Source organism: Lineus longissimus, chromosome 8, assembly GCF_910592395.1.
Source record: "Lineus longissimus chromosome 8, tnLinLong1.2, whole genome shotgun sequence".
Taxonomy (NCBI): Eukaryota; Metazoa; Nemertea; class Pilidiophora; order Heteronemertea; family Lineidae; genus Lineus; species Lineus longissimus.
In genome coordinates this window covers 20,153,739-20,297,917 of record NC_088315.1, presented here as the reverse complement: position 1 = coordinate 20,297,917, position 144,179 = coordinate 20,153,739, and the positions used below count along the sequence as shown (strand labels likewise).

General features: G+C 42.2%; 6 protein-coding genes and 1 long non-coding RNA gene across 12 annotated transcripts; 2 read left to right on the top strand and 5 right to left on the bottom strand.

Moving 5' to 3' along the window:
* Positions 1-11,166: 11,166 nt before the first annotated feature.
* On the bottom strand, positions 11,167-23,451 carry LOC135492032 (uncharacterized). Its single transcript, XR_010448012.1, has 3 exons — positions 23,312-23,451; positions 22,967-23,030; positions 11,167-11,323 (listed from the first exon to the last, which is right to left on the bottom strand). It is a non-coding gene; the product is annotated as an uncharacterized LOC135492032 (long non-coding RNA).
* Positions 23,452-32,785: 9,334 nt separating this feature from the next.
* LOC135493020 (ankyrin repeat and KH domain-containing protein mask-like) lies at positions 32,786-39,589 on the bottom strand. The gene is made up of 4 exons (XM_064779771.1): positions 39,565-39,589; positions 38,996-39,112; positions 35,590-38,716; positions 32,786-34,961 (listed from the first exon to the last, which is right to left on the bottom strand). Exons 1-3 carry the CDS (start codon positions 39,587-39,589, stop codon positions 35,598-35,600), a joined length of 3,261 nt encoding a protein of 1,086 aa, XP_064635841.1. The 3' UTR covers positions 32,786-34,961; positions 35,590-35,597.
* A 979-nt stretch (positions 39,590-40,568) lies between these two features.
* On the bottom strand, positions 40,569-52,956 carry LOC135492712 (ankyrin repeat domain-containing protein 29-like; the record flags this gene model as incomplete). Its single annotated transcript, XM_064779306.1, has 3 exons — positions 52,859-52,956; positions 43,949-44,012; positions 40,569-41,199 (listed from the first exon to the last, which is right to left on the bottom strand). A coding segment is annotated over exon 3 (612 nt), but the record flags the coding sequence as incomplete, so codon positions are not given.
* Positions 52,957-54,609: 1,653 nt separating this feature from the next.
* Positions 54,610-63,422, bottom strand: LOC135492849 (uncharacterized). The gene is made up of 10 exons (XM_064779526.1): positions 63,396-63,422; positions 62,138-62,427; positions 61,858-61,995; positions 61,504-61,628; positions 60,528-61,141; positions 59,550-59,603; positions 58,989-59,112; positions 58,226-58,341; positions 57,659-57,746; positions 54,610-57,388 (listed from the first exon to the last, which is right to left on the bottom strand). Exons 2-10 carry the CDS (start codon positions 62,425-62,427, stop codon positions 56,706-56,708), a joined length of 2,232 nt encoding a protein of 743 aa, XP_064635596.1. The 5' UTR covers positions 63,396-63,422; the 3' UTR covers positions 54,610-56,705.
* Positions 63,423-64,682: 1,260 nt separating this feature from the next.
* Positions 64,683-100,482, top strand: LOC135491948 (lipoxygenase homology domain-containing protein 1-like). Of its 6 annotated transcripts, XM_064777915.1 has the most exons (49): positions 64,683-64,814; positions 65,555-65,749; positions 65,951-66,049; positions 66,365-66,501; positions 66,891-67,040; positions 67,466-67,702; positions 67,839-68,004; positions 68,493-68,688; positions 68,826-69,010; positions 70,928-71,072; positions 71,601-71,703; positions 71,898-72,030; positions 72,387-72,640; positions 72,971-73,106; positions 73,495-73,757; positions 74,016-74,151; positions 75,134-75,288; positions 75,910-75,921; positions 77,027-77,258; positions 77,741-77,934; positions 78,696-78,734; positions 79,630-79,822; positions 80,328-80,488; positions 80,702-80,788; positions 81,096-81,237; positions 81,482-81,646; positions 81,940-82,091; positions 82,414-82,547; positions 82,709-82,860; positions 83,147-83,251; positions 83,620-83,728; positions 88,034-88,218; positions 88,525-88,703; positions 89,087-89,203; positions 89,670-89,681; positions 90,281-90,443; positions 90,803-91,167; positions 91,595-91,751; positions 92,015-92,223; positions 92,772-92,961; positions 94,410-94,570; positions 94,896-95,115; positions 95,457-95,687; positions 95,998-96,171; positions 96,691-96,829; positions 97,120-97,290; positions 97,692-97,804; positions 98,071-98,262; positions 98,465-100,482. In XM_064777915.1, exons 2-49 carry the CDS (start codon positions 65,596-65,598, stop codon positions 98,644-98,646), a joined length of 7,686 nt encoding a protein of 2,561 aa, XP_064633985.1. In that variant the 5' UTR covers positions 64,683-64,814; positions 65,555-65,595; the 3' UTR covers positions 98,647-100,482. The 6 variants fall into 6 exon arrangements, with proteins under 6 accessions (XP_064633985.1, XP_064633987.1, XP_064633988.1 ...); XM_064777917.1 differs by lacking the exon at positions 75,910-75,921; XM_064777918.1 differs by lacking the exon at positions 78,696-78,734.
* Positions 100,483-101,171: 689 nt separating this feature from the next.
* LOC135493019 (uncharacterized) lies at positions 101,172-112,834 on the bottom strand. The gene is made up of 13 exons (XM_064779770.1): positions 112,668-112,834; positions 111,868-112,141; positions 111,346-111,462; positions 110,925-111,096; positions 110,519-110,605; positions 109,357-109,544; positions 108,577-108,760; positions 108,080-108,207; positions 107,608-107,669; positions 103,647-107,147; positions 102,897-103,448; positions 102,601-102,723; positions 101,172-102,406 (listed from the first exon to the last, which is right to left on the bottom strand). Exons 2-13 carry the CDS (start codon positions 112,026-112,028, stop codon positions 102,324-102,326), a joined length of 5,358 nt encoding a protein of 1,785 aa, XP_064635840.1. The 5' UTR covers positions 112,029-112,141; positions 112,668-112,834; the 3' UTR covers positions 101,172-102,323.
* A 1,351-nt stretch (positions 112,835-114,185) lies between these two features.
* Positions 114,186-131,092, top strand: LOC135492285 (tyrosine-protein kinase BAZ1B-like). The gene is made up of 30 exons (XM_064778649.1): positions 114,186-114,363; positions 115,351-115,526; positions 116,063-116,168; positions 116,346-116,388; positions 116,554-116,658; positions 116,763-116,839; positions 117,201-117,366; positions 117,830-118,521; positions 118,674-118,832; positions 119,202-119,298; positions 119,488-119,656; positions 119,975-120,237; positions 120,642-120,799; positions 121,369-121,490; positions 122,072-122,401; positions 122,632-122,734; positions 123,003-123,170; positions 123,518-123,692; positions 124,016-124,142; positions 124,618-124,754; positions 124,920-125,060; positions 125,508-125,582; positions 125,989-126,152; positions 126,336-126,445; positions 126,588-126,711; positions 127,040-127,259; positions 127,727-127,804; positions 128,387-128,530; positions 128,964-129,039; positions 129,548-131,092. The coding sequence occupies exons 1-30, from the start codon at positions 114,251-114,253 to the stop codon at positions 129,604-129,606; spliced, it is 4,677 nt and encodes a 1,558-aa protein (XP_064634719.1). The 5' UTR covers positions 114,186-114,250; the 3' UTR covers positions 129,607-131,092.
* Positions 131,093-144,179: the final 13,087 nt, after the last annotated feature.

Genomic DNA, 144,179 nt, shown 5'->3' with positions numbered 1-144,179 from the left:
CCAAAACTTGATGCGCATGCGCTCCCAAATTCACGTAATCATAATCTGAGGTAATAGCCCGGCACTTCAGCAAATATCGTAACAGTACATTATATTGCTAAATATATATCGCTTAAATAAAACAGAATTTTATGATCAGTCGTTAGAGGCGGATTCAATATAAACAACAACGTTAGAGAGAAACTCATAATAGTTTGAAATCTAAAAAGACGCCAAAACGATTGTTAAAAAACGGTGTAGCTGAAGCTGGATGGTGAAACTATAGTCCAACTCTATATACATGTAAAATGCCACCAAAACTCTTTCAAACTCAAAAACTAGACAAGACGTTGGGTGATATGAACAAGACTAGCAAACGTTTTATCTAAAACTCTATGTACATTTACACAAAGCCTTTCACTTCAAAATTGAACTGAAAGCATTTGCTAGCCTTTGTTCATAATACCTATTGTTCTGAAGCAATGCAGACTGTATCCTACCAGTAACACTTTTACCATTTTGTGGATTGTGGATAAGTTCTTATATTTCTTAGATTGGCAAACTGGAAATACTATAGTTTCACCTTAACGAGTACAATTCATCTATTTCCATCAGTTTCCACAAGTTTGCAGAAAATCTGCAATGAAGCAATCACAAGAGTAAACAAAACCGTAATCACCTCGACACTTAGAATTTGTCACATCCATGTGACAGGGCCTATCTGGCTACACTCTCTACTTAAATGTTTCTACACGAAACATAAATAATAATGAATTTGACTCTCTTGTAATACAACAGTATGATATAATAGACTGGCTTCAAACAGCTTGCAGTCTCTAGGCCTTCTGCCTTCTACCACAGAATATTTGGACACACCCAAAGCTGTAAGGAGTACCTTATACCTAATACAGAAGTTAATACATGTCAATACAATATACATTCATAACAAAACACAAACGAGTCAAGTTATACATAATACGAGTACGATACATAAAACTGGATACAAAGTTAATACATATTAATGTGAATACAAGTCAATATAACACCAGTGTTCACTCAGGTAGTGAACATTATTAAAGGGTATAACCCACACATATAATATAACACCAGTGTTCACTCAGGTAGTGAACATTATTAAAGGGTATAACCCACACATATAATATAACACCAGTGTTCACTCAGGTAGTGAACATTATTAAAGGGTATAACCCACACATATAATATAACACCAGTGTTCACTTAGGTAGTGAACATTATTAAAGGGTATAACCCACACATATAATATAACACCAGTGTTCACTCAGGTAGTGAACATTATTCAAGGGTATAACCCACACATAAAATATAACACCAGTGTTCACTCAGGTAGTGAACATCATTAAAGGGTATAACCCACACATATAATATAACACCAGTGTTCACTCAGGTAGTGAACATTATTAAAGGGTATAACCCACACATATAATATAACACCAGTGTTCACTCAGGTAGTGAACATTATTAAAGGGTATAACCCACACATATAATATAACACCAGTGTTCACTCAGGTAGTGAACATTATTAAAGGGTATAACCCACACATATAATGAACTTCCTATTTTGTTAGGGAGTTTGAGAACAGCTCCTGATCCAGGATCTTTACGTATATTAATAAAACTCTGAAGAAACAGGCCTAATTTTGTGTACATTTCTACGTACAAGTATCCGTGATAAGGCCCAGATATCAAACTCCCCATTACATACTCTAGATTCACCGATATCAGACCGTTTCTGAATATGTAAGCCAAGCCGCGATTGATATTATGGTCTTATGGACTGGTGTTATATTATATGGACTGGTGTTATATTATATATATATATGGGGGCAGCGGTAGCGCAGTGGAAGAGAGTCGGCCTCATGATCAGGAGGTCGTGGGTTCGACTCCCGGCCGAGTCACTACTTAGTTCCCCTACTGGTCGAGTTCAAGTGAGCACCTTCTGGTTGCTCCTTGAAACCCCTGATTGATTTCTGTGGAGACCGGGGTAATAATATGATATCCCAAAGCGCTTTGAGCGAGAACTATAGTGTCACGGAATTGCGCTATATAAAAAGACTCATTATTATATATATTATGCGCTTCGTCGTTCGATGCCATTTAACAGTAGGGAGTTTTCGCAAACGCCCCGAAACGTCAACGTGAACGCCTATCCCATTGTTCGACATCGTTAAAGGAGGTCGAACCATGAAATAGACGTTCACGTGGGTGTTTTGGGGGATTTTCGTAAACTCCCTAATGTTCAATCGGGGTAAACAATACCTATGTGTCGCCTTTTCATCAATACCATAGTTAAGAGTTGAGAATGGTAGGCCCATAAGGATTGTACTTTAACATCAATACGATTTCGTTCATTGAAGATTCGTTGCCAATAGACATAGGCTAAATGACAGGGAAATCGATTGACCATTTAAAACCACTGATCGAAGTATATAGTGGTTAGGTCGCAAGTGATTAGTTCATTCCAAAAGCCAACCACACACAATCGACCAACCATAACCTGAAGACGGACATGTTTGAGCCAATCAGGATGAAGGGACCTTGGCCTGCTTAATCATATTATACTGGGGGCGGTCATAAACCAAAATTAAGACAAAATTATTTCATTTGTACGCGATATCGCTCATGCATAACTAATTTTGGTTGTTGAATTCGGAGTTGATCTGGCAAATGGAAGGGGTGGCGGGTGATCACATAATACGCTGTTACCACTGCTGCCTGCCTAAACAACTGCAAAGTCATCACCATGATTAGTTCGGCATCAACGAAACTGTGTACGAATAGAATAATTTTTTCTTTGATTGGATACCCATATCCTGCCTCAAATTAATAAACTGGCCAGTCTTAGAACGGTGAGTCTAAAGTATGTCAAAATATCACTTACATGTAAAATGTCAAAATGTCTCTTAAAATTTCAAAATGTCAAAATGTCTTCTGCCTACTGGTAGGACAGGAATCAAAAGTCCTCCATCACAATTAATTGTAAAGCGTGCGTGGCGTCCAGAACTTATCCACGCTCTCCTAAATATTTTACAGAATGGGGCTGCCTTTTCGGCAATCTGGGATCGAGATCGGGTCAAAGGAAAAGTGTCAATGCAAATGTTGACTGAATTAAAGATATCAGAATCGATTGAATATCAAAGTTGTTGCCAGTATTTTAAACACTACATGACATGATAAGTCTGCAGGAAATTATCAACATTTGATTTGTATCAACTTCCTCTCACCCTACCGCGACCCCTGCAACAAACGAGAAACTCCCAAATCTCGTTCTTCCTAGGAATTGTAGGTGCACAAAATGGACTGTAAAATTTCAGAAATCATCTTAAATTAGGGGAAGGGTCCATTCTTACCAAAATCAAAAATGTCTTTTTTTCAGAAGTGGTGAACTTTTGGAACATCATCACCGATGTGTGTTCCCAAACTGGGAAAATCTGCAATTCTGCAATTGCATATCTGAATATCGGGGAAGTGTGAGAGGATCGCGGGGGGCCTGAAAAATATCAGAAGTTTTCTAAAATTTTACAATGCTTATTTTCCTTTGTACACTACACGACCCCTCACCATTCTCTCTCTTGAAGTCAATATAGCTGCTATTTTCATCCCCGTGTCATCTCAAGAACGAACTCCCTACCACTAGGCTTTGAAGGTCCTGACGAACTTGAGGCTTTCGTGGTCGAACCAAAGTCCGAGATATCTCGCCAGAGACCCGCTTCCGACCGCTGCGCCTGTCGCGTCGGCCCAACTCGTACACATGTACTGTCGTGGTTTAAACTGGCCGGGCTGGGTGAGGCCGGGAAATAACCATAGATGTGGTTACACCGGGGCATCCGTCTTGCATACCAGGTGTTCTTCGGGATGAATATGGAAGTAATGGAAATCAATGTATTGATATCAGGCATATTGTACTTTTGAAAGCGATTACTCAATGCAGGCAGGTTGTATATTTCTTGCATGCTGGAGGGACAGACAACAGAAAGCAAGCCCAAGGACCATGTGACAGTATTTGATTCAGCTAAGTCAGGCAGGTCAAATCATTCTTCCTCCCTCCAAAATGACTGGCCGTGGAAACATTCTATTACGAGGTGGATTGTACGCCACAAACATTCTTATCGAAACAATGGGTATACATTTTTTAATTAGTTGGGCGTTTTTCACTGTAATAACAGACCAGTATTAAAAAGAATTCTTTCTACGCCGTGCTGCAATCAAGTATTTTACATATATGGTCTTCACATGTATACGTACTTGCTGTAGTTAGCGTAACTAACGCAATGGAACTCTCATAACGAGACTATGATAAAGTTCAAGCATGACATTAAATTCAAGGTCAACAAAATATTAGATTATAACTTGTAATGAATTCTAGAGGATCCATCATCAGGATAATCTCTTTCCTGCTATAATATACGACAACTCGCAGCATACAATGTACGAGAAGATGAGTGAATTATTATGTTTGAAGCTAATTATCTTCATTATGATTGACCCAGAGAGTTACCTTGCTCGCTATTCTAATCTGACGATGTAACATCCTATGTCCGGCTCGTCATCAGCGGCTTCAATGCCTGGCCCATCTTCCCTCACGTCGTCACCATGGTTCTCTCCACCACGCTCCAGGCGGGACATCCTACCAACGGTTGCCGTCATCAGCTTGGCGACTTGATGAGACTTGGCTATGTTGAGTTTCAAGCCTTCCAGCAGGTTGACGCTGGGCTGCCAGTAGAACGGTAGGTTGCCCTTGCCGAGGTACTCCTCAAGTTGGCTGTAGATGATGTAGACCATCTCTGGCAGGCTCCTGTTCGTCTCAAGGAAGTCGTTTATGTTGTGGAGGAAGACTGTCTTCAGGAGGTAGCTTGTTAGGAAGTGACTGACGAAATGTATGACACCGTCCTTGTCTTTAATCACAACGCCACATGCCATAGGCGACCTCAGACACTTTGCTGTGATGTATGCGTCTTTGATTCTTGGAGCCAAAGGTTTGATTGTAGCAGGTTCTAGATGAGAGAAGGAGATCCGGTACATTCTTTCTCTGTCTTCTTCAGGTAGCAACCGTCCGTACTCACTGTCCTTGTGTGGCGGTTTCAGGACCAGCCTATACCCACTCTTCCTCAAGGTGTCCTCGTCCATCTTCCATGTCTTCTTGATAGCATCGTCTGGCCAATCATCAACATGAAATATCGGTACTATATCCACAGAGATAAGGAGACTGGATGATACATTTTCAAACCTTCTGATAGTCACAGGAACACTGGCCCATCCTCTTCTAGCATCAGCTTGAGAAAAGATCTCTCCATTCCGTTGATAAACACAAACGTCCACCGTTTTTACCTCACTTTCAGATTCTTTTTTCTGTAGTGCATCATCGGTCCAACCATCTTGCCAATCATCGGGCCAATCATCTACAGGTAAGGTTGTTACTATATGCTCTGAGACAATGCGTTTTGAAGGTTTATTATCGGGCCATCTGATAGTCACAGGAACACTGGCACCGCCTCCTCCAGCAACTGCCTGCGAAAGGATTTCTCCACTTTTTTTAGACTCTTTGGCTTTTGCTCTAGATTCTACGCTTTCGCTTACAATCTCATGGATTGCTTTACTTGATAAAAACCTCTTCTTAATTGTTTCAGCTTGTATATCTTTATACCCATGTAAGGTGTCAACCACTTCGTTTCGAGAGAGATGATCGGAATATGTTAATCTAAGGAAATCCATTTCGTCAGGCAGCTGAACCTTCGTGCCCTCAGCCGAACTTCCGCATAACTCTAAACCCTTAACAACCTCCTCCTCTTTTACAAACTTCATGACAGTTTCTGAAACACCACCCTCGATAATATTCACTCTGCCTAGTCCCGGTATACATGATAGTTCTGATAGTTTGTGTTTATACTGGAGTGTAGCATCCTGGCCATTTAATCCCGACATGACGTAAGAGAGACCTTGTTCGGAGGAATGTCCTAATCGATTGCATGCTTGATAATCAACTTTTGATTGAAAGGGGAAGCATTCGTAAGCCCTCAGCCCATGGATGTTGGGTCGTTTGCAGTCAAGCCCAGCGATGATGAGATATTGATAGATATCTAGGCAACCGGACTCAGCTGCTAGTTGAAGTAGTCCTTTTCCATCTACACTGCAGTTGATGTCAGCTCCAAGCTGATGAAGTTGTCTAACTGTCCGAAAATGACCACCTGAAACTGCCTTGGCAATAGGAGACCACCCACTGGCATTGTGCAAATCCAATAACTTCCGTGTATCTCTGCTTCCCAAGTATTTCACGATATCGGCATGGCCATACGAAGCAGCAGAATACATAATATTCTCTGAAGTAAGGTTCAATGTGGATGTATTTGCTCCACTATTTATTAGGAGTTGGACCACTGAGAGATGACCGTTTACGATTGCATTTTGCAATGGGGTATTTCCTTTCGAGTCACGGCTTTCTGAGGACATATCGCGTCTCAGAAGATATTCAACGATCCGTCGTCTTCCAAATGTCGCACCGATATTTAATATCGATCCATAACGAGAACTTTTGGAACAAGCACCTTTTTCCAACAAAAGGTCTACAATTTCAACATTACTCGATTTAGCTGCACAAACTATTGCAGTGTCGTTTTGATGGTTACTGTGTTCAATGATAGCACCCCCTTTAATTAAAAGATCCACCACATCCTTATGTCCTTCAATCGAGGCGATGATGATTGGAGTATTCCCGTTATTGGCTTTACATTCTATATTCGCCCCCGCTTTAATCAACAGATTCACCACCTCTTGGTGTCCTTTAATCGAGGCGATGATGATTGGAGTATTCCCGTTATTGGCTTTACATTCTATATTCGCCCCCGCTTTAATCAACAGATTCACCACCTCTTGGTGTCCTTCTATCGAAACACACCCTAATGGAGTTCTTCCCTGATCGTTGACATGTTCTATATCCGCCCCCGCTTTAATCAACAGATCCACTACCTCTTGTTGTCCTTTAATCGAGGCGCTGATGATTGGAGTATTCCCGTTATTGGCTTTACATTCTATATTCGCCCCCGCTTTAATCAACAGATCCACTACCTCTTGTTGTCCTTTAATCGAGGCGCTGATGATTGGAGTATTCCCGTTATTGGCTTTACATTCTATATTCGCCCCCGCTTTAATCAACAGATCCACCACCTCTTGGTGTCCTTTAATCGAGGCGCTGATGATTGGAGTATTCCCGTCATTGTCTTTACATTCTATATTCGCCCCCGCTTTTATCAACAGATCCACCACCTCTTGGTGTCCTTTAATCGAGGCGCTGATGATTGGAGTATTCCCGGCATTGTTTTTACATTCTATATTCGCCCCCGCTTTAATCAATAGATCCACCACCTCTTGGTGTCCTTTAATCGAGGCGATGATGATTGGAGTATTCCCGTCATTGTCTTTACATTCTATATTCGCCCCCGCTTTAATCAACAGATCCACTACCTCTTGGTGTCCTTTAATCGAGGCGCTGATGATTGGAGTATTCCCGTCATTGTCTTTACATTCTATATTCGCCCCCGCTTTAATCAACAGATCCACCACCTCTTGGTGTCCTTCTTTCGAAACACACCCTAACGGAGTTCTTCCCTGATCGTTGACATGTTCTATATCCGCCCCCGCTTTAATCAACAGATCCACTACCTCTTGGTGTCCTTTAATCGAGGCGATGATGATTGGAGTATTCCCGTTATTGGCTTTACATTCTATATTCGCCCCCGCTTTAATCAACAGATCCACCACCTCTTGGTCTCCTTTAATCGAGGCGATGATGATTGGAGTATTCCCGTTATTGGCTTTACATTCTATATTCGCCCCCGCTTTAATCAACAGATTCACCACCTCTTGGTGTCCTTCTATCGAAACACACCCTAACGGAGTTCTTCCCTGATCGTTGACATGTTCTATATTCGCCCCCGCTTTAATCAACAGATTCACCACCTCTTGGTGTCCTTTAATCGAGGCGCTGATGATTGGAGTATTCCCGTCATTGTCTTTACATTCTATATTCGCCCCCGCTTTAATCAACAGATCCACCACCTCTTGGTCTCCTTTAATCGAGGCGATGATGATTGGAGTATTCCCGTTATTGGCTTTACATTCTATATTCGCCCCCGCTTTAATCAACAGATTCACCACCTCTTGGTGTCCTTCTATCGAAACACACCCTAACGGAGTTCTTCCCTGATCGTTGACATGTTCTATATCCGCCCCCGCTTTAATCAACAGATCCACTACCTCTTGGTCTCCTTTAATCGAGGCGATGATGATTGGAGTATTCCCGTTATTGGCTTTACATTCTATATTCGCCCCCGCTTTAATCAACAGATTCACCACCTCTTGGTGTCCTTTTATCGAAACACACCCTAACGGAGTTCTTCCCTGATCGTTGACATGTTCTATATCCGCCCCCGCTTTAATCAACAGATCCACTACCTCTTGGTGTCCTTTAATCGAGGCGATGATGATTGGAGTATCCCCGTCATTGTCTTTACATTCTATATTCGCCCCCGCTTTAATCAACAGATCCACTACCTCTTGGTGTCCTTTAATCGAGGCGATGATGATTGGAGTATCCCCGTCATTGTCTTTACATTCTATATTCGCCCCCGCTTTAATCAACAGATCCACCACCTCTTGGTCTCCTTTAATCGAGGCGATGATGATTGGAGTATTCCCGTTATTGTCTTTACATTCTATATTCGCCCCCGCTTTAATCAACAGATCCACCACCTCTTGGTCTCCTTTAATCGAGGCGATGATGATTGGAGTATTCCCGTTATTGGCTTTACATTCTATATTCGCCCCCGCTTTAATCAACAGATCCACCACCTCTTGGTGTCCATTAATCGAGGCGGAGATGATTGGAGTATTCCTGCCATTGTCTTTACATTCTATATTCGCCCCCGCTTTAATCAACAGATTCACCACCTCTTGGTGTCCTTCTATCGAAACACACCCTAACGGAGTTCTTCCCTGATCGTTGACATGTTCTATATCCGCCCCCGCTTTAATCAACAGATCCACTACCTCTTGTTGTCCTTTAATCGAGGCCCTGATGATTGGAGTATTCCCGTTATTGGCTTTACATTCTATATTCGCCCCCGCTTTAATCAACAGATTCACCACCTCTTGGTGTCCTTCTATCGAAACACACCCTAACGGAGTTCTTCCCTGATCGTTGACATGTTCTATATCCGCCCCCGCTTTAATCAACAGATCCACTACCTCTTGGTGTCCTTTAATCGAGGCGATGATGATTGGAGTATCCCCGTCATTGTCTTTACATTCTATATTCGCCCCCGCTTTAATCAACAGATCCACCACCTCTTGGTGTCCTTCTATCGAAACACACCCTAACGGAGTTCTTCCCTGATCGTTGACATGTTCTATATCCGCCCCCGCTTTAATCAACAGATCCACTACCTCTTGGTGTCCTTTAATCGAGGCGATGATGATTGGAGTATTCCCGTTATTGGCTTTACATTCTATATTCGCCCCCGCTTTAATCAATAGATCCACCACCTCTTGGTGTCCTTTAATCGAGGCGCAGCTGACTGGAGTATCCCCGTCATTGTCTTTACATTCTATATTCGCCCCCGCTTTAATCAACAGATCCACCACCTCTTGGTCTCCTTTAATCGAGGCGATGATGATTGGAGTATTCCCGTTATTGGCTTTACATTCTATATTCGCCCCCGCTTTAATCAACAGATCCACTACCTCTTGTTGTCCTTTAATCGAGGCGCTGATGATTGGAGTATTCCCGTTATTGGCTTTACATTCTATATTCGCCCCCGCTTTAATCAACAGATCCACCACCTCTTGGTGTCCTTTAATCGAGGCGCTGATGATTGGAGTATTCCCGTCATTGTCTTTACATTCTATATTCGCCCCCGCTTTAATCAACAGATCCACCACCTCTTGGTGTCCTTCTATCGAAACACACCCTAACGGAGTTCTTCCCTGATCGTTGACATGTTCTATATCCGCCCCCGCTTTAATCAACAGATCCACTACCTCTTGTTGTCCTTTAATCGAGGCGCTGATGATTGGAGTATTCCCGTTATTGGCTTTACATTCTATATTCGCCCCCGCTTTAATCAACAGATCCACCACCTCTTGGTGTCCTTTAATCGAGGCGATGATGATTGGAGTATCCCCGTCATTGTCTTTACATTCTATATTCGCCCCCGCTTTAATCAACAGATTCACCACCTCTTGGTGTCCTTTTATCGAAACACACCCTAACAGAGTTCTTCCCTGATCGTTGACATGTTCTATATCCGCCCCCGCTTTAATCAACAGATCCACTACCTCTTGGTGTCCTTTAATCGAGGCGATGATGATTGGAGTATCCCCGTCATTGTCTTTACATTCTATATTCGCCCCCGCTTTAATCAACAGATCCACCACCTCTTGTTGTCCTTTAATCGAGGCGATGATGATTGGAGTATTCCCATTATTGGCTTTACATTCTATATTCGCCCCCGTTTTAATCAACAGATTCACCACCTCTTGGTGTCCTTCTATCGAAACACACCCTAACGGAGTTCTTCCCTGATCGTTGACATGTTCTATATTCGCCCCCGCTTTAATCAACAGATTCACCACCTCTTGGTGTCCTTTAATCGAGGCGATGATGATTGGAGTATTCCCGGCATTGTTTTTACATTCTATATTCGCCCCCGCTTTAATCAACAGATCCACTACCTCTTGGTGTCCATTAATCGAGGCGATGATGATTGGAGTATTCCCGCCATTGTCTTTACATTCTATATTCGCCCCCGCTTTAATCAACAGATCAACCACCTCTTGGTGTCCTTCTATCGAAACACACCCTAACGGAGTTCTTCCCTGATCGTTGACATGTTCTATATTCGCCCCCGCTTTAATCAATAGATTCACCACCTCTTGGTGTCCTTTAATCGAGGTGCTGATGATTGGAGTATTCCCGGCATTGTTTTTACATTCTATATTCGCCCCCGCTTTAATCAATAGATCCACCACCTCTTGGTGTCCATTAGTCGAGGCGATGATGATTGGAGTATTCCCGGCATTGTTTTTACATTCTATATTCGCCCCCGCTTTAATCAACAGATCCACCACCTCCTGGTGTCCTTTAATCGAGGCGCTGAAGATTGGAGTAAACATGTTCTCTTGATCATCTTTGCAATTCACGTCTACTCCAGTCCAGAGAAGGAATCTGACTATCCAATAATAACCGAATGCTGCTGCATTGATCAGAGCAAGTTGGGGGCATGTGGCTGGCATTCTGGACAGATCTCAGGAGCTGGAAATCAAAACATTTAAACAATATAATGCGGTCCATTCTCGGAAGATGCAGAGTTGAAGCATCTTCATATGCAGAGAATTGAAATGACATAATATTTGGCACCTGCTAGGAGATAGTACCATAGCACTATATCAACAAGCACATGCGACTTTTATCACTTGATTGGACCGGTACTTCACCAGGCGATTACAAGTTGACCTGCAAACGCGCCGCGAAATCTTTATGTCGCAGAGAGCAAGATAAGAACCTCGATGAGGCCCAGTGCCAAATCTTTTGTAAAACGCTGTCTTGATGAACTAATTCACGCAGGAGCAGTGAGATGAGTTCAACCTCGAAAGAATCAAGGCTCATCAAATAACAAAAGCCCCCTATATTCAAAATTAGAACTGAGTGCTATCTCGCCAATAGCTTGTTAAACATTCAATGTTTGGTATTATATAATACATATAAATCAATGCTACGTTACAGTCGAGTGTGTCTGAATCAGTTATATGATACTGTTTTAACGGCAACCAATCGAATGAAGAACCTTAGGAATGATGGATTTTACAATGAAAAAATTAATAAACACGTCCCGAAGCCTCTTCATATCATTTACGTGATGGGCGTATATACCTGACGCCTCAATGCCAATGCTATCGCTTCCGTATACCAGGTCCGTAGGAGCTGGGCCTGGGAGGGCAGGTCGGGAAGAAAAACGGTACGGAACTCCGAAGTAAAATTCGAGCAACAACAGTGTTTTTCTACACTGAGAAGACACACAGAAATGCTCAGGTTGTTGCAGTCGCTCATCAATTGTTTCCTTTCCTTCCCAGTCTACTTCAGCAATCTCGGCATCTTCGTTTGTATCTCACATGCTTACAGGCCTTCCTTGATGGGCTTACTGGAAAAAACGGTATGGTTCTGCCTTGATTTCAGCGGAACATACCGTTGATATGTCGAGACCATTCATTATTCTTTTATCCAGTATCCGGTGTGCGCGGTTTTTAACTCGGAGTTTTGAACGGCCTGGTTGAAACCTAAGGCTGAAATAAGCTTCCGTTGATAAATGTTAGCAGTCTCGAGTTCCCCTCGGGTAGTTGATTACTGTAGAACGGAAAATTTTCGCGGTATAAAATGTTCGCGAATGCCGAAAGATGGACATTTTCGCGAATCAAAATATTTTACTAATGAAATTTAAATTGTCTACTTTGACACAGAGATCTTAGTGAATAGGCGCTGCAGTTTGGGTGGCTATATCAGAATACTCAAATCCACTGTCAGCAGGTGTCATTGTGTCGGGTAATTAGGCCTGCTCAATATAGCACACAAACATGGGTATTTATTACTAGTAATTATGCAATAATTCAGTGTTTTTCTACACTTTGTATAATCAGGAGAGAATTGATTTGTTTTCGACCCTAAATTCCTTCACGTCTTTCCAGGCTCTTGATAGTGAACAAAAGGTATTTTTCCTGATGTCATACAACCAAGGTGATACTGAAATCTGTAAATATGTTATCAACTTTATTACAACATGTCTCAATAAAAGAAAACACTAATACCAATACTAGGACAAATCGATTCTCAGCTGACTATCATTAATCATTATCATTGTCATATAATCATATCATCATACCAGAAGCCTACACTCGTAGCGACGCCCGCGACACCCCTAAAACACCCCCCAACAGACAAAATTTGAAGAGAATGGCCCCTTTAGCACCATAAAACATTTTAAACCACCGCAACAACTCAAATGAAAGCGATACAGGCATCAAAGAGAGCTAACAATTTTGAATATCTGAAATACGGTGCTGCCATCTGATGATAAAGTGTCAAACCAAAATTTCAATCCACTGCAGAATTCAAATGTCGTTAGAAATGGGCTCAGTATGTGTCAAAATGTTTATAACATTGCTGCAAATTACATGAGCGAAATTGATTTTTTTTAATTACGACCTCAAGAGGTGTAGGGGGGTTTCATTAATTACTCAAGAAAAATCAAAAATAAACCATTCTGCTCATGTAACTTGACCTATAGATACTGATTTTTGAAATAAAGAAATTAGGCTGGATCATATAAAAAATGAGTCGCGTCATGTCGCGACCCCCCAAAAACGGGTGGCGCCACCTATACAAATTTTGAGGGTCGAAAAATAAAGTCTTATTAACATACATCCCAGAAAAAATTACTTTACACCTAAACTATGCTGTTTAATGGCTATGATTTGTTAGTTCCATCCATGATCTTACCCCTTACTCCCCCTTAAAGCTGAACTGCGTGCACAAAACCAGAGCACCCCATGCGGCAATAGTAAGAAATTCAAACGACAGAAAGGCCCTTCTGAATACGGCCTGAAACATGATAGACCTCCAATGCTTCGATGGGCTTGATTGCACAAACCAGCAAGCCGTGGGGCGATGCGGACCTTCGCAGAGAATTCTGGAAGTAAAAAAACAAAAAGGTCCTCTCACCGGGACTCGAACTCGAGACCTCTGATTGTATTTGCCAACGCTCTTATCCTCAAGGCCACTGGACTGCTTGTAACACGCGTCGTTTTATACGCCTTTATAGAATGTGCAAACATTTGTGTGTTATTGTTGCGATCACCAACCTTGCAGCTTGCCTTAGGCAGCTGGCCCACCTCATTTACATGACCTGTCAATCACAATGTCATTCAGGTCACTTAACCAATCAATATCTACTTCTTCATAATGTCTAACCCAATCATCTTGTTGTATGCACTTTATATATTACTATGTTGTTTCACAATAAATGAGAGTTAGTAAGAATATCGAGCCTTCTATATCTATGTGTTGTATCTATCTAATAGCAAAGCCACGTGCTAGAAGGCCCCGGACTCTCCTTTCCCGAATACCCAATGTGGAAGTGAAGGTGCCCGTCTTACTTGACCCCACATTGTTGGTGCCGTGACCAGGATTGAAATACTGGAAGTGGATTACAACGTAACGCCACGGATTTACGATGGGTGACCGAACGCTAAAGAGACGGGACAACCAGAGGTCACAAACAACGAAACTATTTGTAAAGGCGGATACTATACTTGCCGAAGAAGAAACCTCGGACTTACGTCTGTTACAACAAACAATCAAGAACATTCAACAACGGGTTAAAACTATTGAAACTCTCGATGAGGACTTAGCTAACGCAGCTGCGAACGATGATGACTTCGATCGACTTCTTACTGAAGCCGATGACTATCAAATCGAGGTGAGCGAAAAACTTGCTACTTACGAACATTTTATAGAACAATGGGATCCGAAAACCGAACCGCTTACAATGGGTGCAGCAGCAGCAACACCAGAAAACAGATCGAACTTTACCAGGAAGGTAAACTTACCCAAATTGTCTTTGACACCTTTCACCGGCGATATCCTGAAGTGGCAGTCATTTAAGGACAGTTTTGACGCGGCAGTGGATCGAGACACAACTTTGGACAATGTTCAAAAATTCCAATATCTCAAAGCGCATTTGAAGGATGAAGCCGAACGTGTAGTGGAGGGCCTACCCCTCACTAATGACAACTACGCTCACGCCGTAGAACTCTTGACAAAGCGTTATGGACAGAAACAAAAAGTGTGTGCCGCCTACATGAAGGCCCTTTGGAAACTCGAGTGTCCATCGAGCACCCTTTCAAGTTTGACCCAATTTTATGATTCCATCAAATCATACACACGTGGATTAAACGTATCCCTGTGTATTCTGTAAGCAACATGGCCATAAATCTGGACATTGCACCACTCACTTCGAAACAAGAACGGAATGCAATCGTAAAACGGGCCAAACTCTGTACGAACTGTTTTTCTAAACGCCATACGAACTACGACTGTCAGTCAGTCTTCCGCTGCCGTGATTGTAGCGGAAAACACCACACTTCCCTCTGTCTGAGCCAGACCCAACAGGACAAGTCAAATCGCCACAAGGATAACAACAAGCGTCATGAGCAACCACGAACCAGCAACCCAGAAGACAAGCGAGGGAAACAACAACAACAGGAAACTCATCAGCTCTTCACTTCAAACGGAGATGGCCGTCACCCTGTTTTACTAAAAACTGCAGTGACGCAACTTTACGCCGGGAATTCTTCATTACGTGGAACAGTCCTTTTCGACGAAGGATCGCAGCGTACTTTCATAACGGAGAGTATCGCACGGAAACGCGATTTAAATCCGATTGGAAACGAAAATGTGTGTGTCAGTACCTTCGGCGCGAGTTCACCGGCAGGGGTACAGTCGCTTCCGATTGTTAATGTTGTCCTCCACGACCGGGATAATCCTGGGGAAATCACTGTACGCGCTCTTGTTGTGCCGCAAATCACTACGCCCATGCAGAATCTAGTGAATCCCGATGTTGCTAACTTGCCACACTTACGTAATCTAACGCTTGAACACCCGCCAACATAAATGGATACATTTGAAATCTCCCTACTCATAGGAGCCGATCATTATTGGAATATCGTTGGAAATCACATAGTTCGGGGCAAGGGCCCTATTGCTGTGTCATCCAAGCTTGGATATTTGCTATCGGGTCCAATCCCCACAGTTACCGCTTCAGTGTTTTCTACGAATGTCATGAACGCATCAGTCGCCACCCAACTTGAGAAATTCTGGGACATTGAAAGCATTGGAATAACGGACAAGACTACGACAAAGGGCATTACGTATGAGGATCACACCGAAACCCATTTGCGCAAGGAAGACAACCGTTATATCGCCAAGCTACCATGGAGAGAGGACCATCCGCCACTCCCAACAAACTACACGTACAACGTTTGCCGAGCCCGGACCAGAAACATGGTTCGCCGCTTAACGCCTGACCTGAGGAAAGTATATCATCGCATCATCCATGATCAAGTTGACAGAGGATTTGTTGATATTGTAAAAATCGCCTACACCCGGAGTTAAATGCCAGTGAAATAAATGAGGCGGAACTAAAATGGATCAGAGACACTCAAACATATTATGTACTACAGAGAGGAAATGAAGAATCTGAAAATGAAAGCAGAAAAACTGGGAACCCTTGCGCGTCAAATACGGCTCTTCATTGACAATGATGGCATTTTGAGAGTTGGTGGCCGACCCCATAATGCGCCCATGCAATACAGCATGAAGTTTCCCATCTTTTTTGTAATTGATAATTTTATTCACCAAAAACACAACTGTTACATGAAGTTCTACAGAATAAGTTTCCCATCTTGATTCCACCGAAAAGCCGACTCGCAACTCTTATCATTCTTGACTGCCACGCCCAAACAAACCACTCAGGACTACAATCCACAATCACTTATATTCGACACAGATATTGGATCTCACAGATCCGCGTCACTGTGAAAACTATTATGCGAACATGCGTCATATGTAAGGTCATCAATGGCAAACCATACAGAAAACCGATTCCTGCACCACTGCAATCGTTCCGTTTACTGGAAGCCCATCCATTTACGGTAACAGGCTTTGATTTCACTGGAGCCCTGTTCGTTAAGGATGGCTCAAGGGAGACAAAGGCATACATTTGCCTGTTCACGTGTGCTGTCACGCGCGCAATTCATCTAGAATTAGTGCTGGACATGTCGTCCGGAGATTCGTTGCCCGACGTTCGCTTCCAAGCAAAATGGTGTCGGATAATGGCTCTACTTATTTGGCAGCAGCAAATGAACTTGCAGAACTGTTTAAATCCCGTTCAGTCAAAAGGTACCTGGCAGACCGTCGAGTACACTGGATTAACATTCCCAAACGTGCTCCCTTGTGGGGTGGGTTTTGGGAGAGACTAATAGGACTAACAAAAACGTCACTCAAAAAAGTGCTTGGTCGGGCCTTTGTGTCAGTCGATGAACTCAATACACTGTTAATAGAAGTGGAAGCAGGCCTGAACGACCGCCCGCTGACATATATTTCTGAGGATGTTGATGTGTCACCACTCAGGCTGACACCATCCCACTTTCTGATGGGACATTCTATAACGGCACTGCCGTACGACGTGGATACGGATGAACATGATGATCCAACATTTGGCAAACCACAGGATTTACGAAACCGTGTATTCGTCTTGGAAAGATACAGACTGACTTCTGGAAAAGATGGACTTCAGAATATCTTTCCTCTCTGCGCGAAAATGACCGTATCAGTGGCAAAGGTATTACACATAATATCGTATCAGTTGGCGACGTTGTTCAGATTGAGAACTCTTCTGTCCCACGCACTAGATGGAATCTTCGGGTGATCACAAAGGTGTACCCCGGTCGCGACGGACTAATTAGATCTGTGGATTTAAAAACAAAATCTGGTCAACTGAACCGCCCGATCGCCAAACTGTACCCCCTGGAGGTGAACTCAACCATGTTCAATGCGCCAAATGACAACAAAACACCGATTAAAACCCCTGCCGGTCCAATTGCGCAAGACACTGACATTGATGCCCGCGATAATGCAAGGCCAAAGCGCAAATCTGCTCTCAAGGCTCAGAGCAAAATCAAAGACTGGGCAAATGACTTACTGCACACTTAATGTTGTGACGAACTGACACTCTAATTATGCGTTTCTTTTTGGAGAACTCTTGCGACTTTGTCGCATTTATAATCTTCATTCTTATAGACATTGGATTATATCATATTACATTGTTAAAAATCTCTCACTATTGCGTACACTACTTGAATTTGAATAATAGAATCTTTGGTCGTACTATCGTTAATATACTTATACATTTGACTTTGCTTTGAATTTCATTCGTTCACCATATTGTTGGTTTATCGAGTGAGACAAGTTGTACAACTTTGACTAAGGTCAAGTAATTATGAACGTACTTCGGTATAATCTTACTTCGGTGGTTTAGTTATCATTAGCAATCGAATTTAAATTTGACTCAAATATCTACGCATTCAATATTTGATGCATTTGCTTGTCTAATCTTGTGAACAGACTTGCAGATAATTGCACTTCCTGCTGCTTCCTGCTTCCTGCTTTGCATTAGCCATGTATTTCACTTGTTTGAATATTTAGACTAGGAACTTTAATCTGGTGACTTTCTTCAAACTGGTACTTCCGATTATGGTATTAAATCACACAACGCAATCTTTCAATTATTTCTCGGACAACTGACCGGATATCTTCAGAATTTCTTCGCACATAGGAAACGCTGTTTCCCCTTTGATCTTTAAAGTGCAAAGTAACCTTGTTTGTACTAGGACTTAGGATGGTGAATACTTTATTTGCTACATATGGAACTTGTTTACAATGCATGCTCGAGTTAATTAACTTGTTGAATGAATCCTTAGAAGTTGTAAACTTAGTACAGTGGAACCCCGGTAACACGACCACCCAAGGGACTATAGGTTTTCCCGCCAAAACATCGTCCTAGCAGATATGCTGTGTGTACATTGACATGCATTAATGACTACGCCACCGGGTGATTCGATAATTTTGTGTGTATATTACGAATAAAAAATCATTTTCTTGAGTGTTTTGCGTTTAATTTACAACTTATGTAAATGAGTAAATAAACTAACAAGCTAATTAGACCAAACATTACATTAAAACTTGAGTATGCTAATTAGAGCAAGCATGTAATTCACAATATCGGCAGCTGCCCTTCTTGATGTCAAGCTAATATTCCCGCTAACATTGAGAGAGGTGATGTGAGAAGATGTTGAGAATTCTTCCTGATGTCTTCCTGCTTTAACTTCAGCCAATTTGAACTGGTACTGATTAAATCATCTTTTTAAAAACGTATTTTATCAACATTACGACGTAGTAAGCATTCTTTACTTTGAGTATCGGTACTCTTACTAATCAACATAATTTATTTGTCCTAAAAACTACGTGCGCATTCCTCTTGACATAATTTAATACTGAATGATGAAAAACAAACCGTGAGTCGAAAAGAAAGTTTATTCTTCATTTTATTTGCGCTTATATTTGATCAAACTCACTTACACATCATTTATTTTCATATGGATTCCCATGTGTTCGAGGTGCTAATTATCAACACGGATTTGCGAGAAGGTGCCAATTGATACGATGCGGTCATGGTTGATTACGGCAATGGTCGCGTTAGCGGGGTTAATTTGCAGTTTGGGACCGACCAGCTGGTGGTCGCGGTCTGGGTACCGGGGTGGTCGTGTTAGCGAGGGCCAGTTAATGGGAATTAGAGAGAAAACCATTCGGGACCGGAGAATTTTGGTCGTGTTCGCGGGGTGGTCGCGTTACTGAGGTGGTCGCCGACCGGGGTTCCACTGTAATTGGATCCGTTTATTCACTCCCACTTAACATGGGTTCAACTTATTAGTGCATTTTTATCATTGTCTTGGATTGTCTTCATCCAGTTTATATGCTACTGTTCTGAGAATAACTTATGTTCACTTGACATTTCTCCCTTGGTTTATTATCTTATTATTAGTTTAAATCCTTCGAATTTATTCTTTCCCTTGGGAGAATGTTGCGATCACCAACCGTGCAGCTTGCCTGAGGCAGCTGGCCCACCTCATTTACATGACCTGTCAATCACAATGTCATTCAGGTCACTTAACCATACCCCAAGCAATGGGTTCATGGCAGACCGACAATTCATCCAATCATGTGAAGAGGGCGGACTTAAATTTAGTATGGGCCGTTCGTCGTAATCCATGTAGGTAGTCCCTGAAGTTAATGAACCCACCATAAAAAGGCGGAACTGGAGTATATCTAATATGAATGGCGATTATGCTTTATTTTTGAGAGATGAGCCAGAAATCTTTTCTCAAGTACATGTAATAGAAGAAGATACCTAGACAAAGGTGAACACGTAGACTCCGCATACATAATCACGCACAGCAAAGAAAAAATGACTTTCTTCCTGCAGTTGCCCACTGGAAGCCGCTCAAAGATGTTGAACAAAGATTACTGTGGGGTCAAGTACCCAGTCATGCCCGTGCATGGCTGAAGGCAATTTATTCTGATTTCTACAGGGTGTTTCCAAAAAAGTGAAGGGTGCAATTTAAGCGGGATCCACTGTCGCGATTTTGACTTGCGTAGGCGTCGCGCTTGCTTGCGATGGAACAAAATGATCGAAATGAACGGCTCAACGCTGCTGACGCCAGCTTATTTTAACTACCGCAAGCGCGACACAACGCCGTCGCAAGCGAAGTGACCGTGGATTCCCCGCTACACTCTCGGTCTGCCAGAGACCACTCAAAAAGCGAAAATGGCGTTCAGTTAGAGGATGCAGGTCTGTTTGAAATTCAATACGTATTTTAACTCACATTTTAGAACAAGTGAAAAGGACACCAACTTTGGACTGAGCGAACCTTTTCATTCTTTTGCAAGTTGTCACTGGCAAATTTAATCCAATCTTTAGTAACTTCTAAGTACAGTTTCTTATTCCTGTAGGCCCACATCTTCATAGTCAAGCAAATCGATGAATGCCATGCCATCTTCCTCTTCTTCGTCCAGTTGAGGAAGTGGTCCTCCTTCAATTTCGCCCATGCGGAGGGATGCTTCAAACCCGCTTTCGATCACTTGGGGGGTTACAGCCTCCCAGGCGTTACTGACAATGGTGACAACATCATTTAGTTCAATACGGTTGCATTGTCCTGCTGCGTTGGTATGCTGCGTTTTCCACGACTTCCACTCCTTACGTGCGTTGGACTTAAACAATTTCATAACTGCAACGTCTAGGGGCTAGACCAATGATGTACACCCTGCTGGTACAAAGTGCATGATTCCACCTAGCTCCGTTACTCGCATACCGAAGTCTTCAGACCGATGGACACTATAACGATCCAGTATCAAGATAACCTGCTCTGCTGGCTGCCTCTCTAGGTATGGTTGATAGACTTCCTCGATCCAGTGTTCGGCTGTCTCTTGTCTTACCCATCTTGTGGCAGATGATGTAACAACCACATTAGCTGGCAAATCTTGTGCTTGAAGGGCTGCTAGCTGTCGTACAAACCCACGACGCGGAAACGTTATGTGGGCTAGCATCTTATCACCACTGGCCGCAACGCAGAGTGTCACAGTGCACCCTAGTTTAACATTCGATCGTGACGTACGTATGTCAATGGAAGCAGCACCTTTTCGGTTACACGAGTGCATGGATCTAAAGTCAAAAAGAATGAAAGTTTCGTCCATGTTAAAAATAAATCGCATTGCGATGTTGAATTGATCAATAGTCCCAGTGACTTCATTGCGGAATACCTCAATTCGTATTGCAGCATCGGCTGGCAGGGTTGTAGTGTTTTTGTTCACTTTACGCAGGGTAATCTGTTTTCTCTTCATAAAAAGTTCAACCCATCCAGCCGAGGCTTGAAAATCATGTAAGATTGGTCTTTTTTCAACGATTTCATTTCGCCGGGCATCTGTCAGACCACCCCACCAGGCATGGAAGAATTCCAAAGCCTTTTCTTGCAAGTCCTGTACGGCGACGGGTAGGCGTTTTTCACGTTGCTGGAGAAACCATTCATGAAGCTCATTTTCAACTTGAGGCCAGCAACCGATATCTTTCGGTTTCACCCTTCTACTTCTTCCTTCATTCCCTTGTTGTCCTCGTTCCAAGCTTGGTAAGTCCCATTTACTGAACGTGTGGATCGATATTTTGTAGTGGTTCGCGTATTCCGTCATGCTGGCCACCGTCCCATTCAAAAGGGCTGTCTGAAAGTCCTCTAGGTACCGAATTTTCTCCGTGACGGAATAACTCCTTCTTCGCTTCGGAAGAGGTTCATCTGCGTTGTCCATGATGTCGGTATATGGCAGAAAAAGAGGCCAAGACTGGTTTATAAACTCACCGGGTTATGAAACATAGGCCTACTTAATTCAAAAGATGAAATCGATGTATCTGACACTTCTATTCCATGCATAATTTTATGTTGCCTTTTTGGAGTCAGACAAGTACAAACAAGGTTATAAATTCATTAGATTGATTGAATTGCCCTCTGAAAATAAAACCTCATTCACGCTTTCCAAATTTCCTTTCGTTCATTTTTTTCAGAAACACCCGTTGAAATCCAGTAATTGGCGTCAGTTTTCCCAGAAATCATTCAAGTAGTCATGTAATGTTTAATGCCCATATCCGCACGGCGCTAAGGACCTCTGACTGGCCATACATGCTTATGCACACAAAAGCTATAAATTACCATGATCTAGTTAGTACAGGAAGGGGTATGGCCTGAATATATGGAACCCACCATAAAAAGGCGAAACTAGAGTATTTGCTGGCAGCATTTCACAAGAAAGCCCCCCTAGCTCAGACGGTTAGGGCGTTCGTATTCTGAGCCCGAGTTCCCGGGTTCGAATCCCTGGAGAAGATTTTGATATTTTTCTCTTCAATAATTCTCCGAGACTGTCCGCATCGTCCTGTGGCTTGCTGGTTTGTGAAATCAAGCGCATCGAAGCATTACAGGTCTATCATGTTTCAGGCCGTATTCAGAAGGACCTTTCGATCGTTTGAATTTCTTACTATTGCCGCATGGGATGCTCTGGTTTTGTGCATGCAGTTCAGCTTGTTCAAACTCCGTACATCTGTACTTTGACATTAGGACAACCAATTGCATGAATATGACATAGTAGAAATGTATTCCTCAAAAGTTTCGGCCTCGAAAGTAATTGTTTGATTGGGAATAATACGTAAGGTTTTCTAATGGGTAAAGTAACCAGAACAATATTAAATACCTTCTGATCGTATTTGAGTCCTCGATCGTGCTCAAGGCAATCCGTATCGTTCCAGTGACAGCATCTGTGTAGGAGAAAGTAGTCTTATAGGTTTTTTGATTCAACCATGCGGAAAGATAGACACATTTTAATGTGTCTACCTTTCCGCAGTCCAGGTGCCTACTAGGTCACGCACCTGTATTAAACCAATCAGCACGAAAATAGTTCAGTTTGAGATCAATGCGTGGTCTCACCATACCAGTTGAATGGTATTTTCCATTTAAGACATAATTTTTCTTAAATTGAGAATAAGGTGTGTTTAAAATGAAGAAAATGATGAAGTTTCAGTCAAATTGGCTTACTTACGTGGTTTTGAGGCTCCATTCAACCCGTCGTGGTGAAAAAGCTGACTCACAGGTTAAAAGCCGTCAAAAATCACCTCCCTAACTTCAGACCCCCCAAACCCTGAAATTATCATGCATAAAGTGCAATGAAAATTTCATGGTTTGACAGGCTAGGATAGGTATATTTTGCCTCTGAAAGCGTTCCTCCCGGTGTACGTCTCGAAAAATGTTATGAGCATGTAGAAAGGTTTTAAAGGGAAAACGGCTAGAACCCGGGCGCCCGGTTTTGGTGCCGCAAACAAGAAGCGTCTACCGGCCGGGGAATCCCCTTTTTTACTATGCTACTTCCTTGTTCAATTGCAGCCAATCAGCGGCGCCGTTCTATCTGACCTAACCCTAAGATTCGTCCCCTGCAGATTCTAGTTCATTCGGCTTTTTGTCATATCCTCTAGATGGATTTGAGTTCTGAAAACGGCAAAAAACTCAGAAAATTGAGCTTTTTTCATGAACTTCAGTACATAAATAAAAAATACCCAACCAAATATCCCCTATAAAGCTTAGTATCAAGTAAAAAAAGAAGCGCCAGGCGAGAAGATATGTTCCATGTCTATAGCTATAATAGTTTTATTCTTTTCATTTTTTTCAAGAAGGGTGCCCGGCGGGGGGTGCTCAGGGGTGCTGAAAAAGACACTCGGGAAAAATAAAAATAAAATAAATGCTATAATATTCAGAAATAAAGCTTTATTCTATGTAAAAGCGGTAGGATGGATAAATACAGTACAGTTTACTTTTAGTTACCTCTTCCAACTCTTTTAAAATTTCTATTTGATACCCAAAATTACCCCCAGGAGCTTAGGGTGGGGGACCCCCTACCACCAGGGAGCTCAGGGTTCAAAGAGTCAACCACACAAATATCAGATTCCAAGGTTAGTCTTTCCGTCGGCTGGATCGTCGACAGGCAAAAGTGTCCGTCCTCGGATAGTTGACGGCCCATGGACGTTCCATCCACGGAGGCCCAGCCATGGGTAGCTGATGGAGATTCTCCATCAACTATCCATGGATGGCCCATGGATGTTCCATCCACGGAGGCTTAGCCATGGATAGCTGATGGAGATTCTCCATCAACTATCCATGGATGGCCCATGGACGTTCCATCCACGGAGGCCCAGCCATGGATAGCTGATGGAGATTCTCCATCAGCTATCCATGGATGGCCCATGGACGTTCCATCCACGGAGGCTTAGCCATGGATAGCTGATGGAGATTCTCCATCAGCTATCCATGGATGGCCCATGGACGTTCCATCCACGGAGGCTTAGCCATGGATAGCTGATGGAGATTCTCCATCAACTATCCATGGATGGCCCATGGACGTTCCATCCACGGAGGCCCAGCCATGGGTAGTTGATGGAGATTCTCCATCAACTATCCATGGACGGCCCATGGACGTTCCATCCACGGGGGCCCAGCCATGGATAGCTGATGGAGATTCTCCATCAACTATCCATGGATGGCCCATGGACGTTCCATCCACGGAGGCCCAGCCATGGGTAGCTGATGGAGATTCTCCATCAACTATCCATGGATGGCCCATGGATGTTCCATCCAGGGAGGCCCAGCCATGGATAGCTGATGGAGATTCTCCATCAACTATCCATGGATGGCCCATGGACGTTCCATCCACGGAGGCCCAGCCATGGATAGTTGATGGAGATTCTCCATCCACTATCCATGGATGGCCCATGGACGTTCCATCCACGGAGGCTTAGCCATGGATAGCTGATGGAGATTCTCCATCAGCTATCCATGGATGGCCCATGGACGTTCCATCCACGGAGGCTTAGCCATGGATAGCTGATGGAGATTCTCCATCAGCTATCCATGGATGGCCCATGGACGTTCCATCCAGGGAGGCCCAGCCATGGATAGCTGATGGAGATTCTCCATCCACTATCCATGGATGGCCCATGATTGATGGAACGTTCATGATTAATCCCCGTCACTATCCGTGGACGGATATTCTTTTGCCTGTGGATTCGCAGAGATCTTATTGGCATACTCAGTATCAACATCGAAATGCATCATTAAAATGCTAATGAGGTCGAAACTCGTTTACTTCCTGAAGGTTCCGTTGATGAAATACGGCCTCACACGAGCTGTCTCCGAAATCTTGAATGAAACGGTACAAACTGGTAACTAAATCCTCTAAACGTGTCCACCCGAACTTTTATCCCGAAGCCAGTTACTTTATGCAGTCCAGTGAGACAAGGAATAGCAGCATTAGCAGCACACAGAAGTCATTAGAAATTCGGCAAATATGATGCGACTTGTGTCAACTTTGAAATGAATGTGTCAACCCTGTCCTAATTATAAATCGAAATAGCGCTTGTCGGATAACCAAATGATTATCTATCTAACAACGCACCTAAGTCGATTCCTTACCAAAGTGCGGGACTGAATAATCCAGTCGATTTCATGAATTTTCAAAACAAGGCCTCACAATACTTTGATTTAGATAAGAATTTTGATATCATGCAATACGTCGGGCCTTCTCATCACTAGCATTACACCCGGAGTGGGTGCATTTATGTATATCAGGCAGGCTTTCATATTCGTGAACTAAATAACATGCAAAGCAGTACACAATGTGTCTGAGACGATGCCATAGTTGGCTGAACATGGTGACCTGCATTCACAATAGATGATCGTCAATACCAAATCCTCGGTTGATATGTTGCGTGGCAGCATTGTTAAAACACAAACTATGAACCACAACCTACAGTTAATATCTCACATACATATCATACCGTGTGCCAAACTTGGACCTCACGTAGGCCCTAGACCAATACTTCCTCCCCAAAAGGACGACTAGCGTAGCGGTATTGGGCTAACATTTGACAGGCATTGATATCAACTCTCATTCTATATCGAAGAATGTCACAAACCTGACGTGTCGATGGGATAATACATCTCACAGCTTTCTCATTGGTCGGGGAAATGATGGTGAAGCAATTTTCATTGGCTGCTGACCTCAGGATAATCTAGTGTTGTGCAACCACTATCTTTAGGTAAATGTGATCTGGTCACATTCCTGAAGTCAACTGAGTACATTTTGCCAGAACGACATGAAAAACACTTTCGAAGCATCAATAAGCTAGATTGAGAACAATCAGATTGGATATTGGGAACGCCTGGTTAATATTCAGTTTGTCAATGACCGGATGGCTGTTTTCTGTCATAGGCAAAAGCTTCTCTTAATCATATTCTGCAGAACAGACGCAGAAACAAAAGCAGGCATTCATGCGCACTGATGAACCCCACCGGTACTGATGACTAACGGATTGAAACGAAACGAAACGTCGAAATGAATGAAATTATCCAAATCATCGAAATGAAAATTTACCTCTCCAAATTTCACCGAATTCCTACATCAAAGTTGGAAGTTGGTATAGTTGATAAGGCTGAAGGCCTTGCTGCTTCAACGGGTCTTCTTTTCTTCTGGTGGGTCTCTCACGTGTTAGGTTTCATTGTACCATTTCGTTTTGTTTCGATGATCTCGTTCTGGGTTTTATCAGTCACCAAAATTACCATTCTCCCGGCAACATCTTGCGCGCCGAGGTGGAATCGGCTGAAGGAGTAGTTCGTGTACTGATGGGTGACATGAATCCAATCGGAGTTATCAAAGGTAGTGGAAACCAGGCGAGCAATTAGAATGAGGCGACCGCCCACAGCTTTGATTAGATCAAGGCTTTAGACATAGTACATCAGCCTGGCAAGTCCAGGCGCCTCCCTGCGATATCTCTTGATATTTTGGTGGTCGATCGATCCGGGAAACGCAGCTACAATCCAACATTGTGTCAGGAATAAGCGGAGGGGGATTGGGGCGAGGCTGGTAGTACGTGTACCACAGGTGGTGACCGCCGGATACGTCACGCCGGTTATCGTCGTTACGGGCCGCGAAATCACCAGTGCATTTTGACATTGTATACATAACTTCTTTCTCAATGGATTCAACCCTTTGTTCTGAAGACATAGTACTAACATTTCCATAGGTTCATCGTGTCATATCATCGCTCAGCTAAATAGATATAGATATTGCCACAGTTCAGTTATCATCTAGACAACGGCAATGTGACATTTATGTTGAGTACATATTTGAATATAATCATAACTGTAAACTTTCAAATTCAGTCTCATTTTCAAATTTCTTTTGAACGGTGGAGTAAACTTTGAACAGATGAAAGTGCAAGTCTTCTACAAAGGCCAATAGCCATCCGTGTAATCCAACAATGATATCGCTTCTTCCCTTATCGCGTAATAGCTTGCTCTCCTGCTCTCCAAGATCCTTTTACAAAACAGATAACATAGGTCAAGATTACCGTCATCATATTGGCAACTCCATTCACTCTACTGACGAGCAAAATACAACACGGGATATTAAGGTTACATTATTTCCGCAGAAGAAATCCCTACAAAGCTACGCTGCTTTCTTCAGATGACAAGAAAGCGTTGTCAGGAAATGACTGAAATATACAATGGTCTGTTGTTGAATAGAGAGGCAATGAGCCCTTCACCTCGCTTTGAGATGCTGGCTGACACATCCGGTAGGGTCATCATTACACCAGGAAGTGACGGACATTTTGCTGACAGGGCATCCGGTCCTGTTTTGGCTAATACGATAAAACAAAACAACAAAGGAATTCATGTTGTATTTTGTACGGCGTCTACGCATGACCATATTTTTTTTCTCCCGAACAGTGAGTGTTTTCTGATATCAAGCAATGTAGGGATGGGCCAGGGTCTGGAAGAGGCTTTCTCAGTCGGACACTCGTACCGGGACAGCTGGTTGCATCTGAACTGTCTCAAATTTCGTTATGTTATTTTTATCGCCCATCCAAGTGGCACAGGAAGGGGGATTCCGATGTGGTCGGAATTTTCGCTGGCTCTGCGCTAGCAGGTTCTATAGAACTGTATAGAAGTGTCAAAACAACCCTTAGATCTTAGACACGGGCATTGCCCGGGACAGGATGACATTGTCACAACCTTGGAGTTGTCCCAGGTCACAGCCAACGACAACCACTAGGTTTCATCAGAAGGACGAGGTCCACACTATAAAGACCAACTCCTCGTCAAAGAGACATCTGCTAGTGGTCCGTTCAAACCAGATCACATCAGCCGGATATCTGTCCGCGGTCAAGCAAAGATACCCAAAGCAAAGGGCGACTTGTAGCCCGACTGAGCTATTTTCCCCATTACACCAACCGATTCGACGACGTCAATCGTGTCTACCTCATCTGGGGTCCTTGCATCTGCTCATGTTCTTGTTAGTTTCAATGGTGACTTCCTAATTCGCTCCGTCAACAGTGGACGGACGAAGTGATTCAGCTACGCCATGGTATCTCCTGCATATTCGAATCGAGGCGTTTGGGGGGGGGGGGCGGGTTTGGGGTGGGGGGGGGGGGATCTAGTGCAATTTCCAAAACGGATATCCTTGCCTCACTTGTCCAGTCCTTACTTCGAGACATGAGCATCGATCGTCCATGTTCATTCAAAGGCTTCGTCCTCAGTTACAGTGTCCCGCAGTCTCTGTTAATTACTATAGCTCTACATATATATCGAACTCGGACAACAACATTTGTCATTTTCTTGCCTCAGGCTATAATCTAATTATTGAAATAATAGGGAGGTTTCGCAATGAGCAACAAAATACAAGATACGAAGGTCTCTACGTAGCGGTATCAAGTCCAGGGCGAATCCATTTACGGGACACTCGTAAATGGGCTTTCACACTTAGTTAGTACAAGGACTCAGCAAACTCCTCAAAGTCGCCGTCGATAAAATACAACTTTCATAATGTTTACTTCGTACAGTTGGTAAGTGTTGCAAATCCCGCCAATCACGTATACATACAGCATGATAATTAATTAATCTTAAATTACCGCAAAACAGCACAAAAGCAACAATAAACACGAATGATATCTAAGCAGGTGCTACAGCCTCTATGGCTCACATCGACTACAGAGAGTATCAAATATATAGTAACTTCTGAGACCCCCCCCCCCCCGCGCCCGAACCGCCCTCGTATCGAGACGCGAGTGTTGACAATGAGTCGGTGTAGAAGTTTGAAATGTCCCAGGATAGAATGTCCGGGGAAACAAGGGATTCTATTATGCACTTTAATCCCTTACCTATTGACGGTAATGTCATCTAAAGAACCATAATACCGTAATCTGACAAAATACAATAAAGTGGACAGTTTTTCCCTCGGACATTTTCTACTTCTACACCGGTTAGGATGACTCTATACCAAAGGACATAAAACGACCGACCACATTTAGAGTCTTATTGACATTCCATTTACAAGCAAAATCTCCCCCCATCTGTGCATTTCCGAATTGTAATCAAAATGAGTTGCGAAATTGTACATGATTACATGTACACATATAATGGCTTTAATTAGCCGAACTATAAAATATTACCGCAACTGACTTCCGTTCAGAAACACACAGTAAAATGAGAACTTTCGTTTTTGAAATGTCGCCTGTCGCATGTTTTTGAGACGGGTAGACAGCGCCACCTAGAATAGGAGGTGAGAACTGAAGGACGTGTTCGTCCAACGAGGCAAAACCACCATTGATTTGTTAAAGACTTTCATCAGTTCATTTTCCAAAGTTTGACCGCGTCGCATCAATAAGTACGTGCGGTTTTGAATCATTAACTTGGATATGACTCCCGGACAGTCTGGCGAGTAACTATTGAAATTTAAAGTGGTCGTTGTCCACGGGATTTTTCAGATAATCGGACAAGATTTATAGTCGGTTTATACTGAACCCGGCTGTTTCGGCCAACTTGCAGAAAACTTAAACGCCCCCTCTTACCAAATTAGCAAATATTATAAAAACATTGTTTTTCAAAAGATAACTTCCTCACTTAAAGCAAGTATCTCTTGAATACCTCTGCAAATGTGGACTTGACTGTTAAAACATAGGTCGGGATCTTCCAAACTATTAATATTCAATGGTGGTCTTGTCTCGAACTGAAATATTGCTAAGGTAAATTTAATAATAATCCACACCTATCTTTGGTCGGCCCTGTTACAACCACTCTTGCCACTGTTGAGCACCTTTGCCACCCGAACGCACCAGATCTATAACCGGTCTCACGGCCACACATTACCCAGCCTTTACCTTAAACCCTTGCCTTTGGAAGACATGATACTAAATGACAAGGTGATCTATTGATACTCCCTCGACAGACTGTTCACTGATTAATCAGTTTCAGATTAACAACTGCAATGCCAAGTAATTGATATTACCATCGTAAGGATATTAATACAGTACCGTCACACTTCGAACAGTCAGGTAACTTTAACATGTTTGAATACTTTAGTGCATTATATATTTCAGTAAAGTCTTTGAGTAAAACGACTAAGATTTGATCGAAACACATAATGATAAGTCCAAAACTTGATGCGCATGCGCTCCCAAATTCACGTAATCATAATCTAAGGTAATAGCACGGCACTTCAGCAAATATCGTAACAGTACATTATATTGCTAAATATATATCGCTTAAATAAAACAGAATTTTATGATCAGTCGTTAGAGGCGGATTCAATATAAACAACAACGTTAGAGAGAAACTCATAATAGTTTGAAATCTAAAAAGACGCCAAAACGATTGTTAAAAAACGGTGTAGCTGAAGCTGGATGGTGAAACTATAGTCCAACTCTATATACATGTAAAATGCCACCAGAACTCTTTCAAACTCATAAACTAGACAAGACGTTGGGTGATATGAACAAGACTAGCAAACGTTTTATCTAAAACTCTATGTACATTTACACAAAGCCTTTCACTTCAAAATTGAACTGAAAGCATTTGCTAGCCTTTGTTCATAATACCTATTGTTCGGAAGCAATGCAGACTATGTCCTACCACTAACACTTTTACCATTTGTGACCCGTCACAGCAAAACCAGGCGCATGTCGCACAGAAGATGAGCCTAAATGACTCCAGGAGATAATGGAAGAAATTGATGTGCTCATATTTCACAAAAGGCAGACAATAGAGAAATGAACAAACAGTCCGTCTCAACCTGCCAAGCTCAGAGCGACATGCGCCTGCTTTTGCTGTGACGGGTCACATTTTGTGGATTGTGGATAAGTTCTTATATATTTCTTAGATTGGCAAACTGGAAATACTATAGTTTCACCTTAACGAGTACAATTCATCTATTTCCATCAATTTCCACAAGTTTGCAGAAAATCTCCAATGAAGCCATCACAAGAGTACACAAAACCGTAATCACCTCGACACTTAGAATTTGTCACATCCATGTGACAGGGCCTATCTGGCTACACTCTCTACTTAAATGTTTCTACACGAAACATAAATAATAATGAATTTGACTCTCTTGTAATACAACAGTATGATATAATAGACTGGCTTCAAACAGCTTGCAGTCTCAAGGCCTTCTGCCTTCTACCACAGAATATTTGGACACACCCAAAGCTGTGAGGAGTACCTTATACCTAATACAGAAGTTAATACATGTCAATACAATATACATTCATAACAATACACAAACGAGTCAAGTTATACATAATACGAGTACGATATATAAAACTGGACACAAAGTTAATACATGTTGATGTGAATACAAGTCAATATAACACCAGTGTTCACTCAGGTAGTGAACATTATCAAAGGGTATAACCCACACATATGATATAACACCAGTGTTCACTCAGGTAGTGAACATTATTAAAGGGTATAACCCACACATATGATATAACACCAGTGTTCACTCAGGTAGTGAACATTATTAAAGGGTATAACCCACACATATGATATAACACCAGTGTTCACTCAGGTAGTGAACATTATTAAAGGGTATAACCCACACATATGATATAACACCAGTGTTCACACAGGTAGTGAACATTATCAAAGGGTATAACCCACACATATAATATAACACCAGTGTTCACTCAGGTAGTGAACATTATTAAAGGGTATAACCCACACATATAATATAACACCAGTGTTCACTCAGGTAGTGAACATTATTAAAGGGTATAACCCACACATATAATATAACACCAGTGTTCACTCAGGTAGTGAACATTATTAAAGGGTATAACCCACACATATAATATAACACCAGTGTTCACTCAGGTAGTGAACATTATTAAAGGGTATAACCCACACATATAATATAACACCAGTGTTCACTCAGGTAGTGAACATTATTAAAGGGTATAACCCACACATATAATATAACACCAGTGTTCACTCAGGTAGTGAACATTATTAAAGAGTATAACCTACACATATAATATAACACCAGTGTTCACTCAGGTAGTGAACATTATTAAAGGGTATAACCCACACATATAATATAACACCAGTGTTCACTCAGGTAATGAACATTATTAAAGGGTATAACCCACACATATAATATAACACCAGTGTTCACTCAGGTAGTGAACATTATTAAAGGGTATAACCCACACATATAATATAACACCAGTGTTCACTCAGGTAGTGAACATTATTAAAGGGTATAACCCACACATATAATATAACACCAGTGTTCACTCAGGTAGTGAACATTATTAAAGGGTATAACCCACACATATAATGAACTTCCTATTTTGTTAGGGAGTTTGAGAACAGCTCCTGATACAGGATCTTTACGTATATTGATAAAACTCTGAAGAAACAGGCCTAATTTTGTGTACATTTCCATCCGTCTACGTACAAGTATCCGTGATAAGGCCCAAATATCAAACTCCCTATTACATACTCTAGATTCACCGATATAAGACCGTTTCTGAATATGTAAGCCAAGCCGCCATTGATATTATGCGCTTCGTCGTTCGATGCCATTTAACAGTAGGGAGTTTTCGCAAACGCCCCGAAACGTCAACGTGAACGCCTATCCCATTGTTCGACATCGTTAAAGGAGGTCGAACCATGAAAAAGACGTTCACGTGGGTGTTTTGGGGGATTTTCGTAAACTCCCTAATGTTCTATCGGGGTAAACAATACCTATGTGTCGCCTTTTCATCAATACCATAGTTAAGAGTTGAGAATGGTATAGGCCCATAAGGATTGTACTTTAACATCAATACGATTTCGTTCATTGAAGATTCGTTGCCAATAGACATAGGCTATAAGACAGGGAAATCGATTGACCATTTAAAACCACTGATCGAAGTATAGAGTGGTTAGGTCGCAAGTGATTAGTTCATTCCAAAAGCCAACCACACACAATCGACCAACCATAACCTGAAGACGGACATGTTTGAGCCAATCAGGATGAAGGGACCTTGGCCTGCTTAATCATATTATACTGGGGGCGGTCATAAACCAAAATTAAGACAAAATTATTTCATTTGTACGCGATATCGCTCATGCATAACTAATTTTGGTTGTTGAATTCGCAGTTGATCTGGCAAATGGAAGGGGTGGCGGGTGATCACATAATACGCTGTTATCACTGCTGCCTGCCTAAACAACTGCAAAAGTCATCACCATGATTAGTTCGGCATCAGCGAAACTGTGTACGAATAGCATAATTTTTTCTTTGATTGGATACCCATATCCTGCCTCAAATTAATAAACTGGCCAGTCTTAGAACGGTGAGTCTAAAGTATGTCAAAATATCACTTACATGTAAAATGTCAAAATGTCTCTTAAAATGTCAAAATGTCAAAATGTCTTCTGCCTACTGGTAGGACAGGAATCAAAAGTCCTCCATCACAATTAATTGTAAAGCGTGCGTGGCGTCCAGAACTTATCCACGCTCTCCTAAATATTTTACAGAATGGGGCTGCCTTTTCGGCAATCTGGGATCGAGATCGGGTCAAAGGAAAAGTGTCAATGCAAATGTTGACTGAATTAAAGATATCAGAATCGATTGAATATCAAAGTTGTTGCCAGTATTTTAAACACTACATGACATGATAAGTCTGCAGGAAATTATCAACATTTGATTTGTATCAACTTCCTCTCACCCTACCGCGACCCCAAAAAACAAACGAGAAACTCCCAAATCTCGTTCTTCCTAGGAATTGTAGGTGCACAAAATGGACTGTAAAATTTCAGAAATCATCTTAAATTAGGGGAAGGATCCATTCTTACCAAAATCAAAAATGTCTTTTTTTCAGAAGTGGTGAACTTTTGGACATCATCACCGATGTGTGTTCCCAAACTGGGAAAATCTGCAATTCTGCAATTGCATATCTGAATATCGGGGAAGTGTGAGAGGATCGCGGGGGGGGTCTGAAAAATATCAGAAGTTTTCTAAAATTTTACAATGCTTATTTTCCTTTGTACACTACACGACCCCTCACCATTCTCTCTCTTGAAGTCAATATAGCTGCTATTTTCATCCCCGTGTCATCTCAAGAACGAACTCCCTATCACTTGGCTTTGAAGGTCCTGACGAACTTGAGGCTTTCGTGGTCGAACCAAAGTCCAAGATATCCCGCCAGAGACCCGCTTCCGACCGCTGCGCCTGTCGCGTCGGCCCAACTCGTACACATGCACTGTCATGGTTTAAACTGGCCGGGCTGGGTGTGGCCTGGAAATAACCATAGATGTGGTTACACCGGGGCATCCGTCTTGCATACCAGGTGTTCTTCGGGATGAATATGGAAATACTGGAAATTAATGTATTGATATCAGGCACATTGTACTTTTGAAAGCGATTACTCAATGCAGGCAGGTTGTATATTTCTTGCATGCTGGAGGGACAGACAACAGAAAGCAAGCCCAAGGACCATGTGACAGTATTTGATTCAGCTAAGTCAGGCAAGTCAAATCATTCTTCCTCCCTCCAAAATGACTGGCCGTGAAAACATTCTATTACTAGGTGGATTGTACGCCACAAACATTCTTATCGAAACAATGGGTATACATTTTTTAATTAGTTGGGCGTTTTTCACTGTAATAACAGACCAGTATTAAAAAGAATTCTTTCTACGCCGTGCTGCAATCAAGTTTTTTACATATATGGTCTTCACATGTATACGTACTTGCTGTAGTTAGCGTAACTAACGCAATGGAACTCTCATAACGAGACTATGATAAAGTTCAAGCATGACATTAAATTCAAGGTCAACAAAATATTAGATTATAACTTGTAATGAATTCTAGAGGATCCATCATCAGGATAATCTCTTTCCTGCTATAATATACGACAACTCGCAGCATACAATGTACGAGAAGATGAGTGAATTATTATGTTTGAAGCTAATTATCTTCATTATGATTGACCCAGAGAGTTACCTTGCTCGCTATTCTAATCTGACGATGTAACATCCTATGTCCGGCTCGTCATCAGTAGCTTCAATGCCTGGCCCATCTTCCCTCGCGTCGTCACCATGGTTCTCTCCACCACGCTCCAGGCGGGACATCCTACCAACGGTTGCCGTCATCAGCTTGGCGACTTGATGAGACTTGGCTATGTTGAGTTTCAAGCCTTCCAGCAGATTGACGCTCGGCTGCCAGTAGAACGGTAGGTTGCCCTTGCCAAGGTACTCCTCAAGTTGGCTGTAGATGATGTAGACCATCTCTGGCAGGCTCCTGTTTGTCTCAAGGAAGTCGTCTATGTTATGGAGGAAGACTGTCTTCAGGAGGTAGCTCGTAAGGAAGTGACTGACGAAATGTATGACGCCGTCCGTGTCTCTAATCACAACGCCACATGCCATAGGCGACCTCAGACACTTTGCTGTGATGTAGGCGTCTTTGATTCTTGGAGCCAAAGGTTTGATTGTAGCAGGTTCTAGATGAGAGAAGGAGATCCGCAACATTCTTTCTCTGTCTTCCTCGGGTAGCAACCGTCCGTACTCACTGTCCTTGTGTGGCGGTTTCAGGACCAGCCTATACCCACTCTTCCTCAAGGTGTCCTCGTCCATCTTCCAGGTCTTCTTGATAGCATCGTCTGGCCAATCATCAACATGCAATATCGGTACTATGTCCACAGAGACAAGGAGACTGGATGATATATTTCCAAATTTTATTTTTGAAGGTTTATCATCGGGCCATCTGATAGTCACAGGAACACTGGCACTGCCTCCTCCAGCAACTGCCTGCGAAAGGATTTCTCCACTTTTTTTAGACTCTTTGGCTTTTGCTCTGAATTCTACGATTTTGCTTACACCCTCATGGAGTGCTTTACTTGATAAAAACCTCTTCTTAATTGTTTCAGTTTGTAAATACTTATACCCATGTAAGGTGTCAACCACTTCGTTTCGAGAGAGATGATCGGAAGATGTTAATCTAAGGAAATCCATTTCGTCAGGCAGCTGAACCTTCGTGCCCTCAGCCGAACTTCCGCATAACTCTAAATCCTTAAAAACCTCCTCCTCTTTTACAAACTTCATGACAGTTTCTGAAACACCACCCTCGATAATATTCACTCTGCCTAGTCCCGGTACACATGATAGTTCTGATAGTTTGTGTTTATACTGGAGTGTAGCATCTTGGCCATTTAATCCCGACATGACGCAAGAGAGACCTTGTTCGGAGGAATGTCCTAATCGATTGCATGCTTGATAATCAACTTTTGATTGAAAGGGGAAGCATTCGTAAGCCCTCAATCCATGGATGTTGGGTCGTTTGCAGTCAAGCCCAGCGATGATGAGATATTGATAGATATCTAGGCAACCGGACTCAGCTGCTAGTTGAAGTAGTCGTTTTCCATCTACACTGCAGTTGATGTCAGCTCCAAGCTGATGAAGTTGTCTAACTGTCCGAAAATGACCACCTGAAACTGCCTTGGCAATAGGAGACCACCCACTGGCATTGTGCAAATCCAATAACTTCCGTGTATCTCTGCTTCCCAAGTATTTCACGATATCGGCATGGCCATACGAAGCAGCAGAATACATAATATTCTCTGAAGTAAGGTTCAATGTGGATGTATTTGCTCCACTATTTATTAGGAGTTGGACCACTGAGAGATGACCGTTTACGATTGCATTTTGCAATGGGGTATTTCCTTCCAAGTCACGGCTTTCTGAGGACATCTCGCGTCTCAGAAGATATTCAACGACCCGTCGTCTTCCAAATTTCGCACCGATATTTAATATCGATCCATAACTAGAACTTTTGGAACAAGCACCTTTTTCCAACAAAAGGTCTACAATTTCAACATTACCCCATTTAGCTGCACAAACTATTGGAGTGTCGTTTTGATGGTTACTGTGTTCAATGATAGCATCCCCTTTAATTAAAAGATCCACCACATCCTTATGTCCTTCAGTCGAGGCGATGATGATTGGAGTACCCCCGTCATTGTCTTCACATTCTATATTCGCCCCCGCTTTAATCAATAGATCCACCACCTCTTGGTGTCCATTAGTCGAGGCGCAGATGATTGGAGTATTTTCGCCATTGTCTTTACATTCTATATTCGCCCCCGCTTTAATCAACAGATCCACCACCTCTTGGTGTCCTTTAGTCGAGGCGATGATGATTGGAGTATTTTCGCCATTGTCTTTACATTCTATATTCGCCCCCGCTTTAATCAACAGATCCACCACCTCTTGGTGTCCATTAGTCGAGGCGATGATGATTGGAGTATTTTCGCCATTGTCTTCACATTCTATATTCGCCCCCGCTTTAATCAACAGATCCACCACCTCTTGGTGTCCATTAATCGAGGCGCAGATGATTGGAGTATTTTCGCCATTGTCTTTACATTCTATATTCGCCCCCGCTTTAATCAACAGATCCACCACCTCTTGGTGTCCTTTAGTCGAGGCGATGATGATTGGAGTATTCCCGTTATTGTCTTCACATTCTATATTCGCCCCCGCTTTAATCAACAGATCCACCACCTCTTGGTGTCCATTAATCGAGGCGCAGATGATTGGAGTATTTTCGCCATTGTCTTTACATTCTATATTCGCCCCCGCTTTAATCAACAGATCCACCACCTCTTGGTGTCCTTTAGTCGAGGCGATGATGATTGGAGTATTTTCGCCATTGTCTTTACATTCTATATTCGCCCCCGCTTTAATCAACAGATCCACCACCTCTTGGTGTCCATTAATCGAGGCGCAGATGATTGGAGTATTTTCGCCATTGTCTTTACATTCTATATTCGCCCCCGCTTTAATCAACAGATCCACCACCTCTTGGTGTCCATTAATCGAGGCGATGATGATTGGAGTATTCCCGCCATTGTCTTTACATTCTATATTCGCCCCCGCTTTAATCAACAGATCCACCACCTCTTGGTGTCCATTAGTCGAGGCGATGATGATTGGAGTATTCCCGCCATTGTCTTTACATTCTATATTCGCCCCCGCTTTAATCAACAGATCCACCACCTCTTGGTATCCTTCACTCGAGGCGATGATGATTGGAGTATTTTCGCCATTGTCTTTACATTCTATATTCGCCCCCGCTTTAATCAATAGATCCACCACCTCTTGGTGTCCATTAGTCGAGGCGCAGATGATTGGAGTATTTTCGCCATTGTCTTTACATTCTATATTCGCCCCCGCTTTAATCAATAGATCCACCACCTCTTGGTCTCCTTTAGTCGAGGCGATGATGATTGGAGTATTTTCGCCATTGTCTTTACATTCTATATTCGCCCCCGCTTTAATCAATAGATCCACCACCTCTTGGTGTCCTTTAATCGAGGCGCTGATGATTGGAGTATTCCCGTTATTGTCTTCACATTCTATATTCGCCCCCGCTTTAATCAATAGATCCACCACCTCTTGGTATCCTTTAATCGAGGCGATGATGATTGGAGTATTCCCGTTATTGTCTTCACATTCTATATTCGCCCCCGCTTTAATCAATAGATCCACCACCTCTTGGTGTCCATTAATCGAGGCGCAGATGATTGGAGTATTTTCGCCATTGTCTTTACATTCTATATTCGCCCCCGCTTTAATCAACAGATCCACCACCTCTTGGTGTCCATTAATCGAGGCGCAGATGATTGGAGTATTTTCGCCATTGTCTTCACATTCTATATTCGCCCCCGCTTTAATCAACAGATCCACCACCTCTTGGTCTCCTTTAGTCGAGGCGATGATGATTGGAGTATTTTCGCCATTGTCTTTACATTCTATATTCGCCCCCGCTTTAATCAACAGATCCACCACCTCTTGGTGTCCTTTAATCGAGGCGATGATTATTGGAGTATTCCCGTTATTGTCTTTACATTCTATATTCGCCCCCGCTTTAATCAATAGATTCACCACCTCTTGGTGTCCTTCTATCGAAACACACCCTAACGGAGTTCTTCCCTGATCGTTGACATGTTCTATATCCGCCCCCGCTTTAATCAACAGATCCACCACCTCTTGGTGTCCTTTAATCGAGGCGATGATGATTGGAGTATCCCCGTTATTGTTTTTACATTCTATATTCGCCCCCGCTTTAATCAATAGATCCACCACCTCTTGGTGTCCTTTAATCGAGGCGATGATGATTGGAGTATCCCCGTTATTGTTTTTACATTCTATATTCGCCCCCGCTTTAATCAATAGATTCACCACCTCTTGGTGTCCATTAATCGAGGCGCAGATGATTGGAGTATTTTCGCCATTGTCTTTACATTCTATATCCGCCCCCGCTTTAATCAACAGATCCACCACCTCTTGGTGTCCTTTAATCGAGGCGCAGATGATTGGAGTATTTTCGCCATTGTCTTTACATTCTATATTCGCCCCCGCTTTAATCAACAGATTCACCACCTCTTGGTGTCCATTAATCGAGGCGAAGATGATTGGAGTATCCCCGTCATTGTCTTTACATTCTATATTCGCCCCCGCTTTAATCAACAGATCCACCACCTCTTGGTGTCCTTTAATCGAGGCGATGATGATTTGAGTATCCCCGTTATTGTTTTTACATTCTATATTCGCCCCCGCTTTAATCAACAGATCCACCACCTCTTGGTGTCCATTAATCGAGGCGATGATGATTGGAGTATTCCCGACATTGTCTTCACATTCTATATTCGCCCCCGCTTTAATCAATAGATCCACCACCTCTTGGTGTCCATTAATCGAGGCGCAGATGATTGGAGTATTTTCGCCATTGTCTTTACATTCTATATTCGCCCCCGCTTTAATCAACAGATCCACCACCTCTTGGTGTCCATTAATCGAGGCGCAGATGATTGGAGTATTTTCGCCATTGTCTTCACATTCTATATTCGCCCCCGCTTTAATCAACAGATCCACCACCTCTTGGTCTCCTTTAGTCGAGGCGATGATGATTGGAGTATTTTCGCCATTGTCTTTACATTCTATATTCGCCCCCGCTTTAATCAACAGATCCACCACCTCTTGGTGTCCTTCAATCGAGGCGATGATGATTGGAGTATCCCCGTCATTGCCTTTACATTCTATATTCGCCCCCGCTTTAATCAACAGATCCACCACCTCTTGGTGTCCATTAGTCGAGGCGATGATGATTGGAGTATTCCCGCCATTGTCTTTACATTCTATATTCGCCCCCGCTTTAATCAACAGATCCACCACCTCTTGGTGTCCTTTAATCGAGGCGCTGATGATTGGAGTATACCCGTTATTGTTTTTACATTCTATATTCGCCCCCGCTTGAATCAATAGATTCACCACCTCTTGGTGTCCTTTAATCGAGGCGATGATGATTGGAGTATCCCCGTCATTGTCTTTACATTCTATATTCGCCCCCGCTTTAATCAACAGATCCACCACCTCTTGGTGCCCATTACGAGCGGCGCAGATGATTGGAGTAAACATGTACTCTTCATCATCTTTGCAATTCACGTCTACTCCAGTCCAGAGAAGGAATCTGACTCTCCAATAATAACCGAATGCTGCTGCATTGATCAGAGCAAGTTGAGGCCATGTGGCTGGCATTCTGGACAGATCTCAGGAGCTGGAAATCAAAATATTTAAACAATATAATGCAGTCCATTCTCGGAAGATGCAGAGTTGAAGCATCTTCATATGCAGAGAATTGCAATGACATAATATTTGGCACCTGCTAGGAGATAGTACCATAGCACTATATCAACAAGCACATGCGACTTTTATCACTTGATTGGACCGGTACTTCACCAGGCGATTACAAGTTGACCTGCAAACGCGCCGCGAGATCTTTATGTCGCACAGAGCAAGATAAGAACCTCGATGAGGCCCAGTGCCAAATCTTTTGTAAAACGCTGTCTTGATGAACTAATTCACGCAGAAGCAGTGAGATAAGTTCAACCTCGAAAGAATCAAGGCTAATCAAATAACAAAAGCCCCCTATATTCAAAATTAGAACTGAGTGCTATCTCACCAATAGCTTGTTAAACATTCAATGTTTGGTATTATATAATGCATATAAATCAATGCTACGTTACAGTCGAGTGTGTCTGAATCAGTTATATGATACTGTTTTAACGGCAACCAATCGAATGAAGAACCTTAGGAATGATGGCTTTTACAATGAAAAAATTAATAAACACGTCCCGAAGCCTCTTCATATCATTTACGTGATGGGCGTATATACCTGACGCCTCAATGCCAATGCTATCGCTTTCGTATACCAGGTCCATAGGAGCTGGGCCTGGGAGGGCAGGTCGGGAAGAAAAACGGTACGGAACTCCGAAGTAAAATTCGAGCAACAACAGTGTTTTTCCACACTGAGAAGACACACAGAAATGCTCAGGTTGTTGCAGTCGCTCATCAATTGTTTCTTTTCCCTCCCAGTCCACTTCAGCAATCTCGGCATCTTCGTTTGTATCTCACATGCTTACAGGCCTTCTTTGATGGGCTTACTAGAAAAAACGGTATGGTTCCGCCTTGATTTCAGCGGAACATACCGTTGATAAGTGGAGACCATTCATTATTCTTTTATCCAATTTCCTGTGAGCGCGGTTTTTAACTGGGAGTTTTGAACGGCCTGGTGGAAACCTAAGGCTGAAATAAGCTTCCATTGATAAATGTTAGCAGTCTCGAGTTCCCCTCGGGTAGTTGATTACTGTAGAACGGAAAATTTTCGCGGCATAAAATTTTCGCGAATGCCGAAAGATGGATATATTCGCGGCAGAATATTTTCGCGAATCAAAATATTTTACTAATGAAATTTATATTGTCTACTTTCACATAGAGATCTTAGTGGATAGGCGCTGCAGTTTGGGTGGCTATAGAATACTCAAATCCACTGTCAGCAGGTGTCATTGTGTCGGGTAATGAGGCCTGCTCAATGTAGCACACAAAGATGGGTATTTATTACTAGTAATTATGCAATAGTCATTATGCAATAGTCATTCAGTGTTTTTCTACACTTTGTATAATCAGGAGAGAATTGATTTGTTTTCGACCCTAGATTCTTTCACGCCTTTCCAGGCTCTTGATAGTGAACAAAAGGTAACTGCTAAAAGGCTTAAAAAATCAATTGTGGCCTTGTCTCTGAAATTGGTTTGCTGGAAGGGGCGACATTTGGCGTCTTAGAAAGCTAACTTTAACTTGCCAAGCTACGGTATACACCAATATTGTCCCTTTTATTAAGCTGAACTGCATGCACAAAACCAGAGCACGCCATGCGGCAATAGTAAGAAATTCAAACAACCGAAAGGCCCTTCTGAATACGGCCTGAAACATGATAGACCTCCAATGCTTCGATGCGCTTGATTTCAAAAACCAGCAAGCCACAGGACGATGCGGACCTTCGCAGAGAATTCTGGAAGTAAGAAAAAAAAAAGGTCCTCTTATCGGGACTCGAACTCGAAACCTCTGGCTTTATTTGCCAACACTCTTATCCTCAAGGCCATTGGGCTGCTTGAAACGCTGGTGGTTTTATACGCGTTTATAGAATGTGCAAACATTTGTGTGTAATCTTTTTTCAATATCTTTGAGCGGCTTCCAGTGGGCAACTGCAGGAAGAAAGTCATTTTTTCTTTGCTGTGCGTGATTATGTATGCGGAGTCTACGTTTTCTCCCAGCAATGTTCACCTTTGTCTTGGTATCTTCTTCTATTACATGAAGTTCTGGCTCATCTCTCAAACTAAAGCATAATCGCCATTCATATTAGATTTATATGCTGGCAGAATTTCACAAGAAAGCCCCCCTAGCTCAGACGGTTAGAGCGTTCATAATATGACCCCGAGTTCCCGGGTTCGAATCCCTGGAGAACATTTTGATTTTTTTCTCTTCAATAATTCTCAGAGACTGTCCGCATCGTCCTGTGGCTTGCTGGTTTGTGAAATCAAGCGCATCGAAGCATTGAAGATCTATCATGTTTCAGGTCGTATTCAGAAGGACCTTTCGGTCGTTTGAATTTCTTACTATTGCCGCATGGGGTGCTCTGGTTTTGTGCATGCAGTTCAGCTTGTTCAAACTCCGTACATCTGTACTTTGACATTAGGACAACCAATTGCATGAATATGATGTAACAGAGGAAAAACATCAAGGTCCAACCGGGGATTGAAACCGGGACCTCTCGCTTATAAGGCCATCACTCTACCGACTGAGCTAAAGGGAATTTCCCTCTAGCCTGGGCTAGTAGGAATGATGCCACCACTACAATGACATAGTAGAAATGTATTCCTCCAAAGTTTCGGCCTCGAATGTAATTGTTTGATTGGGAATAACATGTGAGGTTTTCTAAAGGGTAAAGTAAACAGAACAATATTAAATACCTTCTGATCGTATTTGAGTCCTCGATCGTGCTCAAGGCAATCCGTATCGTTCCAGTGACAGCATCTGTATAGGAAGAAGTAGTCTTATAGGTTTTTTGATTCCACCTGGACTGCGGAAAGGTAGACACATTAACGCCTACTAGGTCACGCACCTGTTTTAAACCAATCAGCACGAAAACAGTTCAGTTTGAGATCAATGCGTGGTCTCACCATACCAGTTGAATGGTATTTTCCATTTAAGACATAATTTTTCTTAAATTGAGAATAGCCTAAGGTGAGTTTAAAATGAAGAAAATGATGAAGTTTCAGTCCAATTGGCTTACTTATGTGGTTTTGAGGCTCGTAGTGAAAATAATGACTCGCGGGTTAAAAGCCGTCAACCCCCCCCCCCTAACTTCAGACCCCCCCCCCCCCCCCACCCCCACCCTGAAATTATCATGCATAACGTGCAACGAAAATTTCATGGTTTGACAGGTTAGGATAGGTCTATTTGGCTTTGAATGCGTTCCTCCCGGATTACGTCTAAAAAAAGTTATGAGCATGTAGAAAGTACGGTTTTAAAGGGAAAACGGCTTGAAACTTGATTACAGGTACCTGGTCTAGAACCCGAGCGATTTGAGGCAAGACCACAATTGATTTTTTAAGCCTTTTAGCAGTTCAATTGTCAATGTTTGACCGCGACGCATCAAATACTGCGTGGGGTTGTGAATCTGAAATTTTGTTATGATATTCCGGACAGTCGGGCAAGTAAATGGTGAAAAATAAACTGGCAGTTGACCACGGAAATTTTTTGATAATCGACAAATTAGACAGACATTGATATTTCCACTCTTTTCAGCCAACTGGCAGAAAAATCTCCAAATTTGCAAAATTCAAAATTAATTTTTTCATCAAATAATTTCTTTATATCTGTAGACTTGCCACAACAAATATTTTTTCAATACCTCTCCAAATATGTACTTGAGAGTTAAAAACATACTCGCGTCTAATTGATAGGTCTCGACCCTCCAACCTATGAATATTCATTGGTGGTATTGTCTCAATGAAGGTAGATTTCAGGGGGTTAAAAAGTTGAGAATTTTTTCAAACTTGATTTTCCTAATGTAGATGACATCCCACAACTCTTCAACAAAGGAAAGTGATATCTGGACATTTTTGGAGAAATGAGAGACATTTCCAAGAGAGGTACAACTGTGCTAAAAGCGACGAAAGAGGACAAAATCGACAAAAAGTCATGATTTTGTAGCAAACAGCACCAAGTTCAAAGACCAGCCCTGGCCAGAATAAGCAAGCTATGGAGCTGAAAATTTAGGATGTGATTTAAAAATATCTTTGCTGCTTAGGATACAACTTTCAGAATCAAGGCCTTAGTAGTTTCAAAGAAATTACAAAATGAATGGCAACACAACAAGACTTGTAAAAATCAAACCGAACTTAGACCGGGGTTAGGTTGACTCTTATTTGGGTCAAATTAAGTTTTTTCTCTCATTATTTTAGCTTGTTTTGACCTTAAATCATCAGCAATACAATATTCTAAATGAATTAGAGTGATTTGAGTACATTCAAATTTTTCACTAAATTGACCCAAAATGTAGTGTAAATGGAGGCAAGACCACCATTGATTTTTTAAGCCTTTTAGCAGTTCAATTGTCAATGTTTGACCGCGACGCATCAAATACTGCGTGGGGTTGTGAATCTGAAATTTTGTATCAGAATATTGTATTGCTGATGATTTAAGGTCAAAACAAGCTAAAATAATGAGAAAAAAAACTCAAGTACATATTTGGAGAGGTATTGAAAAAATATTTGTTGTGGCAAGTCTACAGATATAAAGAAATTATTTGATGAAAAAATTAATTTCGAATTTTGCTAATTGGGTAATAGGGGGCGTGTTTTGAGTTTTTTCTGCCAGTTGGCTGAAAAGAGTGGAAATATCAAAGTCTGTCTAATTTGTCGATTATCAAAAAATTTCCGTGGTCAATCACCAGTTTATTTTTCATCATTTACTTGCCCGACTGTCCGGAATAACATAATCTAAATTTCAGATTCACAACCGAACGCAGTATTTGATGCGTCGCGGTCAAACATTGACATTTAACTGCTAAAAGGCTTAAAAAATCAATTGTGGTCTTGTCTCATTTATTTTTTTTCACACCAGGCGACGCCATTTTGTTTCCCATATTTGGCACACGTGTCATAATTCATTCATACGAATGAGGTTATGGGAATCCCCATTTCGTCTCGCATGTCTCAGTGGGTGCAAGCTGAGAGGCAACAGGCGAACGAGGTTGACAGAGATAATCAAGACTAGGTACCTTGTCTCCAGGTACTTTAGCCAGCATTCACACTGGATGAACTACCTGGAGCGGTTCTTTTGTTTTAGCGCGCGATTTTTACTGGACCCAGCAGTTTGTCAGTTTCTTGTTTTTGACCTGTTAGTCTACGAAGGAGGCCAGTGGTGCGCCCAGAATGTGAACATCTCAGTAAGGATAGGATGTCAATTTCCAGAAAAACAACGGGTAACATTAATTTGGTCCAACAGTATGAGTAACGTTCTGCGAAGAATACTAGTACGTGTTTTTCTTTATAGTTTGTGGACACCCAGTGGCAAAAAATATGAAAGTCAAACAAACTTGGGGAGTTGCTGAAAAATCGTCCTTGGGCACAAAATGGCTTTTGTTTTGCTTACCGGTAGAAGCGCGAAGCGAAAAATAAATGAGACAATACCACCAATGAATATTCATAGGTTGGAGGGTCGAGACCTATCAATTAGACGCGAGTATGTTTTTAACTCTCAAGTACATATTTGGAGAGGTATTGAAAAAATATAAGACGATAAGGAATTTGACCTCAGCGGAACCTAGCGTTGATAAGTGGAGACCATTCATTATTCTTTTATCCAATATCGAGCGTGTGCGGTTTTTAACTGGCACTTTTGAACGGCCTGGTTGACCTTAGCCTGAAATAAGCTTCCATTGATAAATGTTAGCAGTCTCGAGTTCCCCTTGGGTAATTGATTACTGTAGAATGGAAAATTTTCGCGGAATAAAATTTTCACGAATGCCGAAAGATGGATATATTCGCGGCAGAATATTTTCGCGAATCAAAATATTTTACTAATGAAATTTAAATTGTCTACTTTCACACAGAGATCTTAGTGAATAGGCGCTGCAGTTTGGATGGCTATATCAGAATACTCAAATCCACTGTCAGCAGGTGTCATTGTGTCGGGTTATTAGGCCTGCTCAATATAGCACACAAAGATGGGTATTTATTACTAGTAATTATGCAATAGTCATTCAGTGTTTTTCTACACTTTGTATAATCAGGAGAGAATTGATTTGTTTTCGACCCTAGATTCCTTCACGCCTTTCCAGGCTCTTGATAGTGAACAAAAGGTATCTTTCCTGATGTCATACAACCAAGGTGATACTGAACTCTGTAAATATGTTATCTACTTTATTACAACATGTCTCAATAAAAGAAAACACTAATGTCGTAGTTCGCTAACGGGTCCTTGTTCTCCCTCGGAACGATAGAAGATCCGAGGTGAACATCAGCAGTAATATATACACTTGACGTCAATCTTCCAATATCAAGGTCACTTTAATAGACGAATCGGGAATTGATTCGGTACACCATGGAGTACACTAGGCCTCAAAGACGGGATTCCGATCCGTTCGCCTAGCTATCGCTCTCCATACTCCCTTTTAACTTACATGGCAATATTGCAAATCGCCCAGGCCAACCTGATAAACAATATCATTCGATATTCAAAGTCTACATTATCAAACCTTACACAAGTCAAAATGCAGGTCTCGGCGATATAATGATTAAGGCCTATGATCACTTCTTATCAGAGCTGGGCTCTACAACACTAATACCAATACTAGGACAAATCGATTCTCACCTGACTATCATTCTCATTATTATTATTATCATATAATCATATCATCAGACCAGAAGCCTACACTCTGTTTATTATCGTCCTGACCCATTTCCAATTTCACCAGTTTTATATATGTATTGTCTTGTGCTGTGTATGTGTATTTTTTATATTGCATTGTCTCATTGTAAGATCGGACAATAAAATTTTACTTACTTACTAACTTACTTACTTACTTACTTACTTACTTACTTACTTACTTACTTACTTACTTACTGACTTACTGACTTACATTCAAGAGGTGTGGAATTTGTGTTTGTTAGGGGTAATTATCATACGTGCTAATTGACAAGACGTTTCTTGAAATGTATATTTAGATGAGGTGTTTGTAAAGGTCGATTGTAAACCCTATACCGAACTGTGATATTCAACCGACCCATACTTGTAGAGGGAACAGAAAATGTGGCGTAGGTGTTCCCAAACTTTTTGAGGGGAGTACATGTTTTAGGAGGTATAATGTGGAAATTTCAAGTGTTCGCTTACTTTTGACTGAGGTGTACAAGTATGCAAAAAAAAAAAACACAGAGCAAAAGCCTACGTGCGCAAACCTGTTTCACGTCAAGTTATTCAAACTTGTACGATCATGAATCGCCTCAATAGACACACCTCAATCTGACTTATATCTGACATATATACCTCAATCTGACGGTTGACATGGTGTTCTATAAAGTAAAACAAATTCAAATACTGAAAAAACTCTCTTCAAAGTCTTGTTATAGTCGGCTAATAAACATTCCAGATTATGATCATCTTATCTATTGATTTCTTTGACATATTGGACATCACACATACCAAGCATGACAGGTATATGCCGCCATTAAATTATCTTCATTTTAACAATGTAAATAAATGTGACCCTTCAAACCAGGGCGCTTGGCAGGTTGATACGAACTGTTTATTCATTATCTATCGTCTGCCTTTTGTGAAATATGGGCACATCAATTTTTTTCTTTGATCTCCTGGTGACATTTAGGCCCATCTTCTGTGCGACGTGCGCCTGGTTTTGCTGTGACGGTCACAAATAGTCGAATGCGAATTTGTTCAGTTTTACAATATGCAGCCAACCCGGCAGCCAATGAGCTGCATAAGAAGTAATCACCAATTTAGTTATTTTACCACGTTCAGCTAGTCTAAACAAAGACTTGTGTCACGACTGGATCTCTTTAAACTGTAACCTTGATTCCAGGTAGTTACAACATACGCAGATGGTTTACATTTATATGGACTAAGAAAATTGACTTCCAGGTTGCTCGATGATCACGCAAATTAACTGTACATGCTGCAGGCCTCGAGTTCGTACACTCATGACATTACATGTGCTGATTTCTATCTGTATCCAGTGGTGTAAGAAGACTTTGACATGATACTGGATCCACTCGCCGATAAGATCCCAAGCCCGACAATACCCGATTTCTACTCCCGCCTCGATGGGTCGAGCCTAAACAACCGGACATAATAATAGGCCTTTTGCAGCCATAAAAGAGGTGGGATATCTTGTCTTGGGATATCTTGGCTGCGAAAGGCCTACTATTGTCGGCTGTTTAGGCTCGACCCATCGAGGCGGTGGTACAAATAGGGTATTGTCAGGCTTGGGATCTTATTGGTGAGTGGCTCAGTATGTTGCGGTGGCCCATAGAGGACATGCGTTTATTTTCAATATATTAGAATATTTTTCTTTTTATAATGCGATTTTTTTCTCTCGAATTACAACCGCCGTCGGATTTATTTCTCACCACCGCGGTGGAAATTAATATCCACCGCGGTGGAAATGATATCCACCGCGGTGAGAAATGTTTACAACCACGATTGTGGCTGGACTAGTATCAGGTCAAGGAGAGTAACAACATAAGAAAGATCGGAGCGGGAGCGAATTCGTTATTGACATCGCAAGGATGAAAACAATTGAAGCGCGGTGGATATTATTTCCACCGCGGTGGATATTAATTTCCACCGCGGTGGATATTATTTTCCACCGCGGTGGGATATTATTTTCCTTGGCGGTGGTGGGAATTATTATTTTTAACCCGGCGGTAGGAATTATTTTTTCGGCGGTGAGAAATAAATCCGACGGTGGTTGTAATTCGAGAGAAAAAAATCGCATTATAAAAAGAAAAATATTCTAATATATTGAAAATAAACGCATGTCCTCTATGGGCCACCGTAATGGTGGGATGGGTTCGGTTCGTTAAAGGGGATTTTGTTCCATGCCAGACACCATTTTGTGCCCAGTTCAGTCATCAAGGAGTGCTCCATATTCCGCTGAAGCGGAACCATACCTATTTTTCCAGTAAGCCTCCTTGGCGGACGGTAACCAGAAGTCCCGATGCCATTTTATGACTGTGAGCGCGCTATGTGAAACGAATTAAACATTGTTTAATTTTCCAAGCTATTTTTATGCTTCTTGCGCGGTACAGTGCCAAACATTATAGCCACCCATGAATGAAATGTGCGTATCACGGACTAATTAACCCTTTCGCTGCGCCGCTCAAAATTATTTCAATATTGATTCCTTGCTGCCCCCAAAATACTGTAAAAGCCAATTTTAACATAGGTAACTTTGAGGCCAATATACAGCCTGAAGGAGAAGAGATAGAGCTTTGGACTATTGGAAAAGGTTGTTGGGGACAGCATGGACTTTCAAATTATGCATTTGTCAATCACCTGAAATTATGTTAATTAACTAAATAATGCTAATTAGTATTCATCAACGAGGAGAAAAACACAGTTTTTCATCTTGACCCAGGCTATCACTATCATCCCCCTCGGACCCTGAATCATGCACACTTTCAATCCCCATGCACGCTGTGTACATCGGCATTATGTTCAGAATCATAATCACTAATCAGACTCGTCTTCTAACGCCTCGAATTCACTATTTCATCAATTATTGAATCTGCAGTTCGTCGAACACGTGACTGAGGCATTTAAATTTGTTTACAAAACTTTGGACTCAAAATATCGCCTAAACTTTGAATAAAAACACCGAAGTTTTCACCAAGAAATCGGAAGTTCTAGCGGTAAACAACATGGCAGGACACCTAGCGACAAGTTACTATACTAATTTGCTATTGAAAACATCGTCTGATTCAGGTCTCTCCCAAGTCGCAGTTCTGCGTACATCCGCACAGATCGGAAATTTTTTTTGGTCGCAAAAATGCGTACATCCGCAGCGAAAGGGTTAAAGCCGGGTCGCCCCCGCTGAAAAACACGGGAATTAGTTGTTTGAGGTCGATCACTTTCTCACGACCAAAATGGCCTTCAAAAGCGTTGAACTAACCATTAGCTTCTTTACATGTATGCCGTTGCTAACCAATCCCATCCCTGCTATCCCAAAACCGATTCACCTGATGTGAACCTGATATGACCAGAATCCCGGCGAATACACGGTCTTGGCCTGCTATGTGTCGCTTTGCACTTAACAGCAATGCTTCAAGGAGGGTTCGCGGAGATTTGAAGAGACAAGACCACTAATGAATATTCATAGGTCGAGGCCTATCAATTAGACGAGTGCATGTTTTTAACTCTCAAGTACATATTTGGAGAGGTATTGAAAACATATTTGTTGTGGCAAGTCTACAGATATAAAGAAATTATTTAATGAAAAAATTAATCTCGAATTTTGCTAATTTGAGATTTTTCTGCCAGTTGGCTGAAAAGAGTGGAAATATCAATGTCTGTCTAATTTGTCGATTATTAAAAAATTTCCGTGGTCAACTACCAGTTTATTTTTCACCATTTACTTGCCCGACTGTCCGGAATATCATATCAAAATTTCAGATTCACAACCCCTCGCAGTATTTGATGCGTCGCGGTCAAACATTGACAATTTAACTGCTAAAAGGCTTAAAAAATCAATTGTGGCCTTGTCTCTGAAATTGGTTTGCTGGAAGGGGCGACATTTGGCGTCTTAGAAAGCTCACTTTAACTTGCCAAGCTACGGTATACACCAATATTGTCCCTTTTAAAGCTGAACTGCATGCACAAAACCAGAGCACGCCATGCGGCAATAGTAAGAAATTCAAACGACCGAAAGGCCCTTCTGAATACGGCCTGAAACATGATAGACCTCCAATGCTTCGATGCGCTTGATTTCACAAACCAGCAAGCTGTGGGACGATGCGGACATTCGCAGAGAATTCTGGAAGTAAGAAAATAAAAAGGTCCTCTTATCGGGACTCAACTTGAAACCTCTGGCTTTATTTGCCAACACTCTTATCCTCAAGGCCACTGGGCTGCTTGAAACGCTGGTGGTTTTATACGCGTTTATAGAATGTGCAAACATTTGTGTGTAATCTTTTTTCAATATCTTTGAGCGGCTTCCAGTGGGCAACTGCAGGAAGAAAGTCATTTTTTCTTTGCTGTGCGTGATTATGTATGCGGAGTCTACGTTTTCTCCCAGCAATTTTCACCTTTGTCTTGGTATCTTCTTCTATACATGAAGTTGAGAAAATTTCTGGCTCATCTCTCAAACTAAAGCATAATCGCCATTCATATTAGATTTATTTGCTGGCAGAATTTCACAAGAAAGCCCCCCTAGCTCAGACGGTTAGAGCGTTCATAATATGACCCCGAGTTCCCGGGTTCGAATCCCTGAAGAACATTTTGATTTTTTTTTTCTTCAATAATTCTCCGAGACTGTCCGCATCGTCCTGTGGCTTGCTGGTTTGTGAAATCAAGCGCATCAAAGTATTGGAGGTCTATCATGTTTCAGGCCGTATTCAGAAGGACTTTTCGATCGTTTGAATTTCTTGCTATTGCCGCATGGGATGCTCTGGTTTTGTGCATGCAGTTCAGCTTGTTCAAACTCCGCACATCTGTAATTTGACATTAGGACAACCAATTGCATGAATATGACATAGTAGAAATGTATTCCTCAAAGGTTTCGGCTTCGAATGTAATTGTTTGATTGGGAATAACATGTGAGGTTTTCTAAATGGTAAAGTAAACAGAACAATATTAAATACCTTCTGATCGTATTTGAGTCCTCGATCGTGCTCAAGGCAATCCGTATCGTTCCAGTGACAGCATCTGTATAGGAGGTAGTAGTCTTTAGGTTTTTTGATTCCACCTGGACTGCGGAAAGATAGACACATTAACGCCTACTAGGTCACGCACCTGTATTTAACCAATCAGCACGAAAATAGTTCTGTTTGAGATCAATGCGTGGTCTCACCATACCAGTTGAATGGTATTTTCCAATTAAGACATAATTTTTCTTAAATTGAGAATAAGGTGTGTTTAAAATGAAGAAAATGACGTGGTTTTGAAGCTCCATTCAACCCGTCGTGCTGAAAAAGCTGACTCGGGGTTAAAAGCCGTCAAAAGTCCCCCCCCCCCCCCACTAACTTCAGACCCCCAAACCGTGAAATTATCATGGATAACGTGCAACGAAAATTTCATGGTTTGACAGGTTAGGATAGGTCTATTTGGCTTTGAAAGCGTTCCTCCCGGAGTACGTCTCGAAAAATGTTATGAGCATGTAGAAAGGTTTTAAAGGGAAAACGGCTAGAACCCGGGCGCCCGGTTTTGGTGCCGCAAACAAAAAGCGTCTGAGACAAGACCACTAATGAAAGTCTACAGATATAAAGAAATTATTTGATGAAAAAATTAATTTCGGATTTTGCTAATTTGGTAATAGGGGGCGTGTTTTGAGATTTTTCTGCCAGTTGGCTGAAAAGAGTGGAAATATCAATGTCTGTCTAATTTGTCGATTATCAAAAAATTTCCGTGGTCAACTACCAGTTTACTTTTCACCATTTACTTGCCCGACTGTCCGGAATATCATAACAAAATTTCAGATTCACAACCCCACGCAGTATTTGATGCGTCGCGGTCAAACATTGACAATTGAACTGCTAAAAGGCTTAAAAAATCAATTGTGGTCTTGTCTCGTCTACCGGCCGGGGAATCCCCTTTTTTACCATGCTACTTCCTTGTTCAATTGCAGCCAATCAGCGGCGCCGTTCTATCTGACCTAATCCTGAGACAAGACCACAATTGATTTTCCAAGCCATTTCCAGTTATTTCAAATGCCCGCCATCAAATACTGCGTTCGCTTGTGAAACTGAAATTCGGATATGTTACACGGGTTAGTCTTGCGATTAACTGGTGCGATTTAAACTGGTGATTGACCACGGAAATTTTTTTTTAAATTGACAAGTTTGACACAAGTGGACATTTTTACCCATTTCGGCCATTTTCACTCCAAATTTGAACCACCCCCTATGGCCAGGTTGGCAAAATTCAAAATAAATTTTTTTACCAAACAATTTATTTATATCTGTAGACTTGCCACAGCAAATATTTTTTCAATACCTCTCCAAATATGTACTTGAGAGTTAAAAACATGCACTCGTCTAATAGATAGGCCTCCCTCCCCTGTAGATTCTAGTTCATTCGGCTTTTTGTCATATCCTCTAGATGGATTTGAGGTCTGAAAACGGCAAAAAACTCAGAAAATTGAGCTTTTTTCATGAACTTCAGTACATAAATAAAAAATACCCCACAAAATCTCCCCTATAAAGCTTAGCATCAAGTAATAAAAGAAGCGCCAGGCAAGAAGATATGTTCCATGTCTATAGCTATAATAGTTATATTCTTTTCATTTTTTTCAAGAAGGGTGCCCGGCGGGGGGTGCTCAGGGGTGCTGAAAAAGATACTCGGGAAAAATAAAAATAAAATAAATGCTATATAATATTCAGAAATAAAGCTTTATTCTATGTAAAAGCGGGAGGATGGATAAATACAGTACAGTTTACTTTTAGTTACCTCTTCCAGCTCTTTTAAAATTTCTATTTGATACCCAAAATTACCCCCAGGAGCTTAGGGTGGGGGACCCCCTACCACCAGGGAGCTCAGGGTTCAAAGAATTAACCACACACTTATATCAGATTCCAAGGTTAGTCTTTCCGTCGGCTGGATCGTCGACAGGCAAAAGTGTCCGTCCTCGGATAGTTGACGGCCCATGGACGTTCCATCCACGGAGGCCCAGCCATGGATAGTTGATGGAGATTCTCCATCCACTATCCATGGATGGCCCATGAACGTTCCATCCACGGAGGCTTAGCCATGGATAGTTGATGGAGATTCTCCATCCACTATCCATGGATGGCCCATGATTGATGGAACGTTCATGATTAATCCCCGTCAACTATCCGTGGACGGATATTCTTTTGCCTGTGGATTCGCATAGATCTTATTGGCATACTCAGTATCAACATCGAAATGCATCATTAAAATGCTAATGAGGTCGAAACTCGTATACTTCCTGAAGGTTCCGTTGATGAAATACGGCCTCACACGAGCTGTCTCCGAAATCTTGAATGAAACGGTATAAACTGGTAACTAAATCCTCTAAACGTGTCCACCCGAACTTTTGTCCCGAAGCCAGTTACTTTATGCAGTCCAGTGAGACAAGGAATAGCAGCATTAGCAGCACACAGAAGTCATTAGAAATTCGGCAAATATGATGCGACTTGTGTCAACTTTGAAATGAATGTGTCAACCCTGTCCTAATTATAAATTGAAATAGCGCTTGTCGGATAACCAAATGATTATCTATCTAACAACGCACCTAAGTTGATTCCTTACCAAAGTGCAGGACTGAATAATCCAGTCGATTTCATGAATTTTCAAAACAAGGCCTCACAATACTTCGATTTGGATTAGAATTTTGATATCATGCAATACGTCGGGCCTTCTCATCACTAGCATTACACCCGGAGTGGGTGCATTTATGTATTTCGGGCAGGCTTTCATATTCGTGAACTAAATAACATGCAAAGCAGTACACAATGTGTCTGAGACGATGCCATAGTTGGCTGAACATGGTGACCTGCATTCACAATAGATGATCGTCAATACCAAATCCTCGGTTGATATGTTGCGTGGCAGCATTGTTAAAACACAAACTATGAACCACAACCTACAGTTAATATCTCACATACATGTCATGCTGTGTGCCAAACTTGGACCTCACGTAGGCCCTAGACCAATACTTCCTCCCCAAAAGGACGACTAGCGTAGCGGTATTGGGCTAACATTTGACAGGCATTGATATCAACTCTCAATCTATATCGAAGAATGTCACAAACCTGACGTGTCGATGGGATAATACATCTCACACTTTAGCCATATAAGCTAATGTCCCTCACGCAAGGCCTATCATTAAAAAAGAAAAGCTAGAATATCACATAATAAAAAACACACCTTTTCCTTCACAAATATGACCACCTAACTTTTTCTATTGGTTGCCTGCAGACAATGGAAGATGTTCTGATCTTCAACCACAGCGAAAGCTTATCCTGAATCTCGCACCATGGAGGCTTTCCTCGCATAGCAGGCATTTATATCATTCCTCAATGAACGAATAAGTGTCAGGGCTAGAAAAGGTGCACCTGATGACAAAGTGTAAAAGTGAAAGTGACTCTTCGCTCATTGACTGAACCTTGTCCCCTCAAGGCCTACCAAATATGAAAATATACGTGTGAACTCTGCCATGCCCATATATTGCTTTTTTTTACAGAAGCTTATCATGCATTATATAATTTCGTGAATTAATGTTCATTACATTCCAGGTGTTGACACTCTGTTACGTCATGGTTGTCGTCGTTGCGGGACTCACAGCCTGTTGGATCCGGTTTTACCAACCGCCGGACCATTCGCCTACATTATCACAATTCCAAAGTCGACCTGGTTAGCAGTTGCTTACGATTCTGGCTTAATGATGAGTTTTGCCGACCTATCATTTGCGAGCTATCAATATAGCCCTGCTTTTTACAAGTGTTCAATCATCATGTACGAATACGGATATCACAGTTTCGTGTTTCGGTCGCACTCCTCGACCTCATTCGATGCCATGGTCAACCGGCGTGCGCCGATGAACGTCTGGTATATCTCGTCTCCTCCTTTACTAGAGAGCATTGCAACGCCGTAGGAGGGCGGTTCCGAATCAGAGCCACAACTTATCTCTCTCCCCTGGTTGAACTCTAAGAAGCCGGCGTTTTTAATCCCCTCCATTTCAAGAATGAAATCGCTCCCTTTTTGCCTTAAAGGTGGTGAAGTACCCGGGGAGGCGTTCGGGGTCGCCGACATCGAATCCAGGTCGCAGAGAGAACCATTACTGCCGATGCTTGACTCTCTACCGCTGGAGGGACCACGTGGCCCTAACTCGCACAAACTCCCGTCCTCGGAACTGGAGCATATGTCTCCTGCGCCCAAATGGGGCTTTCCTCTCTGCCTTAAGTCAATGTCAAGGAAGGACGAGGTGTACTGGAGTGATTTCAACCGGACCGGGCTTTTCGCGGGTGCCGGTTCACTGCCCGCGCTGTTGCGGCGTCGCCTCTCCATAGGGCTCTTGGCAAAAGCGATGGCGAGTGGAGGGAGACCGGTAGACAGGGAACGTGACGTCCACTTCTTAAAAGTTGACAACGCCTCGCAGGAAGCGGATAATACATTTTTCGCCTTGGAGGCAGCCCTTGTTTTCAGCGGCACATCTGAAATTATGACAACAAAATAGTTTTTCTCTCACCGGAAGTGATTCGTCGGCGCCATTTTTATGATTTGGTAAATAGTGCAAATGTTATGAGAGGAATCGCTGCATTTGCAGCGGAGCAAAAGTACACTTGTTGGGTCATAATAGCTAGCCAATCTGAGGCAGAGTCATTAAACGGTGCTAGTATCCTGAGCAACTGTCAGCAATTTCGAGGCTAGGAGATTGTGGTTGAATGTGTGGATAAGCAGCCCTGCTCTTATAAGCAACTTACGGGTGGGCACGCCAGAGAGACAGTCTTGTATCTGGTCATCCGTGGCGCCGAGCTCCTCGCAAAACTGCTGAAGATTGCCAAGTTGCTTCTGAAGCGTAGAAGAGAAAACATGTCGCTATCTAGAGTAGAAAACAGTTGCCATACTAAATGGCGCACCTTGGACGCCACCGTCGGGAAAACAATGCAATCGTTGACGAAAAATCGATGCTCTATTTGATCAAAATGTATTGAGAATGAATTAAATGTACAGGTTCTATGATGCCCCCTTATTCCCAATTCCAAAAGAATTATGGTCAAGCCTGATACACGGTCTGTTGTCTTTAAACAATGCCTGCTCACACCTTGGCCGGAATTCCCATTGTTTTATTGTCTCTAATGTCAAAGGGTTCAGTGCAAATCTTCAAAACATCGACCTCCACAAAACAGCTTTCATGGTGGTTAATTGGCCGGCAAGGGGAAATACACGAGATGCGACAACATTCAGTTATTTTTAGGCAGAACAAACGAGGCTGTAGTGATGATTATGATGGAATATGGGGGGAGGAGGGAGGGGCTATCTTCGCGTACCTTTTTCTGTTTAACCTTGCGCCGCAATAACAGGTTCTGCTGGTGTAACTTGAGGTTGCTTTCCTTCATCACCTGCATCAAGAATTCGACTCTCTTCTTGTTGTGGTTGATGAGCGCTAAAATTGAACGAATACATTTCCTCACTGGTTTAAAAGTTTAAGGGGCGGCGGGGGGGGGGGGGGGATTCCAATCAGATCAAAAACCAGTTTGGCTCCAAATTGCTCTCTCAAACTTAAAGTGTGAATGACAAACTCACCGCGACATCAGATCAAGAGCTAGCAAGCTATACGATGGCTTGTATCGTTTATTTTTTTAGGAATAGGTTTCAAGTAATTCTCGCCACATGCTGAAACTACATGTATTTCTATCTCCGGTGGTAATGATTTTACTGGAGGTGAAAACGATTCTCACCTATTCAGAAACTTTCTCACCGAAGGTGCAAACTATTCTCACCACAGGCAGAGACATTCTTACCGGAGGTTAAAACTTTTCTCATCTCCGTTGGAATCATTCGAAGCATTTTCATCGGAGGTGGAAACTATTCTCATCTCTGGTACAATCAACATTCTCTCCGGATTGCAAACTTCTCTAATCTCAGGTGAAAATGTTCTTACTGGAGGCTTGGAGGAATTCCTCCAAGCTGGAGGTGAAAACTATTCTCACCTCTGGCAGAAACATGACGTTGAGGGCATTTTCATCGCCAAGGTAGACACCATTCCCATTTTCTAGAATGATTCTACCCCAGGAATCATAGTTTGCCTACCTGACAACACCCTTAGCATCTGCCAGATGAATAAGAAGATGGCCACGGCGAGGTTTTTATCGTGGTCCTGGATGAACACGAGGTCGAGAATGAAGGAGATTAGGATCACTATACTGTCCATGATCTGCAACAGAATCACAATATCACATAATCTGCAACAGAATCACAATATCACATAATCTGCAACAGAATCACAATATCACATAATCTGCAACAGAATCACAATATCACATAATCTGCAACAGAATCACAATATCACATAATCTGCAACACAGAATCACAATATCACATAATCTGCAACAGAATCACAATATCACATACTTCAGCGGTCATGGTTTGGAACAAAAGGGCGGGAAGCAAAGTTTTGGGTCCGTCCGGTGGATTCCTCAATCAAAAGTGCCGGATTCTGCATCCCCGGCACGCTCATTTGCAATGAGCCAATCACAAGACTCTATTTGGTTTAGCTGTGGTCAAATCAGGCGAATGATTATGGTAAAGGTGTTGGTATAAAGGTATTAGTGTAGAGGTATTTGTGTAGCTGATCTAAAAATAGATTCTCACCTCCAATTTGTGGTGAAAGAAATCCGAGCCCATGGCGATAACTTTCAGTATCACCTGAAGGAAAAGAGAAGAAAGTAAAACAAATACAGTCTCTCAAAACAAGGCTTCTAAATATCGTGTCAGGGATATAGGGAAATGTGCAGATTGTCCCATCCTCCCATAGCAGGCAGTTTGTGTTAAACCTGGTTAAACCACGCGCTATCTCGTGTATTTGGATGGTCAATCGCTCCAGTCAAACGTAGCTATGATCCAACCTTGCGTCAAGAAATGGTTGGGGCGCAATGACTTGGGACGAGGCTGCTCTGTGTTGGTATGATACACCCCCCAACCGGAAGTATACAAAATAAGGAACTTTTAGGTGAAATTTTGACTTTCAGTTCTCCTTTGAGAACTTTGAGTCAGCGCCAAGATCGATAGAGCCGGTCGCGCACACAAGAATCGGCCAACGAACCAGTCATGCGCATGCGTTAACAGATACAAAAGCTGGGAACTGTTTTCAAATTTCCACCAATCGTGGCGCTGATTAGTTAGTCAGTCCTCAAAGGAGAACTGCGCAAAGCAAGGAAATGAAAACCAGTTTGGGGCTCACGTAACGGACTATACATTGCAGGGTGTGCCGCTCGTTCTGTTTCAGCTGAACACAATGGAATCGGGCTATGTTTACTATGATGATAGGGGCTTCATCACCTCACCCATATAAGAATAATAAGCATGGTCTGATCCCATTGTGCAGAATCAGAACGAAGTGGAACAACTTACGATTAGTCTGTCCTTCAAGTTGATAAACATTGAATAAACTAACACTAAAGTTACTTGATCACATGCCAGGTCCCGCCTGTCTAAATCAACCTTGAGGTTTAACTTTGACTCGGCGTTAGGGCTTTACTGAATGACATAACGCCAATTTAAGGTAAACGCCAGTAGTGACGAACTTTGTTTTGACGACCCCCTGGCGTAGCGCTCGGGGGCTTTTCTTACCTCTAGAAGCAGCACCGAGAGCAGTGCGATACTGGTGTAATGTAGCATATGAGAAATGTGGATTAACTCCTCCGCCCGCGCCGTGATCTGCAAGCAGTCTTTTAGAGGTGGCGGCGGGACCATAAATGAGGCCAACGCATCGACATTCCCCACATCAGCATCTCCTGAACGTTGACTAATATCTTTCCTCGGGTTGTTCATGGCCGGGGCAACAAGAAGTTTCCCGTACTGGTTGTTAACTGCGTCACTGTCAATAAAATCTGGCAAAGCGGTTGCGCTGTAGTCGTCAGGTGGATACGGCGGTGTCCGCAAGGTCATCTCACCGGCTGTGAGTGCCCTGGGCGACCGCTGAAACGCGACATTGTCCGCTACGTCTGACGAAGCATCGGACTTTGGGCTTCCAGTAGTTTCATAATTGTTTTTCTGATTCCTGTCAATGCTTGCCTCGAATCTCTCTAATAGTTCGTAGACGAAGGCGCTGCCAGTTAAGCCCCCGTCTATTCCATGTGTATCCGGAATAACGAAATGTTCACTTGTTTTATTAGGTGTGTTCTCAAGGTTTAGTAGAATCCAAACAAGATGGTGACGCTGACACTTCAGATGCTCTGTCTCCACTGAAAAAAGCGTTCAGAACGATATCAAATGTGAATTGGGTAGTGGTGTAGACCTGTATGGCATAACGTTCGCTTTTCCATCTTACCTATAAGGTGACCTGACATTCTAGGTCGTTTTTTATATCAAGTCAAATATTCTCATTGGCATTATAATTACAAATAACAAACGAGACACGCAGTTTTCGTCATTCATTCATATCAACGCGACGTCGCTCTATTTTAGAATGTTGCAACAACGGGCTCCGGTATATTCGTGAGTGTTGCTTCTCAACTCACTCACGCGACAAGCCCGGTATTAACACAATCATCTGACCTCGGTGCCTTGACTGGTCGTGTTACCGGGGTTCCACAGTGTAACTCACCCCGATGACTTTCCATGTCCAGGATCACGCTCGTTACCACCGCCACTGCATCAAGGAATGCTATCAAGAGGACAATGATCTGGCACGGGGTGCTCGTCAGGAACCTCTCCATCCGATGGCGACACCTAAAGAGAGGAACCAGCAATCCTTCGAGGACTTGCAGCAGAAAATCGAACAGAATTTCCAAAATTTGACATCAGGTTACGCATGCGCATGAAAGTATCCCTTGGTTACCTTGGTTACTTCAAGTGCGCATGCGTAACCGGCGGCCAAAAATGATATATTGTAAATCACATTCTGAAAAATGTCTAAAGGTAGCCCTAAAGGCTGCGGTGACTGCGGAAAAAGACTCACGTTTTAGTTTTTTTCTTCGGAAGCGTATCTACTTCCTTCTGTAAGACATCAGTATCCAGGTTTTCTTCATTTTCGAGTCTTCCCAGGAAATTATCACCTTGTAGCCACTCAAGGTCACGGTCGGACAGGTTATCTACACTGGAAAAGGAACGAGAGTTTATCACCTTGCAACAACTCAAGGTCACGGTCAGATGGGTTGTCTACACCGGGAAAGGCAACATCCATATTAGAGATTTCCGTCCGTATGGGCGCATATCCGGATGGGGGCAGGACGCCTCACCTGATTGAGTCTCGTGTCGAACGAGCGCTCTGGGTTCTCTGATTACGCGTCAAACGTATTGTCTTCAGTAGTCCACCTTTTTTCGCAGATCCTCGAGGAGTTTCCACTTTTTTTAAGCCGTCCATGCGGCGATTCGGAATGTCGTCATTGTCACATGACTCATCATCCAGGCAATCACTGATGCTCTCATCATCTGAATCCTGTCCATTTTCACAAGTGTTGGCGTCAACGCCGTCCTTGTTGTCCACTCGACTGGTCCGTGAACCTCGGTTGCTTCTGGCGGTCGTCATCTGAAAATATAGCGGTACAAACGTGCAGCGCTATACATCACAGAAGAAGAGGCCATTGAGCATTGTTTCGTTATGCAGGGTATGATAACACCACTCGACACCATGCCGATCTACCCGCGTGGTGCGATGGTATCCGGCCTCCTTCTTCAAAGAAGACAGAGTAGGTTTGTCGCACGTCGCTTATAACTCGGCATTCGCCACTTTCCTCAAACAACAATTTGGGACTTCCTGACAGGTATTGACCAATCAGACAGCGCGGCCATGATCACATACGGGGGTTTGCTTGGTGAAAACCTGTCACTTGACAGAAAGACCTGTATTATTTCTGCTAGAAGAAAGTGGCGAATGCTCGGCACGAGCTTGTATCAGCTGTCAGCGCCGGCATGCGCTCCAGAAGAAACGAAACCTCTCATACTAAAACATTGTTAGAAAACGGTATGCACGTCCCTTGACTGAGCCTCTGCATCAACGGAAAAAGGAGTCTTGAAGACGGTCAATGTACCTCAAATCTGTCCAAATATCAGTCACGTTACGGGTGAACATGAAGCCTCAATGAGTACATGAACTTTAATTGTTATTAAGTTTTTACTCAGCGGTACATGACGGTGTCATTCGCAGTGAATTCAAGGGTAAATTCCGCCAAGACTTGGCTGGGCTTCATGACGTCGCGCCAGGGCTAGAACTGTCTCGGGTAAACGTATTAAAGGGCACTATATATAGGCAGGAGGGGTATTCTTCAGGTGACTAGGATGCACAATAGGGGGTGCGGGTTATGTTTGATTCTTCGACAAATACAATTACAAGCTTGAATAGTTCCAATGTACAGTGAGATAGCAAAGATCCCTCACCTATCGGCGACTTCGCGTAACTGAATCTAAGATATTCTCCTACCCATAGACTCCCTTTTATGCCAACAAGGGAAACTCGGAATAAGAAGTTGAAGCTCATTATGAACTGTAAAACTTTACCTTTTCGTGTCCTCTTTCAGATGTATACAAACAATGGCACTTAACGGAAACACTTCAAGGAAATATGGGACAGGTCATCACGTGACGTACACAAACTGGCGAAACACCTAGAATCGATGAAATGACGGTTATCGAAGTTTATTACCTTTTTTTATGTTGGTATTCTGACCCTCATATGCAGATTAGTCGCGATTCCAACCACGTCACAAAAGTACTGATATCACCCGCCATGGATGAACTAAGGTATATAAGATAAAACACTCCATGTGGCCTAGTATCTTAAGGTTGGGCCTACTTAGTATACGCCGTTTGTAATTACTGGTGGTCCAGGAAAATAGAAATGCAGTTATACACAATGCCATAGTGGAGTCATTATGCATACAAATCAAGTAAAACTTGGTATTGATAGTATCTGTATCTGTCTACAAAATACAAATGCTGAAATTTGTTTTCAGTGCGTGTTTATGCAATTGGAATTTTTCAAATTCATTTACAAATTTGAAGTTTTTAACGAAACGCGTCGGCCTTTAAAGGAGGATTAGCGGATTATTAGAATTATGGCAGCCGCCACTAAATGTAGGCTGCAAAATGGGATCATCATCATCATCATTGTATAGTACCCCCAGGTATATGGCACGGCTTAACCCGCCGGCCATGAGGGAATTCCTTTAAGGCCCAGTGGTTGGCGCGTTTGCCCCAGAGTGGAAGTTAAGCAACGTTGAGCGCGGTCAACCTTCGGATCGGTGACCGGCGCGTACAATACATCTGGCAGACATCATCAACGCATCAACCTACATATTACCAAGTTGAAGGACTCTGTCCTGTTTGACAAGTTATCGTGCAGTCAAAGTTAATCGCGTACTCCACTCAATCGCGACAGCCGATTGATGATTAAGACGAAAACCATCTCATATTCCAGGATGACACATTTTTTCCTGGATGTCGGCCAATCAGCTGTTGGGTTTTTCACTCGAACACTTCGATGCACTTGAATAACGGGAACAGAATGTGTATGCTTGTACTTTAGGGCTTAACGTTGAGAAGTATGGCACTATAAACATGCCTAGGTGAAGTAAATTGTCAGTAGACTGTGTTTTTACTGGTTCACCCTGTAGGTCTCGTGGCATAATTGAGAACGGAGCGGAACGACTACGATTTGGAGCGAAATGACTTCGATTTGGAGCGAAACGACTGGGGCGAAAAGATCATGGAGCGAAATGACCACAATTGGATAATAGATGGCGTATTCAATTACGCATGCGCAACGACATTGGCAACAATCAAACATTTTTTCATGTGAGGGCAAAGCACTGTTGAAGGCACTACAAAAACCACTGATATTGATGAATTACACTGGCCAATGTCGGCTGCACCGGTTCTGATCGAAAACATGGAGAATATGTAACAAGAAAAACCTATGTATGTAAATAGAAATTGCCGAATAATCGGATGAGAGGCAAAACGAGCTGGGTCATGATGTTATTGTTGACTTGTTGTTCCTTATTAAATCAATCTTGAAGTTGTTCACTGTTGCCTTTTTTAATCGAGCTTTTTGGGATATTTTTGTCTCCTCATATCATGCATGAAAGTTAGTAATGTATGCATGATCTCCATTCGTCCAAATGCTCATCATTTAGTCCCGCCTCCACAAATATCAGTAGAATAATCAGTCTGTACTAATACTATACTCTATAATAAGTCTATAGGCTATGAGGCTAGGCCTAGCGATAGAATGCGTGATGGCTGCGCTGATTGCAAGGCGTAGTCGGCCAGTCTCGAGTCTGTTTGAGGATTGAGCCGGATCATGTACCAGGCCTACTCGATATCGCTATTGGTTGGCATCGTACCAGTAGTCAGAAGCGCCACAACAACCTAGCACCCGAACCCAGCTTCAAACAAGACCGACCGCAATATCAACTACATTTGTCGTGGGATCCGGTTAGGCCTTGAGGATTATGACATTTATTTTGGTTCAAATATTTTGTAGCCTAGTAATAGTATGTGATGTAAGAAGACATACCGGGTATTCATATAATGCCACGTTATGCCTATCATTGTCTTATGTCTTGAGATGAGTACGATTTGATCTGATCCTTCGAGAGAGAGAGTCGGAAATTGTCAATTCAATGTTTCTTTCATACTTCCTCTTTCTATTACAGTTTGTCTTTTTAATAATCAACCGTCCAAAAAAAGTGCCAAAATGGATTACAACCCGAATGGAACATCGTACATGCATCACACCTACTCAAATACTGAGATCTCTCAGTGGGCCACGCAGGAACCGCATGCCCCCTATGCTACGATAAAAAACTCCCACTCTATGAAGTTTGGGAGGTCGTTGAGACCAACGTCAGGTAAAGGAGTGATTACGTTATTTATGTGAGCCAGAGTCAAGCGATACTATGGTGCTGTGCTAACCATGCTCTGAACAGAAAACAGGAAATTAGAAGAGAAGATGGTCAGGTGTTTTTCTTGTAGCTCTACCAACCCAAGAAATCCCGCTGGTGTGATTTTCTTATCGAATTGTATTGTAATGTTGTCGAATCTCTTTACAGCTCCTGTCAAATCTGAGTATGCCCAAATGCGACGGCCTCCATCATCATCATATAGCATGAGAGATGACGACAGTGGCATCTACCGACCACCCTTTGCACGTAAGGTTTCGCGAAAGACGTTCATGATTAAGATATTGTTGCTTTATACCATCGATCACCCCACAACAATTGATCCTCTCCGACTGGTACCCTTTTACTCCTGAGTTGCGAGACGCAAGTGCAGGTTAAGTGTCTTGCTCAAGGACAATGAATTATCAAGTGGTTCTACTGGTTGACACTTAGATCAAACTTGGTATTTCTAAGATAAATTATATTTCGTCGAAACATAAATTCTAAATTGGCTGCAAAGCAATATTGATAACATGCCTTCTCTATGAACAGGAATGTTATAAATGTATCATTATTTCATTACAGCCCGCAAAACAGATGCTATGTTCACACACTTAGGACACGGTAAGGGCGGGTCCCTACCCTCTTACAACCCCTTACATGACCCGCACCTGCATGAATTTTACGAGCGAAGATTTGGAAGAATGGTCGAAGACGCTGAGGTGAGAAATGAAGATTTCGAGTTAAGGTGACAGAATATCTGGTTCAATTTTCATGGGCATGCTTGTTGAATTTTCTAATGCATGCGTAGAAAACCATTTTTCTCAAATAATACAAGTCATGTGCACCTTGAATCGTCTTCTTTTGTGCCCCAAACTGTTCAAATTATCCATGACTATTAGATTGCGCAATAACGTCAATTAGAGTGTGATGTGATGAGTCACTGAGTGTCTTATGAATATGAGTGACAATAAGTGACAGATATCATTTTGGCTTTTATGTTGGCATTTGTTTGAAATTAGGCTGGCAAAAAATCATGTTCATTTCAGTAGATTTAGTCAAAGACTCTTCATACATGTACAAAATCACGCTTTTGTCTCAATTTTCCTAGCGTCTTCAACGGTTTCGCCATGACAAACAGGCTCATCGGGTCGTGCTGAGGAAACAAATGAAAGAACGAGGCAAATCGTCATCAAAAATGGTGCTATATAAGGTTGCCGTGACGACGGGTGACCAGAAAGGGTCAGGAACAGATGCCAGAGTAAGTGATGCTAAAACACTTTCATCGCATGCGGTTTATCATCTTTTTCTATGTCGAATACATTAGGTTAAGCCTTGTTTTGGGGATAATGGTCTTACTGTTGCAGGTTTATTGGCCTGGAGCCAGTGAATTGATTGTTCAAGACGTGTAATCAAACAGTTGGTTATAGCCGAACATTAAGTTTGAGGCGTTTTAGAACAGAAATTGATACCTTGCTGTTGAAATTGGTTGTCTTGCCAAACACATTGGCATTGTCATTTTGGCTCCGCCCCTCCTTAGCCTCAACCTTGCAGAGTTCTGTGAATTTAGCAAAATTCTAGACTTTTTGAAATAAAGCATTCAAATTTTTGTCAAAATTAGAGTCTCTGTCTCTCATGGCCGGTGTTAAAAAGCAAATCATGAGGAAAAAACACGTCACTTTACAGGTATTTCTGCGAGTGAATGGAACAAAAGGCAAGCTGCCGAAAACCCGCTTATACAAGCTACCTGGAAAGAAGGACGATGAAAAAGAAGCCTTCAAATTTTCGCGGGAAAAACCGATGACTGCCGCTGCAAAGAAACAGCGAGAGAAGGCTGTGCCATTCAAGTTCTCGAAGGGGACAACACATGTGTTCAAAGTGAAGGCAGCAGATTTTGGAGAGATCAAGTCGATTCATTTAGAGGTGAGTGGCAGGTGAAGTACCAGTGTCTTCACTGACTGTTTTGAAAATGTCGGATCGACATGTTTTCAAATGGCGCCATCACTGTGAGGTGTTTCAAGTAGTAATCTGATCTGAATGGCTTCATTAAATGTTTCAGCATGATGGCCTTGGCAAGCAGCACAGCTGGTACCTAGAGTCTGTCGAGATCATCAACACGGCCAACAAGAAGTCATGGTTCTTCAGATGTGCACAGTGGCTTTCATTGCATGTCGGCGACTGCCAAAATAGCCGAGAACTTTTCGCCAAAAAGAGTGCGAAAACAGGTAACAAAACAGATAAATATGAGACCATTTCTTGCCTTCGAGCCAAGCGATGCAGATTGTTGTTGGTTGCCATTCAACATGTTCAGTTTGAATTGACGATATGTAGGGTACTTCAAGTTGTCCGAAAGTAAGGATATCAGGATGGTCTTTGTCTGAAGGTTTACACGAATTTCAATAGCAGCGAAACTGTGTTTGAAAGGTAACTTTATCATTTTTTTTTGTCAGCCTACATGTAAGCAGTTGGAATGGTTTCAGTGAAATCTCCCAACCAGATGGTTGTGTCTCAAAATACCTTGCCTCCCAACCCTTTGACAACAAACAGTCCATGCACCGTATCGCAATCAGTTCTCAAGCAACTAATATAAGTGTCATCATTCAAAGATAATTCTGTTCACAATCGGTAAAAATGTCCGCCAATGATTCGATATCTGTCCAGTGCCTTATTTTGCCAAAACGGGTCGCAAATGTGCACTGTCCGTTCCTTTCAGAATATGAGATCATTGTGGTCACAGGTGATGTGATCGGGTCTGGTACGAACGCCAACGTTTTCCTCACAATTCATGGGAAATCTGGCGTAACTCCCAAGATGCATCTGAAGGATACGTCGAAAAGAATGTTTGAGAGAAATCAGAGTGACATCTTTGTAATGAAGGCCAATTGTGTGGGACCAATGACAAAAGTGAGGTAAGGGTCTTAAAGTTTCTTAGAAATGATGTTTGAAATAAACTATGTACTCTCGTTTTTAAGTCTTTGCAGTAGGAATGTACATGAGTTTTCTTAAGACTACAGACTAAATATTCAGGTGACCATCCTCCTTCCAGGATACAGCATGACAACACTGGGAAATACCCTGGCTGGTATGTCGAGCGCGTCGTCATCACCGACCTCAAACACCCCAAGTGGAAATACTTCTTTCCTTGTGGACAATGGTTGTCGAGGACAGAGGGGGATGGGTCCATCTGTAGGGATCTCCTCGGTAGCCAGGACCCTCTGGCCCAGCGGAAAGGTACAGTACATGTAACATCTTTCTTTAATTTAGCAGAAAAACACTGTTGAAATTCGTAGTGATTGATAGGTGGCAGTTATGTATTTTGCTTCAGTAGTAATGCAGATAAGGTAAATTGGTACAAATATAGCTCGGTACAGTTATAGCCTCTACAGTTAAGAGAAACATCTGATGTGTCACTTTTAGTACCAAGGCCATAATTGTACTTGATGTGCTAAGCGTGTGTTAAGGTAAGGTGATACAAATATATCCCCTACAGTGCAGAAAACTGCTGGCAGTATACATATCAATGTACACTGAGGCTATAATAGTACCCGGGCTATAACTGTATCATCCTACCTTACAATGTAAATATAATTAGGTATCTAGTCTTGCAATTTTAGAACTTTGTTTTGGCACAGTGTAGTGTACATGTAATTAGATAAGCATTGTCCATTCGCACTTAGGCTACTTGAAGGTAATTACGTGGTTCAACTGCATATTTACTGAGCTGACAACTGTAGTTGTGATTGCAATATGTTCCCCGCCATTTATAGAAATGTGAAAAGCTTGCCAAGTACATGTTGACATTGTGGCTATTTTTGCAAATTGCCAAAATTTTAAAATTTCTCGATCCTTTGGACAGATGGTTCAATTCTTTTCAGTTTTTCCGATCAAAAGACGTATTTCAATGTGATCTTATGCAAGTATCAATTCGTGTCTTGTACCCCCCCTCCTCAAGGGTACGACACCTTATCACCCTATAACGACATCTTAAGGTTCAAGCATCACCCTTTTTTTCACCAATGCTACTTTTTCTTTCGTCAAGACATCACCATCAACAATATATCAGTTATCACCGTCATATAAAGTAACCGAACTAATTTTACTGGGTAAGGCTGTATGTTCGACAAGACATCGACACATTAGCATCCTTATTCTTTCCAGCTTCGCCAAATTTTCACTAAAGGAAAAATAAATACTACTCAAGCATCGGCAAAGATTAGTGGTGATAGCTTAACTACCCTTGAGGAGGGGGGGTACAAGAAACGAATTGATACTTGCATTAATTCGTGCGAATTGCGGCTAAACTGCAAATAAAGTCACTTTCCTATTTGAAATGTAGTTGGGAGTTTGATAATTGGAACCTTTGTGATACCATTATGCTTGTAGCTTATCTTGACTAAATTTGCTTTGTTTCCTTCTGATTGCTTCATGATGCACCTTACCCGTGCTGCACTATACTGGATCTCTTGTACATGTAGGAGGTGAGTTGGTTCGCTTGTGTGCATTTCAGCTTCTAACCTTCTCAGTTTGTTTAACCCTTTTGGTACCGCTGCGAACTACTGGCCAACGCGGATCCATACTGCTACATCTCACCTCGGTTCTATACACCTGTATAAATGAGTCAACAACACTGTTTACTCTGCAGTGAAAACCTCACTCCTGAAGCTTGGCTATCACCACATACTTTTACAATGAAATTATTCTTGAGACAAATTGGGATCCTGGCCCCTGGTATATCCTGTGTGTGCCAAGGCTACCTATATGTCTGTATACAAAAAAAGTATTCTCGCGAATCTTTCATACGTGCTCTTGAAATAGTTCACGCAAGGTATTTTGCGTTCATTCTTGAAATATGCTCAGCGGGCAGAATTTATCAAATGAATAGAAGAATGGAGGCATTTTGTCAAAAATCTTCAGGTGTTAAAGGGTCAAAACTGTTAAGTAGTAAAGTCCTTATGTGACGTGTTATCAGATTTGACCCGGGAGTTGAGAGACGGTCTGGTGAACAAGTCCAGGAGTGGTTAAAGCTAAGTACAAAATAGTTCCATGAAGTACCGCAGCGAAGTTAAAAATAAACGTTAACTTCTCATATGATTCTGTAACAAGTTTGACTCACATTACGTCGTGTTGATCTTTGTTGTTAACTTGCAGCGAGTCAGTATCGTGTGACCGTCTTCACGGGGAACGTCAGAGGGGCCGGTACGGACGCCAACGTCCATGTCTGTCTCTTCGGAGATCAAGGCGAGTCGACGCCGAAACGCCTGGACAAGACGGGAAATAATTTCGAAAGAGGAAAGTGAGTAACAGATCCGATACCGAAATTGGCCCAATTGGAAACATGCAATCCCAATGTCTGATCAATCACCATTTTTGTTTTTGTGACATACTCTTTTCATGCCTGATCTCGTGAAAATCACGTTACCTTTTGTCTTGCCACATACGCAGGCCGCTTACATGCGACTAATTCATTCTAGATTGATCCGGATCGGTCTAGATTGGTCTAGATTGGTCAACCGTGTAAACACGCACAAATGTAATCTATTCTGGTCTGGTCTGCACACCTGCCTTCCCTGAACACCTTGGTCTGGTCTGGTCTGGTCTGGTCTGGTCTGGTCTGGTCTGGTCTGGTCTGGTCTGGTCTGGCCTGGCCTGGCCTGGCCTGGCCTGGCCTGGCCTGGCCTGGCCTGGCCTGGACTGGTCTGGTCTGGTCTGGTCTGGTCTGGTCTGGTCTGGTCTGGTCTGGTCTGGTCTGGTCTGGTCTGGTTGGGTGTTGTTTTGTCACATGTAGACAGTAGTTAAAACGCTAATCTCGTTTCTATTCCAGGAAAGATGAATTCATGATCAGTTGCCCTGCTGTGGGAAAGATTCAGCGCATAAGAATCGGCCACGATAACTCTGGGCCAAGTCCTGGATGGTTCCTTGATAAGGTACAATTAAACAGACATACACTCATCATACAAACATTTCTAGCGGGCTCGAGCTTTCAGCCCGTAGATATCATCTGTCATCTGATATGATCTGGTGATCAGATCTGCTACTCACACAGTTTTTGATCTTGTCTTTTTCTTGCCATCCAAATTGTTGTGTGTCATCACCTGACATATCGCTATGTCGCTTTCAGGTGATCGTCGATGACTTGGAGCTGAACCGAGTTTATGAGTTCCCGTGCCAACGCTGGTTTGCGAAAGACGAAGATGACGGGAAGTTGTCACGAGAGCTCGTGCACGGCATTGGTATTGATGATGCCGTCCCAGGTGAGCTGTCAAAGAGGAAATGTTCCAGTGGCTGTGTTATCACTTCTAAATCTTCTAGCTTTCTCGATCAAGATATAGATTGTGCGATAGAGTTGTTGAATGTGTTGGATTGAACGGTCGAAATGACAGATTTGAAATCATCCCGGCAGAGTTGGGTCTTTCAGGACTGTCATTGGAACTCAACTTTTGCCCCGAACCTGCGGCAAAAGCGTCTCAGGTTTGAGGTGCCTCTCAGCTGGTTTGAAGCTGGTCAACACAGTATTGTTTCTGCTGAGTAACATCACTGTATGGTAATAATCAATGTCACTACATGCACCGCACAGACGTTTTAAGATATTTTTCATCCTCTTTCCCAGGTATACCCTATCAGATTCGGATGACAACGGGTGATGTCCGTCTGGCCGCTACATCTGCACGCGTCTTCATCATCCTGTATGGCGGGAAAGACGGCGAAGAGAACAGCGGGAAAATCTGGCTGGACAACGGCCAATTCCAGCGCGGGAAAACGGATATCTTTGATGTGGAGGTGGTAAAGATGTTGATGCCACTCACACGGATAGATGTCGGCCATGACAACTCCGGTCCTGGACCAGGGTGGTATTTAGACAAGGTAGGAACAACCCCTTCAAGAGTTCTCAATGTATACTTGACATAGTACAGTAAAACCTCTCTAGTAAGGACACCCTCGGGACTGACAAGTGCTGTCCTTAATAGAGAGGTGTCCTGATTAGAGAGGTCAAATTGAATGGAAACAACCAATTTGGGACCAAAACTAGTGTCCTCATTAGAGAGGTTGTCCTTGATAGATTCCTTGTTTAAGCATGCAGTTTTGATGTACAGTCAGATGAAGGAGACCCCTTTAACTTTATCTGCCCTACCTGAATTCTGTCTATAGACTCCCTTTAAAGCCTACTGTATTGTTTATTTTGTTTTCTTCCAGGCTGTGATAAGTTGTCCCAGCGCGGGTATCGAGCAGACGTTCTTGTGTAACAAATGGTTTGCGCTGGATGAAGGTGATGGTGTGATTGAGCGCACGCTGTATGAACAGAAGACCATGCGCAAAGAGCAGGAGAAGAGTACGTTAAACGCCCCGCATCAAGCAATTTTTATCGCTGTGACCTGCAACACTTATCACTAAGAGCAATATAAAATTGGTTAAATAAAATAAAATTGGCACGGAAAACTGGTATTCACTTGGTGTGATGTTAGTTGCAGGTCGCCGCGATTACTGATTCTTGTCGCAGGTGCCTGCGATTATCACCGCAAACAAGAGATTTTTATAAAATGCGATCATGTTTGCGAGAAAGGTCATCGATAATACTCATGCCCACACAAAGTCTTTCTTGAAAGGATGTGTACCTGTATTGGAAGTTTTAGTGGGTTTCCTGATAACAGCTTATTGCTGATACCAAAATCTTCGTTGAAAACTCAACGTTTCCTATCTGTCGTCTTTGTTATTTTCAGAGATCACATGGTTTGTGAGAGTGTATACCAGCAACATGAAGAACGCCGGCACCGATGCAAACGTCAACATTGTCGTCTACGGCTTCGGCAAGAAGAAGGAAGTGCTCAAGTCAGACGTTGTACCGCTGAAAGCCATGGGTGACATGTTCGAGTCCGGCCAGTGCGACAAGTTCAAGATTAGCATGTGTGAGATCGGTACGCCGTTTAAGTTGAGAGTTGGCCACGACAACCATGGCACTGCTTCCGGTTGGCACTTAGAAAGGGTGAGTACTTGTCTTTCAAATAGCTTTCGAGACGCTCTTTGACCTCAATGTCAATAATTGCAGATTAAATTGACACAAGAACGCACCAAATTGACATAATATGCTAGTATTCTACACGGTACCAGTGATTCAGTATAAAAAATTGTGACATGCTGCTTTTTCCAAAGCTTTTCTGATGCATTTCCTCTGAGCTGCGTGTTTTTTTGGAAAATTTCCAAACTGCTAGAAATATTCACTGCGGGTTTGAATCTTTTCCAGATCGAGATGGAAAACATGGTGACGAAGAAGAAGTACTCGTTCAACTGCAAGCGGTGGTTGGCGAGGGGTGAAGATGACTGGTCTATAGTCCGGGAGATGTCCGCTGAGGGCACTGACGTCAAGAAACCAGTACCATGTATGTACAATCTTGGTCATAAGAAAATGAGTGCTCGTTTCTTCATAGTGTGCACCCAGCATTATAAATAGATGATAAATTGTGATAAATTTGCCTGAAGAGGGTATCAGCATTCCAGTTAGACAACTATAATATTTGACACCATTCCAGTTAGATAACTATAATATTTGACACCATTCCAGTTAGATAACTATAAAATTAGACACCATTCCAGTTAGATAACTATAAAATTAGACACCATTCCAGTTAGATAACTATAATATTTGACACCATTCCAGTTAGATAACTATAATATTTGACACCATTCCAGTTGGATAACTATAATATTTGACACCATTCCAGTTAGATAACTATAATATTTGACACCATTCCAGTTAGACAACTATAATATTTGACACCATTCCAGTTAGATAACTATAATATTTGACACCATTCCAGTTGGATAACTATAATATTTGACACCATTCCAGTTGGATAACTATAATATTTGACACCATTCCAGTTAGATAACTATAATATTTGACACCATTCCAGTTAGACAACTATAATATTTGACACCATTCCAGTTGGATAACTATAATATTTGACACCATTCCAGTTAGATAACTATAATATTTGACACCATTCCAGTTAGATAACTATAATATTTGACACCATTCCAGTTAGATAACTATAATATTTGACACCATTCCAGTTGGATAACTATAATATTTGACACCATTCCAGTTAGATAACTATAATATTTGACACCATTCCAGTTAGACAACTATAATATTTGACACCATTCCAGTTAGATAACTATAATATTTGACACCATTCCAGTTGGATAACTATAATATTTGACACCATTCCAGTTAGATAACTATAATATTTGACACCATTCCAGTTAGATAAGTATAATATTTGACACCATTCCAGTTGGATAACTATAATTTTTGACACCATTCCAGTTAGATAACTATAATATTTGACACCATTCCAGTGACGAAGTACGACGTTGAGGTCTACACTGGAAACAAGATGGCCGCCGGTACCGACGCCAATGTTTTCCTGAATATCTACGGTGAGCAGGGCGACACCGGAGATCGTGACTTAGTCAAGTCGTCGACACACAGGAACAAGTTCGAAAGGGCGAAGGTAAGACTAGTTTATAAAATTCTAGGAGAAGATACTGGAGCCAACCTCAGCAGACACCTCTTTAAGCAGGATTCTCTGTTCTCAGGACACTGATTTTGGTAGCAAATTGGACACTTCTGTTTAATTTGACCTCTGTTATCAGGACCCCTCACTATCAAAGCATTACTCAGTACCGAGAGTGTCCCTATTACAGAGGTTTTACTGTATTTTTTGAATCAAGTGTGAACCCAGGTTCTTTGACTTGGCAGATATGGAGCCCATTGTAAGAGAAATTCAAAGAAATAAAACAAACTACTTTGAAATGGGCCAAAATTCAGCTCTAGTAGTTGCACTCACATCTGCAATGATGTACATAATGTATATAATGATAACATTCAAGGGAAAAGCAGACGTTACCTTACAACGCGTGGGACGTTAGGAGAAGGTGACGGACTTTACGTAGGTTTGACATCCTGTCAGACAGGATGGTCCCAGCAAGGGAGCCAGACATCAAAAGAAAATCTCGAAAATCTATTTATAAAGTTTGCGTTTACTCGCATTTCGAAATATTTTTGGATTAGTTTGGTGGATAACTATAGACATTTCATTTCTAATGATGTTCCCTCTTCATTTCACTCTTAGACACCAGACGAGGTAGGTTTTGACGTTACATACTGTCTTTATCCTTTGGAGTATAGGTGCACACGTGCGACTAACTCTAGAGTGATGACTTGAGTGCGAAAAAGACTTCAGACAAGCCAACATACTCTTTTTGACCAATCAGCAATGTTGCATTTCTCTCACTCCCGATTTAGTCGTCTATGTGCTCTATGACTTTGACAACCTGTCCACATAACCTCTATTCATCTGAAATTTTGTGTTGTTTCAATCGGTTGGGTCTGTCCTATTTTCTGATCATCTTCTTATAAAAAATCATGGGTTAAGATTTCAAAAAACTATCTCCTTTTCTTTTGACGAAAATGAATATATCATCTTGTTCCAGGGAATCGAAATCCTAAACTCTGACATCCCATGGCATGAAAAACATGAACTTGTCTCGTAATAATACGTAATAAGTTCACGATTTTGATTCTCGAGGCTGCGAAAGGTCACATGATCAGCGGACATTATGTCCTTGTTGTCCCACAATCCACAATAACAACAGTAGTCGCAGACCATTCCAATAATTCATTTGCTTTTGGGTGGCTATCCTGAATGATCAAACGTGATATGATGACCTCGTCAGGTGCTGCTCTGTAGTGAGGGAATGCAGAAGGTGATAACCCAGCGCAAATACCTAAGCCAAATAATCTGCTTTCTCCGAACAGAACCGTCCGTACCAGTAACTATGAATATAGCACAGTCATAAGTAAATGTACTCAAGTAAGCTTTGTTTCGAAGTATCAGGCCGTGTAATTCATTCATTTGATACATATACTGTTAAACCAGAACTGTTTGTGGCCGCTATATTTTGTGCTTTTGCGAAATTGCAACGTTGGCAAACTAATATGGAATAATGTTTTGACAACACTGCAGTGACTTTAGCAAAATGATTTTTTGTGGCCATGTTTTTGCCGCAGCTGTATTGACAAAAAATGCTAAAATATAAAGCATGCAAACATTTTTGGGTTTACTGAATGGGTTGTCTTCAGTTGTGTACATACAGTATATGCATTTGGAGGTTCATAATCTGATGGTGTAGGCCTCGTGTACCTACCGAATCTTAGCGATTACAAATCAAGCCATTCCATATTTTCAGATGGATAAATTTGAAATCGAGGCGTGTGACCTGAAGCAACTGAAGAAGATTCGTATCGGTCATGACGGGAAGAATCCCGGTGCTGGTTGGTATCTCAACAAGGTCGTCATACAGGAAGCTAACCACCCGGAGACCAAAGTCACATTTGATGTAAACCGTTGGTTGGCTTTCGACGAGGATGACGGAGCGATTGTGAGAGAAATCACTGCACAAGGTGCTCAAGGGTTAACAAGTAAGTAGCAATTATAGTGTTTTCTCATCGTTCTGGCCAAAGGTTCTAAGTTGACCTCAGGAATGTGACCAGATCACATTTACCAGAAGATAGTGGTGTTGCACAACACTAGGTTATCCGAACCAATGCACTTCCACATTGTCACCTGATGCTGGTCAACTATGACATTGGTCAACTATGACATTGGTCAACTATGACACCGGCTGCCCAGGGCTGTGTAACATTACTATTTGTGATCACACTATTACAGTTAAGTGGCAAGAGGTCAGCCAAGTACCTTAGGCCAGATCTATCTGACAAACACTTTAGTCTTCATCCATTCTTGTTGGTATCTGTAGATTATTTTCAGGCCAGACGCCATGGCGATTTGACCTGGGTGACTAAGTTTGATGTGAGTTCTCCCAAACTTCACATCAAACTGTTCATTGCAGGAACGATTCAGGAAAATGATTCGTTAAGAACATTCTCATTTTCAATTTCAGCCACCTCCTACCATGTCCACGTCAAGACAGGCGAGTGTAAAAATGCTGGGACTGACTCGAACGTCCATGTACAGCTGTTCGGGTCCTCTGGTGACACAGGCAAGCTGTTCTTGAAGAGCGCTGACAATAACTTCAACAAGTTCGAGAGAGGCAGGACGGACTTGTTTAAGCTGGAGGCTGCAGATATTGGAAAGGTATGTGATACTTAAATTTGCTACAGTGGAACCTCCTTAAGTGGACACCTATCTATCAAGGACACCCTCTCTATCAAGGACCAAGGACACTATCATGATAGTTTCCATTCAATTTGACCTCTTTAATCAGGACACCCCCCTATTAAGGACAGCATTTGTCAGTCCCGAGGTGGTTCTTTATAGGGAGGTGCTAGTGTAGTTTTATACCTGCCAGCAAACATGAGGCAGGCAGGCATTTTCTTCTTACATTAGACAGGTTGTCTTCATCTATCATCTTAATACAATGTACTAATAAAGCGTGTATCAACAGCTTGTTTCAATTAGCCAACTAAGAAAGATTGCCTCTCATAATACATAAGTACGTTATACACACATAATGATGTGAGTTACGGCCACAGCTTCTGACTGTGCTATCACTTTTGTTTCGAGGCGAACTCTAGTTTCACTGATATAAGACTAATCTGATGTCAGCAAAATGTAGATGTTAAAGTGTATTGTCATACGATGCCATTCAACATGTTCAATTTGGATAGACAATGGGCTGGGGACGTCAAGTTGTCAAATGTTCACGACGTCATGTGCTGGCTTGGCCTTTGTTTTGATTTCGGAGTAACCAATCAACCAGTCTTATATCGTTGAAACTAGAGTATATACATGTAGTTGTGTACAGCCCTAACATGTACTGACCAGTGTAGATGTAGTGTAGTCTTAATGCATGCCGGCTTGAAAACTCACTTTGCGCTTTCTGCATTGAATAACAGATCTGGAGGCTGCATATTGGTTTAGGCCTCGAGGAAACGGTAGGCTTGTTACAGTCACTTGGTGGTGTCATCCTTGCATGGTGCTTCTTCAATGCATGCTTTTATCATCCTGTCATTTTTGATTATAGTCCAGTCATTGTGATTATAGTCCAGTCATTGTGATTATAGTCCAGTCATTGTGATTATAGTCCAGTCATTGTGATTATAGTCCAGTCATTTTGATTATAGTCCAGTCATTTTGATTGTAGTCCAGTCATTTTGATTATAGTCCAGTCATTTTGATTTTAGTCCAGTCATTTTGATTATAGTCCAGTCATTTCATCTTATTCTCTGTCTTTGACGTTTTAGGCTATGGAGCACAAATACCTTTCCTGCAATGTGAAATTACCCTTACGCTTTGCTTGTTTGCATGCTACAGATTCACGTTATTCACTTCCTGAAATCTATCACAACTTGCTGTTGATCATGGCACAGATTTAAAGTCCTTGAAGAAGTATAGTTGTTGTAAGAATTCTTAGGTATCCCATATACTTCATCAGTATCTGTTGTGATGTATTCGTTGTTAGAATTAGATGTTCGCGTAGCACTGTAATTGTCTGTTGTCTAGGCATTGTCTCTTCACTGAGATTTCGGTCAAAGCTGAACGCTAAAACCCTTCTGGAATTAGGAACAGTGTGATTGAATGTGTCTTCAAAAATGTTCTCCATTCTCCAAACAGACAGTGTTCAGTATCCATTATCTCTCTGCCATATCTGTAAACCTGGAAGTGTTCACGATGTAGTACATTGCATTAGTCATTGCCACGAATTGCGTCGTAGTTTGCTGCGGAGTCATAACACACTGGCTGGAAATAACTCCTATCGTAGTGAAATTGTTTTGTGTTACCTCGCCACCTCGGCACCTAATGATAATCTCTGCATGCTTCACTATTCAGATTGAGAAACTTCGAGTCGGCCATGACAGTTTCCTGGCATCTGCCGGATGGTTCTTGGACGAGGTCCGTGTTGATATACCATCCCGCGGTGAATACTATCGCTTCGCGTGCCATCGTTGGCTGGACAAGGGTGAAATGGACGGGAAGACAGAAATCGACATCGAACCATCGGAGATGCGCGAAGGACAGATATGTAAGTACAGAAAATATGACATGAAATGTATTCTTCCTTGTCTTTGTTCTAAGGCTGTTATGTGTATCACCAAGTTGATCGATATTGTAAAAGCCCCCTATTGTCAGAATGTGGTACCAAGTGCTGTGGCAGATGCAGTGATGTGCTTGCATATTCTTTGACTCTGTTGATTCTTGGTATTCCTCCAGTTTTGACACTGGGCCAAGTCACTCAGTACTTGTTGAGGAGCCTCATAACCTCATGGTTAACACTGCTGGCTACCACCAAGTATGGCACAGGGAGAACCATGGACTGCCTTTTCGGATGAACCGTTGTGGCGGCTGAAATTCCTGGCTGCTGTACTCTTGTGATAATGTTGAATGACCCCCTAAATGGAAAAGCCTGGTATACTGCACTAGAAGGTTGCTGAGATGCATATGATTTGTTTCAATGCAGCGACTGTGTCTGTGTTTTGATTCTCTTGATCAAATCGGTTATATTTTATATTTTGATATATTCTATTTAGCCATCCCGTACGAAGTAACAGTGTGGACTGGGGACAAGTCTGGTGCAGGGACTGACTCTAACGTCTTCCTGCAGATGTACGGAGAGAAAGGCAAGACCGAGGAATTCCAGTTGAGGAACAGAACGGACAACTTTGAAAAGAACCAAATTGATAAATTTAAGGCGAGTTGAAGGTTTCATGAGAAAGAGAATGTTAATGAGAGTTTCAAATTTGATCCAGAAAGTTGTGTCTGTCCGTATAGCGTGTGAGTTACTGGCTTTCTTGACTTGTTTAGAATTGAACCCGCTACCTCTTGAACAAAAGGTCGACTGCATTTCCCTGCGAGACACTAAAGTGCATAATGTTTATGTCCAAATTCCTTCCTTTTCGTCCAGATTGAGGCTGCGGACATCGGTCACCTGCTGAAAGTGCGTATCGGACACGACGGCACTGGGCCGTTATCAGGCTGGTATTTGAATAAGGTAAGTTAAGTCAAAGTCTGAGCTAGGGATGATCCCAAACTTTACCAAGCATACAACATCACAGAATGTTGAAGCGCATTTCATAGGATATGGTAAAGTCAGTCAACAATAATTTTTTACACAATATTTTGTTGTGAAAATTCCCTTCCAAGTTTTCCGATAGGCCATGTTCATCTACAGTGTATGAACGAGTTCATTTGGAGAAAATTGAACCCCAGGTTTCATTGCTTGTGGCGTTTATTTCATCGCGTTATTCCTTCCGAAATGTTAAAATTGGCGTCACTTTAAACGAGACTCTCTTCTTCAGCTGATGATCCAGCGACACTTCATCAAACAGACGGCAGTCGAGCGACGCAAGGCGCAGATGAAGAAGAAACACTCTACGTTGTCGCGCATGAGTCGGTCAGGGTTTCACGACGATGAAGACGATGACCCACGGGCTAAACCAGGTGAGCCTTCGTTGATCGAAGTTACTGTCACTCTCCACAAAAATCATCCCTGCCTGAAGAACTCACTCACACTGGTGATCTGGTCACAAGTGAATGGGTATTACCCAATAGGGGGTAACCTGTAACTGGTACACATGCATTGCATTACATGCAGTACTTGGAACACCCCTGTCTGACAAATGGTTTGTCCTGTCTGAAAGTATGCCTCTAAACTTGCTCCAATATGTTCTGTACTTCTTTCTAGGACTTCGGCGGCAGTCGTCCATGACGTCATTGGGCGACAAAGAGTTTGAACGCTACTGGTTCGTGTGTAATAAATGGTTCGCCAAGTCGGAAGGCGATGGGTTAATCGTGCGAGAGTTGCTCCCAACGACAGAGGACGGAAAGGTTCTTAATACAGGCCTTGAGGGTAGGTGTCGCTGGTTGTTTTGGTGAAGCTGGTGACCATGCAAGCAGACTGTCCATCAAATTCACTGGCTGGCAGCCATCTTGGTTGCTCTGATGTCATTCAACAGAGACCTGGTAGATATTTCACACAGATATACACACACATGTACAGAGTAATGTACATGTTGAGTTTGCGACCAGACAGCAAAGGTAGACGATGACTTGTCGAATGGATTGATAATCTGACAAATTACGGTATAGGGGACTTTTCACACACAGTGTAATGATTTCTGTATATTCCCTATGGTATTTCAGAGGTTGAATACGAGGTTCGAGTTCGCACCGGAGATAAATTAGGTGCAGGGACGGATGCGAATGTGTTCATCACGATTGCTGGAGAGATTGGCGACACTGGCGAGAGGCAACTCCGCAAATCAAACAACATCAACAAGTTTGAGAAAAGCCAGGTACGATTCATAACATGATGGCAGATGTGTGGTTTATTCAAATGAGTGAAGAGTTGTCTCAGTGAGATGGCCATGGCCAAGATACAGCAGACCTATTGGGGAGCCATCTGGTGACTTTTTGATGAACTGAAAGTCTGATTTGCATTTACATCCCTGGGAGTCAACCGTTGACTTTTCAAAATGTTGATTAACGTCAATGGCGGTCATGCAAGCAGGAATACCTGTATCGTTGATGCTCACAGACTATTCAATTAATCTTTTGTGACAGAATGATCTTTTATTGGATGGTGCTTTAAATTGTGATAATTTTTCGTTTGAACAGGTTGACATCTTCAAGCTGCCTGCGATTGACCTTGGCCCACTGAAGAAGGTCAAGATTCGTCATGACAACAAAGGTGGGGGTGCGGCCTGGTTTCTCGATTATGTGGAAATCGATGATCCCAAGGGTAAACAAAAGTAAGTTAAGATACATAGCATATATGTTACATATCCTGACGTGATATATTCAAAGTATAGACTTTCCAGAAAGACTTCCTAATGTTTCTGTTGATAACTGTCTAGCATTTGTTGATTTTCAAAACGTTCATACTTTTGATGCTTATTTTCATTAATTTCAGCTACTTCTTCCCCTGCCAGCGCTGGATGGCAACTGATGAGGATGATGGGCAGGTGGCACGCGAGCTTGTGCCTGTCGACCCGAGCATCAAGAGCCGTTTACAGGGCAAGGGCTCTGATGCCGTCAGGAAAGAGATCGCATTTGTCACGAAAGGTGGGTCGGTTATGTGCATTCTGAAGTTTGAAAATGTTAAGGAGGAAGAATCAGAATTACCTTAGGTGATATTCTCCAGGGGATAATCCTCCTCCAAGGTGAGGTGAGCAATTTTGTGTGCCACTGTGGTTAGGTGCCAAGGTTTTTTGGGGAAGTGACTTAGTCTTTGACCAGAGGTGGAGTCAGTTTCTAGCTTCTCATGTTTCTCAGTTGCTCAGCTGTCTTTTACGGTTTGACGTCTCATTTGAAGGAGCTCTTTTTGAATTTTTGTTTTGTTGTTTTCCAGCACATATGAACACATACCATGTGAATGTGACGACCGGGGATGTGTGGGGAGCCGGCACCGACTCCAATGTCTACATCTATTTGTTTGGGGACAAGGACGACACAGGTAAGCCCTATGGTCATATCACAGAATTTCATGAGAATGAGGTTGTCTATCTTCAGTACGAGGCTATGACTCATGACTCAGATTTTGGTTGACGTTCTTTCCCACCACAAGGCAACAAGATCTTTTATCATTATCCTTTATTCTGAAATATCCTTATATCAAGTAAGTATTTCCTATGTGGATAAATCTACCTTTCAAACGCAAATTATATGCACCTTCATTATCAAAACTAATCACTCCATGGGCTCTCCTTGGCTAGCTCCCAAAATGGAGGTGTCAATAAGTTTTTGCCATCTGCCGCACATGCGAAGACCATTAGCCAATAGGTGACAATCAGGTGATAGTTGTCACTGATGCTGTCTTTTCAGGCAAGGTGTTGCTGAAGTCCTCGCTCACCCACAAGAACAAATTCGAGAGGAACCAGACGGATGAGTTTGTTGTGGAAGCCGTCGACATTGGCGAGCTACAGAAGATACGGTAAGTGCTTAAAGTCTGTAGGGAAAATAACCCATGTGATACGTCTTGTTGCTGGCACAAGATTGTCGCAGTCAAGTATGGTAATGTCTATCAAGATGTTGTCCACATGGGTGGATTTTGTTAACGATGTCCTTGGCATGGATTGACATCCAAAATAGATGTCCAACTGTCGTCACCTCACAAGATTTCCTCATTCCCACGAAAATATTTTTTGAATTTTTTTTCAAGTCCCCGGACCCCACTTTTCAAAAGCCAGCCATAACATTTCAGTTCATTACTGCACACAATATGTGATCAGCTAACCTAGCTAGCACTTGCTGGAACTTAATACTGATAACTGTAGAGCTTAGTTCTAAAATATCTTGGTGATAATGTTTCATTTAACCATCATGTATTGGCCATGCGTTGACAACAGGTTTTGGTGCGATGACCATATCCTCATGGGTTGGAATAAAGTTTGGCATACACAGATACTGTCTAAGTTATATCAAGTTGGAGTAGTTTTAGATTAGAAATTGATACCTCACTGTTGATGTTAGTTGACTCACATCGCTTCATTGAGTTGTCATATTGCTAAAAACGTTGGCTTCACTCAGGATTTTGGACAATATTTTAGCTCCACCCTTGCAGGGTTTGGTGAGCCAATACCTCGAGTCCACTATCAATACCCTTAGCCTAGAGTTACACAAATTGTGCTCCATTCTAATACCAATATCTCATCATGTCCTGTCATTATCTCTAATCCACAGAATCGGGTAAGTAACTCTGTGTAATATACTAACCTAGACCCCATGTGCATTGCCCAGGTTGACTTGGAGCCTGCATTCGCTCACTGCATGTTGTGAGATTCACCATTTAACCCAAACTTACAAAGCTCTACAACAATCACCCATGCGTTTTATAGAAACCTTTATGATGTAAACCTCTTTAATCCTTCAGTTGACTGAATCATCCTAAAACTGGAATTTATAAAGTTTTGCCATAGAATTTAACTAAAACTAAAGCCTAACAGGCTGAAAAACATTCACTTTCAATGAAATAAAAGTTAGGGATGGCTTCATTCATTGCCAAGTTGAGCAGTTACTAGAGTGTGTGTAGAATTACAGTGAAACCTACCTTTGCGGACACCTCCCTATTACGGACAACCTCTCTATAAAGGACACTAGTTTTGGTCCCAAATGGGTTGTTTCCATTCAATTTTACCTCTCTCTAATCAGGACACCTCTTTTATAAGGACAGCAGTTATCAGTCCCGTGGGTGTCCTTATTAGAGAGGTTCCACTGTAGTTCCAACTCAGCAGATTCCTTATAGTCCTTATGATGTGGTGCAATAACTTAACATTGAAGTATGCATGCTCAATTATAGTTATTTATAGCCTCTATGTGCATTAATGAGTGCTTCAAGGGGCTTTCTATACTACAATAGTTTTAATTGTACTTGGGCTACAAGTGAATCACTTCACCTTACAAATACAGTTGATTTAGCCAAAGTGATGTTTTGTTGTGTTTACAAATGTAGTTGGTCAAGATTTAGTATTTCACCAAAATGTCCATTACGTGCAGCCTCCAAGTCTGCCCTGGCCTTGTCTTGCGTTATCGATAGCTTGCATCAGTTGAAGCCTGTCTGCTAGGCCTGTGAGAGGCTATTAGTCCATTCTCTGATAGAACATAGCCATACATTGTACGGCGTTGCGAAAACACGGAACGGAACGGAACGGAATAATGTTACGGAATAGGGTGAAAATCCGGTCTGTAGTTTATAACTACGTAAAAAGGCAAGGTTGAGCAATTAGAGGGAGTCCGGAGATGACTTTGCCAGGCCCACATTGTTCTACTCTAGCTCTGGTGCTACATAGCCAAGAAAAGTGTGATGAAACACAACAAACGTTGACCAAAGTTATAATTTTGTTGTGTTTTCATCAATCTTGCCGACAATTGTCAGTTTTTTGGGCGCTTAGCACCGGGCCATCACCCGGGGTTTACTGTAACGACAACAACAACAACTGGCATGATCATTACGGGGCGTCTGCAGACCATATTCCGTAACATTATTCCGTTCCGTTCCGTTCCGTGTTTTCGCAACGCCGTACATTGTATTCCATCATACATCTGCATGTTACTGCTGATAGCATTTTGCATTGTACATTGCATCTGTGTCCAGGCTGCTTTCTAAGGTAGAATGGGGCAAAGCCTGGGGGAAAGTTTTCCCTATTTACACTGAAGGGTTAGTTTTGCCCTAGTTTACCTCAAGTCAAGAATTTTCGGCTTTCTTTTAGTTCTTGGAACTATTCTTAGCCCTAAATTACAGGATATTGAAAGCTTCCTTTACTTTCTGAAACCTTTGCATTTTTCTTTTAAAATCATGGTGCTGTTTTTCCTCTCTTTTATCATGAATTTTTTTTCAAAATTTTTCGTATTTTTCTGAATTTACATTTTGACATGAAATGCCTGTAATTTTTGTATATTGTATACAATGATGAGAGGTGAGATTTCAGCCGTTGTGAGCCGCAAAACCAGTTCTAATGTCGTCTCGCATGTAAAATGCACAACTCCAAAAGGAGGTAGCGTTCTTCCACTTCCATCTTCAGGCGACTGGGCTCGCCATTCAGTCACTTAGAGATGTACTCAAAGTCCTTTAATGTACATAACATTCCACGCACAACACACCAATATCCCTAAGATCTTGTACCGAGGTGAATTTTCGATCGTGGTGACATCGAAGAAAAAAAGCGCGACTGATTTGTATACGTTATGTCCCTGAAATTGATATCACTGATTTCGATAATTGATAATGTTGATATTTTGGATAATAATTGCGATAATAACAGTTAATTATTTGCCCTCACTTTGTTTTATTTCACTTTGCATGTTATCATGTTTGATTGTTTTAGAAAGTGTCCTGAGAAATGTCGGCCGGCACTAATTTAGTTTACAGTGTTCCTGTACAGGGTGCCGTCCTTGGATAGAATGTTCGTGCACACTTGCGGATGAGAATGATCAATCTCTACATAATTTGAATAGGAACAATGTGAACTATACTAGTGCTGGCCCTGCGTATTTCAAGTCACTCTTGTTTTAAGTTTTCTATTTTGTGTTAACCCCATCCTTTCACCAATCCCAGTTTTTGTTTGCTTTCGGCAAAAAGGTAAATGCCCATTTTTTAGACTTCGATGCGTTATTTCACCTTGCTTGCGTTTCCTGGTTGACCGGTGTAGCAAAGAGTCTGCTTGTTGATCCTTACATGAGAAGGTTAGCTTAGATTTTGTCTGGTTCTGCTCGAGGCTTATAGTTCTGTCGTTTCTCTGAAGCGCCCGCAAACGAGTGATTTCTGTCGCTGCGACTTAGGACAATATCACTGTGATAAGCAATACGAGATTGATTGCCTGCCAGCAAAACAGATAAGCACTAGGCTTGGTGTCGATTGCATAGCTCGCAGTGATCTTCGATTTTTATATGATTTACATCAACACACGATCAAGTATGCATACATGCAATCATTTTCCTCACACGAAAAAAAATTGTGAATTTTTTTCATTCTGCCTTTTCTCCATATGCAACAAATACCTACTTTTGCCAGAACAGGTCACAATATTACATGTCTTCTTCTTTCTTGACAGCAGTGGGACAACAAGGTGTTGTATTAGATGTCATCAATATAGATTAAATTCAATTTTATATCAAACGTTTAGATAATGAATGTCTGCTTAATTTCTGCATGTTTTTACATGACTCTGGTTGCTATGCGAGTGTTATATTACACAGCACCTGGGTGACCATAGATAATGGTATATGTCAGGTGCTCAACAGTCTTTCCTGGCCATTGTAGTTCCCAATTTTGACACCAGGCTTGGCCTTCTGCCTTGAGTGGGGAGTACACTGTTTTCATTTGTGGTTGGGCAAGCTTGTATTAGAATGGCCTTTGGTCTGGCGATACCTTTCATGAGGTTTTGGTGAAGGAAGTCAGGAAATGCAATAGAGTCATGTCGCTTTTAATGTTTTCATCATCAAAATTCCATGTCACCTTGAAAAAGGCTTTGACGATTCCAGTACCCCATCCAAGCTGAAAACTGGCAGATTGTGGAAGCAATTTTTCACATCAGATAAACCATCATTTTGTTTGCTATAAACTCATGGTTGTAATTCTGCCAAAACTAATCCATTATATTCTGTTTATTTCTTGCAAGCTTTATACTATAATTTTGATTACTGCTTGCGTTTTTGTTTTTTTTGGCCGACTTTTGCAATAGTCAGGCAGTTAAGAAAACATGACATTTTCCATATTGTAAACTTTCCTCGTTTCTTTCAGCGTTGGCCATGATGGTGCAGGTGGAGGGGCCGCCTGGTATCTTGACAAGGTCGAGATTGACTGCCCGTCGTTGGGCCGTCGCTGGCTCTTCCCGTGCGGGCGTTGGATGGGCAAGGGCGAGGACGACGGGTTGTTGGAGCGAGAGTTGTTGCCACAAGAGATGGCCACCGAAGAGTACATTCCCTGTACGTATCACAATCTACGACCATGATTTCAGGATGTTGCTCCATACTTTTGAGCACAAGTTTCCACAGAAAGAACACCCCAAATGGCATAACCAAAGTTGCCATGAACACCTCAGTCTCACAAAGCTGTACAAAAGCATTTTAGGTGTTTTGAATGAGTTTTGGGACTTAAGTCGAGATCGGGCTTCAAAGGGTTCTCCAGAATCAAAATCTGTAGAAATCTAAGTATGGCAATGGCGCTTGTCCCTAAGAATACGTAACTGGTACTGTTTTGGCCCGGCCCGATGTTCTCCTTGCTTCTTCCAGGTGTACCATACGAGATCGTCACATACACCAGCAACATCTCGGGAGCATCCACCGATGCTGACGTCTACATCGTTGTCTACGGGAAGGAGTTAGTCACGCAGCAGAAGACGCTATGTGTCAGCAAGCAGGAGAGGAAGAAGTCATTCAAGAAGGGCCAAGTCGATAAGTTTGTTCTTGAGGTGATCTTTCTTGCTATTCTACCAAGTTTTTCGGAGATGGAGTAGAGAGGAAGCCTTCCAGTTACATTGGTTTAACAGTGGAGGGTGCCATATGTCACATGTCCAAAAATTAGAAAAATTTTCTTTAATGAAAATCAAAAAAATTGAAACAATTTTTTTGATTTTCATTAAAGAAATTTTTTTTTAATATTCGAAAAAAAGTTCTATTTCCAAAACAAAATTTTTTTATAGTCAAATTTTTTTTCTCGAAAAATCAAAAATAAATGCAAAATCAAATTTCGAAGCAAATTTTTAAAAAAACAAAAAAAATATCCCTCAAAATATTTTCAATAATAAGAGGGCAAAGGAATTTGTTCTGAATTAACTGTTGGTGTCTGTTACAGTTGGAAGATATTGGTGAGCCAATTGAAAAGATTCGTATAGGCCATGACGACAGTGGGTTTGCATCCGGGTGGCATCTGGACCGCGTAGATGTCAAGAAACTCAAAACAAAAGGATCGGTGAGTATTCTTGCCCAGCTAGCGGTATATTTATGTAGTTTGCTAAAATATTTGCTTATGTTGTCTTTACGAAGTTTGCATGGGCCCTGAAATAGTATGCAGCTCACTGTGTCAACGAAGTCTGCACTGCACATCTAATGATAACATCAGGATTCATCCACTGTCTGTGAAAACCGCAGTTTTACGTGTTTGTCATCTGTAAGATACAGAAGGTTTGCCATCTGTAAGATACAGGAGATTTGTCATCTGTAAGATACAGGTTTGCCATCTGTAAGATACAGGCGGTTTGTCATCTGTAAGGTACAGGTTTGTCATCTGTAAGATACAGAAGGTTTGCCATCTGTAAGATACAGAAGGTTTGCCATCTGTAAGATACAGAACACTACCATCACAGCATCACTTTAGCCATGTGTTGTATAGAATCTAACATTATTTAAACATTGTTTATTTCATTTGGTTTGTTTAGGAATCCAGTCAGGTATGCCTTGTTGCGTGTTTTCCCTCAGATTTCATCATAACCTAGTTTTATTTTGTACCCTTCCTCACCAAATTTGCATGTGATTTGATCATTTCTTTCGTGGTTTTGCAAGATTACTTGTATGTATGTTGAATGTATGTAACATCAGTGACACAAACAACTTTAACCTTTGACCTTACCGTTATCCCGTGTGAAATGGTATGCTCATTATCAAAGATGTTATCTTGCAATTTCAAATAAATTTTTCTTCTTAAGTTGATATGCATGCTCCTCCTAGTGTGTCCTAAAATGTGTTGAACTAAAATGAAATTGGTATGGCCTAATGGTGAAAGTTATCCATCATCTTTGTTTTATCTCTTCAAGTGATTATGCATGCCAATTTGCTGAAACTTGGTATGGTGTTTGTACATGAGTACACACAACAGCATTGTTCAAATTCATATCCAGTGTGACAATTTACAAACTTAAAAATTTCAAATTTACGTTCAATTTTCAAATTTTATGAAGGAGAGTTTTACACCTTTAATATCTCTCAAAAAGCTTTGTCTCAGGATTCCTGTTACTGCGTAAATTCTATCAGGTTGATTTTTTGTTTCCAGGGCGCTACAACATACACGTTTCCATGCGGGCGCTGGCTGGCGCGTAGCGAGGAGGATGGTGCCATCGCTAGGGAGCTGGTTGCAGGCTCAATCGTCGAGGAGACGATGAAGAAGGATGGCACTGTCAGGAAGAAAGAGATAAATAGGAAGAATACACTTGTTGGTGAGTGGGGGAATTTTTGTTTCAAAACACCATCCCTGTCTTTGAGGACTGAAATGGGAGGCCTGTCGTAACCTTGCGTCCTTCGAACACGAGGATGATTCAGTTTCAAAGGGAGAGCTGCAATGGCCTAATTGTGTCGTGTCAACATGGCAAGCAGCAGGTCTTGAGTTCAAATCCCAGGCCACAGGAGCTCAAAACCACCGCTCTGTATGTCCATTGGATGGGGCAGGTCTGCTACCTGTCCATTCAGGGCCCCCACAGGTGGATATCGGTCATACTTCTATAGGCCAACTGACTATTGACTCTGACTATAACCAATGAACCTTATGAAAATCTCTTTTTTCTTTAACCATTTCTAGCCAAGAATTATGAGATAGATGTGTACACTGGTGACGTCAAAGGTGGCGGCACTGATGCTAATGTCTTCTTGACGCTCCACGGTGATAAGGGTGACAGTGGGGAAAGAAAACTAGTGAAATCCGATACGCATATGGATAAATTCGAGCGAAACCAACTGGATAAATTCAAATTTGAAGCCGTCGACCTCGGCAAGTTATACAAGGCCAAGATTCGTCATGACAACTCGATGTTGAATCCGTCTTGGTTTTTGGATCGGATTGAAGTCCGTGACACAAAGGATAATGAGAAGTATGTCTTTCACTGCGAGAGGTGGCTGGCTAAGAATAAGGACGATGGAAAGATCGATAGGGCGATTTACGTCAAGGTAATTATCAGCAAAAGGATCAGCGTAAATAGGTATATTAGCAACTCCCCTGGGCTGGGCGGTTGGTTAATGTGAAGTGATGATACACAGGTAAAAGTGTCCATGGATAGATCTTTGATGAGGATTTATCACTGACGTTCCATCCATGGATAGATGATTGAGAATCTCCATCACAGATCCATGGATGGAACCCATGGGTGTATCAATGGGTTTGTACTTTGTTGCACATGTTTATTTTTGTGGGACGCACGGTCTTTGGGCCGATGATGGAACTCCCATCAATGAAACATCCATGGGCCATCAGTGGATCTATGGATCTGTTAGTAAAAAGTGGTTTGTGATAATCGTCATAGCTCCATCCGTGGACCCATCAATAATCCCTACATGAACACTTCTGCCGGCCTTATCGTACCTCTCTGACTTGCAGGGCTATGAGGGCGACATGTCCAGCACAAGCACGTTACATTCCACCAAGATTGGCTCCATCACGAGTCTGGATTCATTCAGGAGCGGTGAGCCATTCAGCAAGAGCCCAAAACTCTCTAAGAAATTCTCAAGCATCGAAGAAATGCCTGAGGGACCAAGTAAGTTGATCACGTTTAGTGGGACTGAATTGACATTAAAAACGGCAGCAATAGTGACAAAATCTGTTTGAAACTACTAGGCCAAGGTTACCATCATGTCATGAGTTTGATTTGATACTGGGTGGTATGATGCACGCTCCGAATCACCTCTTCTGGAAGCTTCCCAGTGTGTGATGCATCCGTGAAGTGCTGATGATTCATTAGCATAGCATAGCAACAGGCAATACAGACTCTCACTACATCCGAAATTGTTCTACTTTCAGCTGTGCCTTACACTGTCAAGGTTCAAACCGGTGAGGGACAGGATTGCGGCACCGACAGCAGTGTGTGGGTCCGGATAATTGGCCCGAAGAAAAAACACACCGGCAGGTTATTCTTGGAGCTTGTTTCGCAGAAGAGACGTTTCGAGCCTTCGTCTGTTAATACTTTCTCTCTGGAGGCGGTGGACGTTGACTTAGTGAAGAAAATTGAGGTATGTGTGATCTGTATAAGACTTCCGTTTCATGGCATGATTTCAAACTTAAATTGCTCTGCCCGTGGAATAAGACATTAAACTGAGGTTCCTTGTACCTGGGGTCTTTGGCTGCCAAGGCAAATGAAATGCCTCGTCATGTGGGAAACATGAGAAGCCTGCAATGAACACTAGTCACTCAGGCCAAGAAACCGAGTGAACACCGAACTCACCCTGTAGAATCTGCTATGACATCTCCTCACATCTACCACCAGCTGCACCACTCCTAGTCATGGTCAACCACCTCTCCTCGCTTATCCAGACTCAAAACCTATGACAAAAAGGATCTGGAGGCAGGTTGACTATGACTTGGAGAGGTCAGAGATGCACGAAGTGATTGGAGCTGAAGTTGTATGTACAAACGCTCATCCCTCCTTGGAGGAGGAATACTCCCTGGAGGCTAACACCTCCGAGTGCAGAGGAATACTGAAGTAGAAGGTGGTTGGCCGTGGTTATGAAGCAACCTTCGTTATGCAGAATCACTTAAAACTTGTCAAATTATTCTGCAGATCGGCCACGATGGTGTCACACCAGGCAGTGGCTGGTTCGTGAAGGAAGTGGAAATCGACATGCCCACGAAGGGGAAACACTATTTCTTCAACTGCCACGCGTGGCTGGCTAAGGATAAGGGTGATGGCAAGACAACGAGGTTGTTTGCTGTGGAGGATGGAGAAAGTACCATGACCACTTATAAACCAAGTATGTCTCATTTCCCATTATTTCCGTATTTGTTTACAGCACTACAGTATTCAATTCAAAACTCTTCACGTGATGAGATTCAGTCCAAAACCTATACCCCTGGCGATCATTTGCACACGTCTTGTGGAAATGAGTTACACTACATGCATTGTCGTATTCAATTGCGATGCTATGCAAAGTGAAATTGAAAAGGCAAGAGGCAGAAGCCTTAGCAAGGATTCAATGATGTCACTTGAGATATCTTCCAGTGTATTGCAGTATGTTGCATGTACATGTATCCTACATTGAAATCATCATCTTTTTTTCATTATTTTTTGCCATATCTTCATAGAAGGAAGAAAATCACCGGGTTGGTTTAATGTGTCTTTTATTCCAATTTGTATATAAAGTTAGCCATTATGGGACAGTCGTACCATCAGTGTTAAAAAGTCAGATTCAATGTGCTAAATGTTTGGTTGTTAAAATGTGCTTTTTGTGTCTCCAGCTGTCACGAAAGATTTACTTGAACACTTGGGTGATATTGTGAACGGATGATGATAAACAAAATTGTTTCTAGTTGGTATATTTATCATAATTATTCGTTATTGTGACTATATTGTTGACTGTATACCTTTTTCAAATGTTGCCTTTTCAATCCTGGATGTTGTTTCTACATATGAAGTTGTGATTCCGAGTCTGACAGTTTTATCTTAAGTCAGCAAGCACTATGTGACCTTGGAAGGGTCACTTTATATGACTTTACACCCCATGTGCATTCCAGCCTTTTTCACATGGCACCTGTCCACTTGAGTAAATCCACACCCATTTTGAATTCCCTAAATAATCCCTAAATAATGAAGTCTGGTATTGTCTGTTGCTTAGGTAACTCTCATGTGAAGTTTGCAGGGTGGAAGATTCAATTGCGCTTCCACCCAGGGCTGAACTAGTGTGCAGCCTTGTGTGCTGAATATTCAAGCTACAGTCTTAGTTGGAAGGATCTGTACATGATGACAGTTGTTTTACCCTAAAACAACATGCATCTTCAGGCCTTTCGATTACATCATTTTCACACCGCTATACGGTGTAGGAAATTTGGCATGTCCCCAAATTAGGCCCTGAAAAAATGTCCCCAAAATAGAATTTTTTTTTTTTTTTTTTTTTTTTTTAAAGGGGTAATTTGACCCCCTGAAGCGTTTTTTGACACCTTAAATGACCAAATCTCATCCTAAATGGCCTAATTTGATACTTTTCATCCTAAAATTATGAGTTTTCAGGTGCATGTGACAATGTCAGTCAATAAGGACGTCGATGTTCAGGCAAATTGGCATGACGAAATGTCCCCAAATGACTAAAAAGCAAAAAATACATGTCCCCAAAATAGGCTAAAAAAATACAGGGTGTAGAGGTCTCCATGTAATTGAAAGGCCTGATCTTGTTCTGTCGTATACCGTATGACTCTTCCGTTGCAGAGATACCGTATGAGTTGACTGTGGTAACAGGTGACATGCATGGTGCGGGCACCGACGCACAGCTCGCCATCACGGTGTTCGGTATGAATGGCACAAGTGGAGAGCTCAACCTTGACAAGAGTGAGCACAGATTTGAGCGAGGCAAAACAGATCTGATCAAGGTAATCTTAAGCGCAGTGCAAACGGGTGATTCAAATTGCTGTTGTGTGACGTTGGGTGAAAACCTGAACATGTCCCCTTGGGTATCATTGCATAGCCTCTTCAGTGAGGAAGCCGTCAGTTGGATGTAGGGTCCATAAGGGCCTTGTGAGGGGGGTCTTCAGTCTGTGGCTGGATTTGCTCAGGGAGGTGGTGAGCTTTGACTTGTGGAGGTGAGAGATCCTTTGAGAGATTGCTGCTGATTCCACAGGGTGATTATGATGTCCATACTCTATGAATCATCCAGGAAAACTTCAATAAATTATTGAATTTATGTCACAATTTCAGATTGAAATTGACGACATTGCGCCACTGAAGAAGATCAGGATTGGTCACAATGGGAAGGGGAGTCGCGTGGACTGGTACCTGGAGAAGGCCACACTGCGTAACATGAATACTGGTGACCTGACCGTGTTCAACTGTAACAAGTGGTTCAGTAAGACTAAGGAGGACAATTTGATGGTGCGCGATATCCCTGCCACCATACGAGGAGTGGAGCAAGTCAAGAGTGAGTAGCCTCTAATTGTTTGAGGTCTTGGGCATTGAAGGGTGGTGTCATCTTAGTATTTGAATTCGTGTCATGATCCAAATATCATGGTTTCAGTAATTTCTGTAATATCATGGTTCCTGGGTGTAAAGATACAACAGAACTTTCCTCAGCAAACACCTCTGTAAAGAGGACAGCCTCTCTAAAACGGACACTTGCTTTGTTCCCGTGTTGGTTATTTTCGTTCCATTTGACCTCTGTAATCAGGACACCTCTCTATTGAGGACAGCATTTGTTAGTTCAAAGGGTGTCCTTAATAGAGAGGTTCTACAGTATTTCATATTTGGACACATCGTTTTCAGGAACTGATTACAAGATCAACGTGAAGACTAGCGATGTCCGTGGGGCTGGCACAGATGCCAATGTTTTCGTCGTCATCTTCGGCGAGAATGGCGACTCAGGCGAAATTCACCTCGCCAAGTCCGAGACGTTCAAATCTCCGTTTGAAAACAACCAACTTGATGTGTTCACGTATAAGGGTCTCCTGTCGCTGGGGGAGCTCAGTAAGCTGAGGGTATGGCATGATAACAAAGGTAAGTTACACTTACGGTAAAGTGGGGTGAAAATGACCCACCTTTGAAAAGATTATCTAGGCCTGACTATGATGACGTAAGCACGTTGTTATTTTTTGGGTTTTATTGGAAAAATTTATGAAATTTTGTAATCTGACGAAATATTTTTCATTTCAGAAGTGTTTGTTGGCATGAAAATTTCCCTTGATATTTTGTTCAACACCCAGTCCCAAACAACAAGACCTACTGACAGGCTTTTTGCTGGCATATTAGCGGAAACATCAATGTGAATTCAATCGATTTGGTCTTTTAAGTCATCGTCATCTTTCAGGAATCGGAGCAGCGTGGCATCTCAACTACATAGAAGTGGAAGACCTCGGCAAGAGGGACAAGAAGTTTATGTTCCCTTGTAACAAGTGGCTGTCGCGGTCTGAGGACGATCGCCAGACGTGCCGGGAACTGACGTGTGCCAATGCAAAGAAGCCAACTGCTAGCTCTAAATCAAGTAAGCATTGCTAGAGATTAAAGCAAACTTCATATGAACAATACCATGCCCTTACCGGGCCTCAGTTGATATCAACGCCATTGATCCATCATTATGTCATACACGAGTTACCGAGTGGAACCCTATTACTTGTCCTATTGTCTGCATGTTCAACTGGCTGAGTCCAGCTTTCTGATCTGAACCTGTCATGTCATGAGTCTCTCTCCCATCCTTCTTCAGCCACTGGCTTTTGATTTATACGTACCAGACTTTGGCCTATAAGTGCAGACTTCTTTTGCCAAGACGTTTTTTGTTCTTACTTTTCACAAAGTCATGTTTTTCACAGTGGAGATAAGTTACATTCTAAACGATTTGTGAGTCATCTTTGTGCATTGCATGATGTGTCAGGACAGTTTTGAAAAAAAGATTTTCGTAAGTGTTGGCCAATACAGGTACATTAGGTGGCACCATTTTATAAACGTGTCGGCCGGACTCGTTTAAAAGAGTTAGGCAATGACTGAATTTCACTTTCACTTTCAGCATATGATATTGTGATCAACACCTCTGATAAACAGCAGGCAGGCATGATCCACAATGCTTGGCTCATCTTGCAGGGAGAGTTGAGAAACTCTGAGGAATTCGTCATGGAAAACAGTGCCAAAAATAAGATACTTCGACGGTATGTATGGCTCGGCCAGCGAATTTTGAAAAGTATTCCATCAAGCTATCTGCTGCTGATGGAATCAATTGGCCAGTTAACCTGTTTGTTGCCAATGATGGCTGGCTGAATTGGACAAAGGAGAATCACAGATGGAAAACAAAATGCTGTTGGCCTGACCATACCAAGCACGACTTTATGAGTTTGTTGGTTTTGTCTTAGTTCAGTTCCCAGTGCATGAGATAAACATGGATGATCTACAATTTTGTACCTACACAATGTTTATGAGCAATCTGTCACTTTCAATTCAGAGGCCAGACTGATTCGTTCAAACTGCCGTGCAAGAATCTCGGAAAGATAAAGAAGTGCATTCTGGGTGCAGTTGAGCGGGAAGATCGGCCGATTCCTGACGATGCCGAGGGTAGAGATGTCATGTGGCACTGTCATGATGTGACCGTCATTGATACGAATCTCGGAAATAAGTAAGTGCATGTTGCAGATCGCTGCGACGTATTAATGTTGGATAAAAAAACATTCTGTTGAAAATCTTTTCTCAAAAATTGCGAAAAAAGAAAATTTGAAAAAAAGTTTGTTTTGTTTTTCATGAAAATTTGAGATATTTGAAGTTTTGAGAAAAAAATTAAAAAATTATCACCAAAAAATTTTAAAAAATTTTTTTTAACCAATTCTGAAGAAAACATTTTTTAAATAATTTTCCCAACGTTTGGCTACCTAACATTCCACTGACATCGGCCAAATCTCAATTGTATGTTTGAAAGCTAACTTACAAATTATTTTTTGCAAAATGGTCATGTTTGTCAGAATCGATTTTTTTAAATGTCAATCGTAATTTGGAAATAGACTATTCAATTATTCACTGCAGGTACACATTCAAATGCCAACAATGGATTACAATCTGTGAAGACATTGATCATAAATACGCCAAGAAACTCGAGGTGAAAGATGTTGAGGAGAACAAGGTCAGCATGGTGAGACGTAAGTATCACTAGCAGTATTTTCAATATCACGAAAATTCATACGGTTGGATGTGATTGTGAGGTGTAAAATCAACGACACTTCCTGCAGCAGATTACCCTTGTCTCTAAGCAACAGTTTTTAGCTCGTAGTCTAGGCATTTTGACTGATTTTGGGATTATACTAATTTCATGGCCGGGAAATGCATTTTCTGTTTAAGCTACAAGTAGTGCAAAGATGCAATATATGTTAGCAAAATTGTAAAACTGCCTTCCTTCGTCTTTCAGAACTTGCCGCAGTCAAGTATGAGATCGTCGTGGTGACGGGCGACATCAAGGGTGCTGGCACCGATGCCAATGTCACCGTCTGCGTCTTCGGCGAACACGGCGACTCGGGAAAGCGTCCACTCAAACAGAAGTTCAGGGATCTCTTTGAGAGGGGCCAGACGGATAAGTTTCAGATTGAGACGCTTGACCTGGGTAAGTGCTGCGAAACCGACAAATATCTATGGGCGTTTTATTTTTGCAGAGTTTATGGATTACTTCGATTCATGATTTTTGAAAAGCTGAAAGAAATTTTGTAATCTGCCAGTTATGGGTTCTAAACTTCTATTGTAAGCTATAAACTCCCTTTTAAACTTCAGTGCATATTCTCATGATCACAACATTTGTTGTTTTCCAGGCGAACTCAATAAAGTCAAGATCGAACATGATAACTCTGGTTTTGGCGCTGGCTGGTTCCTCGAACGGGTGGAAATAATAAACATGGCATCGAACAAACGGTGGACATTCCCATGCCAACAGTGGCTCGACAAGAAGAAGGGAGATGGAGAAATCTGCAGAGAGATATTTGTCAAGGACTAAAGGATGTCTCTCTGTGGAGATTGAAACACTGATCTGCAGAGAGATATTTGTCAAGGACTAAAGGATGTCTCTCTGTAGAGATTGAAACACTGATATGCAGAGAGATATTTGTCAAGGACTAAAGGATGTCTCTCTGTAGAGATTGATACACTGATCTGCAGAGAGATATTTGTCAAGGACTAAAGGATGTCTCTCTGTAGAGATTGAAACACTGATCTGCAGAGAGATATTTGTCAAGGACTAAAGGATGTCTCTCTGTAGAGATTGATACACTGATCTGCAGAGAGATATTTGTCAAGGACTAAAGGATGTCTCTCTGTGGAGATTGAAGCACTTATTATCTTACTCAAAACCATGACCTATCTGTCCAGGATATAATAATTGTGGTTTTAAGATGTCAAGAATCTCAGGAAATATTCTACAAGTCACATAAATCCATCGTGATTATGAATACCAAGGTACAAAGAGGATTAAAGTTAACGACACAAGTAGGCCTACCGTAGCTTAATGATTGAGGTTTTTATCAAGTCTAAGTCTGTGTTATGTATATTCTTGATGATTTACGTTCAACCCAATTATGCTTATTGCAATTTCTTCAGTATGTATGACTCGTTTTATTTTCAAATTTATATCATTGTATTGTGAAAATTTTAAGCAAAATATGTCTATTGAGAAGAATTATATCTACATGTTTTTAAGCAGCAATTATCATGATTATAGGGAAACGTTGTCATTGATGAACATTGTAAATCTGTGATATTGTAAAAAATATATTTCTTGTAGATGTATAAATCACATTAAAGTAGGGATTGCGGTCTTTTTACCCCCAGTCACCTAGTTGTTACTCGTATCATTTGAAACGTGGTAAACAGGGCCTACAACAATTTAAAAGCATATAATGACTATAAAACATATATCAGTCCACGTGAGAATTAGGCCGAGAGGGATGACTGACCATCACCCAAAAAGGCTAGGAGAAGAAACGACTGGATCCCCTTTTTAGAAGTAGATCAGTATGTTTCGCTATTTTTGTAGTCTCTTGATGCAGGTTTAGTTCTCTAGGGGTAGTCTGTTTCTTGATAGTACCAGTAGATAACTTGTGTAGTGAATGAGGCCCTTTGTCCACAATAGATAGGAAATGTATTCAATGTGTTTACAAATTATTTTGATATCAGAATATTGAGTTGATTTAATCAGTCAGTTGAGTCCGTCCATTTCTTCTGAACTTTAATTGATAAGTTACATTCTGTTAAAGTTCAGTAGATTATTGTATTTTTGTCATATTCGTCAAGATGGTCTCCGTACTAGTAGTCATCAAACCACATAATTGAAGCGTTGAGATGCAAAAAAGCAAAAGCCATTCTGAATAAATATAAGCGAATAATTGTTGTTAAGTGGGCAGACAGTACTAAAATTCAATGCAAAACTGGAAAGACTCCATGTCAAAAATCATGTGATAAGATGTCACAAAAACCATAAGAGTCGCAGCAGGACAAGTTTGTTTGCTCCAAATTGCATGTAATTGCATGTAATTGCACGTAATTGCATGTAATTGCATGTAATTGCATGAAGCCGTAAGATCAAATTGATCCTTCTCATGTGCACAATCATCATCATCAAACACCAATATTGACATAACTAATATCTATCTACGTTAGTTGTAGTTGTAAATTTTATTTATTTTTATCTCCGTCTTCGTCATTGCTGTATGTATATGAATTGATGAGTGCCATGACAGTGGCCTATATTGACATCATTCTACAGAGATGTATGTAATTTGTTATAAAGTGTACTTTATCTTGACATTTTAAGAACAATAGAGGACTTATACATAAATTCATTGAGAGTTGTTTGTGTTTTGCCGAAAAAGAGAGATGAGACAGTTACAACCAGTCCAAGTCGGCCCTGGCAGCTCCACTGTCTTTCCAACTTGGTGAGACAATCACAACCAGGTATGAATTGTCCTGGCTGCTCCTCTATCTTACTCATGGGGTGAGAGAGATGAGACAGTCACAACCAGTCCAAGTCGGCCCTGGCAGCTCCGCTGTCTTTCCAACTTGGTGAGACAGTCACAATCTGGTATGAATTGTCCTGGCACCTCCTCTATCTTACTCATGGGGTGAGAGAGATGAGACAGTCACAACCAGTCCAAGTCGGCCCTGGCAGCTCCACTGTCTTTCCAACTTGGTGAGACAGTCACAACCAGATATGAATTGTCCTGGCTGCTCCTCTATCTTACTCATGGGGTGAGAGAGATGAGATAGTCACAACCAGACCTATATGGTCCTCACTGGCCGAAGTTCTTGCCGAGACTGTGTTAGTCACAACCTGACTTAAATGGTCCTGGCTGGTTTAAGTTCTTGCAGACTGCAAGAGAGATGAGACAGTCACAACTGGACCACAATGCTCCTCACTGACCTGAGGGCTCTCAGAGAGAAACCTATCAAATGATTCGCACAGACATTGTCTTCCAAAGTACAAAATACTTTATTGATCTATAAAACAGCTGCATGCAGTCAGATGTTAAAGGCATGTAAAAAGATGCATGGAGTGTGGAACAACACATAATCCCCTCCATGGAAAATACCACCCAGTAACTATGAAACAACCATATTCATAAATTCGGACCTGCTCATCACCAAGCCATGCTAGCTCAAAATTCACAATCATCTGCGAGGTGTAAAATGGTGTAAAAGTGTAAAATTTGGATATATCTAATTCTACATGATTTTCAACTATTTTTGAAACTTCTACATGTATCAAATATGAACTCCCAATGTTTGGGATAAAATGTAACAGCTCGGTGAAGTTCATTTGATGTCAAATAGTAACATGCTACAAAAGACTTGGTACATGTACGATACTGATTTCAAATTTCAGCTTTCCAAACACATCATAACCAATTCACGTTGTCCTTATAACCATTTAGAGTTAGTCCTGCAAGTGTCACCCCTGTATCACTAAGTCCCTGCATCCTCATTCCACCTCCATTAGGGTCAGTCCTGCAAGTCTCACCCCTGTATCACTAAGTCCCTGCATCCTCATTCCACCTCCATTAGGGTCAGTCCTGCAAGTCTCACCCCTGTATCACTAAGTCCCTGCATCCTCATTCCACCTCCATTAGGGTCAGTCCTGCAAGTCTCACCCCTGTATCACTAAGTCCCTGCATCCTCATTCCACCTCCATTAGGGTCAGTCCTGCAAGTCTCACCCCTGTATCACTAAGTCCCTGCATCCTCATTCCACCTCCATTAGGGTCAGTCCTGCAAGTCTCACCCCTGTATCACTAAGTCCCTGCATCCTCATTCCACCTCCATTAGGGTCAGTCCTGCAAGTCTCACCCCTGTTATCACTAAGTCCCTGCATCCTCATTCCACCTCCATTAGGGTCAGTCCTGCAAGTCTCACCCCTGTTATCACTAAGTCCCTGCATCCTCAATCCACCTCCATTAGGGTCAGTCCTGCAAGTGTCACCCCTGTATCACTAAGTCCCTGCAAACTCATTCCACCTCCATTAGGGTCAGTCCTGCAAGTGTCAACCCCGTTATCACTAAGTCCCTGCATCCTCATTCCACCTCCATTAGGGTCAGTCCTGCAAGTGTCAAACCCGTTATCACTAAGTCCCTGCATCCTCATTCCACTTCCATTAGGGTCAGTCCTGCAAGTGTCAACCCCGTTATCACCAAGTCCCTGCATCCTCATCTCCAGTCAGAGCCAGCGGTGCAAGCGGGACCATTTTCTTCCTCCTTGTTTTCCTTTTCCCTGAAAGTAAAAAAATACCCTTTTCAAATGCAACTGAAATATTTTCTCCTGCAGTTGCTGACCCCCACTTTCAAATATTAATACACGACTCTTGACAAGTGGCTCAAACAGAACAAGGGCTTTGAAGGACGTGTAGGATGACCACAAGCTTTGGCTGGTCCTCTAGGCCTGGCTTTATCATACACTAACTTTACCTTTCTTTATTCGATGTTGTTTCTTCCCGCTCGGCCAGGCAGAGATGAGATTAATCAATAGACTGGCATCCATATCACCATGAGGTGTCCGCACCATCACACCAGATCCAAGGGGATGATTTTCTGATAAAGAGAAGAGTAATGACCATAAACTTGGTTTGAATCACCGAAGAAGTACATGTATCTGTTGAGAAAATGATTTCTGACATCAGCAGGGTGTATTGACAGTCAAACATGACATCACTACACAAACTTCAATGACAGAATAGAGCAATCATTGATCAGAAGCTACCAACCTTTTTCTCTTCCACTCAGAACAGGCGTGCTGATATCCTTCAGCAGTTCCTTGAGCTCATCACTCAGCAGACTACCATCAGCACCAGTCATACACAACGTAGGAGTTGCCCCAACATTCAACATGTCCGAGAGTATCCGTCCACCTGAGCCGGCCGACAATGGGCTGTTCTCATGCGACTTTGCACCCAATGTTCCATGAGCTCTACAGGGAGACTCAAGCAGTTCCTGAGCTAACTCAACGGGAGATGCATCATGTTGAACGTCTGCAGCAGCGTGGTCAACAGCAGGACTCATCGGCACCCCGATTTGGTTCAACAGGTCATCCAATTGGCTGTCAGTAGGCATTGTACTTCGCAATCGCTGTGGAACGCTGGCCGACTCTGGAGTTGCAACAGACTTAAGAAGTTCCAACAGATCATTCTCTGATTGTAAACTCAAGATCGCTGGGCTACTTGGGCATGATTCTGAGGTCGCAAGTTGACGAAGGATTGAACTCATATCGTGGTCATCACTGCCTTTCATTTTCCTCTTTTTTGGTTTCTTCTTCTTGCCTGTAAAGTAGAATTAAAATAATCGAAGAATTTAGTAATCTATCCCCTATATCATCGACCACAACACAAACTTAGTGGTATATGTACCACTGGAAAGTTATAAATATTGTTTTCAATAACAGAAGTGAGCTAAAATGTCTGAAGTTACACAGTTATACCAAATAATTCACCGGTGTCGGAGAAATGAAATGGGCCTACCTGGCTTGGCTTTCTTTGACCTGCCTTGTCTGGTCCTCACTCCGACATCAGGATCTCTAGAGGTGCTAGCCAAGGCCCCGTTCTCGTCAGCCTCAGCTAGATGCATCTCCATGCCTACGTCCTCGTCACATCCAATCACATCCTCACACCCAGGTGCACAGCTGACAACCGTATCATCGAACAGTAACACCGGCTCCAGATCTCGGCTGGTCTCGGCATCAACACGACCGTCGCTATGGCGTTGATGATGAACTGGTCGGACAGAATCTCTTTCCAACTGATCTGATGGCTCCTCCATAGTATGATAGATCTCCGTGCAGCAAGGGACACTGTCGTTTGCCGACATGGAGTTGGTTTTTAAATGAGGTGTTTCCAGATTCTCAACTGTTCGATTTTCCTCTCCACCGCAAATGACACTGCCCTCCGTAATCCCAGACGCGAGCGAATCAAAAGGTACCTCAGAGTTAAACAGACGACTAACTAGCAGTGATTTTCTCAAAAGGTTTTTCGTATCACCGATGTTAAAATGTCTTACCTCAGCCAAACTCTCGCAAATATTATCAGACGAGCAGTATTTACTGACACAGTCACTTCTGAATATATCGCTAACACTTAACATTTCTTGTGAAGAATCAGCATTCAACTGTCCCATTTTGACTTGTCTTACTCCTTCTGAATTCGAACTGGCAGCAGTTTTGTGAAATCCTGGCTGAAATTCCACCGGCTCTGAGTCTGCTGGTACAGTTTCACTTGTAAAACGGACAGAATTTGACAGTAAACTGGAAGATTTCATTTCCTCATTCAAGTCAGATGCTCCAGTTGTCAACTGATTCACTTTTCCCAACAAATCAAGATTGTTGAATGGCTGAACACTATCTGGTGGGCAGTTTATTTCCTGTTTCACAACAATGTTATGATACAAGTCGTCATGAACTGGTGTTACCTTACACGAACTCAATAACTCATCTTGTTTCTTAGTCTTGATGGTTATCGCACGGTCTGGTGTACTGGAATGACGGTTCAGTGAAGTGACTTCTTGTTTCACAACAAGGGGTGCTGAATGAGCCCCCAATGTCAGCGACAGTGAAGAACCACCAGAGTAATGATTCGGTGAAGTGACCTCCAGTTTAACCACAATGGATCCGGAGTTTGCTGGAGATTTTAGCTCCACTGAACTGGAACTTGAACAACATTTTGGTGAAACAGCCTCCTGTTTAACAACACGGCTTTCCGAATAAGTTCGAGATGTCATCTCCTGGGAAGTTGTACTACTGGAACAATGTTTCGGTGAAATGTTCTGTTGTTTGAGAGCAGCGCCCATTGAATCACTCCGAAATGTCCCAACTTCACGGGCATTTGAAATGCGCTTCCGTGAAATGACCTCCTGTTTGATGACGACATGTCCTGAATCATCATGCGACGTCACCGGAATACTTTCTCCAAACTTACCACATCGATCAAAGGTATTTTCATGGTGACTTGAATCAGGGTCGTTCACAGATTTAGGAGGGAGTGGTTCCTGCTTGACAACAGCACCAACTCTAAGAGAGTCGTTCCTGACATATCCCAATTCATTTTCGACCACCTGCAAGTGGAATTTATAGAAGTCCGAGGCATTTTCGCCAGGTTCATTCTTTATGCCGATGGGATCAATTCGATATTCAGATTCTCCTGGTTCTTGTTTCTCTTCATCAGTTCTCCGTCCAAAGTTACTCCACAAATATCTTGATCCAGTTCTTTCCGTATGAGGTAGGCCCACAAGCATGTCCTTATCTTCTAAAGCCTCACCACTGGGCTCCTCATACAACTGAGAGTCCTTATCTTCTAAAGCCTCACCACTGGGCTCCTCATACAACTGAGTGTCCTTATCTTCTAAAGCCTCACCACTGGGCTCTTCATACAACTGGGTGTCCTTATCTTCTAAAGCCTCACCACTGGGCTCCTCATACAACTGGGTGTCCTTATCTTCTAAAGCCTCACCACTGGGCTCCTCATACAACTGGGTGTCCTTATCTTCTAAAGCCTCACCACTGGGCTCCCCATACAACTGGGTGTCCTTATCTTCTAAAGCCTTACCACTGGGCTCCCCATACAACTGGGTGTCCTTATCTTCTAAAGCCTCACCACTGGGCTCCTCATACAACTGGGTGTCCCTATCTTCTGAAGACTCCACATCAAGTCTGCTGCTTCCTACAACTCCATTCAACTGAGATTCCTCGGGACGTGAGCTTCTGCCATTTTCAAATTGCTTTTTGGCCCAATCAAGTGAGCAATCAGCCCCAACTCTGGCACCTCCAGTATACCCATATACCTGAGATTCCGACAGCATTGAAGAATCCCCAAAACACTGATCAACCGTCTGATATAACTCTGGCTGATCAAGATAAAGTCTATTGCTTTCTTTCAACAGGACAGAATCATTCAGACTTTGAAAACTGGTGTGACTTTGGTCAGCTCCATCCAGAATCCTTTCCCCATCAACGGGAGAGGGACTTGTGAAAATGTAACTTTCACCTGTACTGGATGCTGGAAGATCCCCCTGAAACTTATCACTCTCCCTGATCAGCGATGAATCATTAAAACTTTGGAAAGTGATTCCCAAAGTTTGATTCTTCCCCGCGCAAAAGATAGGTGAATCTTGTCCATGGGGGCTTTGTCGCATGCAGCTTTTCTTATCACAGGATTTTTCGAAGATGTTGTCATCTGCGGTGCCTTTGGTCTTGGTTTTATTTTTCTCCATTGGTGGCGATTCTGATGACTGAAGACGAAGCCTCAGAAGACGGGTCACAAGGTCAGCAGGTTCATCACGATCATCAGCATCCATCCTTCTATCTGTGGGGCCGACGCTGCCCGGAACTGCAAGAAGATCACAACAACTCTCCCTAGAAACCATCTCAAGCATTTTCTGTTGTGGGACTTTTTTGTTCAAAGACCATGTACTTGATGAACCAAACATGTTGCGGCCTACAGGAGGACCAATATCATTGCTGCTAGTCCTAGAGTTCTCAGTTGAATATGGTATATCGATACCTCCACAAGAGCCAATCTGAAGCTTGTCCTGTGGCTGTCCTTTCAAAGTACATGTGTTTGACAAACCTAGTGTCTCCCTGCTCCACGGAATGGCTAGATTAGCTCTGCTAGTTCTAGAAACACACCTCGAATCTTCATTCGAGTACAGAACGTTGCTATCTGGCAGTTTTCCGGGAGCCGTAGCTGCTGAATATTTTGGCTCTGGGCAGCCATTGGCAGAATCTTCAAGAGTCAGGTCGGAAAGTTTCAGACTGTCTACGGGATGTACCATCACCTCATACAACTCAGAGCCCAGATTTACTGCAACAGTCTTTTTCTTTGCAGTCCGTTTCGTCTTCTCGCCCCCGACATTTTTCTTGTTGGCCTCCTCTTCAAATGCTGAAACCAGCTCGGGATAGCATTTGGTGAATATGTCTTTTTCCTCAAATGTTGTGTAGAATTCAGCAGTGTTCTCAGGATCCGTGTCACACTCTGAAAGATGAATCAAGAATGGCTGACTCACAGGCTGTGGAGGACTTTGAATCAGTACGTGGATGGTGGAAGTTGGAAAGATTTTGAGGCGTCAGACAAAACGCTGATGACAGAAAACTCGCAAACAGTCAGTTTTATTTCCCAAGCATCCACTTTGCCTTTGATGAAAAGGAAGGACAAAGTGACAGTGACACAGAACATATGGTCATAATGATGGTTTTGACAAAATACTCTGGAAAATGAATCCCCTGAAGGTATGTTTTTTCAGTTGTGGTTCAAAGGAGAGATGTAGATGCATAGACCTGCCCTCCATATATTGGAAAGTGTTTGAAACTAACAAATAATCTTTAAATTTACAATTATAACCACCAGGTCCCCCATTCTTTCTTAACAGTGGCCTCCCTTCCTAGATCCTCAGACTTTTCATCTGCCCCAGCGGCCTGGTTTATTCAAATCTTACCTAGCCTCTCCCACCAAATCTCAAAACATGGAACAAACTGCCTCACTCTTGCTTTCACGATACTGAAATAGAATAAACGTAGACAGTGACACATGTACATTCCAGGACAAAAAATGACCATTCCTCAACACTTCCAAGTTGCACAATTTTCGCACTAGGGGGACAAGAGTACCTAGAGTTTGCAGACAGCTGTGGGCAGAAATGAGCCCCCTAAGAGTTTCCTGTCTTGGTCAATATCAGTAAAACAGCCGGGGAATGTTATGAACAGCACTGTCTTGTTCAGTGCCAATTTTTTCACGCAGACCGATTCAGTCAGTCGGCACATCACTGTTCATAGCGCACAAAGGCAAATTCCTCAACCTTTTACCTATCGGTGGCAAACTGGATTATCCGAGCTGTCTATCATTAACATATTGTCTGAGCCCTTTATTTTCTAATGGTTCAGATTGATAACTTAAGTCATGATATTTACCGCTCTGGTTTAGGTTCAGAAAGATGACTGTGATTCTTGCGTCTTGATCTCATGTCGTACAGGGTGAGGAGAGGAATGATCTTCTCGTTCGTGTACGCTCGCGACCATTCCATTTTTTCATTGAATTCCTGAAAAATTATGGTCAAACTTTCTTCATTTTTGAACAGCTTCCGTGACATGAATCAGAATTGCAGTTTTGTTCATAGTAACAACCTGTCATCAATCATAAACCCAGCGAATACTTATTTGACCCACAGACGAGCAATCTTTTTGTTGCACATTGCAGTGGTTCTTCTTCCTCTTCCTCTTCAGCATTGGGAAAAGTGATAATAATCGCAAGTTGCAGCAATAAAACCTGCTTGTTTGCAAGACGGATTAAACGGACAGTGATTACACACTTTCGATTCTAAATTTCATGGATTTGATGATATGAAGTTAAGCAAGGGCTCAGAAGTAGATATCAAACAGCAATTTCAAGATCATTTACGATTACTTACGTATAATTTGTCAATCTGAGGCTTGTTCCACGTCAGTGCCTTTCTAGGACATGTATCCTTGACGACCATGAACTCATCAATCACTTTCTCAAACGGGAACTCTTTCACAACGAGAGCCTTGCTTTTCAACTTCCCCTCTATGGAGGAATCGACTCTGGATGGATGTGCCTTCCATTCCCTGAACCTACAAGGAAAGACACATCTTCTTGTAACGTAGGCTGCTGATCAAGTTGCGCGAACTCTTTGGATCATGATCAAATTACCGGTAGACCCGGTTCTAAACACCAGCGCAAGATTCTAGGCAAGCCTCTTTGTCCAAGTTGTCTTACTCCAAACTGAGATGAGTACCGATTGAAAAGTATTTGTTTTAAACTTTCCATTCCAAACTTCATGGCTGTCTCACGCCTGAGACACCATTAGGGACATTGGGTGATATGAATAAAGACTAGGAAATGCTTTTACTTAAAATTTCACGTACATTTACACTAGGCATTTCTGTACAACATAGAAGTAAAAGCATTTACTAGTGTTTATTCATATCACCCTTGTCACAACCAAGGAGTAGACCTCTAAAGGACATGGTCACAACCTAGTAACAGGCCAAGGACAATATTTCACCTTACCTTTCTAGCACACATGTTGTCTCTTTGTATGCCATCATTAACTTCATGGCTGTCTCACGCCTGAGACACCCTTAGGGACATTGTCACAACCAAGGAGTAGACCTCTAAGGACATAGTCACAACCTAGTAACAGGCCAAGGACAATATTTCACCTTACCTTTCCAGCACACTTGTTGTCTCTCTGTATGCCATCATAAACTTCATGGCCGTCTCCTTGCCGATGCCTGGCACACCCTTAGGGACATAGTCACAACCAAGCAACAAACCAAGGGCAATCAACTTGTCTCTATTCAAGTGCAGTTTGGCATTCACATGTTCGATGCTATAACTCTCAATCTGTGCATCCTGAAATAAATATCAACATTTATATGGTGCTGGATCAGGCTTACACTGAGGAAACAGCCATCCGGCATCATCAAGAACCGAGATGGAACCCGCAGGGGGCAGAAGACCAAGGAACAGTCCAGGACCTTGAGAGTGACATGTAGACCATGGGTCACCCTTGGCAAGAACGGGAGAGATTGTCAGGGACAGAAGATCATGGAGAAAAGTTGTTGGCGGTCTTTGCTCTCGGAGTAACCAAGGACTGAAGAAAAAAGACCTTATACGATGATGATGATGATGATGATGATGATGATGATGATGATGATGATGATGATGATGATGATGATGATGAAGATGATGATGATGATGATGATGATGATGATGATGATGATGATGATGATGATGATGATGATGATGATGATGATGATGATGATGATGATGATGATGATGATGATGATGATGATGATGATGATGATGATGATGATGATGATGATGATGATGATGATGATGATGATGATGATGATGATGATGATATGATGATGATGATGATGAAGATGATGATGATGATGATGATGATGATGAAGATGATGATGATGATGATGATGATGATGATGATGATGATGATGATGATGATGATGATGATGATGATGATGATGATATGATGATGATGATGATGATGAAGATGATGATGATGATGATGATGATGAAGATGATGATGATGATGATGATGATGATGATGATGATGATGATGATGATGATGATGATGATGATGATGATGATGATGATGATGATGATGATGATGATGATGATGATGATGATGATGATGATGATGATGAGATTGGGACAAGACAATGCAAGGAACTAGACTTGTCTGTATCTAAATGTTGAGTTGGAAAGTAGCTAGCTGATGGCAGCCATCATTTTGGGTGTGAAGGGTCCCATTAATGATACTCACTGGAGTGGTAAGTTTTGGACACCTTGATATCAACTCTCACCTTTCCACTGATGCTGAAATTCTTATATACTCTGGTTGCGCCGTACAAGAATGCGTCTCCATCCTGTGTTATCACGCCATCTGCAAACTGGAGGAGGACGAGGTTGTAAGGAGAATAAAGGAACACTGCTTCACAAATTAAAAACATATAGAAAGGGCCTACAAGTGATTGATCATTGAATATCATGTCATGTCATGCATGGAGAATAATGTTATCAGATGAACACATTATTTCGTTGGAAGACTCCAACAAGACAGTTTTTCACCATTATTGAAGAATCTTTTCCTTACCCAGGACAGGCCAACTCAGCAAGTTGGAAGGCCAACTTGATTCTCGGCAAGCTGGTGAATTGGTAGATTCTCCAGGGTGAATTGGACTTTAATTTGCTACCAGAACCACAACTCACCCCTGATTTATTGAGGAGAGCACAGAATGCCTCAGCCTCACCAACACTCTGGACGTACGAGACACCAAGATAGTCCAACATCTGGCAGCACTCATTGATAAGTCGTCTGAAGTGTGACCGACCAGGCCTCTTGGCTGGCTTTCCACCTGTCCTCACACCAGCGTGCCCAAATCTGGAAAAAGAGAAAATTAACCGCTCTGCGTTGTAAAGGCATAAGTCCTTCATTCAAAACTTCAAAGTAAATAGGAGAAGGATGCAAATATATTTTTAAGATTGGTGTTATGCACTATATCTTCTATACTTTCATCACGTAGACCCATCTGGTCCTTGTCCAGTGGCAATGTTTTTTCTTCAGGCACAGGTGAATAGCCTACAATGTACACAAACCCTATTTTCTCTCGCCTGTGATCAACTGGCTTACCTTGCCTGTTGCCTTATCATCATCGCCTCCCACTTGAGTTCTGGTGCTTCACCATCCACGACGAAGACCAGACTGATGCCGAGCTGCAGTAGATGTGACACACGGAAAAATAAGTTCCTGGAAAGCAGAAATTGGTGTCATGAATTGGAGGTGTCCTATAAGACATGGAGGAGAGGCTTATTGCATACTATTTGTTTGGGTGGTGGACTGACACAACCAAGATAGATACCAGGTTATATACTATGCTCATATTCATCAGTTTATGAATTTTGTCCTATCCTTGTGTGGCCTGGAGATCAAGTAGATGAGTATTGCACACATCAATGTATAGAAATGGGATATGTATGTGTTTTGCCTGATGAGTGATGCAGTTATTTCAGTATAAATATAATGTTCTGTTGTCAGAACAAGACCTCCTATACCTATTCAGTGATGAATAAAAAGACGATAGCCTACAATATGTCACCATGCACAACCAAACCAGCATCATTTTAAAATCAAACCATGGGTATGCATCCTTACCTCAAATGTGGTTTGGCGACCACTCCCTGCATCTGCTTGACACCCTGAGCATCACAGATCCAGACACTCAGATCAACTGCGAGTGTCTGTCCCCTCAGTGATTCCAGCTTGACTGATTCTTTAACCGGGTCAAGAATCTTCCAAAGATTATGCACACCCATTGTGATCGATTCTGGTCTCTGTTTCAGTGTTTGGTATAGGAGTTGTTTCGTGATGTTGAATGAATCAGTCCGTCATGTCCTTTGAAAGAAGATTGCAGTTAACACTGACATGACTGAAAAGAAAAAGCAGATAAAGGTTTGCAATGTCTAAAAGCCAGGCTTGCTAGGCCTTGAAGTAGCCTCATAAAAAAGGCAGACCACAGGAAAAGGCCTTTTCTGCCTTCACTCAGGAATATCTGACAGCCTTTCTTCAGGCAATTACAATGCATGGCCCATGCGCATGGTCCACGTTGACCCTTGGTTCCACGATGGACCATGCAGGCCGGACACAGTGACTCAGTGACAGCAGGCAGACACAGCCTGCAGGAGCAGGTCCCAAACAACATCGTCAACATCGATTTGTTTTGCCACTAATTCGTCTTCTTCGAATTCGTCTAGTATTCATGATACAACATAAGTCAAAAGGCAATATGTGTCAATAAGAAGGGACTTGACCAGCAATGACAGAAATTATGAAGTAAAAAGTTCCATTAAACACTACAGGAACCCTGCTTGGTAACCAATTTTTATGAGACACACTGTCATGCACTGTCACTTTCGAACACTTAAAACAGTGAACTGAATGAAGTGAAAACATACAAAGCTCGTCCCAGTGATCCAAACTTTAATACAGGTTTACTCCGTTGCATTTCATTACGCTTATTATTGAAAGTCTGATTGTGTTACAAAGTGCAAACGTGTGCATTCAGTTAGATTTTAAAGTTTCCGCAATTTTCAGGGAAAGGCAATGACCTTGACCTTTTGAAACATTGCATCCATTTCTATTGACAAAGGTCTCGTTAGGGAGTTTTTCCCAAATGTACGCGATGATGACGTGCCCCATTAACAGGACGTAACATCTATTTTAAAATGCGTTTCCAAAATGAATGCATGAGGACAACCCATTTGTGTCGTATATCACTGGAAACGCCAGATTCCCCTGATTCTGCAGGATGTTAAATCGGGCATTTCATTTCTTTAAATAAATCATTAGCGTCGCATTTGCTCCTAGCTCTGTTCACCATCCCAAATGCCAAATGGCAATATTGCCAATTGGGCCGGACAATCACGAAAACCCCCAAATATTATAAGTCGTATTGCAGGGGCGTAGCTAGCAGAGGTCACTAAAATATGTGTTTTTGACCGTGATTTTGGCCGAAACATTTCAAAAAATTTCATTTTGCCCCTCTCAAATATACTCTTAAATACACCTTTATTCTCGTAAGAAGAAGTAAACAACATCAACTGATCAACATGGCGCCCACAGCTAATTTTTTGAATCGCACTGAAAATAAGCTTGTACAAAACAACGATTATGATTGGCCCGCATAAGTAGGGTACGGACGCACTGTTGGGGTATCAGCGGACTGGACTGTCAGTGAACGGGGCACGTTTCCTACCTTACTCAATTTATTCCATACATTTTGAACTACTTTTGTATCGCAACGCTACAAAAATATTCAATGTTAGTAAACCATCCAATTTGTTCATACACAAGTGAGTAGGCGCATTGCAGAGTTAGATAGTGCTCCTAACCGGCAGGCTCTATTCTACAGACCAAAAACTTTACAGACCTCGTTTTTTGGCTCTCACTTTTTTAGTATTAGATATTTTCATAAAATCTAAAGTGATATTAGATCATAAACGGTTTCCGCATATGCTCAGAAAATTTTTTTGAAATTTTTGTTGTTGTTGACGTTTTGAGAGGTGTTCAGAAAATTCGTGATATTTCTTTAACTGTTAAAATTATCGATTGTTTGTTGACATATTCATAATCTTTGTATCACCCTTCACATAACAAACCTAATCTTTTATTTAAAAAATGTTTTTAAAATATCTTAATTTGCCTTTGAAGTTGGTCTGTTTTTTCTTATTTAGAAGTCTGAGAATTACAGACTTTTATTTCTTCAAAATCAAGGTACTGAAATTTATTTTTTTTCAAAAATTTTTTCTGAGCATATGCGGAAACCGTTTTTGGTCTAATATCACTTTAGATTTTATGAAAATCTCCACTAATAAAAAAGTGAGAGCCAAAAAACGAGGTCTGTAAAGTCTTTGGTCTGTAGAATAGACTCTGCCCTCCTAACCTTTGCTGGGAGAGTTTGCTGATGGACTGAATGGGAAATTCCCGCCGTATTTGAACTTTTTGGTTTCCTCCCGGTTTTATCCTAGATTTTGGCAATATGCCGCTTCTGGGAACTAAAATTTTCCAGCCAGCAAAGCCCTCTGTCAATGTAGGCAAGGCTGACAAGGTTTACACCATCAACCACACGAAAGAACAGTTTCAATCGAAGGGGTATCCTTACAATATTGTTAGAAGCGAAAATTCTATGAAAAACAACATGGCGGCGGAGGTCGTCAAAATAAATGAAAAATTCGGGCCCTGCATCTGACTTGCAGCTCTGATGACATTGCTGGTGTTTGGGTTTATATTGTTCCTCATATCCGGCCTAGTGTTGGCCTACAAATAGTTTGGAACGAGTTTACAATCCCCGATCACACCCCAAAAAAGGTCATCTGTTGACTAACGAAGCACCACTGACTGTTCAATCAATGGATTTATAGTAATAGTTGAATGCGATCAAACTGAAACTACGTCATTTCCGATTGGAGATTGTAAATTTTAACCAATAGTTTTAGAGATGACAGACTCTGCCCTGTGTCTCTGTAACAGTGTAGGCCTATTATGATTATGGAATGTCTGTCTTGGTGTCTCTGTCTACAAGTTGGCATGGCCCACACGGCCACAGGGACGTGACGCAATGGGTTAATATTGTTAAGTTGGGCCGGGGTCCAATGTGGGCAGAAAACACATCCCGGGGCCTAGGACTAGGAGGAACAAATCCTAGGCCTAGCCCTGTGTTCTCTGCCCACCCTGGACCCCGACTTAACCATATCAAAATTAACCCATATTTTGTGTCATGGCCAAGTGGCATGGCCATGCATGGTTAGGCCTAGGCTATCTACAGGTGCAATCCACATCATCACATGCCGACAGTCATAGCGCTATATGAGCTTATGGGTTATGTTGGTTGGAAGGTTAGAAAAAAGCCTGTGGTCATGGAGGCTCCTCGTACTAGTAGAAGGGGTTCGCATCCGAGTGACAAGGCCAAGGGGCCGTGTGACCTTGTTGTTTGTATTAAGCATACCAGTAGTACTCGCTAGTAGTGGATGTCATGTCAAGTCCCGTGTCATACAGTTCGTGACAATACGTATTGTAAGACCTAAAAAAAAAGTTGTGACTAGGTCGAGGGTTGATATCATTTTCTTAACCTGTGACCAGAGAATATGATAAACGATGTGCGCTGTACAAGGAGCCAGTGTGGACATGTCAGTGTACCGGCCAGATCAAGTTGACGCATGTTGAGGCGTGGAAGTCTGAACAAGAAGTCTACAAACAGATCAAGGAACAGTTCCCAAAATACTGTGAAAAGCCAGTTCTTGAATTTGTTCACCACAGTAAGTTGCGTGTGGCTTCACCTTGGGTCGTCTAGATGTTGAAAATAAGTTAGTTTATAAAGTGGTCTGATATCAAGAGCAGTGTTCCCATAAGGACATCTGTCTGGGCGTCCCACCCTACCTTGATAGCTACCATCCAAACTTGGAAGAGCCACCCTACCTTGGCAGCTTACCATCCAAACTTGGAAGAGCCACCCTACCTTGGCAGCTTACCATCCAAACTTGGAAGAGCCACCCTACCTTGGCAGCTTACCATCCAAACTTGGAAGAGCCACCCTACCTTGGCAGCTTACCATCCAAACTTGGAAGAGCCACCCTACCTTGGCAGCTTACCATCCAAACTTGGAAGAGCCACCCTACGTTGCTCTTAAATTTGGTAAAGGGTTTCTATAGGGCCACCCTACCTTATGTTGAACTCTGGCAAAAGTTCTAGAATATCATGACTACCGTCATACCTTGAGAAAACCCTGTGTGGAACCCTAAATGAGCTGGCTGTCTTGTTGTATGACATCTGAAAGGTAGTTGTCTGCTTTCAGGTACGGACAGGCTGGAGGAGTTGATGATGAAGACATGGACCGCCCTTCATCAAGCTTACATGGTCGGGGAGCCAGTCCGACTGAAAGTCCGAGCTCACGGGAAGCCGTAAGTGAAGCAAATGTCACATTATATCACTTGGATATCTCTTTGAAGGAAAATGCTTACTCATTATTTTCAAAAATCAATTGCAGAAATTTTAGAATTTTGAATTTCCTTCTTCTTTTGAATCATTTTTCTGATCCGTTTGGTTCATGGAAACTTAAAGTTTCAATTTTATTCCAGAATCACAGGGAAAATTATCAAGATTGATCGCTCTGGGATTGAGGTAAGAAAGTGTGCACTTGACTTAGACTTTCAAGTTGAACCTACTGCAAGAATTTGTGTGCCGAATTCTTGAATTGAAATGTAAAAAATTGCTTTCATCAAATGTGCCAGCGCAACCAAAGCATGGAGAGGATCCTGTTGTAAATGATATCTGCCTCCATTTCAGGTTGCCACCGTAAACAACTGCAACTCTCCGTCTAGCGACAAAGAAAATAAAGGTCAGGATTCTGGCTCTGGGGAGGCTGCATCTCCAAGGAAAATTCAACCAAAGGTGAGGGCCTGAACGAGAAAATTCTGTTTGGTTGTGAAGTTTTACACATATAAGATCAATAAAGACCAATCTTCATGTAACATTCTCCTTTCTTCCCTCTTCAGATACTTCCATACAAGTATGCTATGAAGCTTGATCATGATGATAAGATAATCAGTGGTATACCTGCCAATGACATCGAGTAAGTTTGTTCAGTAAAATGGCAGTCGCAATAACAGTCATTGCCCCTCCTATAAAAAGGCCCCTTTTTACCCCTTACCTTGTGGAATGGACTCGTACATTACTGTTTCGGGTTGTTGGTCATCGGACGATGAAGGATGAGTGACTTATCAACACGGACTAATCGTCATGTCAAAATCCTACCCTTCGCAACCACACCCTTTAAGGAACTGGTCCATCTTTGGTTTTCACTCCAGCACTAGCGAACAAGTTCTAAAACTGTTCAAAATGTTGATATTCATTGGTGACGTGAAGTGCACATTACTTCCTTGCTCTTGTGCTTCAAACATTTCTTTAATGTGGCGTTTTCTTCGTCATCTTAGGAGAATTCACCGGCCGCCTTCCAAGGATGTCATGCGTCTATTCATCCGAGCAAATGCTGTTCGATTCGGCGTGCAGTCCTCGAGTCCCTGGTTGGTCGATGAAGTGTTGGTGAAGAAATACAACATTCCCAGCAAGTTTCCAGACTGTCAAGTCTCGCCACAGAAGGTAATATCCATGTACAGCAGAACCTCTCTACTAGGGACACCTTTGGGACTGATGAATGGTGTGCTTAATTCACAGGTGTGCCAATTACAGAGATCAAATTCAATGCAAATGACCAATTTAGGACCAAATGCAGTGTCCTTATTAGACAAGTTGTCCTTATTAGAGAAGTTGTCCTTATTAGAGAGGTGTCCACTAAGGGAGGTTCCAGTGTATTTCAAATGTAGCTCTGCAGTAGCCTGGGACAGATGCATTGCTGGGGAAGCAGGCCTTCGATTCATTTCAACCGGACACAAAGAGCAGTTTTTGCCGGTTTTGAGTAAAAGCATAAATGGAGAAAAGTTTGTCTTCGTGAAGGTAGAAATTTCAAGCATGCGAAGGCAAAGATGAAGGACATGAAGACATTTGCGTCTGTGGCATGAATTAGACGCACCATTTTGTAATTATGTAAAAATTTCACTTCCAGGTTGCTGAGCTCAGTAAGAAAGCTGAAGAAGAAGTGTTAAAGAAACGAAAATCGGCGGGAAAATTGTCGGAAAGCCCCGTCAAGAAACGCAAACTAAATAAAACATCAAAAGATAAAGTGAAGGATAAAAAGTCGCCAAGGAAACAAATGACGTTAGCTTTCTCGAAAAAAACGCCGAAGAAACAAACAGTGGTTTCTTTGGATAGCGATAGTGATAGTTCAGACGATGATATTGCGCTTGCTGATGTGAAAAAGAGGCTTGATTCATGTTCAAGTGACGAAGAGGATATATCTCTAGCAAAATTGAAAAAACGGCAACGTGAACAAAGTTGTGATGCTTCTTCGTCGGACAGTGACCTGGTTTTGGCCAAAGTTGTCAAGAAATTAAAAGCAAGTCCGACAAAACGGAAAATGTCACCCGCAAAATTACAAAGGAAAAACAAGCGAACTCCTTCAAAGTTAAAAAAGAAAAATGAACTGACGCCAAAAAAGGGTTCAACAAAAAAGGATAGCGTCACAAAGGTATCATCGAAGAAAAAGGATGCGACGAAACTAAAAAAGGGCATGAAGCAAATGACGTTATTCGAACTCTCCAAGCAGCTGAAAGCGGGAGCCAAATCACCCAGGACGCCGAGTAAATCACCCAGAAAGTCTGCACCGACGCCGCCAAGAACTCCAAGGATTGTTGGGAAGTAAGTCCACATTCTCATTATTATGAGGTGTTTCAAAACAGCCTTGCTATTAGTGTACTAGGGTTCGAATTTAACCAAAACTACTGCCATAACAAAGGTAGCAAATGTCGTTACATGTGCATCTCTAAATCCCGATATATTTCTTTCTTCAGGGTGCGGAAAGCTATGAAAGATAACAACAGGGGCCGAATGATCCAGTTTGCGATCCAAGCTGCCAAGGAGTTGAATGCTAAGCAACGTGCCAATTTGCCTGACGATGTCAAGGGAGAGATCTTGAAGAGATTTGAGAAGATCGAGGAGAAAAAGAAGCTGTAAGTGGTTTCTCTTCTTAGTGTTTGTGGTGAGGCTTAAGGTTGCCATCTGATGATGACGGCCGGGCTTGGTCAGGGTTGGCTGATGTTGATGGTAGGTTTCCTCAGCTCCGTCCTCATCTGATGAGCATAAACAATCCTTAGTTGAGAGGACAGAGATGTAACTTTGCTCATTATTGGCTCTTTAGATAATGTTCAGGTTGCTTGAATAGGGAGAAGCCTTGGGTTAGGCTTCAGGAACCAACATTGTCAAAGAGACTCGCCCTCTATCACGAGTTGGGAATTGAACCAAGCCGGCTTCGTGTGTGTAATTGAGTCTAAGCTTTTACTGCTTCCTTATGTATCAGTCTGTGTGATCCTCGATTGCAGAAACAAGATGACCCCGGAAGAACGGGAGGCGTACTTGGAAAAGCAGAGAGAGGAACAGAAAGAACAGCGTAGGAAAATCCGGATGGCTCAGAACAAGGTAGACATCATAACATGATATGTTTAATGAGTCGTGCAATTTTGTTAGATCTCTGGCCGACCGTGAGACTGATTCAAAGTCCTCAACAGAGTTGACAACACGGAACTCTTTGTAAATTTGGTGTGCTTTGACTTCCTTTGCTTTAGTTTAGGCCTCTGTACTTTATGCTCATCCGTCTTCTTGTGACAGCGTTATGAAGACACGGAGCTTGACCTGAAGCCCTTCCCATCTCCCACTTTGGTCTCAACGCCTGACGGACTTCCAAACGAATGCTTCGGGGACGTTACCTTGGTGACAGAATTTATCAGCTGTTTTAAGACGTTGTTGATGCCAGATGATAAGGAGCCAGTAACACCAGGTAACCAATACTGTTAACCCCTTTATTTTTGCAATATCTGCATCGGGAGATCAATCACTGAATCTGGGATGTGACATTTCTGACTTTGGGAGAATTTCCAGTTTTCCCATTTTGAAAAGGGGAAAATGAAAAGTAGAAATGGCAGGATCTATGCCTCAGCTCTCTCTGTAGAAGTTAGAATTTTTGTAATTGTTCGAAAAAACCATTTTTAGGGATATTTTTGCAAGTAAGGACAATCTTATGACAACATTTCCACCCGGGCCATGCTGTCCACTTGCTTCTAGCAGAAATACATTTCATTCTCCCATTTCGTTTCAGAGTTTCTCATGAAAGGACTGTGTTCCGGCGCAGATGGTTTTGCCGCGGTTTCCCGCGTTCTTGCCATCCTCCTCCAGACTCTACTGCAAGACGAAATATCTGAGGACTACAAAGAATTCAAATGTCCGCTGACGGAGATTCCCGTCAAGTCGCACACGACGTCAGAACTGCTTCGTCTCGTCCTACGGAAACACGATTCAGATCACGTATCAGATGAGGGTTGTGATAGCGAGGATGAGGCTGAACAAGACATTGATGATGTGGTCAGTTTTTTGTGATGGCGAAAATTCATGAGCGGAATTCGATTGTAAAATTCGAAGTTGGAATATTACAATTTTGGATGGAAAAATACATTAGTGCTAATTTTGGCCCAAGTCGCCTCGAAAAGACTAAAAATGGAATCATTAATCATCTTCCCACATTGAGGAGACTAGAAAGGCAAACTATGTCCCCTTTGAATCCATTAAGTTTACATTTGTACATTAGAAGCTTATTCTATTGACAGTGGGTAGTGTCACGAGAGTTCTTTGGTTGGACTTGTCTAAAACTTTGCGATTCAAATTTGGCTGGACCACTTCCCTCAGTGCATTTCCCGAGCTTAGCTGACATGATTTCTTGCGTAATAGTTTCAATATCACACCCCTCAACGTGATTCCTTCTCTTTCAGAGTGAAGAGCTCCTTGAGCAGTTAGAGACAACCGAGTTTTACGAGTTTGAACCGAAGCAGAAGCTTGAGTTTTTCAAGTGCCTGTGTCATCGTATCATGGGGTCGTACTCGGTCCAGGACTACATGGAGGAGAAACAGAAGGATATGTCACGTTTATGGTAATAATAATCATATTGAGGTCTTATATAGTGCTATTCCATGTTTCTCTGTTCAATTCAAAGCACTTTTGGGTTTGGGAAATCATATTATTACCCCGGTCTCCACAGATATCAATCAGGGGTTTTAATGAGCAACCCGAAGGTGCTCACTTGAACTTGACTAGTAGGGGAACCTAGCAGTGGCACGGCCAGGAGTTGAACCCACGACCTCCTGATCATGAGGCCGACTCTCTTCCACAGCGCTACCGCTTCCCCAAATATCAAATGCCATGGTAAATAATCTCCAGGAAATGTCAATGTGATAAGAAAACGGATTTCAGTACTTCAGTAGGCCAAGCCGAACAGCTTATCATGTTAGCAGGATCTCTTTAGCAAGTTGTAAAAACTTGTCATGGTTAAATTCAGACTATTTTTCAGCAAAATTTGTGCGGGTGCTCCAGCAGAAAATCGTTACCAAATTCATATATGTCTCATCTGGTAGGCCTAGACAAACGGCAAACCCTGGTTACAGCTTTTTCTGCTTGGTACGGTGTGTTTTGTTCATGTTCTTGATGTGCGTGTCATTCCAGGAGACAGAAACTTGCCCAGTACAAAGAAAACAAGGAGAATAAGAAGAACGTTAAGGAAGCAAAGAAGGATGACGGTGGTAAAGAACCGACGTCTACTGATGGCCAACCTGATCCACAAAATGGTATGTTCAGATTCAAGACTAAAGTTGCAATAGGCGTCAACCAACGTAGCACCATAATATGGTACCAGCATGTCAGCGGTGTGGGGAAACTGGTCTCCTAGCCCTGGTAGGCCACCATGAAATCAATTGGGTAGCCCGGGCAATGGCAAGCAGACTTGGAGATGAAAACTCGAGGAAAAAACTTGACCGAAGACTGAGGGCGCCAGTCAAACCAAGGTCTTACTGGGTGCAGGTGGCATCGGCCAAAAGTTGTAGGGCCGAATTTACGAAGGGTGTTTAAGAGTTAGACGCGTGTAAATTCTACATAATCAGTTTCAGGGCCTAATGCCGTTTTCATGAAGAAACCCTGCAAGGCCCTGACTCTGTCTATTCAGACATTAAACGCTGTTTTAAGCTAAACACCCTTTGTAAATTCGGCCCGTAATGTCTAATTAGCTTGACTAAATTGACAGTGGTTATGTTACTGTAAGACTCTTACCCACTCTTTGTATACTGATGACTTTTTAAATGTCTCTAACCCTGATACTGTGATACTGGTATGTCCTGAATGACCAAATAATCATGATGTCTCTGTTCTTCAGCCTTAACCCTCTCAAACTTCTATGGCAAGGAGGTAACTGAGCAAGCTGAAGACTCGGACGACTTGGCGTCCGTCGTGAAGCGACGGCGTATGACGTCTGCTAAAGCTGCCATGGAGAAAGAAAAACGTCAGAAAGAGGAACGATTACGCCGTGAGAAGGAATACAATGCGTATAAGAAACAAAAAGAATTGGAACAATTTGAGAAGGACTTTGAAGAGGGCTTGGTGATGTCTAAGTTATGTCTGCGCCAGCATTCTATAGGGTCTGACCGGCACCACAGTCGCTATTGGATATTTGAAGAGGGGACTCCAGGGGTTTACATAGAAAAAGGTACATTTTCTGTTCCTGTTTTTTACCCTTGGGTGAAAACTCTTTGCTTTACTCAAAACCTGACCTCACCCAGTGTTGGGTCTCTCTACTCAAATTGAGTCAAATTCTGTGCCAAACCTTCGGCCACAGTGTCTCAGGTTTGAGCATGTGTTTTAGCTCCACCCTCTGAATATCTACGATTGGAATCAGATTATGAGGACTAACCAATTAAACGATTAACCCTCTTTCAGGCTGGGCGAATAAGGACATCAATTATAGTCTCCGCAACTCTGAGGACTCGGACTCGGATGAGGAAATGAGCCAGATGAGAAAAGAGGATCCCATGGAAAGAACGTAAGATTTTAAGATGGCAGCTGAGAAAAATACTGTGGTGAATTGCAGATTAGGATCAGTTGGCCATAGAAGGTCTGCAAACCACTTGTGACTGTCGGTCCCCTGGGAGGTTTCCCATTATGCACCTTGATAAATTTCTTGGCAGTTTGGTTTGGCCAATTTCAGCAGTAAACGAGATTCGCAACAAACAATTTTCATCGCGCAGCTGTGAGAAATGGCTCATTTTGTGTAATGGTGTAAATGGAAAAAGTACATCTTGTTATTTTAGCTTCCCACACTGCGGTCAGAATCTCTGGTTCACGTACTCAACTATCGAAGAGATTGATGCGCTGATTGCTGCGTTGAATCCTCGTGGGATCCGTGAGAGTCAGCTGCTGACTGAGCTGAAGAAACGCTATGTGGATATCGTCAAGAAGATCAACACAGCTGAAAAGAGGTGAGTAGCTATGTCTTCAGTCTATGTATAAATGTTGTCACTAGAATTGCTGTCCAGAGTTGAAGTGTGTTTTCTGTCATTGTTTGCGACCCTAACTTTATATCAATAGGCTGCATGAAGGTTCGAAGTGTCCACATCAAATATCGGGTCGTCCACCTTGTGAGTGTTCTCTGGGACTAGTTTGGTTTATATTTGGTCAACCTCTGTGGATTTCTGTGTCAAGCTGACATTTTGTCGGAAAAATCAAATGCCGTCCCCATGGAAACATGAAAGGTTTTGCTCAGTCATAATATGTCGGAGAGATCTTGAGTTCTTGAAGGGTAAACATTTCCATGGTTTCCTTGTAGGGCACCAAAAGAGAAAGAGGACAGAGAAGTGGATGGGCAGGTTGACCTGCTGACAACGTTTAGAGAGGAGTTGCTCGAGACTGAGGTGAAGCTACGTAACGGAGGTCTCGGTGGTGTTGACAGTATGGAGAACTGGGGCCAGAAGCTGATGACGTCGAGTGATCGCAAGGCGCTGGTGAGCTACAAGTATATTGCTAAAGTCGCTGCTAAAGTGTTTTTTTCAGATAGATCTGGCTGACCACTTGTCACTCAATTGTAAGAGTGTGATCACAAAAAGTAACGTTACACAGCTGGTATCATAGTTGACCAGCTTTAGTTGACTCCGTGAAAGAGCATTTGTAAATCTACCCTGAGGATAATCTGGTCTTGTGCAACACCATGTGATCTGGTCACATTCCTGAGTTCAACTGAGCAGATTCCTAATGACAGAGTAGAAAGTCCCCAAAGCAGTTTTCTAATGAAAACGTTTCTTGAACAGAATATATGTGATGATTTCAGGGCGAGTGCTTGATTGAGGTGCAGGCGACCGTCCAGGAGAAGTTCCGTGAAGGCTTCATGGCCAAGAAGAAGGTGAAGCCCAAGATGACCAAGGATGATGAGACGGGGGAACAAGCGATCAAGGAAGGTGAGATATCTCATCAGTGTCCTCGCGATGATCTGCCGTGCTGTAATACCATCAGGGCTTTCACTTACATGAATTAGGACACACCCTGTATCTTTAAATATAAAACATGGTGTTTTTTCAGGCATTCAAAATCAGATTTGAAAATTTCTAGTTTTTGTGTCCAAAAACCTTAAAGTAAAGGGGCTGGGGTTACTTTTTTTTTTTCTTTTTTTTTTACCCTGCCCATAATTTGGACATGTCCGGCATTCTAAATGGGGTATTATCAAAAAGACCCTGACCCCACTGAAATTCAGTTGTAATACAATACAAGTCTATATACATTGTTTGGTTGGGACCCCCTCCAATTTCAGCGGGGCCTCTTTAAAATGATCGATTCATTCAGTCTAAACAAATCATTTGATGCTCGTCTCGGCCTTAAATCTAGGCCAATATAGTGCGACCAACTTTTTATAATATTTCTCTGCCATTTGTTTAGCTGAGGAAGACAAGGTTCCTGAAGGGGTGACCAAGTGGACAGAGGCCGTGGTGTCGGCCCAAACCATGTCCCGCCTTCACGTCCTCCTCGGAATGCTCGACGCCTGCATCAAATGGGAGAAGTCAGCAGAGAATGCGGTAAGGAGTCGAAACATCTTTCTTGCAGAATTTGGCGGTGCTATATTTCTTTATGTAGTCACATCCAGTGGTGCCTACCTCTTACATGTAGTCTAAAGTAAGTCTCAGTCTGCTGTAGCTGTACATTCTTGCCAAGATGTCAACTCACCTATGCCTTCGTTTCAGAAATGTAAGATATGTCGGCGTAAACAAACAAATGATGAACTGTTGTTGTGTGATGAATGTAACCAGCCGTTTCACTTGTGGTGTCTTCGACCAGCAATGTTAGAGGTACCTAAAGGAGACTGGTTCTGTCCCGCATGTGTGGTAAGTTCATTTAATCCTTTTTGCGATTCTTTCTCTCAAGAACTGGATGACTGTTGCATGGCTGGTTCATGTAAACGCCCTATCATGATTTCACTTCGGCACAGTTTCTCTTGCTGAGATATGATGAGAAAACCATACAAGTCTTGTTTTTGAGTGGATATATCACACGAGTGATTGTCTATTTGGAAACTTACTAGACTGCAGGTCAAGTGGGTTCCGGTTATATGGTTTTCAACCCATAGTTCATCAAATAATCTCGGGTTTGGTAGGGTTTTTTGCAACTCTCTGACTGTTCTTAATTGTGATTTTGATATGAGGTCGTGGCTTGTGATAAAAGTCACGACCTGGCTCGAGGGAAGTAACGGTCTATTTAGAGATTTACTTCAACTCGTATTAGGCAATGGAAACAAACTCAACTGTAACAAAGTTCTCTTGCCTTTTTTTCAGCCGCAGTCTCAGAGACGAATGAGAACAAGAGACATCAAGAGGAGACCATACAGAGACGATGGATCCTCCGCCGAGGTGTGTATACAGGGTGTCACAAAATACTTGGTAAAGTGTTTTTCATATCGTTCTGGCCAAAGGTTCTCAGTTGAACTCAGGAATGTGACCAGATCACATTTACCAAAAGAGTAGTGGTGTTGCACAACCTCTTCCACGGTGTCAACTAAAGCCGGTCAACTATGACACCAGCTGCCCAGGGCTTTGTAATATTATTATTTGTCATCATACTATAGTTTAGGGGTCACTCGGCCAAGTGGCTTTGGTCAAGTATATATCACAAAAACACTTTACAGTTATAGAGTTTAATAATAAGAATATGAGCCTATTGCATGGTAACCAACAGTTTCAACCTGTAGACTATGAGATTCCTCATGAAAAGTATCCCCTGAATGCTATGTTTGGAAGGCCTACTTTCTTTCTGTAGGACGCGTCAAGTGATGAAACAGTAATAGACGACGACGCGACCGAGGTTGAACACGAGGATAACTGTGCCATGTGCGGGGGAGACGAGGGGTTAATCTTGTGTAGTACGTGCCCGAACGCGTTTCATCTTGACTGTCACGATCCTCCACTTCGGCATCCACCAAGGTCAGTATTCAGCAGTTTTTGATAGAACTCTGTGTTTACAATTGGTCCTGGCGGGGGGAATTGTCCCAAACTTTTTCTACCAAAATCGTTTTGGGTCAAATTACGATAATTTAGTTCCATTTAACATGTTATCATCGTTATTACTCTTGACAAAATAGTTTTATTCAAGATGTTATTTTTCAGGGGACGGTGGGAGTGTAACCCATGTAGAACGGGGGTCAAGTTGCGTAAGACCAAGAAACCCATCGAAGCACGACGGGGACGAGGTAGGCCGCCTCAGAGGAAGGCAGCACGTAAGTTTAAATTACGATAAACTTTTAAAAAATGTTCCCATAAGGGTTTTGTCGCGTTAGCACAAGTTCTAATGTTCCTGCTGGGCCATGTACTGTAAGGCCCACCGATGATGGTCTACGCGAAATCTTCTTTTGTTTTCAGAAAAGAAGGCCAAGTCTTCATCCGAGGAGAGTGATAGCAGTGAGGAGGAGGAGGAGGAAGAGGATGAAGAGGAGGTGGTACAACCTGCCACCAGACGTGGAAGACCCTCCCGCAGACCGACCAGGTAGGCAGGGGAATGGTGCAGCAGTGGGGGCTGGGGTGGGTGGAGTCATTGCCGATTATATGACGCTGATTTCATTACAGCATTTTGGAATGGTTCAGTGAGACTTGCGTTGTTCCATCTTGTTCTAATCTACCATGCCTTTACAAACATTAGCTGGGGGTCTTTGTTTAAATAAGTCTTAACCACTTTCTTCCCTTGATGTAGAACTTAGTATTTTCAAAATCAGACAAAAATAAACATTTTAGAGGCTTATTTTGTTATCGCGGATCGCAGTGACAAAAATTGCGCGTTTACACGTTGCTTTACGAGTGTGTTTCCCTTCATGAAGGTATGAACATGAGTCGAGCTCAGATGATGAAGAAGAAGAGGAAGATGATGAAGAAGAAGCACAGCCGTGCCGATCACGTGCAAGACCAGCGTCATCGCGAACTCGGAGGCGAAAACAATCCACGTCGGAGGAGGAGTACTCACCCAAGTCACAGACTCGCCGGAGTGGCAGTGGGAGGCGAACCTCCGCTCCAAAGAAACAGCCCCCTGTAAATAATATGGTGCGTAACAAAAAAAAAATGCAGCGTTTCTCATTTTGTGCTCAAATTTTGTGAGCCATGTGCAAGATTCGATAAAGAGTCATCACCTTGTCATTTGCAGATGCCTCGTACTATGATACTGGGTGTTATATTGTTTTTAAACGTACAGTTCAACTCTCTAAGCAGGACACCCTCTCTATTAAGGACAGTGGTTTGGGTCCCAAAGGAGTCATTTCTATACAATCCAACCTCTGTAATCAGGACACCACCCTATTAAGGACAGTGGTTTGGGTCCCAAAGGAGTCATTTCTATACAATCCAACCTCTGTAATCAGGACACCTCTCCATTAAGGACAGCATTAATCAGTCCCACGGGTGGACAGAACACACATTTACACGAGTGACGGATTGTAAGGTAACATGTTGCTAGTTAACTTTCTCCTGAAAACATTTTACTTGTCTGATTTGTGTTTTGTACTGTGTTGCAGCATCTTGAGGAGATCACAAATCGTATATTACGTCACAGATCAAGCTGGCCGTTTAGGGAAGCTGTCGATATCGCTGAGGTACGTAGCATGCCGGAGGAAGTAGCGACACAGCAGAAATAGACATAAGCTAGCGTTTCTACTGCCGTGGAACTGGGCTGATGGTTCAGGGGAAGAGTGTTCAACTTGTGATAAGATGTTCACGGGTTCAAGGCTCAGCTTGTGCCACTTGGTACTCTCAACGGGCCTGAACTGACCAAGTGTAGCGCAGTATCTGGGCCTTGGTTTCTGCAGAAAACAAGCAGTAGCATTGTCGGCATTTATTGACCAGTCTTCGAAACAGCGTAATAAAGTCTCGAGAATCAGATGATTGTCACTCTTGAAGGGCTGTGCCATTAGTAAGAAAGACAATTCTTTATTTCATGCGCTGAGTTTATCTTTCAAAGTGTCAATTCTTACGTGAGTCTCTTACTGTTATGTGAGTCTTGTCAGCAATTAGGATAAGGAGGTCGGGATTAGTAATGGGGAAGGTTAAGGGATAAGGGTCAAAACTGAAATAAGGACTTGGGTAAAAATAGCCTGTTTAGTAAAGGAAATCTATTACGGACATAAACAACTCGCCTAAAGAGAGCCAGAATCTTCATCTTTACAATCTCTTCGCAGGTGCCAGACTATTATGACATCATAGCCAATCCCATCGACCTGGAGACAATCAAGGACCGCTGTGCTAGCAATGCCTATCAGACGTGTGATTCCTATGTGGATGATATGACCATGTTGTTTAATAATGCACAGGAATACAACAAGGTAAAAAGGCTCGAAGTGCGACTACTAGACGATGGGGCTATTGTTGTCTTGGCTGACATAGAATTTTCCTCAAATCAGTGTATCATGAAATGAGATGAGGACATTGGGTCTTAGGCTGCCCAGTGACTTTCTTTTGATATCTCTCAATTGCAAGGCTTGAGGGCGTACATTCGTATGCCATTTCTATCAGTGATAAGAAGTCAAATGGAAAACTTGGCAAAAAATCATTGGCCATAAAGTCCATTGCGATGTCCACCACAGTCACTGGCCTCTTAATTAGAAGGAGCTTTGCTCAAGGAGTCCTACTACTGATATACACTGCCTCTTCTGAGATTTTACATTTGTTTGGTTGAGAGTTTGGTGAAAAAAACTGGAACAGTTGTGCTGTGGGTTTCGATGATTTGCTCACATCCTCGTATGTTTTCTCTTGCAGAAGGAGAGCGACATCTATCAGTGTATGATAACATTAGAAAAGTACTTTATCGACTTGTTACAGCGGTTCGTTCATGGTAAGTGACGTTCTGGGAGATTTCGGCAGGTCTGTTTACCATTTTGAATAAAAAAATATTCACCCTTCCATGTGTGCTAGTGTTCTTGTAGTAGTGACCTCTTACTCATCCTGTGTTTTGGTTGTGACTTTGTCCTCAAAAGACCAAAGTTGGTTGTGATATTGTCCTCTTGGTTGTGACTTTGTCCTCAAAAGACCAAAGTTGGTTGTGATATTGTCCTCTTGGTTGTGTGACTTTGTCCTCAAAAAACCAAAGTTGGTTGTGATATTGTCCCCTTGGTTGTGACTATGTCCTCAGAAGAATTTGTGAACACCATGGAGTTTCTTTTCGTGTAACACAGCAATGAATGATAAGGATGATTTGTGATGCTATGGTCATTGTGCTCAGCTAGGCCTGTTGTTGAAGGAACATGAAGTAGTTTGGTACAATTTTACGGGCCACGAAACTGTCTTTGTGGAGAATCTAAATGAGTTATTGAAATGATTATCTTTCTATTGTCCCTTTGCAGGTTACCATTATGAGAGAGAGTTTCTGCCATTTTCAAGAAAAGGCAGGAAATGTGAATGAGAATGTGTCTAGGAATGATATGGAGCTGTGGGGAGAGATCGTCCGTCAGCATTTCTTGCTCACTCTGCGATGCTATGGAAGGAGTTAACGGGAAAGACAGAGTTCGTACTGCATGTGAAGAGGTTAAAAACAGCATGCATTGTAACCTCTTCCTTGGAGAATGAAATGGTTTCATGTGGGTGATTCAGTAATGTGTACACTGGAGTAGTGTGCTTTGTATTCAAATCATGCCATTCAACAAGTGCAATCTAGCCACTTATGACTATGCCCTGATGTGGCATGGGCCTTGTTAATAAGAAGGAGCTTGTCCAGATCAGTGTGAGATCTGGGCATTGTCAAACAACATGTATTCTAGTAGTTGTGGACATTGTGCCGCTTTTGGAAAGGAAGACTGACAAAAAGAGAGTGATTTGTGTAAACAAGTCCATAACAAGCTGATAACATGAATAAGTTCGAGTGAATGAGGCACGTGCTGGACTTCAAGTTCCATCCTTGAATGCTGTGCAGAGTTGTAAGAACTGGTTGAATATATCATGTCGATAGCTTGACAAAAATAATGCATTTTCCTTGACTACAATGAGGTGGAGCAGAAGTATATTTATTTGCAGGCAAACGGATGTTCAAATGGTCCACTGTCGTCTTGTGCAGTGCCGGTGTTTTGATGTTGTGGGACGTATCATCGTCATTTTAGAGTTGGCTAGTTGTACCTGCATGTTGGACAAAAATGTGTTTTTAGGTGTAAAACTATAGGACAGTTGATGAAATTTAGAGCCAACTTCCCTAGTTTTTGTGTAATACTGAAAATCACATGTAAAAGTAATGCACTACCATAGGGTTTTGAATCAGATTTTGCGTTTTCTCACAACTCACAAAATGTCAGATACAACTGCTTAACTCCCAGCTTACTGTAAACCCCCCTGGGCAAGAGCTGTGCTCTCCATTGACATGAATTGGTATGGGGGTCCAACCTCGCTGTATTTTGGGAATAAGGATGTCGGGTGTGTATAATCAAATGTAGACTGAGACAGAATGTTAATGTGGCATTGAAATTTCTTCATAATTTTACAAGATGAGAGAAAATCTGATATGTTGTTTCAGAAATATATTGTGCATGAATTCCCTATTTCAGAGCAGTCGAGAAGTTATTGGGCCTTCAGTTGTTGTCAAACGCCATGTGGTATTCAAAAAATATTTGATTTGGTGGTAATAATGCTTGTTTTGTTTTGTGAGCTGATAAACGTATACTGAATACTTCAAAGTGCTTGTTGTGGTATGAATCGTCAAGTATTCATTAACGTCGGAGTAATCTTGTGTTCAAGTCATGGTCTTTTAAGAATGGAGACATGCAGCTGACTCTGTGAGTATGAGGGCGAAAGGTTGTCAACACATTTAGGGGAGTATGGAAAGGCTATCTTGCAGGCCAGTTCTGTTTGTAGATAGCAAGCTGAGTATTGTGAACCAATATATACCTAATAAAGTGGATGTGTATAAGATGTAGCTGTGGTGTTTCTTTTTGCTTTGTTGTACACAGGTCTAAACTGACCCTGGATTCTGCTGAGAAAAACCCCATGCGTGTATCTTCCCTGCCTCAGTGTCTGTCTGACGATCGCCTTTGGTTAAAACCCATCACTTCATTGACCCCATTCCAATGGTATTTCACCTGTGAAAATACTGCACCGTCAGGTAATCGCCTTTGGTTAAAACCCATCACTTCATTGACCCCATTCCAATGGTATTTCACCTTCGAAAATACTGCTCCGTCTGACGATCGCCTTTGGTTAAAACCCATCACTTCATTGACCCAATTGAGTCGCTGAATATCACATACCGGTGAAACTTGGGACGATCATTGGCCCTGTCGCCTCAAACCCGACCTCTGCAAGATCATGTGCCGTTGCACACCCAGGTCAGCCAGATTGTTTTTGTGTCGTGTCGCGGTTCCGACACGATCCCACCTCTGCAGTCGACAATAACAGACGACAGCCTCGAAGGATTAGCGGTGAATTTCCGCAATTTATACCCACACTCGTCGCGGCGCAGAACCCAACCGCATAACGTCACCCTCCTAATTGCCTAATTCATTTTAGCTACTTTTGAGAAAACATGTATAAACTAATTCAAATCTTACTGGGAACTTATTCATTTACAATAGCATCCCGCGAAGTTACTATTTATAGCTCACAAGGTCATTTGCATAAGATATTGATGACGTTTTAGTCACGTGACAGTCGGACATCGACACTTATTTCTACGCATTTGAGCTTATTTCAAAGTCAATTATCTTTGACCCTGCATTGTTTTTAGCATGAATGATACCATAGAGTCAGACAGAGAAATTTTCAGAACAATTATGTAGTATTTCCAACACTCGGACATGTGCCAGATTGAATCTAACTGCCCTAGTTAGAAAGCCTGAATCCATTACGAAACCGCATGTTTGTCCGACATTGCCTGTAAATCAGTGATGGGGAAATAGAGGGCAGCAGCTGCAGTGACGCCATCTTCGCGGAATGCTATTAAGATACAATGAACATTTTGAGCTGGATACAGGGTTTTGATTGGTCAATGACTTAGGCATTCTTATTGTAGGTCCCAATGGCAAAAATCTCAAAATGGCCGAAAAGTGAGTTAGGCAATTATCGTTGGAGGGTGACGATAAGTACATCACTGTGTCCATTATCAACCAATAGATTATGAGTTTTCTATCACTGCGATCCAAAATTCAATTCTCTCCTCTCTGGTACAGTGGGTACAGTATCGAGCTTTTTGCGGCGACTTGGTAAATGCTTGGAGATTGGTTCGTAATGAGTGGCGATGATTCTATGGTTGGTCCAATGAGGCAGTAATGAGGAATTATTGGACAAAATTGTCCGTCTTTGTCCGCGGTGATGGTTCGACGGTTAAACATTATTTTGATATCGATGGCTGCATAAACAATTAATGTGTTGCACTTGGGAGCATATGGTCAATTCGTCACTTGGCAGATGTAATGATATTGCTGTCAAGAATATAGGAAAGCCGTCAAACATCGTTGCGTTAAGGAATTACAAACAATTTATGTATTTTCGCGACCTACTTGTAAGCCACAAACATTTCATCTAAGAGAAATGCCCGTGTAGCATAAAAGCTGACATGCATGCATAAAACCCCGAATAGCCAAGTTAGAAAACACAAACGCCCGACCACCAAATGACCAACAGCACTTGAAACATGGTAGACACCCAGCGACTGGTCTCACTTGACTGCACAAACAACAAGTTCATTGACGAGACGGGTCACAGAAAAATTGAAAAATATTCCTCGAGCGGGTTCGAACTCGGAACCCTCGCCACTTGATCCTTGCTGTCTTACCCACTATGCCATGAAGCCGTTGGTGTCGCATCCTGAACCTCATGGTATATACTCCCTTTAAACATAGCCGGGGTATATCTTGATAAAAAACCTTGGTGGTCAGTGTTGTTGTAGAAGAAAATTTTTTTCAAGTTTTTCATTTCACGTACAAGCTTGACAGAATGGCGTCGTTTGTGCCATCTGTACCATTTTCAATTCAAAGTGCCCTTTTTATATGGCATTCGATTTCAAACAATGTTCGCGAGTGGTCGCAATGGCCACTTACACTTAGCCCATTATCTAGCCTCGGACGAAGTATTGGTCTAACTTATACTATGCTCATATCTGTGCTCCACATCCAGTCAGTGCTCAGTGCGATCGATTTGTCCTCAAATTCACATATATGCCCTGTCCCTAATTGCGTACATGTACAGGAGCTAAATGATCGGCGCCTTACTGAAATTAACTATCTTCACCGCAGGTGCTAATCGTCTTACAAATCGACGGCGATATAATTCAATAAGCCAGCCGTGCTGTGGGGGTTCAGTCGCGATATTGCTTTCAACGTGGCTCGCTTAGACCATGGAAGTATTTAGACCAAATGACACAAGAGATAGATCGACATACCCCACCAAGAAGAATCCGCAAAAACCTTTCTGAGAGTTACTCCCTTCTCCCATATGGAGGTACATTGTACTATAAAACGTCCTTGCTTCTCAGAGCTATACATGTACTTTCAGTCGCCTCGCCACCCTTGTACGCACGCGTAGGTTTTCAATCTGCGGGCTTCAGTGTTTGAACGAATGGAGTAGCACTACCACTTCCGAACCTTAGTCTTGCCTCGGAGAGGTGGGAAACCCTCGGAGTGGCTGGTACTGATTCCTCAGGGTGACCCCGTGGTGAAATGTTAAACCGTTAACCTATTGGTTCATGCTAGTTAACTGCGGTGGCGTTCTTGAAAAGCACTTGTACGTCGGTAAATGTTCGTCACCTTCACGGTGCCCGATCAAAGACAAAATTGTTTATTCGTACGCGATATCGCTCATGCATAACTAATTTTGCTGGAAAACGGAAGGGTGACGGGTGATTACATAATACGCTGTTAACCCTGCTGCCTGCCTGAACAACTGCGAATGTAATCGCGCACGAATTAAATAATTTTGTCTTTGATCGGACATCGTGGGATTGTTAAAGACACAGAGTGACACTTTAACGCCATTTATATGCAAAGCATTACACAGGCTTCGTTATCACGGAAGCTGGCTCTGATTGAATAAAATCTCCATGTCGATATCACCATTTTGGGATAACCGAAAGCAGAGATTTGGAGGTTATAAATTTTTGGTGTAAAATTTGAAATGGCCCAGGATAGAAAGTACTATAGTGCAAACGGGAACAAACGATTATGCGCTTTCCATATCTGTGGCATTGACGGTCGTGGTCTCTATCGAAACATTCATGTTGATTAGCATAGTCCGTCACAATACAAAAATAGGGCCGAAGACTTTTTCCAGCAGGACATCTTCACCTGCTACACCGGTCGTATTCAAGTTGTCCACTGAAAAGTCCATAATTCACGATGACGTGTCTAATAAGTGTGTTGGAATTCGCTTTTAGAAACAGTGGGATTATGATACCGAACTAATGCGAGTCTAATATGAAATATCTATGATCCATTCGGGACATCTGCAATCATATTGTCAAAGACTGATTGGGAAAGGCTAATTGACTAATTAGCTATTTGAACGACATGCTTCCAAGGCCCTAAGTGGTAGGCCTACACTACTATCCTGAAGGTAAACCAAGTGCACACCTCAAGGAGTACTGGCTGGCCTATAGTTCTCTGAGATCAGGGCCATTCCTTAGGTCAATCAATAGCAAAGGTTTACATTAATTTGAAATTGCAGACAGTCGCAATCGTCAGCATCACGTCCCTTATAAAACAGCACACTTAACCACCTGGTATCTTAATTTCAGCGTCACAAATAATTATAATGATCAAAGCACCTAAAGACCTTGCACCAAATTAATGATCGACTATAGGCCTACTTGTAAGACCATGCCAATACTCAAAGCTCATGAAAGGCTTATTGAAATTTGTGAAACGAGGCGCCAAGGTAAATTTCAACATGTCCCTCAACTTTGACAAATGAAAGAAATGCTTCAGCAGTCTAATATTCCATTGTGGAAAGTCTCGCCGAGAGTCAAAAGTCAAAAGAACTGGGACTCCGAAAACTACATTTTGCCAACCTCAGCCACAGGGTTCTACAGTTACTTAGTCGGTTTGAATAAGACCTAGTAACCACATCCTGGGGACGAGATACTAGCGAAGTTAAAGTGTTTTCAGATAGATCCGACCAAAGGTACTTGGCTGACCTGTTGTCACTTAACTGTTATAGTGTGATCACAAAAAGTAATGTCACACAGCCCTGGACAGCAGGCTAAAGTTGACACCACGAAAAGCTATAATCTATTTCTTCTGCATTTGATTTGCCTACCAAAAGGGTCGAAAGGCATTTCCAATCACTTCTATTCGCCCCTCAATTTCACCAGAAACAAGATAGTCTGGAAAGTCTATTGTCATTCAAGCTGCATGCAGGAGCTGTTGCAAAAGAAAAAAAACCCACAGCGCTTTACAAACTCTTTCGCTTCTTTTTCGCGTCTGCGCAGAATCCAGTAAGCTCATCTGAACTATTTCACTCTCCTTCCCCGAAATGGCTTCTTCAATTGAAATTAATCATTTCTAATACGCATGCTTGTTAGACTCATTGACAGTTGTAGTTTGTAATTGGCCACTTTGTGTCGCCGAGATGGCGGATGAGACCATTGTCATCCCGCCTTTATAAGCCCCCTGGTCCATTGGAAGATCACAGTCGAATCTCCGAATTCACATTATCATTTCGTACTCAGGTAAGTGCACGTTTAAAGTAGAATTTGTTCTTGGCCCGATTCGGGTAGACTCCCGGGGCAGTCCATTGCGTCATTCTAATTGGGTCTCCTAATGGGTGAGGAATGAGGCCAGTCCACTGCGCCCGGAGTGTAGATTCGGCGGGTTTCTGAATCTCTCGTTTCAGGCCGATCAACATCTTTTGTACCTTGCTTGCTTGGTTAGAGGTCGCTTACTGTGTGAATAGCTAGGGAACAATACTAGCAATAGTAGTATGCTTGGGTATATACATGTATATAGATAAATAAAATCTTTTGCGAGCTTCGCTGGCGGTTATATAACTTGCGAGCAATTGTAACTAGCAACAGTAGCGTGCTGGGGTATATATAGCGATAAAATCCGTCGCGAGCATTGGGCTGGGGTATATAATGCGACTGATCCAGGAGAAGTCACGCCCAATTATTCCAATGGATGGAGGGGGGGGGGGGGGGGGGGGGGGGATCGCGTCCTTCCGAATCCTATGTTCGCCCCTCCAGTTTCTACTTATTAGTCGCTGGCTCACTTCAACGTTTCCACAGTCCACTCGCCCATTCGTCACGTTAAACGCAGTATTAGGGTGTCAACAACATTCTCAACAAGCAAGGTCCAGGTATTAGCCAATCAGAAGTTCTGTAAGCTTAATGGCCCATCTACTGTATGAACCGAACAAGCTTGATACAGGTCCTCTGATTGGTTAGTACCTCATTTGACGACCCAGATGAAGACAAAATTGTAAGGAGAAGGGGTCTGATGGCATGGATTTAAAACGCCGGCGTTTGACAATTTGCACTGTTTTTTACGCGATACCCTACTCTCATCATTTTCTTTTCTCACAGACTTATTGCAAACATGGCTCGCGTTGTCTGCATGGTAATCCTGTTGGTCGTGGTGATGTGTGCCCTAGCGCATGCACAACAATTTCACGGCAACCAGTTGCGTCGGGTGCCTTTCAACCCAAACCCGAGGACCTTCGATGAAAGTTCGAACACTGAAGACCGAAAGTCGCACAAAGCTACAAAACGAAGACGCTGATGTCAACTATAAACCGGACAGCATCGTCTTTTACGTGTATACATGAGACAGTAGCGACATGAAACGATTAAAGAGCTTACGCAGTATATTAATTTGTTGTTTATCTTCTTGTAACCCCAAAGGAATATATACCAGAGGCGTAGAGGGGCAAATACACTTGAACCTTTGTCATGAGAACTCGCCGATGCTGACCACGTAACCCAACATGACCGGGAAATTACACCCTGAATCTGTTTGGAGAGCCTGATTACATGTACTTCACTCGGACAGGGTTCCTTCCCCCTTGATTGAATTGATGTCCCATCCCGAACCACAGTAACAACCTGAGGTTAGAACCAATCACCGACAACATTTCCCGTATCAACGATCAAGAAGAAGTGATCGTCTTGTTCAACGATTTCTCATTAGATTGGATGAGTTGATATCATTAAGGTTACAAGTGACTTGCTACCTGATGTAGCCTACTTACAACGTTCTTGTTAACGATGTGTATGTGATTGGCCTTGTACAACTTGCCGAGGTCAACAGATTCGAATTTGCATTTATTGAGTTGGTTTCGCTCGAATTCATCCGCATGCGTTTCTCTTTCTCACTGTCGCCCTTGTTCCCACATGTTCCCGTTGAGGTCTCATTAGCCAGTGCGGCGGACCCTCCAGAAGTGACGTCAAATTGGCCTCTACGGCGTGTCGCGCAGAATGTCTTCGATTGATGCTGAGATCAAACTGTTGACATTAGATACAAAAACCTATATATATCTATGCAGGTAGAGACCTACGGAAGGAGACTCTGGCATTTCCGATGCATCAAATAGGTTCTATGACCAATATGCGTCGCCACTTTTGACACCGACCAAATCCCACAGACGGTTAAGAATATCAACAAAGTTGCCCGACACGGGACAAAGGAAAGTGATGTTACACAGGCGTCATAGAATCATTGATGGATCCATAGCAGAATCAGTGGCGATTATCACTAGCTACGTTTTACACTTTTTAAAAAAAAAATTAATTTCATGGGTTTTTGAAACATGCAAATGTAGTGTTAGACGAAACATGTACTAATGCGTTTTCATAATCTAGTGAAATTCCTTGAGAAATTGCATCGTATAAGCAATCCTATGCTAAGTTTGCGTTATTCTGTTTCTGGATGTCAAACTGTACAGCAGTTAGTCATCTTTTGCGTCTTTGAAATCAGTTTGTCAGATGAGCAAGAAAAGGGGACCATGTATGGAAAAGGTGAAGTCCTCGTTCGTAAAGGATTTGGAATGAAAACGACAAAGACAGAAACGGAGCGTATATTGTCTCAGATGTCCTTGAACCCCATGAAATAACTAGCACTTGATAGACAGTAGTTACAGTCAACGAAGAAAGAGAAGTTTGTCTTTTTATTGAATTTGCATGTCACATGTATTATGATGACACAAACTGACCCATTCATACACACATATATAAAAATGAACATGCGAATAGGAAATGCCGCGTGTAAACGTACATTGTACAGACGTTTTCAGTAAAAGCATTTACTTATTAGTCTATATTCCTATATCACCAAAGTTAATATCACCCATTGTGTCAACAATGCGGGCATTTTCATTATACTACACTTGTCAAAATATCGAGGAGTTGCAGCTGTCCAGGACTAATGGGTTTATCCTAAAACACCTGGAAAGGGGCCGAGCTAAAATGTTGGACAAAAATGCTCCGCCTCGGTGTTGGTCTACATCGCGTCGCCTTCGCTGTTTCGGTGAAGCATCCAATACATACTTCCTGATCGATGTCAGTGCCTTAACCACTCGGTAAATTATCTGGTGTTGTCGTGATTCATCTGTTTCCAGACTCATAACAGTCACATCAGACGATGTTATCTTCAGCCGGCCTGTTTTTCGTCAGTCGGAACGAGCCCTGTTTTGCGTCAACTTTCACAGTCTTTTGGACAACGTAAAGCTTCCAGTGAAGTAAAAGGTTGGTATCAGTGGAAAGGCGGCCTTTTTATGTTATTCCCAAATCTCATTGTACACCTTTTGAAAATTTTCTGCAAAAACACATTTATTGGTGACTTTGCCCCCTGCCCACTTACTCCCTGCTGGCTACGCCGACGGCATTTTGCTGTGTCATTTATAGCTTTCCATGAGAATGGTGCTAAGTGCAAGATGGTACTCTCCTTCAGGAATCCTTTGATGTTAATCTTATCGTTGGCTTATGACGGAAACACCTTGAAAACCGCTGTGCAAATCCATCTGCAGTTGGCTGATTCCGGTGATCATCAAATCACAAAAACACACTTTTCATATCTTGAACATTTAAGACAAGTTTGTTCGCTCAAAATTTGAAGTTTTGAAATTGAAATTGTGATTGTGATTTTCAATTATTCATAAAATATACATTCAATTGAATATGAATTCATATATTGAACACTGGTGTTGTGTAGATTAAGATAGAAACACTATTGCTTTTTTTATTAAGTTAGCGTGCTTATTGTAAACAAAGTCAACTAATACTGGACAAACAACCTTTAACTCGAGATTACAAGGTCAACATGTCGAAGCTGCTTTGAGGAATAGCATTCCGCGAAGTTACTATTTATAGCTCACAAGGTCATTTGAATAAGATGACGTTTTAGTCACGTGACAGTCGGACATCGACACTTATTTCTACGCATTTGAGCTTATTTCAAAGTCAATTATCTTTGACCCTGCATTGTTTTTAGCATGAATGATACCATAGAGTCAGAGACAGAAATATTCAGAACAATTATGTAGTATTTCCAACACTCGGACATGTGCCAGATTGAATCTAACTGCCCTAGTTAGAAAGCCTGAATCCATTACGAAACCGCATGTTTGTCCGACATTGCCTGTAATTCAGCGATGGGGAAATAGAGGGCAGGAGCTGCAGTGACGTCATCTTCGCGGAATGCTATTTTCCATCATAATCATTGATATCCTGTATGATTGACACAAACAGTGTCTGTGGTGTTAGCATGCCAACTTAGGTAGGCTGCGGTGTACTTTAGCCCTAGTAGCTTTCGGCCTAGTAGCGTCTGGTTGGAAGAACTATTAACGAAATCAGTCTAAAGTGAAACGAGGGTAAAACTGTAAAGGATTCATGAAAATAAATGAACGATTGGGCTTCAGTATCTAATTTTGGTACTCTTTATTGAAATTATGTTTTTGGTCCGGTTGCGGAAAAGGCACTTCCTTTGTATTCTACATATTTCTCCAATACAGTACGCACATAGGCCTGCAAGTGCGAACTGTGGACAATCGTACATTTGTAATAAGCCTAACCTATATGTATGTATATTACAAGAAAGAAGAGTCCATTGACGCCCCCCTCGTTATTTAGGGTGGTCAGTTTCACTAGGCCACGAAAATGTCCATCCGAAAGGTTATATTTCGGCCGCATGGAATGTGCACTTGCCTGACCTACATAACCCACAAAACTTCTGTAACACGACACGTGTGCATTTGCCCACAGCGCGCGATGCACACACCATCATACTGGGTCACGAGGTTGCGCCGCGTGCATTTACCATGAGTGCACGGGATAGCGCCAGGCTGAAACTGGCCAAAGCTGATTTCAGGAAGGACTGTGGACTACCGGACGAGGGTAATTGCAATTACCCTCGTCAAAATGGCCGACCGGACCCCGCCGCATTCGGTAAGTTTCCCCCGATTTTCTCCCATTTAGAGTTCTTCGAATGAGCTCCGAAGTAGTCAGTTTGTTCCCTTTGCCGGAACGAGTTCACAATCCCCGATCACACCCCAAAAAAAGGTCATCGGTTGACTAACGAAGCACCACTGTTCAATGGATTTATAGTTGAATGCGATCAAACTACGTCATTTCCGATCGGGGATTGTAAATTTTAACCTCTTAGTGAATTGGATATCGATGAAAGGCGATGGGTATAAAGTGAATAATTCAGTTACCCTCATCTTGGACTCGAAACTTTACAGGTCTTCTTTGGCGTCTGCGCAAAATTACGCAAAGGCAGCGCATTCATTATGTAAAGCAAACTTTTTTGCACATACTGACTACTTTTGAGGTCATTCGAAGAATATCTAAATGGGAGAAAATCGGGGGAAACTTACTGAATGCGGCGGGGTCCGGTCGGCCATTTTGACTACCCTTGTCCGGTGGGCCTAGTCCACAGCGATGTAGGTTTTGAAAATTCAAATGAGCACGATATTTTTGGATCAAGTGAAATTCAGGAGAAAGGAAAGGAGGTGAAGATCAGAGGGAGACGACATTTTAAAGAACCAGTGGAGAGAACGAGGTCGCTAATCTTGAATAACATCACTTCGAGGTCATTTTAAAAGATGATCGGCATTTTAGTGTGTCTATCAATACTTTGTAATCGGGCAATGCAACAGAAAAGAAACCAAGTTCTATGTCAGGAATACCCAAGCCCAGGACAGCTGACAAAATGACCTGAATGGACAACTTCGCGCGTGCCGAAATAAGGCTCTATTTTGGCTTGCAACGAACAGTTGGCCGAAGAAAAGACCAAGTGACGTTAAAAGATTCTGCGCTGCTGGCAACCATTACAATGTAGATTACGTCATCGTCGATGCCTGCTTTCGGAGACCCAAGTAGGCCTGCGGTATGTGTTCTTAAATACAAAATGGCAGGATTTTGACTGAAATGGTTCAAATGTCATTTTCAAATTAAAGGCAGGGTACAAGACGCATCTGTTATAACCGAGAAACTTACCTCGTAAACACGAGATAAAAATCAAATCAGTCCTTGTCCTGTCATTTTGAGCATTTTGTCAAAAATTATAAAAACTTCCTCTAATTGTATATATCGTATATCTATCTATGAACCCCAGATCTCGAATGTTACAACAACTGGTAAATATGATATCAATCGGCGGGCTCGCCTTATAAATTCTGGTTTTAAGTAATATTTTGAAAAATTGTCCTATCAATTTCACAGGTAAAGATATCTAAGAATCATAATGGACAAACAGTTGAATGATGTTTGCAGGGTGTGTTGTAATTGTGTAGCTGGTGAGGATTATTTCGATGAGCCTCCAATCATTTACCTATGGTATCGATTCGAAGACAGCACAACGAACTGTCATTCAGAATTTTTGAAACTCCTCGACCATTCAAACATTTTGAGTTAGCTTTTTTCCAATCAATATATTGAATTCTACGCAGTCATTGATTCTCATGGCAGTACAATTACTTACCGTTCAGTGCTCATGAATGATTATGGAGCAAAACGACGGTGTCTGAACCAAGATCGGGACGCGTGTCGATGCTTTTACGACAACTTGAGTCTCAACTACAGTGGAACCTCCCTTAGCGGAAACCTCTCTATTAAGGACAACCTCTCTATCAAGGACACTATTTTTGGTCCCAATTTGCTTATTTCCATTCAATTTGACCTCTATAATCAGGACTGGACACCTCTCTATTAAGGACAGAACTAGTCAGTCCCATTGATGTTAATCTTACTGTATGATCGTTTGCGCCTGTCGACTGACAGTACCTATTGTGTCCGACTCCGACGATTGAAGTTTGTGGAAAAATTCGGCATCGCCATTTTCAAGGAGGAACTGACAATACAATGTAGTACCATCTCCTTGTTGGACTATTATCATTCAAATGCATGAAGAGCAGACAATAACGACATCTCAATACTTCTTGTCATTGACCACGACGATCGTCAAATTTTCAAAAAGCAGTAATTTACATATGTATCCTAGCCAATTTGTACTGACGTCATCAAAGAACTTCCCATCTTTTTATATAGCTGTTTCAGCGCCTGTCTTGATGTACAGGTGGAGAATCAAAACTCGAATCGGGCTAATTTGACTACGGCATTACGCTACCACACCGAAGAAAGACGTCACTGTTAGTGCTGGACGATAGAGGGCGTCATTCTAAGGTTGCGTTTGAAATATTGAAAATAAAATAATTTGATGACCGTCTTCCTTAAAATTGGGGGACCAATGATGATCAATTTTTTCATGGCTGCGGCCCGGAAAAAATTAGTTTGTGGTCTGATATTGGCTCAGTTTTGGGCTTCGTGTGTCTGTGAAAAAGGTACCGTTTCTAAACAAATGCTTAAATCAAAACCAGATGTTCCGATGTCGACTTACTATAGGTCAAACGCTCGCTCATTGCTGCAATGTTCAGTTGCAGCATCTCTAGAAGTGAGGTCGCCGGGCTTCAACTTTGTGTTATTTGAGGGGACATGCGAGTTGTATTCATTCAGAGCAGGGGAGATCGACATCTGTATGTGGTTGAAGAAGGTATGTGATGGCGTATCAAGGGATCAGAAGGTTTATCTAAGCCTGGATCCTCATTGCGCATGACTGGAACTCTCGTTCCGCCCCTCCTTGTACGGCCGCCAATATCTTCAAATCGCCTTGACTGGGCCATTGCATAATTCAAAGTGAATCCAAGCATTATCCCTATTATCAAAAACTCTCATGAGTTTTTGCTATTATGTAGGTCCAGAGTTAAGCAGATCACTGCGCCAGCCGATTTTCACTGCTTTTCGAGATATTTTTGTCTCGCATCTCAAATTCAAAATGTATTGAGTAGTTTATTGATGCAGCTTACCGCGATGACCTTATTTGTTGCTGTAACCTGTGACGCCATGCACACACACCCGAGCGATTTTTGTCTCAAGCGATAATCATTGCAGGGAAATACATCGATATCAATGTGATCCTTAAAATGAGTCAAACGACATATATTCCGATGGGAGAAGAAGAAGGATGATGTTCTGACCCATAACATTTACCATTGTTGTAAAGCACTTTGAGACAGTTTGAGGTCGGATAAAGCACTTTACAAAAACAGTTGATATTGCATAAAATTTCTATCAAGGTTAACACAGTAGACCTGGTATATCGTCAAGAGAAATCTATTAGTCTGTCACCCGCAGGAAAACCTCAACGTGTTCGAATAGAATACTGTTTCAAACAAGAGGTTTTTCTGTTCCTTAAAGAAGAATTAGATAAAAATTATAATAAAACAGAATCAACTATCCTTATATCGTATTTTCCTGGCACTGTTAACAGAAGCTCATACCAGAAGGTATTATTTCGCCAGCAACAACGGTTTACTAAAGTTCTCTGTTACAAGGATAACCTTATTCTTATGAGGAGAAACAATGAAGACTCAGGTTTAACGATGGCTCTTTTTAATTTAACCGGCGAAAAGGTATCGGACATTACGATTGATTACCAGATTAGAGGACGATCAGATAATGCGGCGATGTCGCCCGATGAAAAGAGAATGTTTCTCTGGACATCGGTTGTGACC

Excerpts from the sequence above, each read along its gene's own strand:
- LOC135493020 (XM_064779771.1), bottom strand. The coding sequence starts at position 39,589 with ATGTCAACGATCAGGGAAGAACTCC. Across the intron at positions 39,113-39,564 it reads AACGATCAGGGAAGAACTCC|CGGGGGCGAATATAGAATGT; the intron begins GTTAGGGTGTGT and ends TATTGATTAAAG. Across the intron at positions 38,717-38,995 it reads AGCGGGGGCGAATATAGAAT|CGGGGGCGAATATAGAATGT; the intron begins GTGAAGACAATA and ends TATTGATTAAAG.
- LOC135492849 (XM_064779526.1), bottom strand. The coding sequence starts at position 62,427 with ATGACGACCGCCAGAAGCAACCGAGGTTCACGGACCAGTCGAGTGGAC. Across the intron at positions 59,604-60,527 it reads TCTCGGTGCTGCTTCTAGAG|GTGATACTGAAAGTTATCGC; the intron begins GTAAGAAAAGCC and ends CTTTTCCTTCAG. Across the intron at positions 57,747-58,225 it reads GCAAGGTTAAACAGAAAAAG|AAGCAACTTGGCAATCTTCA; the intron begins GTACGCGAAGAT and ends TCTACGCTTCAG.
- LOC135491948 (XM_064777915.1), top strand. The coding sequence starts at position 65,596 with ATGGATTACAACCCGAATGGAACATCGTACATGCATCACACCTACTCA. Across the intron at positions 69,011-70,927 it reads CCCTCTGGCCCAGCGGAAAG|CGAGTCAGTATCGTGTGACC; the intron begins GTACAGTACATG and ends GTTAACTTGCAG. Across the intron at positions 80,789-81,095 it reads CAGGCTGGTATTTGAATAAG|CTGATGATCCAGCGACACTT; the intron begins GTAAGTTAAGTC and ends TCTCTTCTTCAG.
- LOC135493019 (XM_064779770.1), bottom strand. The coding sequence starts at position 112,028 with ATGGGTGTGCATAATCTTTGGAAGATTCTTGACCCGGTTAAAGAATCA. Across the intron at positions 110,606-110,924 it reads CTCTCCTCAATAAATCAGGG|TTTGCAGATGGCGTGATAAC; the intron begins GTGAGTTGTGGT and ends GTCCTCCTCCAG. Across the intron at positions 108,208-108,576 it reads CTCAGATTGACAAATTATAC|GAATTCAATGAAAAAATGGA; the intron begins GTAAGTAATCGT and ends ATAATTTTTCAG.
- LOC135492285 (XM_064778649.1), top strand. The coding sequence starts at position 114,251 with ATGCCGCTTCTGGGAACTAAAATTTTCCAGCCAGCAAAGCCCTCTGTC. Across the intron at positions 117,367-117,829 it reads GTCAAGTCTCGCCACAGAAG|GTTGCTGAGCTCAGTAAGAA; the intron begins GTAATATCCATG and ends TTTCACTTCCAG. Across the intron at positions 120,238-120,641 it reads AACAAGACATTGATGATGTG|AGTGAAGAGCTCCTTGAGCA; the intron begins GTCAGTTTTTTG and ends CTTCTCTTTCAG.